At 36.2% G+C, this 123,166-nt stretch overlaps 1 protein-coding gene across 1 annotated transcript; it reads left to right on the top strand.

The window, feature by feature from the left end:
- Positions 1 to 23,706: 23,706 nt before the first annotated feature.
- Positions 23,707 to 115,112, top strand: LOC117177139 (MOXD1 homolog 2). Its single transcript, XM_033367637.1, has 9 exons — positions 23,707 to 24,320; positions 76,707 to 77,000; positions 92,426 to 92,575; positions 104,065 to 104,259; positions 106,967 to 107,053; positions 108,250 to 108,432; positions 109,221 to 109,673; positions 109,956 to 110,149; positions 112,743 to 115,112. Exons 2-9 carry the CDS (start codon positions 76,740 to 76,742, stop codon positions 113,197 to 113,199), a joined length of 1,980 nt encoding a protein of 659 aa, XP_033223528.1. The 5' UTR covers positions 23,707 to 24,320; positions 76,707 to 76,739; the 3' UTR covers positions 113,200 to 115,112.
- The last annotated feature ends 8,054 nt before the right edge of the window (positions 115,113 to 123,166 follow it).

The raw sequence follows: 123,166 nt of genomic DNA, 5'->3' as shown, positions 1-123,166 counted from the left end.
AATTTTCACTTTTCGCGATTTTCTGCCTTTTCATCGCCGTATGGTGGGTTGAAATTTTTGTAAAAAAAAAATCAAAACATGATTTTCGATGTATTTTTTCCCTTAGAATTCGATTCTGAAGTCAAAAAAATACAATTTTTCTTTATTTTTTTTTTATTTAAAAAAAAACATGAAAAAACCGTAAAAAATGAGGTTTTTCGAGCAAAACCCATAAAAAAGTAGCTGGACCCTACTTTTTTATTGCAAATTCGGATTCAGCGTCGAAAAATACATAAGAATATATAGGTCTGGTCAATTGCACAGACACTTTTGTTTTTTTTGTGGGCCTGTGTTATTGAGTAGTAGGTAAACAATAGGGTAGACCAATTTCTTTCCCTCCGCCTAATTTGCACATATATAGCCTGGAAAATTAGTTGAAACAAACAAAACACGTTTTGTTTTTGAGAAAAAAATAAATCCATTTTTTTTTGTTTTTGGACGAAAAAATCATATTTAGAGGTGGCGCAAGCCCCGTGAAATTTAGCATGTATTTCACATTAGAAAAAAAGATGCAGAGTGGCTGCTAGATTCGGCGATCGGAAAACCGGGAAATAACAGTGAATTTCTTTTTTGACCGGAAGTTTTACAGATTTTTAGAAAAGAAAATGTGTTCAAGTTTAATTTTAACAGTATTTTTAGATCTATCAGTTGAAATGTTATATATTTCAATTATATCATTGAGATGACAATGCGTAATTCGATAATATTTCATTTAAAAAATGTTTTAAAAACTTAAAAAGTTAGAAGCGTTTTGAAATCGACAATTTTGAATAACAAATTTGTGATTGATCAACTGTGAATATAAACTATAATGATTTTTGAAATTGAACTTTACATGAAGAATTAACACGTGAATAATAATAAAATTGATTCTTTTAACGTTAAAAATTAAACCATTTCAATTGAAAAGTCTTATTAGTTAAACGAACGTGAATGCCCGGTTGAAACTCTATAAACTATTTTAAGTTTAAAAATAACTTAAAAATAATATATTCTTAAATATTATTTAATAATTATATACTTTGCGTTAAATAATTAATTAACTTATTAGTGTTAATTAATTATTGTATTCAAATGTGTTAAATTTCTGGTATTGTTTCAGTCTAAAATTTGAGAATTTGAAATTCGTTACTTAAGAAAGAGATCAATTGTTTAATATTTAGAAATATTTAACTGTCTTTTTAAAATCAGCACTAAGATAACAAATATACAAAACTAAAAGAGAAAACCTTTGAATACTACAATTTTAATTGTTGTATTTGAAAACTTTCAATTTGTAAGTAAAATTGTTGAATTTTGTTCTATAAATAAATATTGAACCACTACCATTCCTGGATGGAAAAAATCGAATAGGTTAAAGAGATATTTATAAGTTCTGAAAAGATTCACAATTAATGTAAAATTTGAAATTTTTATTCATACAAAAATTTCGGCGCAAACAGCCCTGAATAGTCCAATTTAAAACAATATATAGATTTTTGCAGATTTCCAACAAAAAATTCAGAAGCATTGTAAGAATTGTGAAAGGTTTTAAAAGAATAAAAAAACATTTTCTTAAGATTCCTAGGAAAATCGAAAATGATTTCTTTATCTTGAAAAAATAATTTTAAGATAATATTTTAAAAGATTTCCAAAATTGTGAAAAATGAATCTGGAATATTTTCAGAGAATATTTTTTATTTTGCAGGATTCTAAAAACAAAATTAGGAATGATTTTAGGAAAATTCAAATAATTTGAAAAAATGTTTAGTAGTCCTAAAAAAATCAAAATTAATTAAAAATTTTAACAAATCTAAGACAACAGGTAAATTTTTCAAGATGTTAAAATAAAATTTCGAAGATTTCCAAGGATTTTTAAACTATTAAAATTAAAAATCATTTAACTCTAATGTAAGGAGTGTTTGGTTTATAAAAAATGTAATCGCTCAATTTTGATTGTTTCTAGCTTAAAATTGCTTAAAGTTATTTTCAGGTTGGTTTTGTTTACTTCAAACAGAAAAATTTCTAGCTTTAGAGTTGAATTTTTTAATTTGATTTACTGTGAAAAATGTTTGTGAACCGGGAAAATCCGAGAAATGATCGGGAGTTTTTTTCTTTGATTAAAAGTTAAAATAGCCACCCTGAAGACGTTTGTTGTATATAGTCCCAAAAAATCTATAAGGGAAAAAAGGGGTTCTGTTAGTTTTTTACGCTAATTTCGGTTTTTTCTTCTTGTTTTAATGCAAATTGTTTCTAAAGCATAGAATACTACACTATACTGAAAGTTAGAAAGTTGCGGGTTTTTCCGAAAATGTAGGACTTTTTGTCAATTTTTTAAGTAGAGTGAGGGTAATAATTAATTATTGTTAAGAATAATATTTTTTTAAAGAATTTGTTATCATTGTTTATAACATTCTCTTCGAAAAATGCTAGAGAATATCAGTTTATTCAAAAATGTTCCACTTTTTGCCCAGTTTTGAATTAGTGTGTTTAATAAAAAATTAAAGTTAACAAAACTAATTGCTTAAACAATTTATTACTATTTTAAATAATATTACCATTGAATAATGTTAAAGAGTAGCGGTTTCTTTTGAAATATTTAACTTTTTGTCCACTATTGACTTAGAGTTTCGTAATAATTATTAAAATTTAACAAACATAATTGTGTTAAGAAATTTTTATTGCAAAAATATATCTTTTTCAAAAGTAATGCTAGACAGTTGCAGTTTTTTCTGAAAATATTTACTTTTTGTCAACTTTTCATAGTAATAATCAATGCAGATTAAGCAACATAATTGTTTAGATAATTTATTATTGTTTTTAATTATCTTTCCTCAGACAATTGCAAAAGAATTGCTATTTTTCTGAATTTTTCCATTTTTTTCAACTTTTTACTAAGCCAGTTAATATTTAATGCAAGTTAGGAACAAATATTAAATAATATTATTAGCTTTAACAAACTGGCTCTTAATAACTACCTGAAGTAAAATTTACATTTCGTATATGATGCATTAGAAAATTTAAAGAATATTTCAAATATATGTTTTATTTCAGAAAAATATATTTACAAAAAAATAATACATTGTTTAAAATATTATTCTCTGTAATATTTATTCATTATTTGTTTATAACAAAAACATAAAAAAAGTTAAACATTTCAGAAAAAACCGCACTTTCAAGCACTTATATAAGAGAAGATGGTTGTAAATATCAAAAAAATTGTTTAAAAAACTATTTTAACTTGCATCAATTATTATCTGACTAAGTGAAAAGTAGACAAAATGAAAAAAATTTAAGAAAAAATGCAACTATTTGTCATTAATATAGAAGAAGATAGCTCTGAACAATAATAATTTGTTTACACAATTATTATTACTAAATTGAATTGAATGCTACTCACATGAAGGGAACAGTGAAGAAAAAGTTGGAAATTTCAGAAAAAATCGCAATTTCTAGCATTATTAAAAAGACTCTATTATTAACAATAGTAATAAATTGCTTAAGCAATTATGCTGATAACATTAATTAATTATTAATTTACTCTAGTTGAAAAGGGGACAAAAAGTTGAAAATTTCATAAAAACAGCAACTATCTAGTAATAATACAGAAGATAGCTATAAACAATATTAATTTTTTTAAACAATTATTATTGCTAAATTGAATTAAATATTAACTCTCTTTACGTGAAAAGTAGACCAAATGTAAACATTTTTGAAAAAATCCGCAAGTTATAGCAATGTTCAAAGATAATATTATTGACAACAGTAATAAATTGTTAAAAATATTATGTTTGGTTCAAATTAATTACACAATAACTCACTTAAATAGAAAATTCGACAAAAATTAGGAAGTTTTTGAAAGAACCGTGACTTTATATCTCCGTTCTAAGAAAAAATTGCTAAAAAACAATCTGCATACAAAAACGCAAAAATATCTCAATGAGCGCCAAAAACTCGCAAAATCCAATTTTTGATTCACTTATGGGTTTTTTTTGGGACCCTATAAAATAAACTTATGGGGATGATATTTGAAAAGCGATATTTTATTCAAATGTTATGGCTATTTGTCAAGAGAAATGTTGAGTTTCAACTCGACTCTGATAATATTGACGATTCTGTATGAAATTCATAAAAACGTCCTTTTTTAATGAGAAATACGCGTCAAGCTCCATGCGTATGCACTACTTCTGAATATAATTTTTTTCAAAGAAAAAATAAAAGGATTTATTTTTGTATAAATTAGAATACTTTTCCGGCTGATATGCCTACAAATTCGCTCCCTGTAATTATCTTCCGAGATATTAAATTTGAAACTAAATATTCAATTACCAGCTGTACTTAAATTACGTAAACAATATTTCTACGCCCCCTCCGCCTTAATTGTACGTAAGTTTTTTTCATTTTTGTAAATTTTTCCTAGCCTGGCTTGACATGCATTCAACTCTGTTAAAGCGATTTTATGTCAGAAATAATAATGCATGTGACTTTAAAGCAATGCAAGTTGTTAGTGCTAGATGAAACACGCTTTTGGTTTTCAAAGTCAATAGTTATGTATTATTTATTGTACGCTAAATATAGTTTTTGTAGCGCGAAGAATTCAATTTATCACCTTCTGTACTTCTGTAGCCGAGAATGATTGTGTGCATTTGATGGACAGGCCTTCAAACTCGACCGACGAATAACAGACTGAAATCGGCAGGTGGTTTTCGGTAGTTTTCTTCTCCCTTGGTCAGAAAACCAGGCAAATGCGAGTATTTTTAATAAAGTTGGATGCAGCGGCGCGTTATCACTGATGGTGATTAAATCCATACAGTGGAGTCATTTGACGGTTTATGCACTCATGCTAAAGGACCTAAATATTATTTTAGTAGCGAGGATCCGTGTATAGACCTCTGTTTTTCCGGGGTTTTAAAGTAAAAAGCATGATATAAAAGGTTTTTAACTGTAGTGCTACGGGACTTAAATAAACCAGCGCACTAAGACAATAATAATAATTTACGTGGAAATCTACGCGGAAATCTACGCGTAGATTTTAACGTGAATTTATCTAACCACGGGTTAATGCACATATTTATAGAACTCTAATTTTATTTTGGAACTGCGAATTTCCGTAAAGAATCATAATTTTATTTTGGATTCACTTTAAAACAGGAAATTTCGTTAAGAATTATAATTTTCATTTTGGTTATTTGACTTGGATTCAGGAATTTTTTACATGGGACGGGAATTTTTGAAAATAATTTGTATTTTAATATAGAAGAAGAAACTCTAAAAAATCCCTGTTTCAATTGAGATTTTGATATTTTAAGAATTCGAATTTTGAAAAAGGGAGTTATTTAATTTTTAAATTATAATAGATTAATTCGCCAATAAATATAATTGAAAATTATTTTAATTTACTTCCAATTTATAAAAAGGGAATTTACAAAATCAATTCTTGTTCAAAGTCAGAATTTGTTATAGTTAATTAAAATACTCATTTTCTTATGTAGTATTCTCGGGCGAGAATTGAAAAGGGGGGTTCACTACTAAAAAGTGACTCTCTTTAACGTTATTACCTTATCTCTCATCTACATTTATTCTTTGCTGAAAAGTGGAACAAACTTTAAATATCGAATAAAATTTTGGATAATTAAGATACGTTATTTGGGTAAAAATAATGTGCTTTTTCATATTTTGCAATAAAAAATAGATTTTTTAAACAATTTATTTTGGAAAATGGACTTGTGATGTTTAAATAGTCGCAGAAAGTCAAAAATACAAAGCAAAAAGAACACAAAGTCCCTTGCGGACGATGCCTTTGTCGAAGAGCTCGAGCGCAGCCTCAAAATACTTCAAAACATACGTGAGAGACACTGTGTATTTAGTGACTGTCCCGAACTGACCCGAATGATCGCCGCTAGTGTATAGCCGAATTTAACCGGGACTTATTTCTCGTGGATTTCCGATCAGAGTCCGAGCTAATTTACAAGGCTAAAAGATAAGTAAGGGCAAGCGATTCTTTTCGTTTGGCAATTCGCGTTGCACTCGGTCATTTTCACAAAGCAAAAAAGACACAAAGTTCTTTAGGTTCTTTTTCATGTGTATGCTGATGACATATTGCCTTCCCTGTACAACTTTTAGGACACGCAAAGTGCTTTGTGTATCTTGTTCTGTTGTATTTTTCAACTTTCTCAACTTTTCTCATTTATAAACAATCGTTTTTTGCAATCAATATTAATAATTAATAGATTTTGTTAACCCAATTAGATGCAGCTTTCTCTAACGAATCCAACGATAACAAAAACTCATTTTTCATAAAAATGTCACTTATGTACCTTTTTAGTTTGAACGGTAGAATTCTCCAATCGATCTGCATTTCCTGATTAAGAGGCGCTTGAATCTTCACCAAATTCTTTTTCCCGAATATTTATTTTACCTAAAGTTATTTGATTGAATAGAAATTTGCTATCATTTTTATGTATCCTAATTTTTATTTTTCCGAACCGAGTGTCTAAAATTACACGAAAATACAGGAGAATTCTGATGGTCGAAAAATGGCGACGGTCTGGGATTGCTGGAAAACCAATCCCTTTTCTAGCTAGTCCAATGAAACTTGCAAAACTTTTAAATCTTTCATACTCCCTGTTTCATCGAAACTGGACATAAATTCAATTCTTCCTGAAATAGCGTACGGTATTTTGATTTGCTGATTTGAATTTCGCGGCATAATTCAACTAATCAGTATGGCGTTTCTTTCAAATTAATTTGAGGTTATGTCCGGGAAGAAATAATTTCTATCCCCTCCCTCTCTTGCAGTACATAATTTTTAGTTATCAGATAGGTTTTGCTAGTTACTGCTAGTTGAATTAGGCAGGGTCTCCAAAAATTTCATTTCCAAAATTCCCTAACTTTTCCTTGACTAATTTTTTATTTTCCTTGATCATTAATATTCAAATATCAGCATTGTAATATTGTAATACTTGTAACATAGAATCTTCTATAAACGGAATAAAACAGTATTTCAGATAAAATTAAAAATTTTCAAATTTATTAATTTATTTAAAGCAAAAAACGTTTTTTCTACTATAAAAGGTGGATTTTTACAAAATACTTAAATTTTCAACCTAAAAAGATAAATTTTAACAAAAAAGTGCCATAGTATATATTTCAATCAAAAAAGACAAAAATTTGTTTAAATAAAAAGACGAATTTTAAAAAAATCTTTATTTTTCACTCAAGAAATAAATATAAGTTTATCTTAATTATTCAACTTTAAAGCCAAAAGACAAATTTTCTCTACAAAAATTAAATCAAAAAAATAAATTTTGAACAATGTGGCTTAAGCTTTGACCAAGTAGTCGAATTTTCCTTAAAAGCAAAAATTGATTTGTAATAAAATAGTTCAACTCTTAACAAAAGAGATGAATTTTCAACTAAAAATATAAATCTTTAAAAAAACTATTTCTTAGCAAAGTGATTTAACCAAATCTTTCGAACAAAATAGTTGAATACTCAAACAAAGGAGAATTTTTTAAACAAAAAGTTGCTTTGTCATTGAAAAAATTAATAAAATTTCTACTAAATCAGATTAATTTTTAAATCAAAACGAAAAATTTAAAAAAATAGTTGCAAGTTCTGTTTAAAAAGATTTCAGTTTACTTTTCAAAATAAAAATATGAATTTTTAAACAAAAATAAAATTTCGACGAAAAAAGTTGAATTTTGAATCCAAAAAGACGAATTTTTTCAACTAAGAATTATGACCTTTTAACAAAATAGTTGAATTCTTTATCAAATAGTTGCATCTTTATCCCAGAATATGAAATTTGTACTCAAACATATGAATTTTTAATAATAAACGAAATTTTTTTTTGAAGTTGAACTTTTATCCAGAAAACATTTTAGTCTATTTTTCAATTCCAGAATATAAATTTGAAACAAAAGTAAATTTTCTACGAAATAGTTAAATTTTTGACAAAGTAGTCTAATTTTCTACCAAAAATATGACTTTTTAACAAAATAGTTTAATGTTTGACCAAGCAGTTTTATTTTTATCTAAAAAAGATGAAATTTCTTCTAAAAGAGATGAGTTTTTAATTTAAGAAAATATTTCAAGTGTCTTTTCGACGCCGAAATATTAAATTTAAACAAAAAGATAATTTTCTGCAAAATAGTTTAATTTTTAACAAGACAGCAAAATATGGCTTTTCAACAAAATTGTTGAATTTTCAACCAAACAGATGCATTTTCATCTAAGAAAAATCTAATTTCTGCTAAAGCATGTGAATTAAAAAATCCAAAAGACTAACTTTAAAAAAAGAGTTGTGTTTGCAATCAAACAACTGCATTTTTTTACAAGAAGAATGAAAATTCTAGTGGAATAATTACTAGATACAATATTTCTACTAAATATGATGAACTTTTAAATCAAAAAGACATTTTATAAAAAAATAGTTTTCATCTAAAAAAGATTTCAGTTGATTTATCAGCAAAGAAAAAAATGCATTTCAAACAAAAAGTTAATGTTCTACGAAAACAGGTGAATTTTTAACCGAATAAGGCTAATTTTTATCAAAACAGTTGAATTCGCAACCAAAAAGGATGTCTTTTTAAGAAACCTGTTAAAGCAAGCTAGTAAAAAATGTTTAACTAAAAAGATTGTCTTGAGGGGAAACTTTTTGCTAATTTGTAAAAATTACGCATTTTAAGAAGGGTATTGAGATGAATAAAAATTAAAGCCAATTCCTGTTCGGAAAATTGATTCAATGTAAAATAAATCCTAGGGAAACTCGAATGTATAGGGAATATTAGTGCACCTCCTTAGGTTACTTTTTTTATTTTTTCCGTCTTTGACATGCATCCTTAAGTAAATGGAACAACCCTTTAGTTCCTTTATTCTGATTTTCCGTCTGTTATATTATCAGAGAATTCTCTGCCTTTACGGCACTATCCCTGTGGAGGAGTACTATCACCGGATTCCGGACCGTGCTTCTTCTCGACTTCCTTTTTCGAAGCTTTCCCGCGCTCTTCTACCCTGTTTCGCCTATGTGCACGGCTTGTCGGACGCTTCTGCACTTTTTTGACTGACGGGAAAAAGCGAAGCGCTTTATCCTCTGGCACGTGCCTACCGCGTGATCTCGATCAGGTTTCCCTAGTGCAGAAGCAAGTGCAGACAGAAATTCCTTTGACGACATAGCTGTACAGTCTTCACTCTCTACAGTCTACTCTACACTCTACAGTCTACCTACACTGACAGCCTGGTAAGGCAGGAGATTTTCCATCTCGACTATATCCCGGTTCCCTTTGCTGAGCTATACGTGGTGTTTCAGCCAAGAAAATGGTTTTAGCCTCTAGGAGTAGCAGTTCCAAGAAGGAAGCTCCTTTATGTCCTCAAAGAGAATGCTATATTAACTCAACCACGGAATTAATATCAAAATAACAAATTATCAGTGCAGCACAGTGGGTGCAAGTACATTATTATATATTACTGTTTTAGTTTTATTTCTTTACGGAGAAAAATGGATGGTCAAAATTGTATGGTCAAAATTTAGAGAGCCAGAAAGTCTTTCTACATGGTCGAACGGTCCGTCCAATTTTTTTTCGACATGGTTAAAAAGACTTTTATTTTATTGCCAGTTTGACTTCTATAAGAACATCAGACTCACCATTAGGGATAACTAAGGTATCCTTTTCGGCATGGTGAATACGCACATATTGTTGTCACTCATTTCGACCATCCACGAAGGAGCAGATAAGCCGTTGCGTATGGTCAGTTGCTTGATTTTTGCGCGTCAATCATGCGCGTGAAAATTTAAAGGGTATCGCTAGTTTGCTAGCATATAGAATTCGTAGAACGCTTAGTGCTTTCTATTAAAAAAAATGTTTTCACCCAAGATTTCCGTGTAAAGTGAGTGCATTTATTGAGGTTTAATGGAAAATATCTTATTCTGTAAGTACCTGTTTTAAATACATAATTGTGATGTTAATATTTTCCATATGTTATGTGAGATTTAAGACATTTAATTCTAATCTTTTTGAGGTTAATGTAAGTTTGAAGTAGATTATAATTATTTCAGTAATCATTGTTAATTCTAGGATTAATCGATTTAGCATCAACTTGAATTGTATTTATTCATTTAAAACTAAATCTTTATTTTTCAGTTCTGACATTCACTCCGGAAATTCATTAAAGGACAAATGGCAGGGGCAGGGTTGTACTCGTGCTCTTATATGCAGAGAATGGAGAGCTGGAACTGCAGTGAAAACACAATTAATATATTTATAGGTAATTAGTCATTATTTAATAATTATTTTTTATACCTGTTATATTACCTGCTCCATTCCTGAACTGTTTAATTCAAAATTTATGTAGTTTGTCGAAATTTTCTTTTTTTTTGGTAGAAAAGTAATCTTCTCCATTAAAAATTTAATTATTTGGTTGAAAATGTATGTATTTTCTTGAAATTTTCTTATTCAAGTCAAACACTAAACGCTTTAAGTTAAAATTTAACTATTTTATTGAAAACTCACTTTTTGTTGAAACTTCATTTTATCGGGTTAAAAATTCCACTATTTTGTATAGAAAATTTGTCTTGGAAATTCAATTGCTTTGTAGAAAATTAAACACCTTTATTAAAACTTCCCTTTTTAGGGTAAAAAAAATTTTTTTTTTAAATTTATTAAAAATATCTTTTTTTAAATAAAAAATTATATTTTCCAAATAAAAATGTACCTGTTCCATATTTGTTTAAAAATTCAAAAATTTGTTTCGCAAAACAACTATATAGTAGAAAATTCAACTTTTTGTGGAAGATACGTTTTTTTATTAAAAATAATGCTTTCAAATAAAAACTTAGTTATAAAAAATAAAACTTTAAAAGTTTCATTTTGACCTAAAAATTTATTTTTTAATTTATAAATTAAACTATGTGAGTAAAGGTGTATATAATTTGTTGGAAAAACTTTTCTTTTTTGGTACAAAATTGATCTGATGAACTTAAAAGTTAACTATTTGGTTAAACGTTAATGTATTCTGGGTAGGAAATGGTCCTTGTTTGTTGATGGTTCTTTTTGATTGAGAATCTTGTTAACAATTCTTCTTTTTTTCTTGAAGCTTTATCTCCTGGGTTGAAAATGTAACTATTTTGATTAAAATTCGTTTCATATTTGGTTGAAAATTAACCTTTTAAACTGACAATTATACAATTCCATTTTTAATCAAAAATTGAAACTTTTTACTTGAAAGATCAAATTTTTTATTGAGAATTTATGCGTTTCATGTTTAATTAATCTTTCATGTGAAAATTCTACTGTTTTGTAGAAAATTAATCTTTTTGGTTTGGAAAGTAAAGTTTTTAGTTGAGCAATCATATTTTTTGTGTTTGAAATTAAAATTGTTTGAAGATAATTTGTCTTTCTGGCTTTAAAATTAAATAAATTTCTAAAAAATTATTTATTTTGTTCAAAATTCGTCTTTTTTGTAGAACATCAATCTCCTGTCCAGAATTTTTTTATGGTTTGTTTGTTAAATATTTAAAAGCTTTGTTGCAAATCTATTTTTATTGTTGAAATTATTTTTTTTTAATCAAAAAATTTAACATTTCCATGTTTGGTTCTAACTGTATTCTTTGTATTCAATAAGTTACAAATTTGTATTTTTTGATAGAATATTTGATACTCTTCAACGAAAATTCATCTTTTTTGTTGAAAATTGTTTTTTTTTTAATATAATTTTTTAAATATATTTTTTGTCTGAAAATTCAACTATATATACCATTTCCAGTTGTACTTTTTGTTTCGGGTTTTTTTCAAGCAGATACAGTTGAATTTTATGGCACTGAGCCAAAACAAGATTAAATAGAGTTGTAACATGTAAAATTTACGCTGAAATCACTGCAAAGATGACATTTTTTCTTTCTGTAAATCTCCTTTGTTAAAAGTTAAACTTTTTGGTTCAAAGTTCAACTATTTTGTAGAAAATTTATCTTTTGGGGTAGAAAATTCGTCTTCTTTTCTGATAGTTTCACTTTTTGGTTGAGAATCTTGTGTTAAATTGATAATTTTTTTTGAAAATCATCTTTTTTGTTGAAGATTGATCTTTTTTTCTTAAAAATCCACTTTTTTCAAAACATTTGACTTTCTACCTTGAAAACTTTTGTTTTATTTTAATAAAAAAATAATTTAATGGTTTTTATGCTAATTTACTGTTTGCATTGTTCTAGAGAATATTTATGGGACGGCTCAAAAAGCAGGAAAGCAGCTGGCAAGATACTTTTTTAATTTTAACAATTGTAGTTGCAGTATTTAACTTAATCCTGCTTTAGTGTTACTTTTTAGATTAAAGTTGATTATATCGTACCAGTAATATCATATAAGTTCTATACAAAAAGTTCTATTCAATAAAAAAAACTATGCATTTATATCTCAAGTATTTATCGAATTTTAATCCTTTTATAATTAATTTATAATTTGTCTTATTAAAATTATATTTTATACTTTATTAATTTATAGATTATGTAAGGTTTTCAAATACTATGATGAATATTATATACTCTGTATCTGAATTCGTATGAATTTGTACTAATTGAATAGTGCGATGACATTTATCAATTTATGAATAGATTTCAATCTATACCAATTATCAGTGAAAAACTACTAATTCGTAGAAAAAGCGTTAACATTAAATGAATTAATAATTATTTTTTATTAATTACATTTTTAACGATTTTTATACGCATTAGTAATTTTTTGATTAATAATTATTATCGGAATGCCTACTCTAAATCAATTGATAAAGGACGTCGCCCTTATTTACATAGTAGAACCTCATGCCAGTTTAGATATAGAGAATCAAAAGTTTGTTTAAAAATAATTCAAAAATATATATTTGACTATCATCAATAGCCCTTTTCACCATCTCAGATTTTCAAATCGATCCTTTGCGATAACCGAATTTTCCTTGCTTACATATCTATATTGACACTTTGAAATAATTAAGTCGACCCTTAAAAATGATTGAATCGCCCATCCGAAATGCCTGCGTGAAATATCTAAGATAATCGAATCGACCATTTAATACGACCTAGTCGAATGTCTGATAAAATCAAATCGACCATCCGAGATTTCCAAACCGACCCTTCACAATGATCGGGTCAGCCAGCTTGAGATGACCGAGACGACGGTCTGAGGAAATCGAGTCGACTTTCTGAGATTGTCGATTTGGTCCTCTTGTTTTTACTTTATAGAAATAGTCGCTTTAGCCATATTCAAGAGCTGTCCTATAGTCGACCCTGGAATATGGTCTGTTTGCACGTTTATATTGCTAAACAGACCTTCGATTTTTCTCCATTATATTTTTACTTCTGATAATGGCTCCTACACTACTGATAAACTTCCTACCCTCGTTTATACGTCTGGCTATCTCTCCAGCGATCTTCCCATCGGTGGTAAATAAACTGCTAAGATACACGTAATTATTAACGTGTTCTATCGTCTCATCGTGCAGGGGTAGGGAAAATTTGCATACTGTTTTTTGCCCCTTTTCTTCAAACAAAATAATTTTTATTTAATTCAAGTTAACTTTAAGATCCGTTTTCTTTATTTTCCACATTCTTTACGAGCTTCCGATTAACTCTGCCGTAACTATCTTACCAACTGTAAACACTAACCCACGTACCTTCGCTATTCCGTGATCCACACCTTCTTCGTATGAGAGTGCCAAGATTCATGATTCTTACAATTACTGCATTTAGTCCAGTCAATGAAGGATTTGAGAAAAAAATTCGTAAAAGTAGCATTTTTTCACAGATAAGTTGGCAATGGCTTAATAAAGATACTGTAAAAAGTCCCCAAACATACGTGTACGGCTAAATTCCGAAATTCTGGAAAGTGTTGAACAATAACATGTTTTTTAAAATTACTCGAGAACTGTTGATTTTAAGTGGAATATGGTGATGTGAAAAAATGTTCATAATTTTATAGTGCACAAAAAAGGTTCTATCTACTGTGGACCTATTATCAACGGCTGCGCTATGAAATTGGGTTAGCTACACAATTCTTTTATTTCTGAACAAATAAAATAAAATCTCAAATATCCTGGAAAAAATGTCGGAAATGTATCAGGCGATTTGTCCTGGAGCAAATGCAGGTTCCTGTTAACAAAAAAAATGACTAAGTCATTTGCATGACAAACTATCAGTATAAAATGAACTCAACTTCAGTGTACAATTTGATATGTTTAAGGGGGTGCTCTTGAGATGAAACTTCTTGCAAGTGTTCCATCATTTTCATAAAACACATTTTCCAATTTGTAGGTCAGAATAATAATATTTAGGGCCTCTTTTAAAGATTTAAACAAGTAAATTTCAAAATTTAAGCTATGATATCGGAAGCAGCGGTGATTATGAGTCCTAATGGCAGCAATGGGAGCGGGGGCGAGAACAGTTACCTCTTTCGATGATATTGAACCCTTGGAAATTTTTTTTCTCACTTTTCCCGACTTGGCCTTCGGGTAGCCATGACGTCACTGAAATGCAGGTTCTCAATTATTTCGCTGAATTCAACTATTTTTTGAATAAAATTAAAATCCTTTTTGATTAAAATATCAAATATCACGTTTTTCGTTTAAAAATGATCTTCTTTGGTTAATAATTTCATTACATAGTTGAAAGTGAAACTACTTTGTTCAAAATTAATTTATTTGGTTGATGACTATTTAAACATTTTAGACTAGATAAACATTTTTTTCAAAATTTAATTACTTTGTTGAAAATTAAGATTTCTAATTGACCGTTGATTGTTTTAAGTGGAAATTTATTTTTCAACCAGATAAATGATAAGGTTTTTAAAAAAAGGAACTCTTGAATTTCCTACAAAATAAATAATTTTTTAACGAAAAAGATTACGCTTCTATCAAAGAATAAGGTGACTTTTGCACTAAAATTGGAATAGTACGAGTCAATTTTCAAATAAAATGATTAATTATTAAAAAAATATAATTATCACATGCATTTTTAACTAAAAAGATAAATTTTAAACCAAACCTAAAATAGATAAATTTTCAGTTAGCAAAATAAATTGTTAAACAAAAAAAAACATAATAAAGAAATTTTCAGCAATATAGTTTAATTTGCTAGCAAAGAAATTAATTTGTGACCGAAAAGATCAATTATCAACAATTCAGAGTATGCTTCTAACAAAAAAGACGAATTTTCACCTAAAGCAGATAGAGTTTCAACTAAAAATAGAATAGTTAAATTTTCAAAAAAAAATGAATTTTTAATTAAATGAAATTAAATTGTCAAAGAAATAGTATATTTTTTAACAAAAAAGATTAAATTGATATTTAAAAAGGAAGATTAAATAATCTCCCAGAAAATTCGAATTTTCAATCAAATACAGGAATTTTTAACCAAATATTTAAATTTTCATCTTAAGAAGATAAATTCTGAATCACTTATTTACGACTTAAATTTCAACTTAAAACAATTAATTGTCAACTAGAAATCTTAATTTCCAAGAAAGTAATTAAATGTTGAAAAAAATGTTCATCAACTAAAATGATCAGTCATCAACCAAATAAATTAATTTTAAACATAGTAGTTTCACTTTCAACTATGTAATAGAATTATTAACCAAAGAAGATAATTTTTAAACGAAAAACGTGATATTTGATATTTTAATCAAAAAGGATTTTAATTTTATTCAAAAAATAGTTGAAATCAGCAAAATGAAAAGGATTTTCAACCAAATAATTTGAATCCTTAACAAACACAAATTAATTTGCAACTATGTAGTTGCGATTTTTAATGATAATAATACAAATGATTTCACTTTATCGAAAATGCCCGAACTCTATCATGTTTTCCCTGACATTCCCTAATTTTACGGAACCATCAGACTTGTAGCAAGTCTAATACTTGTACTTTTGGATTTTGAATTGCAGACAATCGTTCCCGGAGTTATCATGCTCATCGCAAGCAATAATAAAAAACGTGTTTTGCGGGAGCGGCCATATTTTCCCAGTCTACTTCAATAGAATGTTGTTAACATTACCAAAAAGAATCTTGACATAGTAGATTTAACCCCTAAATGAGAATGTAAAAAGATGAAAAGTTTTTAATCTCTAAGTGTGAAGTAAATTCCATCACAATTTTCTAGTGCTTAGGGAATAAAGTACAAATTACTCCGAGTTATAGACAATTCAAAATTATGTTATATTTATTGTTAATTGTCTTATTCACTGCGTTTGAAAATAAAAAATTCATTTTTCTAATCATGGTTTTTTTATAGGTTCTTAAGGATATATTTGTAATTACTCTTATTCAAATTATCAAGTAGAATATATTTTTCATCAAATAAAAAGATGGCTTAATGTGCATTGCATTAATTTTATTTTATAATTTTATTTTTATTTTTGGAATTTTCCTCATTGAGAACCTGCATTGCAGTGACGTCACGGCTACCCGAAGGCCAAGTCTATTGTCGGGAAAAGTGAGCAAAAAAATTTCGAAGGGTTCAATATCATTGAAAGAGGTAACTGTTCTCGCCCCCGCTCCCATTGCTGCCATTAGGACTCATAATCACCGCTGCTCCCGATATCATAGCTTAAATTTTGAAATTTATTTGTTTAAAGCTTTAAAAGAGGCCCTAAATATTATTATTCTGACCTAAAAATTGGAAAATGTGTTGTATGAAAATGATGGAACACTTGCAAGAAGTATCATCTCAAGAGCACCCCCTTAAACATATCAAATTGTACACTGAAGTTGAGCTCATTTTATACTGATAGTTTGTCATGCAAATGACTTAGTCATTTTTTTTTTGTTAACAGGAACCTGCATTTACTCCAGTACAAATCGCCTGATACACTTCCGACATTTTTTCCAGGATATTTGAGATTTTATTTTATTTGTTCAGAAATAAAAGAATTGTGTAGCTAATCCAATTTCATAGCGCAGCCGTTGATAATAGGTCCACAGTAGATAGAACCTTTTTTGTGCACTATAAAATTATGAAAATTTATTCACATCACCATATTCCATCTAAAATCAACAGTTCTCGAATAATTTTAAAAAACATGTTATTGTTTAACACTTTCCAGAATTTCGGAACTTTGCCGTACACGTATGTTTGGAGACTTTTTACAATATCTTTATGAAGCCATTGCCTACGTATCCGTGAAAAAAATGCTATTTTTACGAATTTTTTTTTTTGAGTGATATTTGTTCCCCGTTGATTGGACTAATTTTAAAATTCCTAAATTGTAACAAAATTTTCTGAAACATGTGTTTTAAGCTTTTTTTAGTTGTTTCGGAAATTTTTGTTTCTGTTTAGTAATATTTGGTAACTGTTACTTGATAAAGCTCTACTCAAGCGTTTCCAAAATTCTTACACAAATTTCTAGCAGGGTAGATAAGGTGGAGAGAGGCAGGACCAATCAGCGGGGCAAGAGCTTCTTTTAAAATAGCTTTATTTCTGATTAATTATTTTAATAAGTACAAAAATTAAAATTAATTTAAGTGCGAAGTACAATAAATTTAAAGAATAACTGGGACTTCATCATTAAGCAAGAGTAACTAAATATCTTTTTCATACAAATTTTGATATAAGGTTTTTTATAACCGGAGCAGCTACACAGGGGAATGAAGAGACGGCAAGTGTTGAATGATGGAAGCGTACCATTGAGCTTCAGTAAAAATTGACTTCGTCCCGGAGAATCGAACTCTTGACCGTTGACTCGAAGCCCAAAGCGTTGCAACTGCGCTAACCTCGGACCACGGACTGGCGAAATACAGCTTGTTATAAATAATTAAATTGTCAAAAATAATTAATCATATATAATAACCAATAATTAATTAATTTTGTCCGAATTGAAGCTCCTATGTTTCCGCTCGCTTTTCACAGTGTTTTGTTAGCAGTAACTTTTTCTGTCATCTCATTTTGATATCTTATGGAATTATTTCCAACGTGAAGTTGTTCCACTGGCTTTACATATAATTGATTTTCAGCTCATTAATTATGTACTTTAGATTAAAATGATTGAATTTTAGAAAACGTTGGGCATAATATTGAAATTAATTATTTTTAACGACTTAGTTTAAAGACCCTAATTTGTGAATGATTTAGTTTTCGAATGAAGTTTGAAATTGCTTAATTTTTTACGCTTCAAGTCTGAATTCATTAATTTTGAAAGTTTTCAATTAGAAAGCATATGTGGGTGTCCGCATGAATAGGGTCCTTATGACCGATATGGACTTACGCATACGGGTATATAACTGAATAAATTTCCGGCATTTTAGGCTGAAAATTAATCCTCTAAGTTAAAAAAAAACAAGTCACTATAGGGCATTTTTGAATTTGAAACTTGGAAAACCCGTTTTTCGAGAAGAAACGAATTTAAACTTGGCGAGTGCCATCAGCACACCTGTTACCTTTTTTCGAGCATGAAATAAACCTACTTCCGGTTCCTATCTTGACATAATTATGGTCCTAATTAATTCACTGTAGGTTCCAGTATTATTCCTTATTAAAAGCCAAAAATAATAATTTTGACCTCAACTTAGACAAACGTGAACATCGGAAACGTAGAACTTAATGGTTTTTTAAACATTCGTTTCATTTTTATTTGAAAATTTTTATAAAAGCATCTGAAAATATTTTATTTTTAATGTTCATAATTTTTCAAGGTTTTTAATGTCAAATTTCGGAATGTTATAGCATGAAAATCGAATAATAAAAATGTCTGGACAATTTAAAGATTAACTCCTTATTATAATATAATGAATTGCTTTGTTTCTTATTTCAACCTTAAAAATTTTTCAGCTTTTGATATTCTTCGAAATTGTAGAATATGAAATTAGTAAAAGACTTGCTCGTGTCGCAATTTTCAGTCGGAAGGATTTGTAATGATTCAGTTTTGAATTAAATGCCTCCAGAATAAATACAAAAAAATGTAAAACTAAGAAAATAATTTTTCCACTTAAGGCATTGAAAATGGAATTATTTTGTTTAAAATTGTTCCAAAACATTAAAAATCGGAAAGTCAACCTAAAAACAATTACAAATTCCAAGGCAAAGACAAATTTTCTTGTTAGTTTTAATTGTCAATCTAATCTTTCAATAACTTAGATTTGAAAATGAATTTAGTATAATTTAAGTGTTAACCTTACATGCTGGAAATGTTTCATTTTTATTATGTTTTCCATTTAAAACTACTTTGTAATTGCGAAACTTGTAATTAAAATAATTTAATTTAGCGGTATATAATAGAACATGTTTCCATTTTAAGCGGTGAAAATGACCATAAATATATTTTTGTTCTGAGACAAATTTGTTTCATAAACTTTAATGTTAAATTGTAATTTCTTTTTTATTTATTAAAAATTGTATAATTTTTAGAAGCTTTGAGATTGAAACATTGAATTTAGTTTTCATATTAAAATGGTCAAATCTCAATTTCTTCGAATTGAAAATTATTTATATTTAAAAAATTTCGAATTATTCAATTGTGAACGTTTTTAATTCAAAGTACAATTTCAATTCTTTTGAATTTTTAATGGTCCAATTTTCAATCTGAAATTGTGCAATTTTAAACGTTTTGAAATTTTTCTATTTTTGAAATTTTAATTTGGAATCATTCAATTTCAAAATTCTTTAATTCAACAGAAATCTGTTCAACTTAAAATTCTTGAATTAAAAATGTTACAATTTTCACTCCTTTCTAACGATATATTGTCCTATTTAACATAATGCATCCCGAACATGTGCATTGTCACGTTTTCAATAATGTAATATAAACTTGTGTATTTTTAAAACAATTTTGTCCAATATGGTCGAATATGGTATTGTCCAAACTCCAAAAGAATGAAAAATAGGTCCCGTGGCTTCAAAATGGGTTTTCTAAGTTTTATTTTGGGTAGCTGATTACAAGGCTGGAGTCAAATTTTTGAAGTTTTCAAAATTTAAAATAGCTGATCGGGTGTGGCGGACGAAATATTTAAAAACAATGCCGAAGGTTTAAAAATGTTTCTTTTTTGGTCTCTGATAACTAATCTGAATTCAAATTTCCGAAATTTATGATAGCAGATCAAATATGATAACCAAAAGGTTTGACAAAATGCCCGTGGCTTCGAAATGGATCTTCTAGGGTCTTTTTGCATTGATCATTATGACCCTGAAGTCTATTTTTGGAATTTAGAATATTTAAAATAGCGGATTTAATGTGACGGACAGAAAATTAAAAAATAAGTTCCATGGCTTAAAAATGGAGTTTCGTTTTTTTTTTTTTTTTTTTTTAATCGGTGATTACGAATATCAAGTCCAAATTGCAGAATTCAAAATGGTGAATACAAAATAACATGCAACCCTTAAGTTGTCTTCAATTCTATTGAACCCTGAAGCCAAAAACTTACATAAACAATTTAAAAAAAGAATAATAATTGTAACGATTTAGAATGAGATTTACATCTTTAATTTTGTCTAGTGATTTGAATGTATTCAATAAATACATGAATATTCTTTTCAGCAGACATTTATTTTCAAGCTAATTTAAAAATGAATTCATCTTTTTATTCAGTTATAAAGAAAATAGTTTGAAAGGAGTAAAAATGAGAATTTCGCGCTTATGAGAGATCGACATTTAGAATCCGTCACATATGGTAGATACATACGACCCTTTGCCCGATTTGCCTGATCGGCTTTCGATGAACTTATTTTCGTCGTGCAAAGAGCATTCAGTCTCTTGGGGAAAGAGATGGGATTTCGTAATAAAAATATCGCTGGTTGGGGATTTTTTTCAGTAGAAAGGACTACATTATGACCTATTTTTTTTTCTCATCATGATAAATTCTTACAATTTTACTTCGCTTGGTAAAAACCGGAATGGATTTTTCAAACTGGTAAAAGATCTGCAAACTGAAAAAAAGAATGACTGCATGAAAGGAAATTAATTTCTTGATTTATTTTTTTCGAACAAAGGATTTGTTCACTTCAGATTAATAAATATTATCTAAAGACAAATTAGTCATGCCTTGAAAAGAAGTATTTACCCGATACTAAGAGTTGACACGATTATTGAAAGTGAATTAAAAAAAATCTTTTCTCGAATAATAAATATGCAATTAATTGACTTGGACATAGAAAATCTGTTCTTTAAATAAATAAATTCATTCGAATTTCGTGGAAATAAGTATTTTTTACATTAAAAATTTTGAAATATTTGTTTCTATTGTATATTTGTTTCAGGACAAACAATTTTTGTTTGTTTGAAAGAATTATTGATGAAATCCATTGGAAGAAACATTGATTTAGTTCCTAATAAAGAAAGAATATTAGTTCTCTAGGTTATAAGTTATCCACAAATTTTCACCATAGTTATGAGAAAAAAATGTGATTCAACTAGTTAAAATTTAAAAAACATCGTGGTACTTGTGTAAGTCAATGGAATATTTGTTTAATTTAAATCTTATTAATTAGTTAAGTTAGTGTATATATGTATGGGCTTTAGGGTCTAATAATGAAAAACTGTGTTTTTTAATCAGACGTTTCGACTCATATAGGATTCTACTTCAGAAATTTATTTCTAAATAAAAGTAGAATTTAGATTTTCAGTCATATACTCTCGATTCAGAAAGCAGTGGCGAGAAAATGTATAGTTTTTGAAAATAAATTTCAATTGTAAAACTTGTATTGTAAATTTTTGATGAAAAAATATATGTTGCATAAGATTCATAGGATTAAGTCTAAATATAGTATAATATGTAGTAAAATTATAGTGCATTGTTTAAACACTAAATTTTAAAACTTAATACCTCACTTTTCAAACTAATTTAACTTTTAATTGGAATTAGTTTTAAGAACTTTATGAAAATTAAAAAAAAAAACGTTTATAAATTGTTCAGAAAATAAAAAATAATAAAAAAGTAATTTTTCTCCAAATTTAAGTCAATTGACTAACCCAAAATGGCAACTCTAACTTAGATTACAATTTTTTGTAATTAAATCAAATAATGTTACCAATATTAAATTTACTTTTTCAATATTTTCAAGACCACAATCTTTTCAAAATTATTATTTTAAATTATCAAACAAATTTGTTTTACATTTGCTAAATTTCCAAAAAATCTCAAATTTATAAACAATTTCAAATTTTGAATTTTTTATGAATTTCTAAAAATTTTAAATAAATTTCAAAATTTTAAGATATTTCCGAAAATTTGCCAAATTTACTTTAAAATAATTAAAAACTTAAATTTAAATTAATTTAAATTTAAACTTAAACTGATTCAAATAGCTAGAAATGGGTCACTGACAATCAGTGAAAGGTTACTTATTGATTCAATAAAAAAACCACTTTTGAGGGTTGGCACCACTGCAAAATGTCAATTTAGCAATCATAATAAAATAATATTTTAGTACATTCAATCAAAGAAGCATAGCAAAAACTTTAAATCCACAAATCTGATCAAATATTAAAAAAAGGTGAATAGTTTAGACCACTTCAAATGACAAGCAACCGCACGTATTACTTTAATTTCAAGATTAGACTGCCATGTACAAACCCGTTAAGTAAGTACTTCCTATACGAGTTAGAGTATATTTATCCCACAGTTAATTCAGCAGGCTCACAACCCGAAAATTGAAAAAATTATTTCATCAAGGAATCTTTCCTGCTACTTGAGTAAAAGCGTAACAATAATGCTTAACTTAATAATTTAGAGGTTGTGTTACTGAACTGATTAGTGTATAAGTCCGAAATCACTGATTAATCAGTGAAATGTCTAAATACTATTTTAATCAGTGAATTGTTCACTGATTCATATTTAGAGAAAATATTTACTAATATTATAATCTTGATGAATTTCTAAAATTTTGAACGAAATTTTCAAAATTTTGATAAATTTCTGAAGTTTTAATAGATTTTCAAAAAATTTTAGTTTGAGTTTGGTCAATCTTATATTTATGAAGCTGTCCAGGTTTTTAAACAGATTGCGAATATATTGCACTTTTACGGGTTTTATGGGTTCAATGCGGAAAAACCATTTTCCAAATGCAAATAATTTTGGTTAAAAAAAAAAGTTCTAACACTTGTCAGTTTAAAATCTCATTACGTTTTTGCCTAAATACATTCTAATTGATTGCAATGACTCAGCAGTCAACGTGGCTAAAATGCTTAAACAACTTTTAGCCAGGTATAACTTTCAACCACCCTAATGGATAGTTAAAATCGAACATTGTAGAGCACATGCATTTACTCTAAAAGCCTTCCAAGAGTGCAAATGATCCTGTAGCTGCTAGCATTCCCCTAACCTTTTTTCCAGCCGCCCTCATTATATTTCACCCCATTTGCTTTTTCACTCATTTAATATAAACTGAAGGTGAAAAACATGCCCAAGAAAATCGAAAGATGGCGGGTGGCAATATATGTACGTCATTCCGAGGGACTTTTGTTCTTGTCCGTGTTTGTGTGTGTGTCGGTGTGTGTGTGTAGGTTTAAAATCCGCGTTCGAAAAGGGCCGAGTGTCGTGGTGGCAAGAAGGGCAAAAGAGCTCAAGGGGGTTCAGAATAGGACGAGGGTTCGAGTTTAGAGGGTCGGGCGCCATAGAATGAGTGGGAGAGATCGTGGAGAAGGGGAGTCCCGCAGAAACCAGTCGAATCCCGGCACCAAGTCTCGTCGGCCGTTCAGTCTTCAGGCAAGAGCCGTGTCGCGCGGTAGCTCGATAGTGACGGTATCGTACATTTTCATAGGGGTCGGTTCTTCAGTTTCTACCCTCTAAAAACAACATTCTTTTCATCTTTGGCGGAAATTATCAAGGTTCAACGTTTATTTCAATTTGTGTTTAATTCTTCAGTGAATTGGGGAACATTTTTTGTGAAAAATCACCCTTTTAAGAGAAGACATTGAAGATACTTCTAGTTTAAGGTATAAGGCATTCTTGTCATCTCTATTTTGCAAGAGGATATTGTTGTAACCTCTTCTAGGAGGGAAAATCAACCGTCAATTTTTGGATTTTAATGTGTTTTGAGTGAAATTTGATGTTTGAAGAGAGAACCTTAAAGTGAAGTTGAGGAAGGAGGGAAAATTGAGGAAGGAGTTTTCCAATTCGTGAGGACACATTCAGGACACATAGGAATTTAAATTGGACTTTTGTCCGAGACGGGGAACAAGGTGCACAGTGAAGTGAGTGACAGAGTGAGTGCTTGACACGAATGTGCTTGGTTTGATCCAGAAGAAACTTTGGAAACAGCGGCTAACAGCGAGGAGCCGTTCAGCCTGGATCACATTAAAACTGCCGGCAACTTGAAAGCGTCGCGTCGCAAGTGGTGAGTTTTTTTGCTGAAAGTAGCGTAAATACCATGCAGAGATAGGATTTTTTTAAACTGAAAGAAGTGGAGTTATTCACGCTGTTCCACATGATCTTTTTTCTATTTTTTCCACTGGAACACAGTTCTGAGTTCTAAGCAATTTTTAAAAAATTGCATCGCACGTGTCATGTGTGCCAAAGGGCTTGCACAAATTTTTGCTTGACGAAAACCAATTTCAATCGAGAGTCTAAAATTCTCACCAATGATTATTATAGAAGAAACATATGGCAAGTTGATCATATTTCTGATGATCTTCTTATAGCCAATCATGCGAAATGTTAGTAGGTTCTTCTTCTTAGTTCTTCTAGGTTTTGAAGGGATATTTCGAATTACATTCTTGGCTATGTCATTAGGATCCAAGATCGTTTCGAGATAATTTGAAATATTCGTAGGAAACTTTCGGATACCAAAGGTTAATGAATATACAGTTGTTTGTCACTAACCCAAATAATTTGCATTGAAACTTCGAATTAGAATCTTTTTGTATAACCAAATAATACCATATTAAGTTTTGTCATCTTTAGAGAGATTTTCCTGTTGATTTTATTTAATTGACCGAATATTCGAGGATCTTCTTTTTTATCACTCTTTGAATCCAAAGAAACTAATGAAAAATTTAATTGAAGATCGAGTTGACATTATTAAAGTAAAGTCAGTTGGCAATCTTCGAGATTCATCTTCGTATGTCCATCTTATGCAATCTTTGTATTTTCAAAAGTTTTAAACGACCGTTTGGGTAACAATGACTAAACTTATATTTATAATGATGTTGTCATTTTTTCGATGTTTGAAAACTTTCTTGTGATGACGTTTTCCATTAAGTATACTAAATCCTTGACATTGTTCTAAAACTTTGTTGTGACATTGTTCATGTTTTTCTCGAAACCTGAAACAGAATAACTTACGATGAACATACGTTGGAATTGAATATAAATACCATATGTCCAATGTGGGTGGAACGGTCTTAAAATTTTTTAAATTAACCCACAGCTAGATGTTAGGTTTCGGTTTTATATCTTAAGAAGGAATTCGACAGATGATGGAGCGTTGGGATTGAAGTGTCAGAACATGCTTGACGCATCGGCTAGATTCCTATATAGAGATGAAATGTTTCGAGTTGGTCTGCTATAAAGAAAGATAAAATATGTCCTCATCTGCTCTCCTGCAAAGGTAGTTTCAAAATTAAATTGAATTCCCTGCACTTTTTAAGACTGGTCTATAATTCAGAAACAAGTAACATGCATAGCATCTAATCTATAAAAAATATACTGTCATACTGCAGTTGCAAAGCAATAAAATCGCCATTTGCACGCACAATTTAGTGAATGATTGATGCACTTGTATCACGTTTCTCATTTTTTATTCCTTCTCATCTGTAAATAAAAGTTTATTGCTGTCTTTAGAAAAATTCATATATAATATACATAGAGGAATATAGATTTATGTAGATTGTAGAATGTTTAGCTTTAGGTGTCATAAAAAATGTGTGCTTCTGGTCGTTTGTCAGTTGCAGTTTATTTATGGATCTTAAATGCACCGGGCGTTTCTAAAATGTTCATAAAACATCTCGAGGTCAGTGAAGCTTCCCCAGTCGTTACCTATTCCCCATTGCTAAGTTTTCGTTACTTCTGACCGCAGTGTTTGGAAATCGGTGGTCCAGGCTTTGAAAGCACGACCGGCCTTTTCAACGCCTAGGCCATAGTGGCCTAGGGCTCCACTCCTGAATATTGGGGACAGCTTGGATGAAAAGGCATTGGGGAGACTTGAAACCATCTTTTCGGAAACCTCCGAGTCATGGAGATCGTAAACGAGCTAAAATTGCATAGCCGACAGCAAATCTATTATCCGGATAATGGGGATGTGCACGTTCGAACGTTCACATGACGGCCGGGCATTGAACGAATCCAAGTGGGTGCTTTTCCAGTACATTGACTCTTCACATAGTTAAAGAAGTTTCCTTTATACAGTTTGAGTCAAATAAACAAGATTCAGAGACTTTATCATCTGTTCACTTATTTATAACGGAAAAAATCAACTGACATTTATAAAGAGTGACTATTCTTGATAAGGAATGACGGCGTCAATAGTTTGGATTTTGAAATTGTCACAGGGAAGCGACAGTTTGAAATTGACAGCAACAATTTCGCGAGGTAGATATTTTCGCTTGTCTCGCTTTAAATTTTAAAAGAGTTGGTGTGTTTTAAATTAAAGGGCGCAGCTTGCAATCAGCTGTCCTCCCATCCTCGGAAAGTTAATGATTTTCTCATTATTTTTACATGAATTTCTGCTTGACTTATTTTTATTTAACTATTTATTATAAATGTTTTTTTTCTTGAGATTTGAAATAGTGATAGATGCTTTATTTTTGCAAGAGGTAGAGACAATTAGTCTTGTCTGAAGTTACAGTGAATAGTCAAACAAATTGCTACACGTCTATTAGCTAATGTTACATACATCAGTTTGATTAGTTACCCAGCGAACATTTATTCTTGTTTCTCGTGAAAAGTTATTAAGGGTTTTAAAATTAGATTATTTTTTCCAAATGATGACCATCCTCGTTAAATCATAACAAACCAGTAAAATTATTCAAGCCGTATTATTTTATCAGCTTGCAACATTTGTTCACCAACTCAAATTAATTCTTGTGTGTAAATCTCTCGTAGCTAAAATACAGGAAAACCATTAATTTCTTTTTTATAACAGATTTAGACAAAAATTCTACAAAACGACATTCACGATGACTCTTAATGTAGTTGTAAACTGTGTACATTGTTTTTGTCCAGTTTTAAAATTAAATGAAAACTTTGAGTTTTTCTATGAACTTGTGAGGAATTAACTAATCACTCAGTTTAAATTAAGCCTTTAATTGATAGACATTAAAATCCAATTTATTCCGATATTATGAAAACGGTTTCGACCTCCAGTAATTCATCAGCGAAAATTAATACTTGATCGATCAGACGAGCGACGTCAGAGGAAGCCACGTTAATACCTCACGGGCCATCCATGTCATCGACACGAAGGCATTAATATAAAAGCTACAAAAATGTGAAGTAAATTGACACGAGAATCACAGCTCAGCGATTTGATTAAATCAGGCTTATAAAATGCATCGCGACAAATAATAATTCCCGGTATTATCCTAACATCCGCGTGCAATCGGAACGTTTGCGAGTCACTTTGCCAGGCGCAAACCGGTAAGACAGGTTGATATCATTGGAATCGATTAGACGGATAGCGAGTGAGCTTGTAAATTCTTCTCGGGATATAATCCAGGAAAACTATCAATGCGACGATTCTTCTTTCGAACATCGTCACGTCTCATGGTCTTTTCCTATTTTTTGCTGCTTCGTTTTATCAACTGTGCCACTCCCGTGTGATTTCATTTAATGATTTCGAAATAAAAGCACGCAGTGCTAGACAGACAGAGGCGCGCCTAAGACACTTTTAGAGCGAATCGATTTATGAGCTTGATTTTATTTATTCAGGGTTGATTTGTTCAGGAAGAACCAAGAAAGATTAGAAAAATGCTTTTATTCAGCCGATCACTCTGGTCAGGAATGTTTGTGTAGTTTTTATTGAATTGATTCTGAAAGTCAGAAGTTTTTCTTTTTTTTCAATTCCCAGACTGTTGTCTGAAGGCCCATTATCCACATCTTGGAATTGAAAGGTTGAGAATACTTTTAGATGATTTAATTTCAAATTATAACTTGGAAAATTTTTCAAAAGTTGAGAATTTTCTGCTAAGTTTAAGTAGTTAATGGTTACCGCAAGGAACCAACTAATTCTAAATGAGTAAAAAATATTGGAAGTTGTTTACAAACCAAATATTTGACAGCACTGAATGTAGAGGAAGAAGAATTTGGGACGGGATTAAAATTGGATTTGTGACAAATATTTGTTTAGAGAATATTTTCTCTGCCAGTTGAGCATGTTATTTAAGTGTTTTAAAAGTCTCTATGGTTCGTTTCGTGGGTGGAATTTGAAAGCATTCAGGTATCTACCTGATCCAATAGTATAGCGGAAACCGTCCCAAGGGTCGGTGGACCGAGAGAGATTCTGGCTATATTTATGGATCGGATTCATAGCACAATGCGAGTGGTATTCGAGGTAATATTGACGCCTGGTCGAGCGGATGATTCTTATATAAACTGCTACAAACACAATAAAATCGCTCACGATGGCGGGCTAAAATTAAGAGCATTGTCATGTCGAAGGAGAAGGAAACGTTGGGATAAAACGTGCGGTGAACTTTTTGCTAGAGTAGACTTCCTCGGTTTCTGTATAATCTAGCAGTGTATATTCTTCAGAATAATAATGATAATAAATAGCTACATTTTGTTATCGAAATAAGAAAATGTTGACTCAATCATGCTTAGGGAATTTGAGAGAAAATCATGGATACGATACCGGGCCGAAGTTTCGTGCAGGCGCGAATGCAATTTCCATAAGTTGAAAGATGGCTTCTTCGCAAAGTGAGAAAAGATTGTCGCAGGGTGGAGCGTAAAAGAGAGACGCAGTAAGGAGCAATGAGTGAAGAGGAAACGAGATGGTGTCGAGTGGATAGCCGGTCGGCTATACGTTATTCGTGTCTAACATCGAGATCTTAACCGCATATCTCCTTTAAGCTTCAGAGGGCTTCGTTTCTGCTCTGGGCTGTAGCTTCCTTGGGTTACTCGGTCGTTTTTTTCTTCTTTTTCACCCTATTCCATCTTCTCTCTTTTTCCCTCTTATACTCCTTCACAGAAACGCAAATGGCGTTTTTGTATAAAAACCGCATAGTTGTGAATCAACTAATTTACACTTTGAAACCACCTCTCTAAAGTTTATCTCCCCAAAATTGGTATTATTCGAAACAATGTATATAAAAAAAGGTTTAAGAGTGTTAGGATTATTACAGGAAATGCCAATTGAGCTAATTTCCTAATTAATCTTGTCAATTTGAAAGACTGGAAATTCGCGCTTTAATACTTTTTCTTGTGATGTGCGCAAGAGATGTGAGATGGAAATTGGTATTCGATCACCACTCACAACAGTCACGCATACCTGTAGCTTCATATTAATTATTTCTCTTCTCTCTGCACAAGATGAACGGCGTGTTCATACTCTTTCCCTACGGCATCGCTGTTCTCGATTATCAGTTATTATTCCATTCTTCGCAACGAGCTCAATTTCAGAGTTAAGAGATGATTTTGGTGCAATTTGTGCTTTAAAAAGTGAATCGCGAAAGCTCAATACAAGTAGCATATTATAAGTCGCTACTGAGGCTCTTAATTCTCAATCCCCTCCGGACTGTTTCTTCAGTCGCTTTCTTGGTGGCGTAATAACTAAAAAAAGAATACGCAAGTATCCCTCTGAATTGCACTCGTTTCCTCTCGGAAAAAGTTAAACGCACTTTATAAGAAAAGAACAGGAATGCGAGAATCCAGTAAATCAAGTTTCCGTATGAACTTCTTGTATTCTGGATATACTGTTCTAGGAATCGTCCATAAACTCTTCTAATATTTATGCTGACTGCATTTTTTCTAAGTTTTTAGTTGAAAATTGTATGCAAAACGCGAAATCGTGTTAATGGTGGTTTAAAATCAATATTACTCTTTCCGTGAAAAGCCGGGCAGATCCAATTACCGAAACTCGAATCACGATCTCGCTATATGCACGCGATTATCATTCCGCAATTTGCAAATAATTGTGAATTAATCGTTCATTTTAAGGCCATCGTCATGCCAATTTACGTCTTCCGATTGTTGGTAAAGACGTCATCATTTGCCAACGCGTCGGTAGATAATGACAATTACAAAGCCGGAATGAGAGTCGCATTTATCGCGTCATTTGCCACGATGATTAAGGGCTTGTGGTAATTTGTTGATGTGAACTTTTGTGTTACTTTTCCCACGACACTCGTGCCAAACAATTGCTCCATGTGAGCTCGCTTGAGCCGTTTCTTCGTCCGCATAAGGCAAAAATAAAGCGACTAATGTTAAAAGAAGAGCTGTCTGATTTTGAATCTCGGCCAAGTGTTTCCCTCGCTCTAGTTGCATGCAAAATTTCTGCAGATTCCGAATTGGCAATTTCCTTGCTGAATAAGTCACAGAGAATGTTTGGATCTTCTTTAAATTTTGGTTCCGGATTAAAATTTTGTTTCCTCTATTCCTGGTGTCGAGTCAACATTATTTCGTTAAATTATTCCAAAAGTGAATATATCAAAGACAAATTCCTGTGCGGATTTCGGACAATAATTGCTCTTCTCGATATATATTTAACCGTAATTAACAGCCCACTATTAATTCATATAGCACGGATACGTGAATCAGTGAATGTGATAGGTTCGCTTCAATAATTTATTTAACGGATACAAACTGCACAAAGTGTATGAGACTTTCATTGCTGGTGTTAATTCATTGAATTGCTGAGAAAAGTGCACGAAAAGTGATAAAGAATGCAAACGAGAGGAAATATATTCTTCCTCGTCTAAGGCGATGTCGCATCAATGAACTATAATTTGAAGTTGGCGTCGGAGTTCCAGGGTGTCGGTTCATAAGGTGCACTTACAAATTACGACGAATAGAATTCTGCCAATGGCGACCTAGCAATTTGGGAGGGCAACGAGATTAAGTTGCGTCAAAGACTGTCATTTTCTCCAGAATGGAGTAGAAATTAACATTAAATGAGAAGGGTCTTGAGACTCCCTGCAAAAAATGGCTCGCCTTATACTTACCAATTCTGTCAATCTTTACCGAATCAGAAGAACTAGATAATTTTTCCCAAGACTAAAGCTCATCTTCATTCAAGTTTTGCAAACCCAAACTTAATGCGCTGAAATTAGCATGCATTTAGATCTTTTTTTTGTGTTCTCCTTTCATCCGAGAATATTTTATCGCAACGTTGATCAAGCTTTGTCTATGTCCGAAGCGTTCATCTGTAGAGAACACGATTATTCGGCTATTGATTTTCGTTAAGTACCGCTTTATCCCAATGCTCGTTACTCAATGTTTAAGTGACCGAATAAAACGTTTAGGATTTTAGGCGCAAGTTTTATGAAGAGAATGAGAATTCGATTTATATTCTAAATTCAAATTTGGTGAAATCTAGTTTATATTCATTGGTTTCAGATTTGCATCTAACTTGCAAGTGCTTGAATACCCTAATGTTATTACGTTAAATGTTTTTAAAACTGAAATGAATTTATGTCACAGTAGTTTATAAAAAGAGTCGCAAGAATGAATGACGCCTGAAACAAAAGACTCTGGGTGATCGCTAGAGAGATTGATCAGCAACCTGGGTCGGAGCAGTGTCGCGGAACTAACGTGCTATTTAACTAAGTAACACGGGAATTCTAGGTCAATCTAAAAATCTACACCCCGTCCTCCAAATTACTACCTTCCTCACCGAGTGAGTCACGCTTACCCCGAAAGGAAAATGGGCTATTGGTGTATTAATAATAATATTTAACCTTGTATAACAATTTATGTATATATCCAATCAACGAGAAAGCTAATTTAACTTATCTAGATCTATTCAAAGTTCTTTCAGTCATTTGGAATGTGAAGCAAATGCGTGACAAATGGCATGTTACATTAATTACGTCGAATAAACGTGTTCCACAAAGCACCCGTAAAGTTTTAGGGCTGTAGCAATATGCTTATCATTCGATTTACCGTTTCATTGAAGTGGAACACGCATTAGGAAAAGTGTTATTTTTGGAAAACCTATGATACCTTTCTTACATCAAACCACTCCCACGTTAGCATGCGTGACAATAGTTAATTTTCTCCAATAAACATATATGTATGTATATATATATGGGAGCGAATTGTTCGAAAATTCAGCAAGTTCGCTTTTTCTCCCTATTTTTATCTGATTAAGTGGCGGCATTGCGTTTTAGGGAATTCTTGAAACGGGTATTTACGGTGACAATAGTGGTGTAGCCCTTGAAAGCGATGACTATCTCGGCACGTGCCACCCCTGTACTCCTATTCCTTCAACCAAGTTTTAACTTATCGAGTTTGGGTTATGTGTTAAGACCTGATAACCCATAAAGTCGCCCAAGGGATAAATTGAAAAAAGGTGAAATGAAACTTGTGAAAAGGCGATTAATCGGGGGAACGAAAATAACTAGATGAATTCAATTGAGGTTAGCTACGTCGTTTCTACCGGAAAATACATTTCGCTTTACTGTATCACGCCGCCGAATCTCAACGAGAAGCGTGTTTTTAAAGTGCAGCTCTTCGTTATCTCTTATCTTAATTAAACAACTCGATCCTCACAAAAAATTCATTTTGCATATCCTCGAAAAATTAATTGAATCCTCAAAATTGAAAGCAGTGCAGAAAATTCTCATTTAATTTAAGTGAATTCTAAAGTTTAATGGTTAATATCTGGATATAGTATCAGGATAATAAGATCTTGAAGAGATAATTTTCAAAAGTGAAGTCAAGTTCAAGGAGACGGTTATGTTAACAAGAATGGTATTTTATTCTTCAATGAAACTGTAGAACGGGTTAGAAATTCCTATCGTGTTCGTTGAATGTTCGCGTTCGTTACATCGGATCTTGGCGACGTGTAGCTGGAAACGTTTTGCTCGTGTCGCTTGTTGCTGATTCGAGTTGGTTAACGGTTCCGTATATGTCTCCGGAAAATAAATGTCGCGCTCGCATAAGCAAAACTGGGCGCGACATATTCAGAACAAACAGTCGGAGCAAGGAAAGGGACGTCTTGCCGTCATCTACGTCGGATGATAAATGTTGCTAAGAGAAAATGGCCAAGTGGTATCATACATCATCGGGATAATTATATTATTCGAGTTCTAGTGGATGAGTATTTATAGCCGCCAGAACTCCTTACGTTGAACATGGCTTCCAAACGACAGACTGCACAGAAAACCACTCGAAGATCTACCCCAAATAGCTCTCATGCCCACCCACGTTTCTCCAAGGATGCCAAAATAAGAAACAGCTTTACTAATTAAAATGTACAAGTATATTTAAACTGCTAAAGTTAAGATCTTAGAGAAAATGAGAGTCTTTTCATGATTTTAGCTGACATAGCAGAGGATGCTCTTGTGCATTGAATTACCGATAATAAGGAGAGAACAATTTACGCGAGCCATTGTGTTCCGTCGAGGAACCACTACAGAGGCTCCTTGAGAGCTTTCGCCAAGGGTGCATTGACATCGTTCCCGAGCGCATTCTCGAGAGGGTACGTTAGTTAATTCACGGATTGTCGTAGACACTAGAGCGGCCTCTTAGAAACGTCAAGAACACGTCTTGCACCACTGACTTGAAACCAAACTCAAAATTCCCTCTCTATAGCTTCCATTTTGCAAACGTTTTCCTTTCCCGACCTGCGCACTCAATGTGTCCTTTGTTGCTCACAAACAAACCCTGACAATCGCCTCTTACTTTCCAAGCTTAATTTTGATTTCATCTCATCAGAATTACTCTTCTTAACTCTTTGCAATAGTCCGGACTTAAAAGCTCCACTATCTAGTACCTCAGTTCCCCGTAGGCCTCTATTTAAAAAATAAAATAAAGCTTTCATGTTAAATGGATGCGTGAACTAAATGCAGTTTGGGAGCCTTTATCGCTAGTAGAAAGGATTGACGTTGAAACGCATCACAGATGCTTCAGAGTGACGACGTGTATAGCTATTGCTAGCGTTTCGTTGACAAGTCACATAGTTCCCTAGCTTTCAGCTTCGGTGATGAATATTAACGCTCCAAGGAAAATACGTCTAATGAGTATAAGGGTGAGCATGTGCGACTAACTACCTTCAAGTGAAGCGGCTTTTATCAGGTTGCAGATGTTTGCTTTCCTCTTTCTGTTTCCCTCACTCACATCACTCTTATCCCTGTTTCTCTTTCTTACTTTTCCTACATACATTTATACCCTTTTTCTTCGTTTCTGCACCTCGGCTGCTTTCTCGTCCTTCCATCTGTCTTCTACCTGTCTATCCGTCCGTTCGTTGTATACGCTGCTTCCCACTGTCTGCACGTTTACCGTGCTAATGTGAATTTGTCGGATTGAAAGGCAACCGGAGAATTCACGAAAAGACCGACTGCTCGAATTGCCCGAAGGACTTTCCGGCTGAAACATTTGTTTTGTTTCGCCACAAAAGTTTTAACGTGGATTGCTATTTGAAGAACGACTAATTAGTTTACGATTGGGGTGAAAATTGCCAATGCATTATCTTCTTTATTTGAAACAAATCCTTTTATTTAGATCTGGGTTTTCATTAATATTGTCCAAATTTAGTGTCATTGAGTGGACCTGCACATTTCAGGTTTCGAATGCAAAACGATGTTTACGTTTTGCGCAGGAGATCAATTGAATCGGCTTCCGCGCGATCGACAGCTACCGATGGATTGCACTCTCCTCGCCATAAATATGCGAATGTGGACGGAGAATGAGATTCTCCCACGTGTTGTCTCGCGTGGGTAGATACCGGCTTGTAGGACAATACGGCCAGGGGTCGATGGTTGCTGGACACCAGTGTTTCTACTTACGTTCCACGTATGTTGGTGTCCATACAATACGCGCCGATACAAGTCCTGATGTACTCTATCGAAAGATACAAGAGATTGTGTTGATTCGATTAAAATCCCAGAGTCAGTGATGTTTTAGATTTCACACACCTTTGCGCCTACGCTTACAAGTCATTGATCATTCTATTGTAGTTCAAAATCTATGCACTTAATTGTAGAGAGATGAGCGGCTGATATTTCGACGTATTATTTCTATCAAACTTTCACTTTCTAATGTAAATTTGATTCTAATGTAAATTTAAATTCGTTATTTCGCAAAGTCCAAGACTGACGCAACCTGACATCTGAAATCCGTAGGGAATGTTATTGTTTGCTCTTTTATGTTAATAAAAGCTACCCACTCAATGGCAATGTCACGTGACCAGCAGGTAGCTGTGATCGACGGAAAGTGGCAAACGATAGCGAAGAGTGTATCGTGGCAATCTGATTGGAATCCCGTGGGTTTTATGCGGTCGAGTTGATCCTCAGTGCTCGCTGAAACATCTTGCATATATATCTGTATAGTCGCGGGGGTTGAGTCCCGCGTGATAATGGGCATCAGCCATCTGTGAAGACGCTGAAGATTGTATGCTAATTTCCAGTTAGGCCCACTCCTATAAGGCGCGGCATTGTCGGCTAATAGCTGTTCGACTCTCCACAGTCTCCATCACTAATTCTTTACAAAGAGCAAAACACCAATAATAGTTATTTTGCGGTCATCTGGCTAATCTTCTTTACAGAGAGTTGCAACTAAATAAAGAAGAGAATGGTTTTATGCAAAGGACAGAACAAAATAAAGGTTATTTTCCTTGCATGTTTTGTCCTGGTGTGAGGATCAGATGCAAATTTTCGAGCACCTAATGTGGACACATATTTTGCTAGCGGATGCTTGCATGAGCGACGACGAACGTCAACTTTGGCGGCTTATAATGAAACTGTGCGTGGGTTGAGGAGAGTCCTTGTGGTCGTTGTTTTTCTTCTCCTGCCGCCTCTTTCGCGTACTGAATGCTCCAACTCTTTGGCTTTCTGCTCTCAAATCGAGATGGAGATAAATCTTGTCGAGATTACTTTGGCTGACAATGAGAGATTATTAAATGTACGTTAGGACTCGCTGGGGTTAATTTGCGCCCCAGGCATTCGATTATCTCGTATAAGGTTGAAATCCCGGTGAAATTTGACACTTTTGCCTTCCCTCGTGGCTGACTGATTTTCCACCAGGGCCCTAATGTTCAGATGTAGCGATACCAATTATCGGGATGGAGCTATTAAAATATGATTAATGGTCGCAATTCATCTGACACATGCGATTATATTTGCAAACATGAGATGAATTTGCATCCCCTCCGACAGTAACGTGTTTCGCATTTGGAAATAAAAATGGCGCATAAAGAAGTACACACTCGACGTTTTTTAAACGCGAAAGGAAATCGCGATAAAGTATAATTAAGTTTTATCCCGGAGAGAGGTAAAGTCGGTATAAGGGAAAGAGGCGAATCGAGGGTTGAAGGAAGAAAGAAGCTGCTGGGCATGTACGCGTTATGTACTACGTAACTATATACACGTAAACGGGGTAAGGGTCGTAGGGTATCGCGTCGCTACTTAACTCGACGGACTTAATGGCCGAGCGTAATGGGAGCAGCGACGAAAAAACGTAATTAAGAGTCCTGGATGCGCATCCTCAGTGGCTCTTCCCTGAGATTTATGGCATGCGATAATTTTACATTTTCACGCCGCATTGGATTCACCGTAAAGACGGAACACCATGCCAGAAAATAAAGCCCAGAATTTATGTATTTCTGATGAAGAAATAGAAATACTGCCTACAGAAATAATTCTATGTTCAAAATAAAATTCATTTATTAAATAAATTCAATTAATTTACCTGAAGGAAGAACGAAACTCGGCGAGCATATAATTTAGTTCCCCTTGTCACTTTTTTAACTTCCTCCCTAATGTGAGTTCTTGGGGAGCTTCTGATGCAGACCGATTTCGATTAGATGCGCTTTTTTTATTTAAATCGACGTGGAGTCGATGTTGCGTATAGAAGTCAGGTCAACTCATAATGTCAGTTTGGATTAAAGTTTTTGACATTTTTTAGGAGAAAAAATGTACGATAAACGACAGATGTAAATTCACCCTGGTTGCATATGGTAGGTGACGCTTTGCCGCCGCTGGGTGTTCGAATATGAATCAAAGTAAAGTATACAGTACAAATAGCCTCAGGCAAAGAAGGGTCAGTCGACCTTTGGGCAGCCCTCGCGGAAATGGACCCGAAAACTAAGTCTGCATGTTCGTACCCACTCCGTTTTGATCCTACCTTTCGACCTTTTTCAGCCTCTTTTATTTGACACACGTTTAGCGAGGGACATTTTATTTGATTTTCGCGATATCCTGAATTTTTGTCACATTACTCATACTGTAACTTTATGCTCTGAAATTTAGGAGAGGTTCATAAATTATAATTCCAAATTAAAATTCCAAATTGTGTATTACTTTTCAATTCCTCTTCTAATCAGAGAAATTAATATAAACCTTTTTTTTTGTTTCAGGTAAGCACTATCTCCATTCCTATTTTTGCCCAGCCTATAGTGTAAGTTGTTTGATGAATTACCTTATTAGCGAGAATGCACAGCGAAATAGACGTCACTATAGTAAAACATGCAATACGTCACTTGACGTTTTTATGGGAACCTTATATAGTTTGTACGTCCGGTAGATTTGGTAGACGTCAACCTTACCAACTACGCGGCAGAACGAGTGTCTGTGCTTTTGCGTAGAGAGGGAGGATTTGTGCGAATGGCAGAGGGAATTTCTCATCGTAATATGATTTATGGGGCATTTTTAACCCCCTCGGGTAATGGTGGTTCCCGCAGACTGCCGCGGCTGACCTGTACTCGGCCATCTGACAACCCTACCATCGCATCGGCATAAATGGTATTGGAATTCACACATATATTCCCCTACACCTGCGGACGCGTTTTAATATCCACGTGCTTATTGTTCCTGCTCGTGTATCCACGTACCGCCGCCCTCCTGACACCTCAACCTACCGCGAAACTAATTACCGTTGCGAAAAATTCCGTGATATTTATTACACCTCGGGCAGTTTTCCTCTGCCTACCGTAAGGTATTATAAGCTTATCCTACAAGCAAATCTAAGAACAAAAAAGCTTCTTAACATTCTTTCATTTATTTATTTCGGTGTATTATAACTGTAACTTCTAACAATCGCCAGCGTTTCCTTTACGAGAAAAAAGAGTCCGTTTTCTCATCTAAGTATAACCTTTTTTGTGTTTCCCGCTATTTTTTTCCCTCATCGTCAGAATAGATCGTTGGAAACATAATGGGTACGGCCCGTACGTATCACACTCTGTTCTTTGCACAAGTTTTTACTTAATTTGACGTTGGAAGGCGTGCGTGATCTACTAAAGTCTAGGGCAAGTCGCGTGACTTCACATTGAGACTGAAGGTTCGCGGAAAGGTCGATTTCTTGGGGAAACTTATACACAGAGGCCTGGTATAAGAACATATCTCGTAACTTTGATGGGACCATGGAGAGAAAAGTGGCGCTCGGTCGTATTTCATCAGAGCATAAAAGTTGACTTCTCGTTTCCGCAAGATATATTGTTGATCGATAAGCTTTCAGGGAGAATTTTCAACGCTATTTTCTTTCGATGCATGCTTTTCCGGTGATATATCTTTTTTCACTGGTTTCTTATACGGCAAAGGGGATTTATCTTTGAATAATCCCTCGACTTGTTGAACAAGTTTAACTTACTTCTCTGTATCAAGAATGGTATTTCCTTTTATATCGGAATTTTTCTCACATTCGATTGTCGACTTCTTATAATATAATTTTTTCTCCGAGATCGACAGGCTATCAAGAGGAACATTTGCGAGTTCTTAAGGTGCGCGAATCTTTGCTAATTAACTGTCGGAGAGCGGATTGATTAATTGGCAAATCATTGACTTTCTGATGGTTTCCGGGTGAGCTGACGCCGATAAGCGCATTTTGACGAGATTTTTTTTGACAAGTCGCGGCGTTGCGTTGAACGCTCATTAGTATCCGACATCCCATTACTACCCGCATCATAAATAACGTCTTGCGTATCGCTGGATGTTTTGGTTTTACGTGTTGCGTTGACTCTGAGAAGCTGAGAGCCGGATCGTGAACCATAATCACAAAGGTTGGGGTGAATCAACAAACGCACTTCCATTGACAATGGTGTCAATATTCACAGATTTCAAATTATATTTTATTTCCTTTTACAGTCAGTAAAGTACTATCTAGCCTCTTTTCATTTTTGTGGTTAAAATTTTGAATTTTGTACCTTTTGTCCGTTGATATACAATATGTTTGATCTTCTTCCATTATAAGTGCTGCTTGCTGAGTTTATTGTGTATGGGATTTTGCAGATAAAACCCATCCCAATTTAAATTCCATTTTCTCAGGTGATACTCGTTCAGAATTTCGTTATTGAAGAGTCCAATATTCGCAAGGGTGATAACCCATCTCTGTTACATGCTGTGGAAGACCGCAAAAGAGAATAAACGTAAACATACTCTGCGCGAGCAAGTATAGGTTCGTGGGCGTACTTATAATAACCAATGCATGGTATAATGCATTATCCTCGTACCAGCAAAGTTATGCGAGGTGTTTCGTCGGTCGAGTGTAAAATTTGTACTCTTTGGGCGCGAGTATAAATATATATGTATATACGTGGGCGTTGGTTGTTGGTAATATGTCTCACCGATTTTTGTACAGTTTCATACATTAATCTTTTTTCCTTTATGCGCAAAATTTCATATAATCCATTGCAGATCAAATTTTCAAGGTTCTTACAAATTTACAATTACTTTCACAAATATTTTTACAATTATTTCTTATTTTTAAACAGCTATTTTCCAATTAATCATTCTTCACATTTAGAGAGTAGATTTTAAAATCTAATCATAAATTCCCACCCTAAAAGTTACCAAATAATTCATCCAACACGTACAACCTTTATGAATTATTAATATGAGAATAGCAAGTACTGTTACAAGATGTCTTTCTGCCTAGTAAATTAAAATTTATCTTCTAAAGCTCGTGCTGTACCCACGTGCATAAGTGCCACAGGATGTAGTACTTTTCTACTTCACTCTCCCTTTCTATCCTGACACCCCTGTCTCACTCTCTCTTTCGCAAGTGGGATACATCAGGAATCGTCGAGTGTGGGCGTTCGTGGGTGGTGTTTAGGTGCGTCGCTGGTAATTACTCTCAAAGTCGCAGAAGACTTTATCGGGTCTGCACGGTGTGCAATTACGGTACTGTGAGGCATCCCATATAGATAGAATATATTATAAAGGGCGCTATTCGACCTCATGAAGATGCATTCGAGAAAATGGGAACGTCGAATTATGGTGCGGGTTTATATTCACTCCGCGATGTGTTTGTTGGTTCTTACTTACCTTCGCTCTGTAGGTGTCGTGTCGACATCATCTAGTACTCCCTTCTCACTCGAATACTTTGAGCTTGCTTGGTTTCTGTCTCGATGACGCGAGTCTTATCCAATTATTACACGATTCCGTTATGACTCCATGCTTCTGCATTTTCACCCCGCTGCCGTGCAGGGGATCCAATTAACTTCGTAATTACGCGAGCTCGCAAGATTATTCTCATTAGGACTCCGGGTCAGGATACAGGCGAGAGCGGACTCCACAGAAAGTGCCACGAAAGGGAAATGCGTGGAATTGCCACGTTTCTCTCCACACGCTTTTTTTCCGAAATCCCAAACTCCCGTTGCTCCACCGCTGCGAGGAAATTACGCTAATCGTGAAATTGTTAATTGTCGATGCAGCAAAATGTTGGCTTAATTATCTGCTCAGGAAATTAGAGCGAAATGTGTTTTTAAGGTAGGATCATTAGACACTGTTTCATAATATCTGAATTATAAAAAAATCGACGTTTCCTAATGATAATGTTATATCACGCCTTTTAAATCCCTAAAAGCCATCCAAATATGAAAATTGAGATATTAGTGATATTCCAATATCCCTAGTGGAAAAATCTTATATTAAAATTAGGATAACAAATAAGGGAGTTTTTATACGAAAAAGGGAAGGCGGTTTCAGGGCAAAGTTCAAGCACGTTCAACAAGGCCCCTTGGGAAAGGACCCTTGAAGTTGTCTGCCGATATTGAAGGGACGATTATGGGCCCCATGACTTCGTGGACATCACGATACTTGGCATTTCATCTTTATGTCCTTCCTGCGCCAGAGTCAATCGGGTAACCTCCCCTTTTCCGCCCCTCTTCATTTGGCTTCACTATCTCCTGAACACGCGTACGTGCAAAGAACTTTCATACGTTACCTGCCATCGAGCGTTCGTTGTAATTACAAGTACCGCCGTGGGTTGTACGCCCAGCTCGAGCCTGAACGGCTGTCTCGCCCGATAGGATGCACAGTGCGAGTACGTATGGATAAATCCTATCGTGATTGCAGTGTGCATCGATCGCGCAAAGGGGACGAACCTTGATGACACGGCAGTGGAGGAAAAGTGCGCTTCTTCGATGAACCTCGAGCTATTTAATTACATCCCAGCACGCCCATCGCTATGCAGCAATTTCTCCCAGTCGCATCAGATTTATCGCGGGATTTGCGAAAAGTTCGTTGTTTATGAGGTAATATGATCAATCACTTTAATTTGATTAATTTCTGCAGAAGAGTAGAAGCTGACTGTTAAACAAGGTTCAGTCTCAATTATTCAGTTCGAATTGTCCTAATTTTAATCTCTCTTGCTCTAATGAAGACGATAAAGGCATTGCAAGTAATTGCTCTTAATATGAAAATGATTGCTAATAGTGTTTCGAAATATAGGAATCTCTTAGTTTCGAAAGGTAAAACGAAATCGAATAAAGGTGAAGGGCTTAAGCCTGTCGGCACTTCTAACCACAAACGGAAGAGCTAAAGAATTAAAACATCTGGCAACGAATGACTATTGTATCGATTATCTCATTTCCTTGCGGTTGCGGCAGCGAATCGAGTAATTCGTTTCCGCTTTTGCAACTGCCGATGGTGCATCACGACACAGGATGTAGCTTAGAGAACAACTCGAAACTAAGGAATGCCCTGACAGTCTGGCAACCTTAATAATGTCGATTCCCTTTTCATTGAATCTGTTTTATTGTCGCTTTCCGCGTGGTGCCCGTGAACAGAGTGAGTAGTAGTTAAATTATTTTCTGCATGTCAGTGCATTCATGCGAGAAACGCATGTGATTGCAACCTGGAGTACGATTACTTTTGTTTCCATATTGATGGATAATGTATATGTTCGCTGTAAGTACTTTAATTGTCTAGGAATTTTCATCGAAGGCAACAAGAAATAATTAGTCGAGCGTGGCACGTGAATTTTACGAAGATATATAATGTAGGAGAGTATGCCTAATTTATATGCTTGCTTCTAGCGAAAGTTGTTACATTATTCCGCAATTAGGAAATGACTGCTGATTGCATATTAAATTAATTGGATCTGATAATGGGGTCCAAGTTCATGTCAGATAAACTCTTTTGCAATCTGAATTGACTTTAATTAATTCAGTTTTAATACTGTCAAATGACTGAACTAATTTTCTGATTAATATGCCTCCTAGATAACTGGCATAATTTATTTAGATTATGGAGAATAATTAATGATAGTATCTAATACTGTTTTATCCATAGGAGGTAATACTACAGCGAATTAAATGTATCGATTTAAAAATTAACGTCTCTCGATCAATTCGCGGTCATGAATTTGCCAGCCGTGGCGAATAAAACTGAGTCTTCGTGTTTTATCGAACTCACTTTCTCCTTGTTCAGAGTAAGTATCATTGGAACCCCGCCAAGAAACGATGGGGATAGAAATTCACATAATTTGTGATTTGCTCCCAGCCACTTTTCACTGGAATTGCACTGGGAATCAGAAGACAGAATATGATCTGTTCCGAATCCCCTTAGTCTCTTTCGATAATCATGGCGACTTAAAAAATGCAAGGTTCTTGTTGAATTCTTAAATTTGTAATCCATCTTAAAACAACCACGAAGGAATATTTTGCTTCCAATTAGTATATATTCTGCTTGTCTAATTTAGAAAGAGTATCCAGATAGCGATCTGTAATAGAAAGATGCATTTATGGTTCTCGTTACCACAACTCAGTCTTGTAATCTCGTATCTGTCACTAGAATCGTCGAACGTATTCGAGATGAATGTTCGTTATAACGTTCAGTGGCTAAACGAATGCTCCCACGAACGAAGTAGTTCATCGTGCAAACAAGAACGTGGCTCCTAGGAGTCTTTGTCACGGTCGATGGTGAGCAATCTCTTTCGCTCTTGCTAACTCTGATCACTCTCGCCGTCTCCTTTCTCCTCGTTTATTCGCTACAAATGGCGAGCACGCTGTTTCGTTTTACAATGTCGTTGTTAGATTCCGCTGGTCGTGTAGCTCAAGCAATCGCGTCGATAAAGGAACGCGAGGCCTCGCGTGCTTCTGCGAGTTCCGCGGTGCAACATTGCCGCTTTATGGCGATGACCCCGTAACCATGACCACACGCTTTCATCCTCAGCATCTTTTCACCCTAAGAGACTATCCTCCCATCTTTCACATATTCCTCTCTCTCTTTCTTGTGCCTAATCCAGCCTTCTAATACCGAAGCAAGTCTTCTATGCAATTTTCTGTGGGCCTAGTACTTTCAGGTTTTGTTCCTTGCAATTATAGACAAAGTCTAATAACGACAATTATGTCATTTCTGCGGAATTCGACCGCCTGCGGCGTCCCAGGACAATACGTTCGTTATCCCTGCTGAGGCAGACGACTCTCTATAGTCCATGTCTATACCTTCACTGCTATTAAACTCCATAGAATCATAGATGAAATAGCAAGCCTTTAATTTTACTGCATTCAATTTGCTACATATTGAAATAAAATATTCAAGAGGGGTTTTGATTTGACCTGATTTTCCAAATAATAAGTACACTGGTCTATTCAAAAGATGTTGGTTTGGTGTTGAAAGAGGGAAGGTAAAAAAAGTGAGAAAAGAAAGAGGAAAGAAAGCGCGAAATACGCGGTAGAGTGTAATAGTATTCTGAGAATTGCAAAAGGTTCCGAATGGGAGAATCGGGCCTGGGGAGTGATGCCCGTAGATGGAAGGTGTCATTAAGTGTTGGAATGCGTACAGCAGCAGTTCATTGCCGCTTTAAGAAGGCCAGTCCCTCAGCTTGGCACATCTTTCAGTTCCGGTAATGGTCGTCCTTCTGACTTCTTACCGAGATCATAACTATACCTAAGGGACACCTCGGATGTCGTTTACAAACTGAGAATGGAAAAAAAATGCCACAGGCGTCTCCGAAGAACTTTACTAGGAAACCTAATTATTAATTTTTTTAAATTCCGGAATATAATACTTGTATTATCTAATCGTGAAGTGCTTCAAATTTAGACACATTTTCTATTAATATTATTTCTTTATCAATTTCTATTAAAAGTTCTTTTTTGATTTACTTAAACTTTTTTCTAATGACAAGGCACGTCGGTGCTTGATGTAAACGAGCAGAAGAAAGATAAAAGAGAGGAACTTTTTTCATAGAGAGTTAGTGAACCCTATTAATCGTTCAGCGAGTGGATAGTTAGAAACACGATGGCTTGCAGAGTTGACGTGCTTTCACAAATAGAACAGAGACTTTTTTTGCGCCACTGATCGATTGACTGTCCCACTCGACTGGCTCGTTCTGGTCTTTCGATATCGTGAATTATAATGCGTGATACATCTCGTCTGCATTCCTCTATCTAAAATGTATGTATATCACTGTCGTTGTGACATCTACAGAAGTATTATTTATAATATCATAAGGGTTATAAGGATTCCACAGTACATATAAAAACGTATAATTAAAGGAAATTTTTAAAAAAGTTTTATACAGTTGTAAAATTTTTTTCAGGCTATTATAATGATCAAATATGAAAAGGAGGGGTCTTTCACATGCAAGCCCAATTTGCGAATAACTCGACACCTCATTTTTAGTTGGAAGTTCGTTAAGCCGTGGCGGGAATATGCAGAGCGTTAGTGAATGTCAAACCACACGTGAAATTGCCGAAATAGCAGGGCTGGAAAGTGGATAAAAAAGGGAAATCTTAATTTTGGACAATAGATAGAGAGTGATTGCGTCCTGATCTTTATGAAAAAATAACGAGGTTCGCAAAACTTTCCGCATCCATTCAGCAATTACTTGCTTTCCAAAGATTACAGGCAAACTATTCCTCTCCGTGCTGACTCAGTCTTACTGTTGAAAGACCACTCGATTTGGCGAATTCATTGAAAATATCATAAATGGAAAAATGAGGTATTATCCCTTTTATACGAATGAAAACGTTAATTGAGATACCTTTTTATTGAAAAGTGATACTCCATTTCGAATCGAATTCTTCAAGTTGCCATGATCTATTTATCTCAATTTCTGCATATAGCTAGAATTTCCTGGAACATGTTATAATTTATATTACTTGGTGCATGGCAGGGAGATTTCACCTCGACACAAAGAGTCCAGTTTCCGACGACGAGGGGACAAAAAACTGGGGTCGATCACGAGAAGACGGTAACGTTACACCCGTGTATCTTGCTTGATGCAGGAACCACAGTCGATGGTTTCTTCTCAAGCTCGGGCCATCACTAGTCACACGTACTTCGTGAACGTGTCCTTTTTCGATGCCATGTCTGGCCTCTTCATGAACAGTTGGATACATACCCTGTACACTTGTGTATCGGATAAGAATCCGGGCAGAGGTCACCACGAATGCAGGGCAAAAGGGTCCCTAACTGGAACTTCTCTTGGTGCTGATTTGTACAGTCGTTGTCGAGCGAAAGGTGGATGCGCATAGCTAATTAACTAGACGATGTGTTGCGTTTGTTCATCTGGCCTTTACCTCATTTGCCAGGTCAAACGAGGTCCCGGAACTCAAAAAGTCCAGAGGTCTTGGCAAATTACGACCATGTGGCAGTCGCGCGTTATTACTGAGAAGATTAAATTGTTGTGCGTCGTTGGGCTTTCCATCTTCAAAGGCTCGTCGTTTGTTTGATGTGGCCAGCCATACAGCATACTAACGCGATTGCTTTAACGTGCACTGATAAAACGTACGAAGAATTCGGAGAGCAGTTGATGATCTCTGTAATTAACCTCCTCGTAAACAGGACACCAAAAGTTATTCTCATCCTGTAAATCACAAACTCTGTTCTCTACGTGACATCATTCCTAGAAAAGGAGTGATTTATTCACACTTGAAATTCTCGGCTTCCGTCACGAATTAGATAGTTCTACACTCTATCCTTCCTTTATCTGATAAATCAAAAGCGGCTTTCTCCTCGATCTTGAAGGGAAGGCACGAGATCCGATTCAAGGAATCGTACCCTATAGGCTAAGGACATACTTCAGATTTAGATAAACTAGTTTCAAAATTGGATGGAGTACCGTGCAATGCATTATTGTATCGTTTAAAAATTATTTATCTTTGAGTCCCTTCAGAAGAATATTTTGACTAACATTTTTTTACTCTGTGTTGGTAAGTGGAGGAGAGATAAGGCGACGTGTAGTTTGAGAAAACGCTGGTTCAATAACGCATCGTGAAGTTGAACACTTGAACAGCACTTCGTTTAGTGGCAAATTGATTCGTGGACAAGTTATATGTATGGGCGATCGTCCTATCGGTAGTTTGTTGCGTGTAGATACATAGGTACCGTATAGGTACACGATACCGCTTGATGGTGAAGGGGAGGCGATGCAGGACCGGCATCGTCTGTGCCGAGGTCGCGCATTTACACAAGCGGGGTCATCCGCGGTCTCCGTGGTACCGTTACACCGCATGGAGCATACATATTCTCAGAGTAGCTATTCCGTATATATATATATATATGCGGTCATATACCGCGCGCCGATTGCATATTTTCGTGCAGTTTTGTACATACGTAGAACCTACTTACATAAAAAGTACTTTCGTAAAACTTATATACGTGCAGACGTAGTACACCTTACACGCGAATCGCCGGGCACGTACGATTCTTCGCATGCCCGGTGGCTCGAAGAAGCATTCATAAGTCATAACTTATATGCTTCTTGATTCGACTTTTATCCTCCCTGTACAAAGCCCTTTGGCTCTTTCCCTTGAAAACTCGCGTAAATGGGTTGATCCGAATGCCGAAACGAATAAGGCTGTCTGAAGTGTTTATTATGAACAACCGTATTCCAACTACGCGTATCTTGGGAGGAATCACCTTTGTTGTTTTCGTCACGCTAAAGCCTCCGAGAGAAATGTCAAACGCCCAACTTTCTAGAAGAGACCTCTACGCAATCGATAAATCAATGTTGAGCTGAAAAACAGGATTGACGTTCCTTTGATGAAATAGTAACAACAAAAAAAGCTTCTATAGATTTCAACATGTTTCCTATTGTTTAAAACAATGCATGCAAAAATTAAGTTTATTTGACTATTGACAGTTGGTGTCATCATAAAACTCGGAACATCAAAATGTTGCAGGAATATACAGACAAGCAGTTTTGAAATCAGCAATATTTTGTCTCAGCAGCATAACTTGAAAAGAGAGTGACACAAATGATTATGAAGCTTTGAGGATCTTTGACTCTCTGTCAATGTATCTAACTTACTTTTAGATTCGAATGTCCGCTTCATAATTAACACTTAAAAGCATGGACAGCAAATCAACTCGAATTCGCTTAAGCAAATCGAGCTCTCAAAATATTTCACTCGCCCACAATGGAGAACAATCAGGATCGAAATGAAAACGCCGAGTTTAGTGTCTCGGATGATTCAGTGGACGCGTCGTTCTGAACCCCAGCGACCCTGGCGTTGCTGACCCCTGATCCACGGTGAAGGGACTTGGAAAACTCGTCATGCCGGTACAACCGGCACAAAGGGACGGTCAGGTATTGGCATTCTTGGTTCTCTGGATTCGTGAGGCTTACTCTGTATGATATTATGTTCTTTGATAAGCTGAATCCTACGCGATGCCTCATCTTGTGCGTTTTTATCGAGAAAAAATAATCATTGGCGATAAATGTTCAAATAGTGGCGACACTTTTAACGCATTTGTCGAAAGGATAAAGATATAATTGATGAATAGTCTTTTATGGCAGGATAGTGGTTACTAAACGAGGCCAAAGGTCAAGAGTGATCGATATATGCTTCCCTTGCGACGATTGGGTCTTCTTATCTGTTTACTCTAATCGAGTCGATATAGCAAAGTGAACACTTCTGTCGAGAAATAATAGCCTTTCATAATTTGCATGAGGCGTATCTTTCGTACATGTTTCAACTTTCAAGGACCCGTTAGGTTTTACATTAATATTTGTATTAATGTATGTATGACATACATTAATACAAATTTATAGATTTTGATTTTGAAGTGTACCTTCTTTGCTGAGTAAACTTTCTGCGGTCACGTTTCAAGCTGATAAAAATATTATCGTCTGGAAAATACTATATCCGTGTAAGCAGGTGCTGATCGGTCAACTCGAATTCGGTAGAAATGTTTGCACTCTACCAGCATGGTGTGGAACGTCATTATATCAAGCAGAAGTCAGCTTAACGCAAAATCAGCCGTGAGATCGCGTGCTTCTAATTTCACGCTCGCTATTTCTCATTTGGTATATCCGGATATATCTGGGCCCCGATAATCACTGCTTAAGCGATTGAAATCATTGACCTTCACCTTCGTATAATGCAATCTTGTTTACGTTCGCGGAGATCAAAACATCAAATGCGTCGGTCCTATCAAAGGAGCTAATTTGCATTATACGCTCAGAGGTTTGATTAAATTGGCTGCTAAGGGAGTGAAATTGAGTAGAATAAATTAATTAGAGATGAGTTGTTGTACTTAATTTAAATTATTGATTTTTTTTTACTAATTCATGGACACTAAACACGAAGAACAATAAATATGTAAGAGTTCTTGCTATGACAATTTTATGACTTGAGGCGGGTGGCTTCAGACCTAATGATTTTGCTAATAACGATGATCGCGCGTTACTTCGTTGAACGGTAAATAATCGATTTTTTCTTTGCGCCCTTATCCAGCGGTACATAAGCAGTAATGTATGGAGACTTGATGGATGTCGATGTTTCTTCTTCATCGTGAAGCTTTTACCTTAAGCTGTTTTTCTTGGTTAGTGGCACGCATGTGTCCTGCAAAGAAGAATTACGATTACCCGAGATGGATGCCGGCTGGTCTGCGTGAGGTTTTATGGGAGTTGTAAAGTAATAACGGTATTATTTCTACGCGGTATGCTCGTGGAATTACCACACGGCAGTCTTGTCGTAAGTTGGATGATAGTGTGGAGGATGAAGAGATTGAAGAGGACAGCATGGGAGGTATACGAATTGGAGGATCGATACTCGTAGGAAACGAGGATACAAGAGCAGGTTACCAAGACCCATTGTCAAAGATCCAATGGTCCTTGCGACAATGAACCCGTATGTCAAACCGCCGATTTTGGACGCTGCTGTTTCCGCTTTTCTTCTCTCGGTTGATGCGAGATTTGTAGGGTCCAGTTGACATCGTCATTTTTTGTTTTGTTTTTACGACGGCTTATTTCCGGCTCACTTGAAAACTCGTGAAAAAAACTTTGTGCATCTATGCGCGAGACTCGTCAAGTTTGTTCGGCACCGTTGAGCGAGAAGAATGCGACATTGTTTCGCGATCCGCATTTCTCGGACGAATAATAATTAATTCCGTCTACCATACTGAGGACGGATGTCCGCTGTGAGGCGATTCCTCTGTTAGAAATCCAAGTTGTCTGAATTTTAGAGGAAAGTTGATGTAATACTTTCTAGTTTCATTCCATTCAATTGATAATATTCGTAGTTCTAAGCAGCTAAGGGATGTAATACAATGATTGGTGTTCTTATTATACTTCTTTACCACCTGACAAAACATTTAGCATAGCTTTGCGGAAAGAACCATTAATCACATTCAAGAATCCTTGCGTACTTAAGGCGGAAGAGTCCAATTACGCGCTTAGAAGATTTGAGAGATGCACTTATTCTGGCGCTTTAGCATTCATGCTGGTGAAGACTTTACGAGCTATGCATGCTTATTATTCAGGAATCTCGGTTCGTTCGTCGCATGCTGTTCTGAATGCGAATCCCAGCGCGTGGTGTGTACAGTGCAGTGTACACTTGAAGTCTGGCACGAGGATATCGCGAAGAAGGAAGTTTGTAAAATGGTGAGTACACTGGACCCCATGAGAGGAAGCCGGTCGTTTGCCCATGCCGACATTTATGACGGGCGAAGGTCCTCTCAGAGGTAGCTGCTGACCGTTTTGCTTTTGTTCACGTTTTGCATCCAGGAGCGGCAATAGTAGCACACAGTCGAGGCCGCGGTACCGGCGACCAATTATGGAAAGCCGCGCTGCTGCTGTTTTGTAGGCTGGAGTGTATTACCCTATTATCCTCCAGGGTTGCACGAACCAGATGTTCGTGCAAAGCGAGAATAATTTCGCGGAGCCCCTGGGTTCGCGAATCCGTGACTGTCGTTCCTATGAAAATATTACTCTCAATGCTCGTTACTGCTGAATTTTGTTCACATTTGTTTCGCTGATAGGTGCATAGCCAGATACTTCTGCATTGTCCCTTTTAACCAATCCTTGTCATAATACTACAACTGAGCTTGCACCAGCTATTCGTCTACTTTTAATTTTTATAAATTTTTATTAATATATATTCACCACGGGTATCAAAATTTTATTAATTAAACGAAATCCTAATAAAAACGTAAGTATAAGTATGATTAACGTCATCACTGAAATATGATACTTTTGAATTATGATGTTTGTACCCTGTTTTACTCTTCCGTTCTACACCTGTCTCGTTTGAAATCAATTCCCTTTTATTTCTCTGAGCTTTTGCGTGAAAATAATCACGTGCATCTTGCGAGTGAGAGTATCGAGTTACCTTAAGCCTTATACAGATATAAGTAAGTTATTAAGATTGTAATCTCACCCTGATGAGGAACGATTCCCCCGTGCGAAGAACTATTAAAAGCGCTCTCGTGGCTGCTATCCGCGCCACGGAGGTGACGCGAGAGACCTCAGCTTAATCAATTGCCTTTTATACTCCTTTTTCCCCTAAGTCCTTTTTTATATCCTAGAGAAAGTGGCTATTAAAGTAATTTGTATCCATTTGTTTCAGGTAAGCATCGGACAATGTCCTATCTTGAAGCTTCTATCAGTGAACTTCCGCATGTGAGTGAAAAAATGAGTAAACTATAATCTGGACTTGATTTCATTAATTAAACTGCCTAAAATTTTAAGATTCCAGCCTTCATAAATAAACAATTTGTAATTATTAAAGTTATTGCCTCGGAAGAAAATCCGTATCACGAAAGTTTTTGTGTGCTGGGAGTTTTATAGAGTAAAGTTATTTTTATCAAGCTTTTAGAGTTTCTACAGCCCTTTTATTCTTCTCTGCTTGCATTCCCAATGTTCAATTTTCTTTACATAAATAGACACAAAAATTGTGTTTATACGTTATTTCTGACGAGGCTTCAATTTCCGATTTGAATGATAGAAATATTTTTTGTTTTGTTTTTATTGTTATAAATAATAAATCTAAATTATTTAAAAATGGCTTAGTAGTATTAAATAGTATTTATCCAATGAAATAATTACTGATATTCTTTTCTCGTCTTTGGGGAGAAATGAGCCGAGTCACAAAAATAGGGTTCACGAATAATTAACGTCATTATATCGGGAAACAATTTATCCTTGAAATTGCAGCTATTTTCATTCAATGTCGCGATAGGATTTCTCGTGATCTGGCGGAGAGTTTGTGACTAGGTCAATATCACGATTGTTTAAATTGCAATGCATGAGTTTTGACCAATTCCTTTTTCAGGAGTCATCCCACAGAAATCATGGCTTTATGCGAATAGGATGCGAATTCACGTCGTTTGCACGTGAATCCTATAACGTATGTGTTTCCTATACACCACCTCCGTTCATGCGTTAATCTAGTTTTGTTTGTCGTTCCGTTTGCATGGTAGGGGACCATTACGTTTGCCATGAACAATTATCTCCAGTCTCTACCGATCGACCGGTGTCAGTTATTGACACCCTGATTGCTTATCGATCGCTTAAACTCGTGAGGTCGAATTTTGCCTCTTTAAACTACTTTATTCCCACTATTTTCAACAAAAGCATATTCAAAAATTTCTGACATATATTGAAATGACCAGTAGCGAGCCCCTTAATTTTCTCTGGCTCGCTACTGAAGAATGGCTCAATATTGGTGTCATTACCTTAGTGTTTATCTATTTAAAAAGGGCTCCTTTTAAATTCATGAAGCTTTGAAAACCTACGTACAATTTCTTGGGTAAAAATAAGTTTTCCCAGAGGTTTTAGCTTGATTTTCACAATATTAAAAATTCAAACAGCCGGCTACCGGTTATCCGATAAAGTCCCGAGAATTTCTTGTTCATGGTGCTTCCGTCCTAGCCAAGGCAGTTTTTCTCGTTTGCAGACTGCACGAGTTCCTCGATATATTTAATTTCCCAGCTGAGGTAGATGATCCAGACGACGGTAATTTGACGTAACGTACGCATCGCGCCTCATTAAGCATCTCACTCCGGTGATCGTCACCATGAACGTCAGAAGGGATTGCATTCTCGTTGTAAATCTTGTGGCATTCTTGCTTCCATAGTGCATAAGCGCCGCGCCCGAGCAATTTGAAGCGCGATTACCTCTCTGGGCAATAGGTGATTTCTGCCGACCGCGAATGTGCATGGCGTGGATGTATTACTGTATTTTAATCCGTTATGCAAGCCAAAAGGGCGAAGGAGAGAAAAGAAAGTGGGGAGGGGGGGCTGAGGGCTCGGTTAGATAAGATAAATTCAACCCGGACAGGAGGACGCGTATCGCGAGTTCCTCCAACTGAATATATTATTATTGCAAGTATACTCCATTACTGAAAATTGACGTCGTCTCTTATAGCTTTAGATCGCTAGGAATAATCGTTGTGAACACGAAAGATTAGGAGGATAAATAAAATAAGAAAGTGAAACGTTAGATTAGTGTCTTTCTTTTTGGTTAAACTTCTTGCTTGAGCAGTTTTTAATTTGATGAGGAATTACGTAAAGTAAAAAATAGCAGTATGACGAGCGGTAATTTTTTTTTAAATGATTTTTTTCCTAAAGTTTAACGTCGACAGTTGGAAGTCGTAACGAGAAAAACAGGAAATTCTCAAAGGTAGAAAATTGCAACAGAGGAAGAAACAAGACGACAAACTTATTAAAATAAGTTTAAATGCGAGTCGTGCCAGTCTCGTTTTGCATGTGGTTCTATGCTCTCTGCACATGCAAGAATAAGTCGCGTGCGAAAAGTTATTTCAGCACGTTGCATTATAATGCATCGTAAAAAGGCATCTTGGTGGTATACGCTAATAAGTTGAAATATTAGCGGAGATTCCAAGGCCAGATAATTGAAATCGCTGAACGTGCTTAAGCGCGTTATATGCTCTGCAAAGTGATTTCGATAAGCAATTACATTTCCGCGTGACCCGTCCTTGTCTGTAGAGATGCATGAGATTCTGCGGAGGTTAAACCTGTTTGATGGGGGGTCATGCAGACCAATATCCAGCAAAATATTATCAATTAACGGTAGCATATACACATGATATAATCTCGAACACAAGTGGATAGCAGATGTATAAGATAAATGTATATTATTAACAAATTTTGTTTAACTTTTGTATGAACTTAAGTTTAGTTTAACCTATTGAATGTATACACGAGCTGTCAAAACTGCTCATCTACTTCTGAAAATTTTGAATTGATTTCAATCATTTGAACAGATTTAAAAGGTTTTGAAATATTTTAAGGATATTTAAAAAAAAATTATCAAAGGATTTCTAAAGATTTTAATGATTTTAAGGGATTAATAAATGTTCATACGGTTATAAAGAATTTTATACACGAAATTTATGAACGAAATTTTTCAGTAATTCTCGTTTATTATATATTTTTTCAATAATTGAAGACAGTAAGACCTACAAAAAATTACTCATGCATATAAAGAATTTCTTAGAATTTCGGGAAATATGAAAATTATTGAAATTGTTAAAAACTTTTGAACTAAGAATGGCAATTCGTAGTAAAGTAGTCTATAAAAATGTAACTGATTAACGCATTGGTATTAGAGACGGAATGAGTGATTTCCGCAGTTCTGAAGTGTTTTTAAAATATTTCTGGGTTCAAAATAAAAAAAAACTTTTTTCATAAAGGCAATGAAAAGACTTTAATTAAAGAAGGTCAATTTTACTTGGGAAGTCAAGGGTTTCTTAAAGTTTCGAGATCGATTCAAGTCAGGGGTGGAAACGTACACTTGCTCAACAATGGGGCTTAACTCGCGAACCCTTCGGATAACGACCAATCCGATCTCTCATCCAAGTTTCGCTGCAATTTCTTGGCACAGTTCGAAGTGCTGTGGCGTTAATGAGCTTTTCGCTGCACCAGTCGACTATTGACGCTATACGAACCAGTGGCATTACGACACTTGCACGTATCCTTATGGCTGACACAAAGGTGTAAGTTTAATACTGTGGATCCAGTTCACCTGGATAAAAGCTACGTTCTCGTCTAATTGTTTTAATGGCTCTCCGTTTGTACCTGCTCCCACATGGAAGCATTTCTTCTTCCTGGTGTTTGTTCCCTTTCGTCTTCGTTTGCTGACTTTTCTTCGCCGCTTTCCATTGGGATAACTCTTTTCAAGACTCTTAGAAAATTCTTTGACGGATCCTGGCCTTTCAAGGTATTTAGGCCAACTTCCATTTTACCTTGTTGACCAATTTTTTATCCCGCTGGTGGAATCTGCTGCTCTACTTTTTCCTCTGATGCATTTTGAGGTGTACTCTAGTGGTTAAATACCTGGCTTTAATATATATTTTTTTTAACATAAAATTTTCTCAGTAATTTTTTGCCTGGACATTAGGGTGTGAAACTCAGCAATAAGATACGCAGGATAGGGCTTCTTACATTGATCTCTGAGAAGCAGGTGTCTCATAACTGCAGAACGAACCCAGATCTCGACCAAAGATGCTTTTGATTTATAATAGTCGATCCTGGTCTCAGTTTCTCATAGCAAGGATTTATCGCAAAGCCACGTCTTCCAGGCGATAATAGAACACTGCTTGTCTCTGTTCTAATACGAAACAGGATGAACCGAACTTCCTATTTCCCTTATCTGGATATCTCGCTTTCTATCGATCTCTCTCCCTACTTCGAGAAATAAGCGAGTTCAAATACTTGGGAGAATACTTCTAACTTTCAGGGACTTTCTGGCACTTTCAGACTCGTTCAAGAGAGATCGCTGGAGAGTGGATATAAGTCGGAGCGATGAGACAGCGGCAATAATTCAGCGCATCTCCGTAAACTAACACGAAACGGCATCCCCTCGTTCGAATAAATGGTGGCCATTGCTATTTTTCATGGTTCTCCGGAGTAAAGGGAAAAAAACTCACATACGCTTTCTAAGTTCTAAGATACTAAGTATCATTCAGGGTTAGATCTTTTTTTCTAAATAGCATTTGATCGTCCCTGAGCATACCACAGACATGCAACTTTAAGCTGCGTAAGAATCTTTTCTTGGTGATTCCATTTTCGGCTACAGCCACAGACGAAGGAGCGGATTAGCGCCGGTGTCCTGGGTGTCAAACCTAAGCCTCCGTCATGATACGGAATTATACCCGCTTGAAATATCGCACAAGCCATTCCCTACATCCGTTTCTATGCCCGATGATACCAGTTTCTCTGATCTCCACGATTATGTTTGGGTTTCCCAAAATCCGGTTTTCCGATTCAAAGTTAAGAGACTCAGTTAACTCTGTTCTAGAACTGGTCCAGTTAAGGAGATGTCAGAAACAATAGACCCATCTACCAGACCAAATCTACCATTTTTTTGATAAAAATATTTACTATATTTTCAGATTTGGATCCATGTTTTATACTTTTGGGTGAGGCAGAATGTTATCACTAATTATATAAAAAAATATCAGGGTGCCTAAAATGACGTAACATAATTATAATGAACATAGAAATTGCAAAGTGTTAAAACGATCAAAACATTTATATTATATGAATAGAGTCTAGACATGCTAGTCTGGTTTTAATAAGCGCAAGAAGATTTTTCCATTAAGGCTGTACTTCTGAAATCTAGACAATTTGGGTAGTAAGTTGGTCTTGCGAGCGACAATTGTTTGGTGTAATATAAGACCTGGAAAATTAGCCTGACACAGAAAGTAGAATGAAAAGCTCGACGTCCGGTGTGCGAAGGAGTTTCGAATTTCCTAAAGGGGGCTAAGCGTCTGTTTTACTTCTCGTGAAGTCTTTCGCAGCTTCCCCCGAACGTCACACGCGCTCAGTATCAACATAGTATTGTCTCGGAACATTAAAGTTGCCCAAGGTACTTGCTGAAGGTCCACGTGTGTGCGAAAGTGAGCACGAGAGCAACGATAGCTGTATTTGCAGAACACCATCTTGTGGAAAGCATTGGTATTGTACTGCTGCCGGCTTATACTTATGTAACGTGAGATCCCATAACCGGCGCCGCTATATTCTACTTCACTCTCAACACCACACTTATCGAATACCCAGCCATTGAATATCATAGTCGGCGAACGACAGCCGGCAATGAACCCGAGAACTGCATCTCAGTGATTCTCAACTTCAAAGTCACTCTATGGCTCAAAAGGAAGAGAAAGAATCTTGATAGTTGATGAAAGCGGATTAAATCAACAAGGAAGGTTGTTATCTTTTTTATTCTATTTTTATTACCCTCGTTTTCAGTTTTCGACATTCCAGCTGACGTCGCGTCTATCGGCTTTGACCCGTCGATGGCGCTGGAATGTCCTTTTTCATCGCTCTGTTATCTGATTCAATTAAAATGGACTTGGTCTACGTCAACTTCAGTTATTATCATCGAGCACGTCGATCGGTGAAATGAGAGCAGAATATACGGCTTGGAGTCTAGGATGACGTATTGCTTGTTCGACAAAAAACTGGGTCGGAGGAGCAAAAAAGTTTACTAAGTAACGAATTGGAAAGAGGAGAGCGATTGTAATGATAGCGATTAGGTAAAATCTCAACAACTACCCGATTGATGGGCGTTTAAAAATGTTTCTTTTGATTGTAGCTTTTTTCAATAATTTTTGTCATAGTATAGTCACATTGATTTAATTTTATTTGAGAACCTTGTGCAGTATCGTGCGGCAAATGGGTCGCAATTCAGCTGAATAGTCTAGAGTGTCCGATCGTAGGAATCTTATATTCTTCATTCTCCTCTACACGTGCCTTCTGCACTACAGTTCTCCAAGTGAAAGACAAGATTGTCGGATAAATCCAACAGAGGCAGTACAGTTGAACCATATCTCGATATGTGAATCCATCTCTATTGAGTGGTCTTATTCGAATTCAGAGAAGGATTGGTCAAAGGCAGTTCGAAACCTTCCTGACTCATGCCGACACATTCCAGAAAACTCAGAGCAGTAGTCCCCTATTTCAGGGCGAATCGGAGCAAATCGAATAAGGCTTCGATGTGTCGCGGAGAATGATACGGAAACCTTCCCAGTTCCTACTACTCGTTCTTCCCCTCGTTATAAAGTCCTCCCGTGAAAGTAGATCTGGGGATTAAGTACAACCAGCTTTTACTCAGCTCTTGTCAGCTAGAATAAACACAAATCAGGTAAAACAGAAGTCATATAAAACAGATTCACCAGCTTGATTACGTTCGAGATTATAGCATCTGAAAACATTAACAGACCCATAAAAATCATTAATATAAAGATAAGCTTTGCAACTCTAGTTATGTATCTTCAGGTAGCATCAGTAGTTGATTCTCGCTTAATTGAATATGACAATTAAATTGACAATCGTCCAGAGAGTAAATGGCAGCAGATTGTAAATCGTCAATTTCGTTTTCTTCAATTACGAAGAAGTAATAGTGAGTTTATTTTTGACGATATATTTTAAAGTTATTAACTGCAGGTACTCGCTTTGATGAAAGTCATTTGTCACGTCAAGATAAGTGATAGGCTACGTGCATTGAATTGAGAAGGGAAAAAGAATGTTTTAAGAAGCAAGCGCACCTAGCCAACGTCATTTGAGAGTAAGTTGGCTAGGCGTGGTTCGTTATATTGATATTTCTACTGCCTTCTAAGGTTATTCGAACGCGTTCATTACGTTTCACTTGGCAAGGCCTATAGATATAACTAGAGATCATTGGCTGCACTTACGTCCAAGGTCGGGAGCGAGGACGAGGACAAGCTAATCGAGCGGCAATGATCGCTGCACGCCTGCAACGATCACTGGCTCCTGTATCTCGCACGTCTTTACAGGTGCAAAACTGGTCTTGGTTACGACAATACTTGTGCATGTGAACGCACCCACACCAGGAGCTACTCTCTTTCAAATTGTAATTGAGGATCTGGGAGCAAGAACCACTCGAGTCGATTTTAATCGTCTCTAAGTGTGTAACGTAATTCGATTCTATAACGTTTCGAGTTAGTGGACCTATAAATTTCATTAGTCTACCGTCTAGCCTCCCTGCGAACCTCAACTGGGTATATGAACACATTCAAGAGTACCTTTTTCATCATGAGTTCATTCTACGAGACCATTCTTTCTTAGATCAGATCGACAACTCGAGACAAATTTACGGCTAATTAAAATCAAGCCCTTCAATGAAATCAAACAAAAAGCTGGTAATTATTACTTTAATATTTATGATCTTAATTTATACCTTCAAGTGACGTCCATAGATTTTGCTTTATTTTATAAGCATTATGTTTTGCATAGGCCAAAATAGAATAGAACGATGGATGTCTAGTTGTAAGAAATCAAGCGGTAGTTGCAATTCCAATTAGGATTCTTGGTATGCTGCAGTCACGATCCGATAAGTTTGGGAGATAACGCCACTTAACAACTCGACGGCACGCACGGATCAGTGTGGTCGAATCAATTTCACGTGAAATATCAGATGCACAGGAGCGATATGATGTGGATGTAGATGATGCATGTATGTAACATTAGAGTCATAACAAGATTTAGTGCAAGTCACAAGTAGAGCAAAAAGGGCCTATGTTGAGAAGATGAAATGTACATCGTAAAACGCGATTATGACCATTTATCCGAAGACTTAATAAAATTCATGAACACGAACCGCCTTCGACGATGAAAACTTTTCCTGATGGCAGACACCAGATAAAAATCAAATTAACGACTCGAGAACTTGCCACAGAAATGTTTTTAGGACGAAAGATAAAATGAGGAACTGAGAAAAATTAAAAGTTATGAAGATTAAGAATGCATAGTCTCGTTAGTGAGAACTTCAGATTGAATTAAATAGAAGGCATTCGAGAAATTGCCCTTCTCTTTACAAAAACAGATATAATGAAGAGCATCAGCTTTTCAATTTTCGAAACATGTCTCGTGCATAGAAAGAAAGCAAAGCAAAGAAAAAAGGCATCAATACCTAATACGCACGTTAATTAATGACTCGTCAAAGTTTCTTTCGCTTGGTGTAGTTTGTAATTTTTTCCAAGACTCGACATAAGGTTATGAGTTACGATTCTTCTTGAAATTACTGCATCGTGTGGACTCGTAATGATGACTATTTTCTCTCTACTGATTTAACAGGACACAGGGGAAGCGTACGTACGCTATTTCCACTCTTCTATCACATCCGTCTTGAGAAAAAGCATACAATCAATGAAAGCGCGAGGTAGCGGGCACGAATTGAGCGACTCGTGGCAAAGGTGCTTTGGAATTATTCCTTGTTTTTGTTCGCGTGCAGATACGTCGATTAATCTTAGTAAATTAATTTTTAAATATTTTTCTTTTTCCGCCAGATGGCTAGGCCTTTTTCAAGTTCAGTTGCGCTCAATTGAAACGTGAATGCTTCGCTTTTCTCTATAGATATTCTCTTCGAAGTGGGGATTTTTTCATATTTGTAAGGTAGGACTGAAGAGGGGCGCAAGAAAAGTATGGGGTATTTATTCGCCTTTCTAAATAGAATAGTCTTCTCTTCTCTTTATGAATCTTCGCCCGTATTTATAGACGAGTTCTATCAATAAGGGTTTCCTTGCCACTTCCAATATCACTCGACTGTGAGAGACAAGACTATAAATACGGGTTTAATGTTTTCAATAGAACGTGAAATTTGCTTGTGCAAACATCAGGAGATTGAACAGGAAGTCTGAAAAAATTAAGACACTTAACCTTAGAATTATATTATAAAGTTTTGCACTAGTTCTTTGTTTTCAACTTGTTGGTAAGAGGAATTGTGAACTGTTATTGAAAATTAAATATACCAATTTTTCTCCAGCATTAAAGTTATCGAATTTTGATAAAAATTCAATGAACACAGGAATCAGCGCAGTTAATCGAGCATCGCATTTAAAATCAACACTTTAATACCAGTGTTTGCGAGCGTTATTATTTTGCTTCGATATATCGCAATCGACCTGGCAGGGGACAGTAATTAATAACTGGCCCGAAGGAGGGTTTGCACCTGAAATTACTGGGGATCTAGCATGGCGTGTGTCTCTGGACAAGGAACGCGCGTTTCTTGTGTCGACGGGGCGTATCTGTAGATTTATAACCAGGCAACTGGTCGTCGCGAAAGGCGTCATCGAGAATGAGTAATGATGTATTTGTCCGCATCTACTTGAAGCTCTGAGATATTATAGGCAAAGCGACTATATCCCTGGAAGCGGGGGCAGTGCTCGGAGTCGACAAGTCTAAAAGAAATGAGTCTTGCATCGAGTTCCGTGACTAGTAGCATTTTTTCCCCTTCAAACAATTATAGCCCTTATCATCCCCAACGTTTTAGTTTGATTGCCCTCATTCAAACAATTATGACTCAGTTCTTGTTATGTAATTCATTTTTATTTCCTCTTATATCTATTAATTCCCCAGATATCATAATAAAGTTCACGAAATTTATTTCTCGTAAATTCATTTGATTGTAATAAGCATTTCCTTTGGGTGAAATAAGAATGGTGAACACGTGAAACCTGATTATAATACGTAAAATGTAGCGTCGAAATTAAAATGAAAGTGTCAAGGGAAGCGACTCTGGAAGTTCAGTAACGATGCGTTAATAGTCCCGGTATATTCTAAATAACTGTTTTCATCCCTCGACGAATTCTGAGTGTATCGCGCGTCGCCATGCTTCCCTCTCCGAATACTAACGACATTGCTGCCAACCGCGGTGAGTTGGTCGAGAATTTTAAGTAGTTTCAAATTTTAGTAACCTGTGCTCAACCTCAGCACTGTTTCGCCTGTTTTCAACGTGTTTCTCCGGTTCCACAGAAGGAAGAAAATTAAAAAGGGTAGAAAGTTTCATTTTATAGACGGAAGAAACTTAGAAAGGCATTCTTTCCCCACGGGAGAGACTTTCGCTTTGCGAGCACATGCTTCAAGTTCAAAGGCGTTCCGGTCTTGAACTATTTTACAAATAAGTCGCGTTCCTGAGCCCTTTTAAATCGTTTTATTATTTCAACATGAATAAAAATAAATTTTTTTCAATCTTTTTGTGCTCCTTGGTGTTTGTTTGAATATCCAGGAACTACTTTCCGAAAAAATAGACTTTCTAAAGGTGTATTATCTCCTAGTCACAGGTCCATGTTCAAATATCCGGAAAGTGGTCAGATGTCATTTATCCTTCTTTAGTCCTTTAGTCCACTCAATTACCCACAATTTCTAGTCAACCAGTAACAAGACACCCAAAATATTTTTGACCGACAAATATCTTCATACATGCTCGGGCGATTTTTCCATGGAAAACTGGGCAACACGTGTGGTGAAAGTAAATAGTAGGGGACAAAGAAAGAAAGACAATTTTGCTAGCGTCAATCGTGAAAAGACCTGGTAAATACGAACGATTGTTCCCTCGTCAAACCACATGAATATATAATAATGTACCTCCAGGTTTTCGCCCATTGGAGAGAGTACTGTCGAATACGGATGTCTTCGTGAAGGAAAGGAAAATATAAATATTTCTATTGAGCAGTTTGCCCAGTACCGCCTCCTACTTAAAACGACCCTGGTCCCATTGAAAAGCGATTTGTGCTTCCTTTTCAGTGACTGGGTCGCATAATCTGCGACTGTACCACAGCTATTCTTACATTCGCTTCGATGCGCTTACTACAGGCCAGCCTCCCCATTTCTCTAATGACCTTAGTTACCTTACCGAGCTCGAGCACTTCTACATCATAAAAGGGTTGCTTTTCGCTTCTATAGTTCCGCTTGACAGGAGCCGACGTGCTAGGGACAATAAATGCCCAAACGGCACCGCAGCTTCACCCATTTCGCACGGGACAGTCAACATCATTTAAGCCAGCATAGTGAGAAAAGTTTCGCTAAAAATGACGAGTGTTTCGCTTCTTCACTTCGCTCGTGAATACCCAGCAAGTACAATACGGTGCGTTTAAAATACATCCTTTTTCTATTCGCCCGTCACTTACTATTTTTATTTACGATGCATGTCATCTTTTTAAAAAAATGTGATAAATATTGTTAAAAACTCACGTGCAGAAAAATTTATTTTTTATCGTGTTCCAATTTTTAATAATAAGATGAGGAGTAAGAAAATTCTTCTATACTCAGAATCAACGCCTTTTTCTCTTTGAAATATTTTCTACGAGCCTTGAGCAAAGTTCTGTATTTCAATCGACTTACTCGAAATGCGATACGTTCTCGACACAAATCGCGTTTTACTTTACGAAACTTTGAAGAATCAACGCCCACCAACCGGCCACACTTAACGGAATGCACATCCTTTGCATTTGTGCTCTTCGACGACTCTGACTGCATCGTTGATCTCGAGATACTCGGTTGGGTTTCACGTCGGATCTCAGAAACCTTAGAAATCTCGGTCCTTTGACGAAAATGATACCCCACATCACCCTCTTCCGCCCTGTCTCCTTTGCGGCTACGGAATTCTGTGAATCACTATCCTCTTTGATGCGTCGTTTTTGCAAATTCACAAACGTGTACCATCGAGCTTCCTGTTCTCACAAACAACTTTCTAACGCTGATTTTCATAAGTTTATTCACATTTAATTTGCAATTAATATTTATATAATGATTTATTATGGAACAGAATACGGATCCATCATCTCTCAATCTGTATAGCCATTTCACTTTATTCCCAACCTAGCATCTCAATTTGCATTTTCTGGCTAGGAAAGCGTCCTTTCGTCGGTCTGGGCTCTTTTTATCTGCATCCGGACTCTATTTCTTCCATCACGTTAACCCATTTTGCAGGTCAGTCGTTCCAAGTTTACAGGATTGCCGCGTCCGCCGGATCGATCGACTATAAACGCAATCGTGCTTAGATTGCCAATCGGGATCGTTTCGCAGGAGCATTCCTAGAGTTATGGTGCAGAAGATTAAACCAAGTGATGTTGGTACACCTGCTCTCCACACTCTCTGTTTTATCGTTGCACATGTTGCCAGTGCTAATCTCGAGCAACCCTGCTTTCTCCGTGTCTGTCCTTTAAAAATAATATTTCACCAGGATTATTTCTGATGGAAGTGGTAAAACAGCTTAAGCTTCGCATTCGAGCGACCAACGGCATTATGCAAACCAAGTCACCCTCTTCCAACCCTCTCGCACCCTCTGGCGTGCTCGTGTTGCCACCAACCCTACTTCTCATCTAGAGCTCATACCTCGAGCAGAATTCCTATTCCCGATGTCGCGGATCTCCTTGTTAGGAAAAGGAATCAACAATCCTGAGGGAATAACGGTGTGTACTGTGTCGTTGTCATAGTTACGCAAGACACTGGAGACTGTGGCTTCGAAAGTATTATCATTTCCCAGCGGGTTGAATCCTGAAAACTTTCCTCGAGTCGAGGTTCTTCGTGATTCGCTTTAAAAAAAACGAGTGTAGTAACTGATCACATTTTATAATTAATCTGAGATTGTTTTCAAGATTAAGAAGATTTAACAATTACAACTCTAGATATATTAATCAAAGCTTAATAAGTCGTATATCAAACAATAAAAAATCTTTTTTTTCCGAGCTCGAGAATTCTTGCACGAGTCTCCGAATTCTTTTTGTGCTTTTCTTCACTGAAGAAAATCAGATGCGTTCGAGGCATTTACGCCGTCGTGCACTAGAAAGATTAATGTCTCTAGATTAAATTTTCCGTTGAATCTCACAGAATTCCGAGTTACTTTATGTATCTAGCATTCTCGGAAATATCATGTTTTTATAAGGGATATTGTGTACCGGAATATTTGGTTTATACAAGTATTTGTATCCAATCTCCTTTGTAATTCGACTCTGCCAGTTTCGTAGTTTCTGTCACATTATATTGTTAGTCTGTTGGGGGAAAAATAACCATATTACCTCGCTCTCGACAGAAAAGGGATTCTCCATCCACGGAATTCAATTCCGAGGTTATTTCGTGTATTCTGCAGGGATTTCAGCTCAGTATAAGGCCATGCACTCTAATTGTAATGAGTCGCTCTTGATCAAAGACAACAAAGGTCAGAAACGCGAGTAAGTACGGTAATTGAAAATCGCTTTACATCGATGCGTACTCGGGATTCGACTCTCTTTTTTTGTGTAATTTTTTCATTCCTTCGTCTTATACACCTCTCTATGTTATTTTATCTCTCTTGTGAGTAGATATTTGGTTTTATCAGTACAAAATGATCGAACGTGTATGTTCCCTTGAGCACTTACCACCGGAATGGATGAGGCTTCCTATCGTAAGAGACTTCCGCTGAACTGAGAGGATATTCGCTCCTCACATTAGCCCATTTTCGAAATGAGAAACTCACATATTCTGCTGGGAATCCTTGCAGGTCTCATTCGTTCAAAGGAAAGTCATATGTATGTCGAAAAATTATTTTCTAAAGTGAAATTCTAACAATTGTTACTTTTAGGCTATTAAAAAAAAAATTTCAGAACTTTTCCCACAGAGTATATTCGACTTCCTCTTCAATAATAGTATTTCATTTTTGCTCCCTTCAAGGCTGGAAATCGTGCCCCTATAAATTCAAAAAGACTAATGTAATCTTAAGAAGACATATTTTCAAAACTTCCATACAATATAAACCCCCGTAAAAGATTTAACTGGTACACCTTGGGATCAACATTGTAATATCTCGAAAGGGATTAAGAGCGTGTCAACTGTTTCGGTCGATGTCCTTTTTTTTCACGTGGGAGGATTTGATTTCAGTTGGGAAGATCCTACTCGGGGGGGATCAAAATATCGTGGAAACGAAGCGTTAAAGAGAGAAGCAGGGGTAAGTCTACCTGTCTCAATCAGGATTTATGCCTGGTCTATTCAATAGAGCGTTTTTATGCCAGGATCGGTTTCGTCACATGGTATTTCTCGGACAGCTGACACCTTAAGAATTGTCCCGTGTTCCTCCGCTATTATATACCTGCTTCCATTATTCTGCCTTTATCCCATTTTATCCTATCCTACACGAGAGATACACTAGAAGGAATTATACTCGGCGAGAGCGACCGCACATCCTGTCGCGGCAAATATTGATTTTGCACCGTAGATATGACAGTGATTTGTCACCGAGTAGGGGCCTCCGCGAGTGTTTCCTCGAGCTCGCGTACACACAAAGGCGAGGTTATGTTTGTCAAGGGCTGTAGATGAAGCTCCGGAGGTAAACGTTGTCACTGCTTCCGTTAAAACCAGGTCCAAACCATCAAATACATAACATTTTGTTTGTCCTTCTACCGCTGCCGTGGTAACTTACAAGTACTTTGTAAAGAAATATTGCCATACTGACTATGTTTCTGGCACAAGAAGTTTCTTGAATGCTGCCTGTGGTTAACTATGTCTCGCAAGAGAGCTTACTGACTCCTTCGCTTCCTTTACGACTCTCTGCTTTCGTCTCGAGGGATTATTTGCTCCTAGTTTCCTCGATAATAACTGGACATTATCTCGCACCTTCAACACTTTAAACTGCAGTTCACTAAGGAAACTCCTACTTTGCCTCTATAGTTACAGAGTTGCCCAGATGGTAACCGGCTTCCAGTAAATGTAATGAGAGATTTTTTTCTTTCAAGAACTTTCCTTGAATATAAAATTCACCTTCTTCTTGCTTTTTCTTGAATCACTGCATATTTTAGTTTCGTTACAAACATTCTTCACCGCATTTACATTAGAAGAATCTGGAACAATATTCGAATTTTGAAAATTGAATAGTGAATACTGAATAGATACTATTTCCTGCCAAAGAAATGAGTTCTTACTTTCCTATTACATCTATTTGAATATGAATCCAAGTGCTGTAAACTACGAAATAACTTCTTGCGATAGTTTCTCTGAAACCCAGGAGTTTGACCTACATATTCTGCAGATCGGGCCAGAAACTCTGAAAGTGTTAGAAGTAGATAACTTCAAAAGTATAGTTATTCTAATTTTAGATATACTTCTTCCATGTTTCAAGTAAAATATACGACCGAGTGTAAAATTAAGGTATCGAAGCTATGTACTGGATAAGGCGAGGACGAAAGTTACTCAGCGCACCAACGACTCTATAATTTAATGATCTCGAGCTAGCGAAATTACACTTTTATGTACTGTGCTAGGGACACTCATTCGACGTTATCCAGGCCCCTCCATTACCTGGCCGTTTTATGACGTGTTCGCTCTCACGAAACTTCTTTGGCTGAAATGACCAATTTACACGGCCCTTGGAATTTCGGTCTCTCCTCCTCAAGTCTCTGACTTTCCGGGTCGATAAAGCGACTCCTGTGCGGTTAATCGGTCCATTTGTCGAGGAAATGTCACTCCAACATAGCCTCCTGGTTTGCACATACGTACGTGCTCACGTGCTCAAGGAATTTGCATTCACCCTTTCCCTAATTCGAGTGCACACTTGGCACGAACTGCAGACGTCGCTCTCGTCTATCGCATCATGGGGATATCGGAAGCCTGACAGGTGTGCCCTAGTATTCCTCTCAGAGGTATTCCCCTTGGACTTTCAACACTTTCCAGTAGGACTCGCCGGGTTTTTATAGATACAGTTTTCACATTTCAGGAATAACATCGAAGCTCACTTAATGCCTTGCTTTCTCCCACTTCCCGAAAGTCTGTCAGTGCTTCTGCATTTTGATTCATTTTTTTAACTCGATAAACTTCTTTTTATTGGGATGTTTAAAAAACCTTGCCGATTACTTTAAATATCACTAGATACCACATTCTATTGAGTTTGAAAAGTTCTGTTTGTAATATTTTTATTTATGAAATAATTTAATTTATAGTGCATAATTCTCTTGAATATTAATAGATATAAATTAATTAGACTTTGGAAAGCTTTTAGCGCGAATAATTCTGAATCTGGTAAAAATTAAAGGAGTTTAAAATTAAAACAATTTTAATAGTTAGAAATTTATTGGTCAAATAGAAAGTCTGAATAGTTGGACACTTGTAGATTTATAAATTTACGACGCTCACTAACTGAAACAATTTCAGCAATATTCTTTTATTCATTTAATTTTCTGTGTTCGGTAATTGTGAATTGCTGAAATTCCCGAGTTCTAAATTTTTTATTTTTAAGGCTACAATTTCAGATGGTTAACTTTATATAGAAAATCTTTCATTTTTTAAAAGTGGAAATCTCAATTTGATAGTTATTTATTTCAAACGATTAATATGCTCATAATTCAACAGTTTTAAATAAATTTTAACATAGAATATAATGACTGGTGCTTAAATCGGTCAGAAAATATTGAAGACTCGGGAAAGCTTTGAGGATGTCATCCATCGTTATGGCAATGGTGCAGCGTTCGATGAAGATAAGGCTTTCAGTTTTTTGCGGATCCTACTTTCTATCTATCAGGCACTTCCGTGAATGGGTACTGTCGACGGTAACGAGAAGGTAAAATAAATGGCGGCGAAGCGGGATATCGCGTCCCGTTCCGTTTCATTCCGCGCGGCCTGGTCCAATCGGGCAGTTCGCTAACAAGAGAGGGTCAGAAAAGCAGAGAAGAATGGAAGCGGAATTCAATACCGTCGTTCCTTTTTGGTAGCGCCAGTTTTATGGTAGATGTATACATGTATACCCACACATATGTGTGTCCGCACTCCTATCGTTCTTCCTAACGTAGATTGGCAATTGTGCCTTCGGCAGGCGTCTTACCGTAATATCTGCCGCTGACTTCGTGCTCTATTACCAATCTTATCTACAATCCTTTTCTTCTATCTGGTGGCAAGAAAACTATATTAGAAAATCGAATGCTCTTATCTCATTGATGTCCTCAAACGCGTCAGCTATTTCTAGATTGGGAACCATAAGCAATTGCCAATCAAAAAAGTTGAGAGGAAAGGTATCGGAAATTTTCGAAAAATCAATTCTTCCCTTAAAATTGAACGCTTTAAAGAAAATGCAATATTCTCTGCTGACCAGAGATTCTCAAGACTCACGTCCAGAGCGAAATCGGCTTATTCGAAAGAACAGAAACCGAAGATCCGATTGCGACGATGTTTCGCGACCAATATCAGAAGTTCCTTCCGGAAATTCGTTCACGGCATCGTTTACGGTTCGCTTCACCAGCGAAAAGATAACAGCTGTGGCCTTCTACGAAATGGCTTAAGTAAATTCGATTTGAAGGAAGCGCAAAGATGAGAAGGAAAATTGCGGACCCAACTCGGTCTATTACACAGCGATCGAGTTAACTATTGCCATGGTAATGCAAAGCGAACACAGCGGCTTCGCGAAATCGTTCACGTTTTCGCGTCGATTTCCATTTCCTTCCAGCATCTGGAATGGTATCGGCCGTTCCGATACTCGTTCTAGCAAAGCGATTTACATTCTAAATCAGGATGGCAGGTCGAAAGTGCAGGGTTCGAGTTCAGCGACGGCTAACTAATCCCTCGGGCCATGATGCGGCATGAAAATTGCGATCTACCGATCACGATATTTCATCCACATGGTGCATATTTTCCTGACAAAAAATATATTCTATATTATAGCCGTTTGAGTTCATAAAAACGAGTCTGCCAATTTGACTGTTAATAAAGTCAAGCAAAAAAATGTCATGATACTGGTGTCTTTAAATTAAAAGAAAATTTTGAATGATTACCTTGTCGTAGCTGATGACTTGTAATTAGAACCCCAATGGCTTTTGATAGCGTTAAATCACGCGTGATGATAAAATTGGCTTGTGAAGCGTAATCGACCAAACGATAATTGTAAATTGTTTCGATGCGGGCAGGAAGCGGTGTTGTTCACCCCACGAATTTCCAACGTCCAATCAGCTCCTTGCCACAGCCACGATCGCCACACAGAATCATGCGACGGTCCTGGCCAGTGGGCCCCCTGTCGGCATTCATATATTTCCCAGTAGTTCTGCCTTGTGCGTGTCGTAATTACCCAGTGACGTGCTTGAAATTGGGGCAAAGATCGCATGGATTCCCCTCCACTAATTCATTTGGCCCCGCCCTAACTTACTCTCAATGCGAAAGCCAATTACGCTTGCCCTACGCAAATCCTACGCTCCAAGCCGCTAAAAGGGAGGAGATTTAACAGCACGCGATCGTGTGCCATTTTTAAATCAAAGCGTACTCCTCTTATTTCTTAATTAACGACTTCTGGTTCATTCATAAAATACCTGATATTTTTCCGAAAGAGACGTTGCATTTATCAAAATGGATGATTCGCGCTGATAAATACTTAGGTCATAATTAATAAATTGTTTAAAGAGCGGTTGTAGGAATAGGAATATTAACCTAATATCCATGCAAAAATATTTTGGCGAACGATGTTGATATTAGCAAATTTCGAGGGGAACTTTCAGCATCTGGGTAGTAACATTTGCTCTGCAATGTTAGAACCGGCTACTATGTGCGTCGTTCATACTCATTCCCTGACCAAATTTACGTGTCGCTTGAACGCCAGTTACATGGTGTGTCTGCGTACCAATTAAGCTAGAATGATCCTTGCTGGACAATCAGTTCGTTTCTATTTGAAGGTAGCCATGTATAATTATTGACAGGTTCTTCATTCTCTAGTTGTTTGGATAATAATTTATGATTAGGGGAGGTTTTTTTGGAGTATGGATTTGGGCAGGTAGATTTTTATATAAGATTTCTAAGCCTCACTCGAAGAAATCGAGATATCATCTCTTTTAGATTTAGTAAAAGTGGAATTTCGACATTCTAAATTTAAAACGAAATGGAGACACAAGTGGAGTTCCCTTTTTCGCATTTTCTCATCAGGATTGCTTACCATATACATACCCACGGGTGTGTTTTGCGGTTCTATCAGAACACTCTTCAGAGGCTGTGGTAAGAACAGAAACATCATACTTCTTGAGTTGCGGTTTGCCCCTCATTACGTGAGTTTCGTTTGTGGTGAACGAGGTCCCAGTCTATTCGATTTGTATCTTGAATATTCGTTTCAGTGACACCTTTAGTATCATACTCGCGGTTAATAAGTATTGATCTCACCGCGTCATAGCATGTGATAACAAGGGGCATGATAAGCAGAAGTTAAGCCTTTAAGCAAAATGTCTCACCCTGACGTGAAACTTATTATCCTGGCTATAAAGCGACATTCCAACCCCGACATTCACTTTCGTTGCTCAATATTCCTTAGTAATGGAGGCACCTTAACGATGTAGATTCAAGTGAACGCTTCCGACTATTTCGCTCTCTGATATTTCGCATACTTGACATAAATTCCAGGGGGTAGATATGGTTATTAAAATTTCATTTAGGAGGAAAATTCAAAATAAATATAAAGCCTATAACTTTACTTTTATAAGCATTTTTTTACCATCGACAGTTATGAATCTACGTCATAGTTAGTCATTTCTTAAAGGCTTTTTCCTAATGAGAAGATACGTATTCACCATCGCAGTGAGATCTTGACAGCAGAATGAATAATTAAAATCCCGACATTCCTTAGCGAAAAAATGGCTAGACGAAAGATAACAATTACCTCGGCTCTTTTTCTTCAAACTTGGTGCATTTTTAGCAAATCTTATTATTCTTTCTATGGGAATTTCAATACGATAGCGTTTTTATTGGGGCTTTGTTGAGTGTACTCGATCGAAAGGATGGATTGTCTCGGATGATGAAGACGACCTTGTCAACAAAAGGCGTGTGACTTCCAGAGCGAGCATCCGTTCTCGCAGGTGCTGGGAGCCATTAGTCGAATAAAAATGCACGCAAGACGTCACGCACGAGTATATGCCAGCCAACCAATCACGGATCTTGCGTAAAGACGCCATTTTGTTATGTGAAACATTGGCCCATCAAGCTGGGCGAATAAAACACAGGCCTCGAGGGAGGCGTGGTTTTTGTGATTATTTTTAAAAACTTGAAGAAGACATCAGCGCCTACTTGCTGAGATTTTACACGAGTCGTAAAAATTCTCACACGGTCGGCGATTAATCTTTACTCACAAACAGGGTTTTATGCTTTTGACCTTTAGATACTCTATTTCTATGAATAATGTGCAAAGGTCTGTTAAATATGTGCCTTTAAATAATGCCCTCCACTGAATGGAACCTGCAAACTAAATGCGAAACGCATTAAAATTGAATCGACTTCTGCTTGAATATGAATTTAGCCAGGCACCCGTTTTGTACGCAACTCTTCTCCCTTGGAATACAACGATTGAAATCACTGACTCTTCATAGTCCGTATACGGCAGCAAACGCAAACAGTACAGTAGCAAAGAAGGTTTTTAAAGATGCAATAATGTGTATTCATTCACAACATACCCACACTGTTTGTGTTCGTTGGTGTACCAAGCTTTGTATGCATTATGCATTCCGCATGTTTCAGCCTTTACTCGTACACTGATGCGTCGTATTTTATGCACTTTTACCTGCCGCGACCTCGATCTGTCAGACTGGTTTCAGTTTGCTCTGTTAACTGCCCAAGCGTTAAGAGGAACTACACTATTATATTTTGTCCACTGGGAGAGCGTATGATTTTTTTGAACCTTTAGCAATTCCACATAGAATACACAAAAATTGACATAACCCGTGCGCATACTTTACGAATTCGTAAAATGTGAATGCTTTTTCTGTACTAGCTGCGGTCGATAAGTTTGTTCACTACATAAAAGTGCAGTTGGCTAAATCTAATATCAAGCTCCAGTCAACTGAATCAGTCCAGCATCGATAAATCTCAAGAGAATTGCACTGGCATTTGAATTTTATGTTGGAACGCGAAATAAAAGTAGGGTAGATCGGGGTAATGTTAGCTGGCACTGATTTTTTTTAAATAACATCGTTTTTCCTTAGCCATACTTTAATTCATCAAATTTTCTAATTCTAGGATGTTTTTTCTTGTTGGAAATAATTAAATGATCAGATCATAGACTTATTAAAACAGGTCTTATTAACTTTATTTGTGCGCAGTTAGTGTTAACCCGAAAAAGCTTCGGCCACCCATCCTACACAAATGTTTGAAATTAAATGAAAGAGATTAGGAATAGTACGGTTAATTGCACTGATATTCAGACTTGTTCAGCCTCTGTTGGCAAACTAGAAAAGGGCAGTACAACACCCTTTTTCCTGCAACGTGAAATAGCCCCGAGTAGTGTGTAGAGTAAATTTTAGGTTCACAGCTAGGTCACGTACCCGAGGCAGCATTGCATTACCTCCTGACCTTTCCTGTTAAATAATCCATTACGTGCAATGCGTGATGTTTCTACAGAGCGGCGATTTGGACGATAATATTTCTCTACAACGCAGTACACCTTTTGAGTCTATTACTCCCTCATCTACCCTTGAGTTCATAAAGATGTAATTAAATCTAAACGTACGCGAGTCGCTGACTGGACATAGCCTGTGGGAACGGAGCTTTAAGCACTTTTGACCAGTTGCGACGTTAATTAACGAAGCCTCTCAACTTCCTGATTTTCCTGCGATAATTAGCTGAGCGCGGCGTAATTGAATGCCTAAGATGAAGCTTGAGAGACGCAGTCCGCTCACTGCAGCTGGATCAACACGTTCAAAGGTGAAGACAACTCTGACAGTGGACAGCTTAAATAAAGGACTTGTCTCCTCGTTAAAATCGGAAAAAGCCCGTGGGGTTTTAAACTTTCAGTAGCAAATTGAATTCGAGAGAATGGTGAACATTCGTTTCCCAAAAGAGAAGTTAAAAAATTATATTGTAGCTGAAGGCTTTCTTTCTTTCCGTTTTTCAGAACTTGATGGTGTCCTATTTTTAATGAATAAATTTTTTTAAGTGAGAGGAATTGGATAATGATCCAATTATTTTTGACAATACGAACATTTATTCTGATTATCATAATATATATGGCGCCAGGTTCGCAGAATTCACAGGTTGTTCCATATCAATTATTAATGTTGATCATTTGTCAAAATTTTCAGAAAGGGAGAAACGAAGGCGTATGTTTATCGTGCAAACTACCTGTTACACATCTACCCATCGTCGAAATAACGAGGAAAAATGACACAACGTTAGAGCTGCACCAGCCGACAATTATCACATCTTTTCATTCTCTTATTCATTTTTTGGCGCCTCTTGACACTCGATGTTTTTTAATAATCTTTTGTACTCTTTTGCCGTACTTTATTTTTCCTCTGCTCTTGTATCAATTCCTTTTCGACTGTTTTTCCGGCCACATCGAGTTACTTTTTAACTTTTCAAGTTTATCTTTCTTACAACTCCCTCTTGTAGAGGCTACATTACTCGCTCCCACATCGCCTTTTTCGGTAACATTGAGTTCGCGAGTTTTCCTTCTCTTCTTCACAAGCGAAGTAACTTTAGACTCCTTGCATTATGAATACCGTGATTTTTCGACGGAAGTTAAGTTCCTAGGTCATTTTAAAAAATAAAAAACTCTTCAAGGAAACTGGGCCATGACATAAATTTTTACTTACACAAGATAAAAACCTCACTGAAAAAGCTTTTGCTATTTGCTCGTTTTACGATAAAAATATCATATAGATAGCACATCGATATCTGCCGTTTTCAACATGTTGAAGACAAATTAAATAATTTTTCTTTAAATTGCCGCCGTAACTCGTCGGAATTTCCCTCTTGTCTCATTCGTAACGCCTGTCTCCAACGCGTTTAAATAACGAGCTTTCCCCGACGACTACTTTCACACCTGATGTATAACATAAGCGAGAGGGAAAATCCTCGCAGAGGGAGGAATTGCGTGAGCTTTCGCTAGCATTGAGAATTCTTCAGAGAAATTTGAACTACGGCATGATGCAAGTTAAAATTCAATACTGTCCTTCAAGACAATTTTACTCTCAAATATTTAATTAAGTTTATAAAGGATACTTTATTTAATTAAAAATATTGATTACCATAAGAAATCAGATATTTCTTTCGACGCTTCTCTAAAGTAGAGCGTTATAGAGCTGGCAGCTTCAGAGGCAATTATAGTCAGCAACGAGCTGCTAAAAGTGTGAGCGATAGAATAATTGCACAGGAAAAACACTCAACCGGTATTCTCGATCGCCCAACGTGCATAATTATCGCTTATAATAACATTTCGCTCATTCTATTAGCGATATAAAGTTTCTCGTCGAGATACACGCCTTGTTGGGGCGATGAAACGTTTATTTAAACGCACGCCATCGATGTGTAGAGACCGATTTGGGTCAACCTTCGCTCCCCGGACGACTTTTTGACGTTAATTGGCATTCTCCTTTCCTAAGTCCTCGGCTGCTGTGGACTTTTTTTCTTTTTCTTCAAAAGAACATCCTCTGCAACACTGTGGACGGATAGTAGTGCTGATTAGCGTCAACTCGTGCTGCTGATATTAGTTCGTTAACCTGTGGTTTGTCCAGGAACAACCGTCCTTGCTTTCTGGTCGTTCCTCTAATTGACGTGGCCATCCGCAGCCAGCCATCGTTCTCTCTCCGTCACGTCATCTCTTAACGACGTACCTAAATCTTCCCTCTACGATCCAATCCGCCGACACACGATGCACGTGACTTTCTTCCTCCCTACGAAATTCAAAGACATCCTTCGACGTTAATACTCAAGAAAGCTAATTGTTACTAGCGGCTCGTGTCGTCTTTGTGTATTGTATTTGCTTCTCGGTTAACGCGCTCGTAAAATTTGTCCAAGTCCATTAGGAAAGAGTGAGTAACGATGTGAAGTGAGATGCTACCCATAACCCTGACACTCTTAGATAATAACTCTTTTGCAATTCCCGAGGCCTTTGTCACTCAGCCGATGTTCGTTTCAATTCTTTGCGTGCCACTTCTCAGCTCACCGGAAACCAAAAGAAGACCTTTGCGTTGATATGAAGTTAAATCATCGCTATTGGGTAATCTGCGAAATGCTTCAGTGGCAACTTTTTAATAGCCTCCGGTATATAGTTTATTTTTTTCGATAAATTCACAACCAAATAATGAAGACCCTAACTTTTAAGGTTCAAACTTCCGAAAACATAACATTATAAATTGCGGGAAAAAGGCAGAAGGCCTTTATCTTTCGGTCGCTCCGTATGTAGAAAAAACACATGATTGTTCAAATCAGATACCATTTATTGTGGAGTAGATTGATGAAGCCAATTGTTAAAAATTAATTTTTTGAGAACCATTGATGGTTCGCCGAATTTGAAAAAGGGATTTTTTGTGAGAGGCTGGTGGTATTTATACGCACCCGCTTGTCGCGTTGCAAATGAGAGGCTGGGCTTTGTTTTTGACATGATGTAGGTGGGATTTATTTAACATGTAACACGTTGGAACGCGAGCAAGATAATGGGAGAAGCGGCGATGCGCACGAGCGAGCGACACTACTGGTATTTCAGGTTGATGCCACCGGTGTGTACTGGACGCAATTTGAGAGCAATCGACTGAACGACACGCCGCAAATCAAACCCTTCCATAGAACCCGTGAACCTAACTCTATACATTTCCCCACTCTGCGATAGCCTCTCTTTCTCTTCCCTCACTAGCTACTGTCCTTCCCGTTTGAGTTGACTGTTCACCACACTGGAGAGCGATTCGAGTTCCCCGCGACAGCTGCTACCTTCGATTCATCAACTCGCTTGCGTATTACACTGTTATTGTTAATTGAATCGATTGCCTTTGCACTACAGTTGCCCCAATTGCTTGTAAAATGTTGATTTTAGGCTGTCAAATCTTCCCTGTAATTCATTGAGTAATTCCTTTTTACGATAATTTTTACCACGGCAGTATTGTTTTATAGGTCTAACAATACACAAAACTTTCTTTACCTGTCTTTAGTTAAATTGCCAATCCGGAAACAATAAAGTTTGCTTGTTGTATCAATTATCTCTAAGATTTACTGCCTTTGAGAAACACTGCTGCAATTCCCTTTTTCACTTAAAATTTACGGGTCATCTCGGTGTTGCTGTTAATTGAATCTCGATCGCTGGCAGATTGCTAGTAGCGCCAGTTGATCGTAAAATGATGAAATCACGTCGAGCTGTATATTGAGCTTTGCCCAACGGCTTTTGGAATTTAACGATCAGCATTTACGGGTTGATTACTTGGCTTCTGCAATTCTGAAGTAATAAATTATGAAGACATTCGAACCTTCTTTTCTTTTGTCTATTAATCCATTTATCAATAGTTTACTCTCCTACGGAAATATTCTTGAACCCCTTGTGCGATAATTAGGATAATTACACCCTACTGATGCCGATCACCTTTGAAAACTCTTTGAAGCTATTATTCTGTAGGTCAATCAACAACAGGTCTGGGTTAATGGAGCAAGACGGTTTCAGTATTTAGTCAAGGATTGATTTTTTCTTTCAAGATAGGTATTTTACCAACCCTTCTTTTCTTTCTTTTCAGATGTTGTGAAACAGAACCCAAAGTATAGAGAAAATGAAGAATCTTTTAGGTTACCTAACACTCTTTCTCGTCACTCTCGCCATCGATTATGGGGCAGGTATGGAGTGGCAGCACAGTGCCGTTCTGGATAACAATTTTCTTGTCCTCTGGACACCTGGAGAGAAGGATGTGACCTTTGAAGTTCAGGTTAAAACGCTGGGATATGTTGGTCTAGGATTTACGAAAGATGATAGACGAGATGGTGCTGATATGGTCATCGGCTGGGTGGACAACAACGGACAGGTTCATCTTCAGGTAAGCTCAATAAATTCAATTTCATCATTACATTTTGCTAGATTATAACCTAATATTGGGAAAGATGGAGACATAACTGTCAGAATTGCCTGGTTTCATAATAATAGAATCATATATAACTCCTGAGTTACATGAGGCTTTGAAATTGATATCGTCGCAATATTGCTACTGAGATCGGAAAAGTTTAACTGTCGTCATTTTGCTCGATGTGAATATGTTGGTAGATAACGTCTGATCGATATAGCGATATGGCAAACGTTAGATGTTACATTGTGGAGATTTCTAACATAAAATGGAAAGCAGCGCTGAAACCATAAGACGCAATATAGGAAAGCAATCTTCTCTGTCAACTATCTCTGGGTCGCCAAGAGTGGGAGGATTCGAAGCAAGCTGTAGCTGGCAACATATCTGAAGGTAGTCAAGCTGCAGATCGCGTTCGTCTCGCGTGTCCGTAATTTTTCTACTAGAATCGTTGCTCGCTCGTTCCATAATGCATGCTATGGCTAGCGCACTGCTGCATGGTACAAAGTCTATGGCTATGCGATGCAGCCGTCGCCGGACGTTCTCATACCGAGAGACCGATGGCCAATAGCCAATGGGAGCGAGAAGCTTTTTCGTTATGATCGTAATCTTAAAACCAGACCAGCCGCGGGCATCTAGACTGGCCTGACTGCACCGGTTCCTCCTGGTCATTTCTTGTCCCTCCAGCATTTATACTCTACCCAGTACAACCTCCTTTGTACTATCCGAGATCTTGTCGACCTGCGGCACTTTCCTCTTTGCTAATCTTTTATGAACCACTCAGCAAAATACTGTTAATTCTATGAGAAAGCCGTGAACATGAAACAATCGACAGATCATTTTCCTGCCATCGAGTCAAACTTTTCTCACTGTTACTTATTTACGATAATTAGAAAAAAACTTGTTCACGGAGATTGGCGGTTTTTTCAGCAAGTTGCTAAGTTTTGCCCTTGAGAATGTAAATTACAGAGAAGATGTCCGCGAATGACGGTTGCTAAGAAACCTCTCTTTTCTTTTCTGATTGGTTACTTCAAAATAATTGAAAATAAACTAGAGAGATTCATACTTTCAAAAAGGTTATTTTTATAATTCACTATCAAAAAATGAACTCAAGGAAAAGACGATTCATCTCTGGTGTTGTGACCTTAGACTTAGTGGTAAAGTATGCGTAAGAGGATCAAAGAGAAACGAGCTCGCGCCAACATCTTTTTTGGCGGCAACGCCACGTGCGGATAATTCGCGAGTATCGTCTTTCGCGCCGGTAAATAAAACGGAACGAATAAAATCACACGAACGAAGCACTCGGCTGCGAAAGCTTGAATAGAGAGAGAGAGAGAGAGAAAAGGCGCTTAGCACTTTGGGCAGAATAAAATTCCCATTTCACATTTTGATTCGTGGCTTTCAGCGCAACAGTGATACACAATAGACAAGCAGAGATTTGATTGAATAAAATCGTTGCTCTTATTCCTTATACTTTTGACTGACATTGTCAGTTTTTGAAAATTGTATGCTACAGAAAATCGTTCAATTTCAATGAATCAGATAAAGCCTCACGTGTAATAATCTATTTGATTATGAAACGCAAGAGCGCCATAGGGCGTCTCCCGTAGTGCAATTTGCACTGTTTACTGCTTGGCGGTTCAAACCGGTTAGCTGCCGTTCGTGTACCCGCTGATGTTTGGTGAATAAATTACATGTTTAGCGCACCAGAATCGTAAACTGAAACGTGACGCGGAAATCATCACTTAGGAGACAAGCAACATTCTTTCTGCTCGTGAAAATGAAAATAAACGCAAACATTTCTAGAAAGAAGGTTTACAAGAACAGAGATATATACTGCAAAAAGGCTTGTTGATCTAGATCCATTTTTTATTCTCAATTACATTCTAGAAATCGTTAGCAGTACAGGAAAATGCTAGTGGTTCATCTGCATACCAACACATTTTAAAAGTAACTGTCTCAACTAGTTTCGATGGGTTTCCCGTCATGGGATCCCAATGCAATTTTTCTCGACGAAAATAGGATTTGGCGTAATTGCTGTTACATACAAATGTACGGTCGACCATGAATGCTTTTCCGGTACTGTTTCAAGCTGTACTAGAAATCTGTGGTGAAATAAATGCGCACAATCGTAGCTAGTTTAGTACAAGCTCACCGAGCTTCATGAGACTCACTCCGCTGGTTTACCGTTTGAAAATGAGAATATTCTAACCGACCGAACACAGTAAACGATTCACATGGTTCTGGTGATTATGAAAATAAGGTCTGAGTGGTTACTGGCATTGTATTCATAGATACTAAGGCAGATGTTCACGCGCGGAAATGGTACTTATAGCTGATTTCAAGAAATTGCGTAAACCTTCCATTACTTGGGTCAATTGCCTACTTTCCCCTTCTTACGGATTGCTTTTCAGAATTTTCTCAGTCTTGTAATGAAATTGTTTTCTTCACTATCATAATTGAAAAAGCAAAATGTCACTTTATACAGAATCTTTATACATCTTTATACAGAATTTTTTATTATTTTCTGTTGATTTGAAGGAAAGGCTCATCTGTGCCAGTGTCCTGTATGCGTGTAATTCGCAGGAACGTAAACATGTTCGACGTGATCCTATTACAAAGTCGCACCTCGAAAGGCTAAGCAGAACGTGACCAAATAAGGTATCCAGCGTCTCGAGGTTTTCTGCTCGCTGATTCTCGCTCGAACTTTTGCATTGGACAGTCGCGTGATATCGTCGGCGCCGGAGGGTGTACTCGACATTGGGACAAACGAGAGCGAAGGGCGACAAAGCGCTGAGAATGAGAAAGAAAGGGAGCCAGAGAAAAATAAGACAAATAACAAGGATAGCAAGAAGGGCTCGGAGCCAAGGGTCCGGAGGCGTTGTAACTGGCGAACGTCCACCCACGAGGCTCCGACTGGAGCCATTCTCGTTAGGCTTGGTTATATGTTAATGCGAATCGTTCTCTCATACTTGCTGTAGCATAAATGCGTGGTCCATGTTAGTACACGAATGCGCTGATACAGTAAAGGCACGCTTATTGTTGTACTGACATTCGTTGAAATTCGCCGGTAAACGCAAATGACCAACTTGCACAGGCTTGTTTTTAACTTGCTCATGTTACGAGAAAGCAGATCTAAAAATAAAAATTGATTTGTGCTTTATTATACTTGCAAAATATTCGATACATTTGCGTTTTAGAACATGATGAGCTTGAATCTGATTTTGCGTGATTTCTAATGAAGTAATTTAAAGTCTTTCGTTTAGCTTTGATTTTTCCGAGAAAATAACTTTGTTTACTGATTAACATTGACTTATTTTAGGTTACAATAGCGCAAACCGTTATAATAGCTCTATTAAGTCATTTATATTTTTTTCAATACTGGAATTTATAATCATAGGTGCAATAGGTTGAATTTAAGTTCTTCCGTATAATAACTAAGCTTGTATGCAATCATTTGTTTGAAAAGTCTCATAAAAATTCATGACGGGAAAAGTAATCGAGGGTTTAGTTTCCGTTATAAAAAAGTTTTCCTTTGATGTGCTACAGCTGGATTCCCCCTAGTGCATTGTTGAAATACCAAATCACACCTTGCTTGGTTTCTCTATTAACCTTGTGTATTAAAATGCATACTGTAACGCCTGACCAGGTCAGTAAACAATAAGAAGCAAAAAACAGTCAAGTTAGGTTGGTGGGTAGATGGATAGTTAGATAAAGACGTGTATATATGTGAAGTGTATGCAGATCTGAGCACTCGAGTGATGCATCACACCTCTCACTGTGAATATAGATCGGCTTTATAATACAGCAGTCCCCATATAGTTTCTCTCGTCGAGTAGAGATCGCTGCGCTGGCAGCTACCTTCACGGTAGGGACCCTGATGGGTATTGGCGATACTGTCAAAACTCTGAAGTGTAGGGTGTGAACGAATACTTTGTTGAGCCGACTGCAATCGCCTCTTGAATTCATCCGTGTAAAACAGAGAAAGTATGCAAAGAACAAATAACCCAATGAGTCTAATCTAAGGATAGATTAGATCAGAATTTCATGCGCTAATTAATTATATTAAAAAAAAATGAAATTCTAGTAGTCTGTAAGTATATTTTTGCCAATTTCAATGATAATTAATTTTTGAAGGAGGGGCAAGGGAAGTGAAACGAGTCTTGCAAATGAACTTAATAAAAACTGTCTCGTTTCATAATTTTCCATGATACAATCTGGATATTCACTTCATTCGCTTTTGTGAGTAAAGCAGAGTATTATGAAATCTAGAGACAGACATAGAATCTAATCTGCGAGATTTCAACAACCTGCACAAAAGCTGGAGATGCCTGTCTTTTCGAAATCGATAAAGATTTCAGTTCAGTCAAGAGATAAAGAAGGATTGCGGAAACTCGCTCCATCTCCTATCCTTTATCTTATCTCTCGGAGTCTTTTACACGACTTTGAAGAGAGTTGGTAGATCATTATGTATTATTTGACCAGCTTATTGTTTTTATATTGACAGAAACAATTTAAAAAAAATGGTATTCTCCTTGGAGACACTTAATTCCAGCGCTATTAATAAAAGGAGCCTCTCTCTCTAGCTTGGATTCTCTAGTCGCTCTCCATTTTGCTGTTAAGGCTCGCGCATTGTATCTGAATTCTCGAGCGGTTTCTTACTTGAGTGAAAACAAAAACGGTCTCGCATGGATGCGCGTACCCGAAGAACGGTAAGGGTATGCTTGTCGGAAGAGAAGCGCTTGAAAAAAATGTAAGTGCCTCTGTGGTTTGTGAGGCGGTTTGCAGATCACTCGATACCGATCGATTGATCGTTCTGTCTCGTTTCGGTGCAATTATTCCAACTGCAGTACATGCAGTGTAGAAGACATGGAGCATCCCTTAGAGGAATTTGGACGTTCGTCAGTTCCACGTTCGAAACGAGTCCCCACTGTTCACTTAGACCACCGTCGTCGCGGAAGAACGATAAATTTGGCGAGTCAGAAACCGGGACAGAGATCGGGTCGTATCAAGATTTGAGCAACCAGCTACCTACTTGGACCTTGCATAAAGCGTGCAGGGCACGTTTTTTGCAGGCCGACAAACCGGTGGACGATGGGATACCTCATTTTTCGAGATTCATGAACGCGATGCTCCTTCGTTGAGGCCTGCAGGGGCAAAGAGCGGTTCCAATGAGAATGAGATCGAGAGTAGGTGTGTAGGTTAGGTGGAAGTTCTGGTGGAAGGCTCTTGCTATCGAGAGGATCTCACTCTCTCTTTCTGCTGCCTACCCTCTTTGTCTCATCTTATAAGGCGAACGTCCATATCTCTGGTCCAGCTGTTAGTGCTGCTGTTGCTGTTGTTGCTGCTGCTGCGTTTGCACGCCGAAAGGCTTGCTGCATCTCTCTTGCTCTCTCAGAGGATTGGCAGATGATGGTGTGCGTGAATGTGTATCAGGAATGATGCATTGAGACCGAAGGACAGAAGGAGGTGAAGGAGGCCCATGCGAGGATGAAGGGGAGGAACTAGTTATGGTAATGAGGAGATGCAATGATAGCCCCGTGCCTGCTCCAGCTTTGCTCTGGCCTGCTTGACTCTTGCTGCGGCTTGGCTGTGCAGCAATGATCTTCGGAACTTTTATTTCTTGTTTATAAGGCTGCTATTATCCGTGTAAGCTGCAATCTGAGTCCCGTAGCTAGTGTGCGTCGTCGTATAATGGGACGGCTGCTCACTTTAAACAGGGTAAATAACTCGCAGTGGCGTCGCTTTATCTTTAGCCGCTTCGAGCTTTTCTTTTTCAGGGACAACTGATCAGTCCAAACCTTAATTTCAATCCAATCCCCTTGTCGGATAATGGGACGCTGCTATGTCTGAAGCGATCCTACCTGGCCATTTGTCGCTAATTTTATTCCGTCTCTCGATAATTCAAGACGATCTGTTCCATAAAATTTCCTACGGCTCCAATAGAGACGTCGGGTCGACTGATTCTGTATCACCTGCAACAACTCGAGCATCGGGATCTGGTTACTGTCGATTTGAGAAATTAATGTTCATATATCATTTGGAGCTTACCGATCCCAAACGGGTTACGAGGGGCTAAAGCTTACGCCACTTTCAGACAGCGAGTCCACCCGTCAGGTACCATAGACTCGAATTACGTTTATAATCGATTTTATGAACGTCAAATTTAATGACTTACTTTTACGATGCATCCACTCGATCGGCCAATATAATACCTACCAGCTTTACTATTCCCATGTGACTATACCTTCAGTGCCAAGCGCAAATGTGAATTTCAGGAACATTCGTGATAGTAGCAATAAATTGTCCGCGACCATTTCGAGCCGCAGGTGTACCGACGATACCCTATCTGTATGTATGGATGGGTGCCTTTTTTGGCATTACAGAATGGCCGGAAATGGTACACAATGTGATACCACTGGTAATGGTTTCACCAAGAGTGTTAGCATTATTCCAATAGAATTTTAAATTTCTATCTTTCGTTATTCCGAATTTCAGACCCTTTAACATTTGATAAATATTCCTGAATGTTTAGATGTTCCAAACATAGAATGGGAATTCGGTATAATTTTGAGAAGGGCATATCGGCAAAAGAGTGCACGGTAGCTGACAGTGGCGCGGCGACAAGAGCTTACTGGGTCGACAGCGGGCAGTCATAAATTATACTTCGCAGCTAATGGCCGACTATGTATTGCTCACTATATGCAATGCGCTTCGCTGCACCTGGATTGTCGCAAAGATTCTCCGGGACAATCGTTTTGCAGCCGGCTGACATCCTGCGTGCAGTAATGAGTCGCAATAAGGCAACGGGTGGAAAAATAAAAAAGAAAAAAGAGAAAACATGGAGTGTTGTGCCAAGAGGGGACAGGGTAAGAAGTAGTGAAAAGAGACGTCGAACTGTGACGTGGGAGGAAACGTAGCGTGGTGCCGGCATACTTCGCGGTATAACCTATGCTCGCTTTCCGAGTCAGTTTATTTCTGCCTCTGAAGATGTTGCTTTATTTCGTATTATTCTTCGTTTATTTGCCTTACTCTCTCCACCAGTTTACCACTTTTGGCATAGCAGAGATCACGCCTTTTCTGAGCACCCCAATTCTCCCTAGAATAATGTCGAGTTTACCTTTTTATTTTCAAGTGAAAATGTTTACTAAGCGTATTACGATCTGTTTTCGCCAATAATTTGAATAGTAAAAAAGACCTTCAAATCACTTTTTTATCCATTCGCTAGCTTCGGACCTTACTTTGCCCGTTATTTTAGAGCCAAGGAAAAAAAAGAAATTGAGAATGGAAACAGGGAGAGTCTGTGCTTCTCCGTTTTTTGCTTCCGCCATAAATACGGCTTGCAGCTGACTGGAGTAAGTAAATGAGTTGTTCGTTCTGATCAATGATTTTATTTTTATTATTGAAGGAAATGTTTGCAGAACTATTATTATGTACACTTGCATCCTCAATTACAATAGTAATCTATTTCTTCATAACAAGCTATATTGTTGTTCCACTTTGTTAATAAGGTTACTACAAAATTATTAAAAGGCTAAACAATTAAAGTTTATTGACTCTACCTATACATTAATTTTTTTAGAAAGGAAAGGACTTCGTGCTATACAAACTTGATGTATTCTTCATGTACGACGAATCTGTGTTCATCGATCGATCTGGGTCTAGCCGTCTCTATTTGTCTTTCTTCTTAAAGAACCTGACTTGAGATTCTACACGTGCGTATGCACGCCCTCTAATATTAATCTCTGTATCGATAAGATTATATTTACGGTATTGTACACTGTAGAAAGTATAGCTTTGGTTCTTTTTGATTCCCTTTGATTTTCTTAAGAAGTTCAAGCCTTCAATTTTCCAGCTCAGATGTATTAATGAAAAAGTAAGTTTAACCATTCTATTTTGCCTAATTGCGAAGCAATTTTTTATAAGTAATACTAATCAGTGACTTTATTTCTGTATAAGAAGTCATAAATGAATTTAATTTCCTTGAAATATAGTTTCCAAAAATATATCTCCGCTCTTAAAAAGATATTTAATTCTTATAGAACTATCGAATAAATACTGCTGATGATAGAACTAAACTCCTGTTTTGCAATCGACACATTAAAAAGTTTGAAGAGAAAGAGCTCTTATAAAGTTCAAGGATTTATGACGAGCAAATGCTCATCCGGAAATAACTAGTCACCCTCTCCATCTCTTTAAAGATGCATTACATTCCTGCGTCTTGGGAGGGAATAGTGACGATTTTTTTCATTGTTTATGTTTATGAAGAAAGGAATTGAGCGGGACGACATGAAAACGTTTCGTTAGCGTCATGCGATTTTCGTAAATTCACGTAGGTGGTGGTTTTATCCGTCGCGAGTGCTAGTAAATTTGTCGTGTTTAATGAACGATCTTGGTCGAGTGCTGCTTTTAAAATAAACTGAGAGCCGTGAGGATCGTCAGATTATTAGGCGCGCCTGAGAAAACACGCGACTGACGGGCCACTGGACTTTATAGTGTGTCTCCTTTACGCGGAGCTAATACCCCGTAATACCGCTAAGTGTTTATATAAATGTCTCTTTTACTTGTAAAAGAGTCGTAAAAATGTCCCCTTTCTAGACTCAGAGGTGGTCCAAATAATTAAATAAATGACTTTTATTATTGCTGTTTTCTCTTATAGAGTAAAGCCATCAGCATTGAGACACTGCAACTTAGCTTTATATTCAAAGCTCCATTCGAGACAATTTTCAACTTCTCATTCACATATTAAAAAGTTTTTGTAAGCGCTGCAGAAATACTAATGAAAGGTGGCCTAAAATCCTTGTTATCACTCTGTTACCTTTTCTGATTAGAATTTTCACTTTTTGTATAAAAGATTTAATTATACAATTAATAATGTCATGAAATTAAGTATTTACAGGCGAACCTCCACCCTCGTAACATCCACTATCCCAAATTTCTATCGTGTCGTTAAAAATCGGCCTTTTCGATCGGTCCCTAGTATCCGGTAACAGGCTACTTCGTCCTTAAGATTTCACCCTTTAAATGCACCTTTGCGTGTTATTCGAGGTGTCTCTTCCTCCGCGTTTTCACGAATGGTTGAACCGGATCCCGTGAAACCTGCTACTAATGTTTACACTCAAGGTGACACCCCAAGGTTCCTGCTTCGAAAGCGACGGACTTTTATCGGGTTTTATTCGATTTATTTTTCTTTTATTGGTTTTTACGTCTTGTTGGTTGAATCACGATTCTACATTGGAATATAATTATGCGAAGGTAGACTCGTATCAGTGAAAAACAGGATTATGGTATTGCGCGAAATGCAGGAGGCAGGAAAAGGTGTGGTCGCCTGAGGTAGTCACTTGTCCGGTGAACGATTTAAAGTCACCATTCCTGTTTAAGAACAGGTTAACGTATATCAGCATTGTCAGACAAATATTTCTTATGTGGAGGTTTGTTTATCGTAAAACTATTTCTAGGTATTGGAATGATCTAGATGATCCATCTGCCATTTAAGCGATACACGTCAGCGATTTTCATAATTCCCAGGGGATAAAAAAGTCATTTTAAAAGGGTCGACTTTGATTATCTTTTTGAAGATCTACACCTCAATTTTATTTGCCTGAACGACGATTGGACAGAACTGATCCCATGCTATCGCGTCCACTGATCTCGAGACTCGTAATCTAAGGAGAAGCTTCTCGGATTTCCAATTTTTTATGGCTCACGCTCTTTTGACAACCGGCTGTCGTATCGCACCAACAGGCAGCAAGTTGATGCATCCAAGGTGGCATTTAGATCCACTACAACTTATGAGTTGTTATTTTTCAATTTCGTTTCTGTTTTTCGCCAAAGCTTGTGCTAAACGCTGAAGTGATTAAGGATATTCAAAGCCAAGCTGGTCGTACCACTCGCTTCGCCTCTTGGTCGACGTCTCGATTGACTTGTTATTTTTTATTTTTATTTTTACTTTTGCTGTCCGAACGGCCTCTTCTTAAGATACTATCACTCTATTTTGGCAGACGCGATTAAGGGTGGTTTACAATTGACGTCGTTCTGGACGTTTCGCATACCTAATGCATTTATTTGGATAATTTAAGGCGGGTAAGAAAACAATCGAGAAGCGAATCGAGGACTGGCACGTCGCACAAAGAGAGGGGACAAGGATTGGTGCGAGTTGAAGAAAGGAGGCAGTCAAAGAAAAAGAAGAGATGCAGAGGAATGAGAAATCCCTCTCTTGCGGGAGTTAGGATGGGACCAGTTATGGAGATGAGAGGGACAATGCCTCTCGGACCAAGGCCTGAATTCATAATCCTCATTCCCTCGAACGACAGCACAATGATCCAAATATGTTTTCTGTATAACAAAACGCTCTTATAAATGTTTATCATTAATTTAAATATTATCTGATGCGGATGGCATTTGGTAGTGGATCTCCTCGAAGCCGGATGAGGAATGGCCCTCAGATTTTTCACTGCCTACCACAGATCGCTTTGGTATCTTTCAACCCTGCCTCTTTTGTCAAATTTACCAAATGACGCGGCCCTTTTATTCCCACCCGTTCCTTCGAAGTTAAGAATGAATTACTAGAGCAAACTTGCCGATTCGATACTTTTTCATCAAGGATTGATTACAACTTTTCACTCATTGATTCACATATATAGGTTGCAACACACAAGCAGCTTCGGTTTTACAACGCATTACAGAATTAATCTAAACTTATGGTTCTTCAATTCCTGCTGGATTCGATAGGGGTGCATCGATCCTGATTGGAATGAAATCACCAAGGCTGTTTAGCAATCTATTTCCTCCAATGCGAAAGAAAAAGAAATAGCTCCGTTCAAACTTCGAACTTAAGTAATTGCTAGTGAGCGGCATTGCACTTGGAAAGTGGACGATGCGTTTGCTTGAAACTTCTTCCCGTGTACACTATATTCGTTCTTTTCTTTTCCTCTTTGCAATTCTACCCCTCTTCTTCGTTTGGGTGTAGGGCACACACAAGTATGAACGGTTTGTACTCTTCTCTGAAGTCCACCCCAGAAGCTGGTTCCCGACTTAAGTCCACAAGATTTCCATCTAATGAGGTAGTCGGTGTATTGAATGCGTGGTCGCGAGATCACTTGTCGAGGACTTACCTCCAATATCTTTAAAAAGTAAGATCTTGTTTAAAGTAATTGAGTAACTGTCATTTATTTCAGTAGAGGTGTTAATGACTCTTTTTCTTTCAGCTGTAAGAGTTACATTATTCAAATATGAACATATCGAAACGGCACTCCTGTCACGGTGACACAACGATTCTTTATTATGTATGATCTGATATATTATAAGAAGATTATATTCCCACAAACGTCTCACCCTTTCAAAGTAAAAGTTTTTAAGAGGCTTAAGATAATCTGAGAAGGATTTGAAGTTGATGATGACTCTTTGAAGCTTAGTGAGTTCTTCTATATCAGATGTCTTTCACTTTGAAAATTAAATTTTTGTCGAGAATAGAAGGATTACATACCAATTTATTGAATTACTTGTGTGAGTCATAGTGTTTTTTTCTGGTTTTGATTTTTTTTTTTTTATTTTAACCTACCTCCTTCAGTGTTTTTGATATACATCAGCTTGATTTGCATCATGGCATTTGGGTAAGGATGGAGAAATTACGGAATGACCCTTGAAGGCCCGAAGCCACGGAATGTGCTCTCGAGCCAGTAGTGAACCGTGAGCTGAATCCTCGGTAAAGTCAACACGAATGCTAACGTACGTAACGAAGGAGCATGAGGTGGAATCGCTACCAGGAGCTTTTTAGATGGAGAACAAGATCAGTAGTAACCAGCCTCAAAGCGATAAGAGCAGACGTGAAGAAATTTTGTCGACTGTTGTGTATATAAACCGATCTCTTGAAACTGGCCCACTCGTTATCTGGTATCTTTCGGTGTTTGAATTGGTACGCCAGACACGGTCAGGAAAAAAGTAAAGAATGAAAAAAGCGAGGTAAACGTTGTCCCTTCGTTTACTGCTGACTGTGTCTCGATATGTGTTCCTATATTGTGAAAGCAACGAGTAGAATCTCTCAATAAACATGCATTTTTTATTCCTGGATTTTATATATTCAAAGAAGAAACTATACGTAAAAGAAAGTTTTTTAATAAATTACATAGGAAGTAAACGTCGTCGATGTTAATATAGACACAGTTTTGCGAGGCACTTACTATCCCTTCATTAGATTGTAAGAAACTTAATCTCCACGATCAAACGTGAGAAAATAATGAACGATTCGTGAGAGGGGAGAAGAACATAGAAGGAACAAGTGGAAGGAGCAGCACAGTAGCCGTATAAGAGAGGGTTAACTACTTAACGTCGGAATCCAGTTTCTTGAAGCGTGATGCCGGTTCAACGTATCGCATGTTACGTTCAGGAATCTCTCGATCAGACGGCCTCCATTGGGGCGAACCAACGTTATCGGACCTCAATGGATTCCCGTAATTAATATAAACGAGTATGGTTACCGTTAGATCGTTCGTAAGCGACCACCGGTCGATCGACCGGAAAATAGTTTTAATAGAGGGAGCGAAAGAGGGATTGAATGAATCCCCATTTTTTAAAAGTCTCCTCAATAGAATACACGTATGTATATGGGGGGAGGGGGGGGCAGCCGGTGTCATGTTTAGATGACAGTTGTTCTCATTGCGACCCTGTGGTTCCGTTACTTGGTTAGAAAAAGTAGTTGCACGATATACTTAATATATTACTAACATTCATTAATTTCTTCGAAGTATTTCAATTGCAAGAAAATTCACATTAATCCAGGAAGTAATCTCTACACGAGACTTATAATCAGCTTTGAATTGCATAATATGAAAATCGGTCGAAGGGTAATTACATCCTGCCTTGCTTCACGTGTGAATATCTCATGAGTTGGCTCTATTTTTAAATAACGTTTAAATTTTCTGCTTGATGTGTATGGAGCGTAGTCTGGTCTCTTAGTTATTTTACACTAAGGTGAAAATATCTGTCTTATAAAGATCGTAAATTTTTATGTGGTAGTTGATTTCAAGTAGGTATAGAAACGCAGCGAGACATTGCTAGGAAACCGTCATGCGAAGTACTTCTGCAACATGGTTACTTTATGTTCGTACGCTTGTCGTTTGGTCGGTTTGTTCGTTTGCCGCAAGAAGGAAAGTGAGTTATTGATATCCTCCACGCAACCGCATTGTCACGGGAGAGAATAAAACTGGAAAACATGTCGATGGATGGTCGTAGCCTCTAGTCTACGTTTTGAAGTACGAGGGAACACTGGTATCGGATTTACGGCATCTACATGCCCGGGTGTACGTACTGCGACTGCTATCTTTGCCGATGATTCAGCACGCTGCCAGTATATTTTGCCCTCGCGTGTCGATAGAGGGACCGATGCGTGCGTTCCCGTTTTACTTGTCGTTATAGCCTTATCAGTTTCATGATTTGGAGGGAACGCAGGGCGGTCATACATTGCTTAACAAGCTAAATTGTCTTATTTAGAGCTCCATTTTTTCGCTCTCAGAAAATGTAACATGTAAGCATGCTTGCAAATCTTCTCGCGTGCACAAAATTGATGACTTGATGCTATCAACGACGAGAAAAAGGAGAGAGGTAGCCTCGCAAACTTTTCTATCTGTAGGGAAAAATGGGAAAATATGGTTTCCACTTCCGACACTCGAACGGAAATTGAAGAAGTTTTTCGCGGAACACTCCTGTAAATTATTTATTACTTTATCTGTCCGCATATCGAAAACTTCCGGTCGCACACCTCCAGATATGTCTGATGCGAATTTCATCGGAGAGTTCTTTTTCATTTTTACGTTATAACATCAAATCACGCATCTGTACATACTGAATTAATTACTTTTACCGTATCATTTGTAAGTGGAGAATATGAGGATAAAGAATTCAAAATATTATTAAAGAACTGTAGTAATTAGCAGTGTTCGGTGAGAGGAATGTGGTAATGAGAATAAGTAACATCTTGCTAATTGCATTAATATAACAACCGGAATTAGTGTGCTATTAATAATGAACCGAGTTAAAAATTGGGAGAATTCAATATTTAAAGTTCAATGATCGATGTTGGATGTATATGATACACCTTAATTCATCCTTGAATGCTTTCTTGACCGGAGTCATCTTCGACAGCAGTGGCGGGATGTACAAAGGTTGTAGTTCTTTTCTCTTAGCTTGGAAGTGCAGAGAAGAGAGGCTGAAGAAAGGGAATAAGAAAAGAGGAGAGACCACGCACCGAACAAAACCGTCACGTCGCGCCGTCGTGACTCGTCAAGGCTCACGCAGGGTTTGTGGGCCTACAGTCCTTGGTGTCGAGGCTCAATGGTTCGATGCCGCTAAATTAAAATTTAATAAAGACCAATGCGAAACAAAAAGAGTCGTTTACGAGCAAACAATGGTTTCGAATCGGGCGAGGCGTTAGCCTCTGAAATGGCCCCCGAGATAATTATATCGAGGCGGCAGTGACGATCCGGAATCTTTGTGGCAAAAACTTGTCCTCGAGTGGATTTGAGGATCGCAGGACACCTTGGATTAACTAACTATACGAAGCTTGCCGACAGCCTAGAGGCGTTACTTTCGTTGTGCTAACGAAAATTGCCGCAGGTGTCGAGAAAGGCGCGTTAGTTACGCGCGACGAAAGATGCGATACATCAGCCCCCCCCCCCTTTTTGCCTGTTTTTTAACACAGCTCAGTTTATCGTGGTTACTATAGCATTTGCCGTACAATAAAACAACGATTCCGGGATCTAAAGCATGCCATTATAGTTCCCAGTGATTTGCCTAGTACACGCTGATCTCGCTTCGAATTGAAAAATGATCCAAGAGAGGACGTGAAAACATTCTAGAGAACGTTTGCGAGAGAAAAGCGGTGATTCAATCTTGTAAATGAGGATGAAGATGTTGAGGGAAAATAAGCGAAATTCGCTTCGCGATAAAGCGTCCTCCCTTGGTACGCTTGCTGATGAAGAGGTTTGATTACGGGGGGTCGTATAGTGCAGAACAGTCGTCTTATTTTATCAATAAATACCTGACGTCGTGCTGTGCCTCTATTCGGGAAGAGAAAAAATAAAGGTGTAGAGAGAGAGTGTACACGATCTGGCAAAGTACAAGCGCGAATGAATAATTTTAGTGCGGTACACCGACAGCAGGAGCTCTCCGACTTTTTCCAATATTTACCGCAAGCTTGTGATGAAACTTGCATCTCTTTACAAGAGTCGATTGGGTAAATATGGCCGAATTTCTATATAAGAAATTGCGTCTGGAATATCCTTCTTCGAGAATGTTTACCACTAGAATTGAATTTATATTTACATGTGTACACTCATGCGGACACTTATATTTTCCTCTTCGAATGAATAATATTATTCATTAATTTTCAATTTCATTTTTTGTTATAGGATCGACATGTCAAGGATGCTGGCCGAGATCCTCAAATGGATTCAAGTCAAGATTATCACCTGCAGCTGGGCTACGAGAATAAGACGCACACAGTTTTGCGTTTTAGTCGACAGTACGATACTTGCGACCCTCGTGACCTCAAGATCACGGTAAGCTGTCTTCTTTACTGAACTCTCTAGTCAATTGTTGAACTAAATCTTAAGAGTCCTCTCTTATCCGACGATTTACTGAAGGGATTTACCTTTCGCACTTCCTCTATTTCAGCTAGATTTATCAGGTTTTATTTCTTCATCAAAGTTCCTAGTTTTGTGCTGAATATAAATTTATCTGCGAAATCTTAAAAAAGGTTTGTACAAGATATTAGTATCGTTGAACTGTTTAACACAAAGAGGTCGACGCTCGTTTTGAGTGTGTTAATCATGGGCGACTTAGCACGTGCTTGTTTCTCTTAATAGGTTTCTTTTTTTCTCCCTCATCCCTGACCTCTGACAATAGGTTAGGTTAACAGCGTAATTCTCTAGTGGCCAACTACCAGGAATTGTTTGTTATCCTTAGAAGTGAACGAGAACTGGGTCTCTCCTATCAAGTAGGCCGTTGAATCCACGAATGGTTGCTGGTTTTTCTTCGGACTCTTCCTCTCTTGCGGTCAGGCTCGATCTGACCTTGTTCGCCTACAGGTAAACGTGGTCAGTCCATCGCAAGAATTGCCTTGGAGAGTCGACCGCGAAAGCTGTTGAGCAGTATTGTATGTCAATAAAAATCGACCAAGCGTCCAAGATATTGCAGAGTGTAGTTGATTTCTTTTAGCGTCTGACAATTCTTTACAGCTCAGTGCCTCTCTGCAGTGTAAAGCAACAACCTTCCCTCCACAGGACTGTCATTCCAATACAAGTATATCTCTGGGTCCCTTGTGAGTTCAAAATACATCTTCCACCAGTTGAGTCATCAAAGCAGAGAAGTTCCAGCGTGAGTGAAATAAACTTTTGTGATTCTATCTTCTCCCAGCGACAAACGACAACTCTTTTCGTTATCTGATCATGTGATGTATCGAGACTTTCCGCTGTATTTTTATATGTTAACCTCTATCTTCAGCAGAAGATCTAGGCAACTAGACCCCTATGCTAGGGTTACCAAGACGACTCGGGTTGTACGACCCGATCTGCGTCTTATTTCGTTCTTGATCGATAATTTCTGCTCAGCAGGATTATCTAAACAGCTGGGGGATCTGATTTTGACCTACAGTAAACCTTGGCTCCTTCCAATTAACTTTTATCCCGAAAAAGTTATATGTTTTGATACTTTTATATACTTGTTGTCCTGAACAATTAATTAAATTAAAGTCGCTATAAATATTTTCTCAAAAGTATTGTGACTCCTGAAAATGGATGACTCGGAAAATTCTGATTTAATTACAGGGAACAAACTTGAACTAAGGAAGTTTCTAACCCCTCTTGAGAAACTGTAGAGGGCGGACGTGAATCGACGTTGGCGTTCAACGTAAAGTTTTTTTTTTGACGTAGGTCGAATTTTTTTCCCATTATACGAGTACTAGGACGGATATCGTTTAATTACAAACTAACAAAAAAGTGGATCTAGTTTCAGAAGGTCGCCTCTTAATGAAATTTCACGAATTCTCATCGACGTGAGACTTTACGCACGCGTGCGCCGTTTCGCGTGTCGGAAAATTCAAGTCATATGTTTCCAGTGAAGAGGACCTACACTTTTTCTTTAGTATTCCACGGCTGTAAAATCAATCCATTGGAATTTGAAATTGCTCTCAGTGGTTTGTGATCGGTAAAAGTTGTATGAGCATATTATGAAGCTTAGCTAGTTGTAAAATAACATTTAAAACCGCTATTCTTATCCATATTGTATGCTGAATCCATTGTTATTCGAGCTGACGACTGTAGTGGATTAATCGAATGAACTTCAAATTAAGCGGTGCTCTGCAGTAACCCGTTTACACGAGCTCGATCGGATATTAATATTGCGTGACTGCAATATCGGCGGCTTTAATATGCAGACAGCCTGATCAGGGAGGTATGGAAATGAATCCCGGCATAGGAACAGAGGACTAACGGGGCGACGTGCCAGCAAATTTCCAACTCTCTGTACTTTCGATATCGCCGCCTCTCGTAACCCTCAAGTCCGATTAAGCTCCTTTTTCCAATAGAATTCATGCGCTTGAGGGAGATTAATGTTGTTTTTTTTTTTAAACAAAGATTTACTTGTAAAGCCATCTATAACTGATTTCTTACAACTGATATTTACGCTTTAATTCTGGTAGCTCTTTTTGAAATAAGTAGTGTTAAATTATTTGTTTCACATCATTTATGTAAATTCAGAAATTGTTATGCCACATTAAAAACTTCAGAAATATTGACTTATCCTAAGTATCCACTTAAGAGCCTTGAGCCTTAAGAAGAAAGTGAAATTAAAAAGTTAGACAGTTTAGCGTCAACAAGACTGTTTTATGCAATTACCGCAGGTGCTTATCGAGCGAAAATAGGTAGAATGGGGAACCCCATCAACGTCCGATAAATCACGAAAGCGCGTAAAAGCAGAGGCTTTTGCACGTGCCGCTTTAACCCTCGTACTTCCTTGGAAGCGAGACACCGGACGAAGTTTCCAAAGCATCGGCTTTAGGTTTACGACATTTGTGGCGATGAGAATGGATAATGTATACATGTAACATGCTTCCATTCAACGACTCGAAGAAATTCTATTTCAGAGGACTAGCCGATTCTCTCGGAAGTGCTTCTCCTTTTTTGTCAAGGATCCTCTTGAGGGAGAATCCGGGAAAGGATGCATTGAATATATACTCCAGAAGAAAGCGACTAGAGTAGAGGTACGAACGATAGGGAGATTGGTGTGCCACCTGAAGGTGGGATTGGCTGGTTGACCTGGTTCTACATCTATTCCAGTCCTGTCGTAATCGTATCTAGTTTACCACTCTATCTGTATTAGGTTTGTACCTGAACTAGCCGATCGCAATTTCGACTAGCCGACCGGATGAAAAAGGAAAATTGAATTTGACCGACACCCAATACTGCGATGCCAGGTGTGGAAGGCCTTATCGTGCCAAGACGATATATGGCAAAGAAGGCACTATCTCTAACCCAGGAATTCGAATTACTCGAAAAATTTCACGGATGTGGATTTCACTCTGGTTCGAGAGTTGGGGCTGCGAAAAATCGTTTCCTCCGATTGACTTTATCCGATGAATTGGGCAAGTACGTTTTCCCAGATTTCAGAGATTCAACCCAGATTCCAGGCAGATAAGAACTGAATCTAAAGAGTACGCGTCAACCTCTTTTATTAAAAATGTTTTATGGGTAGAATTACTTTCATTTATTTATTGGCAACAGAACTTCTTCTTTGAGAAATGACACTCATTTTCTTGAGGGGTATTATATATTAATCAGCATGAAAGATTTCACGAGGGATTGAGAGAAAGAATGTGCTTTCAGAGTCTTTGAAAATTAACGACTGACCAAAGCGATGTCTTTGTAAGTTTTCCAATCGCAGGGAAACTTACGAACAACCATTTACCTGGGAAAATTTACTTCTCGAATGTACACTAGAGTTCAGTATTGTCATCCACGAAGATGTCGAAGTTAAGGTCCCCCTGGAAATTCTAACTAACCTAGAGTGCTCCTCTATTTCTCTTCCTGATATCGAGCCACATTCATTTTCCACAGACTAGCGATACCCATGACTTGAAACTATTTCAATAGTTAAAGATCAATGACCTCAGTCTCATAATCAAGAATCTTTGTCTTTTGATAATTCGTTTCCGCAAATTTTTAATTACTAGTTCTGCATCTACATTTTCTCTTGAAAATAATGCTCAGCCCATAAAACTAGAACGGCTCCAATTAATCGAATAATTTACTGTGAGATGGTAGGATAAATTTTCGGATTTAAGGGGATTTAAAGGGTCAAATGCTTTGTCATTTGTACGTCATAGGTTTAAGACTCACCTTTCGATATTGACTTTATGAGGATCCAAAGTACTCTTCTTCGTCCGCAAGATAGATTTACAGCTTGTAAACCCTCTTTCACGGCGCAGTTAAGTGCACGTCCCGATATTGTCTAAGTTGGGTAGCAAAGTTTGATTAAATTTTCCGGTTTTACGAGGACAGATCGCATCCTCTAAATTTACTAGAGCTTGGAAAAGAGCTAGGTCGACGGAAATAATAATTTTATTATGGTGTAACGCTTACTCTAAAAATTTATATTTAATTTTCAAAACATCTGCAAGCGATTTCCCATAAGCCCATCCATAAATTATATTGCGACTTTATATTCATTAAAAGTTCTTCGCAGTTGATGGGAATATGACCAAGCTCGTTTAAAATCCAAACATAAATATTTATGGAAGCACTCACAAGCTTAAATTGTGCAATTCGTCCAAGAAAAGAGCAATACACATACTTACCACCTCGTATGATTTTATTGAAATTTCCTGTAAGATAAGGTCGTGTTTGTTTGAGCAATTTTATGATTTCGTCCGGTCCTCTTTATCGTTCACATACATTCAGAATTAAACCACGAAAAGGGAGCTTAACTGCTTAAACTGAAGCTTAAATTAGGTGTTGTACACCCGCAAGCCACTTGGTGCTGCGTTAACCAATTTTATCTTGAACTTTAGATATGCAAATTATTTGCATACAAAATAAGCTAATGTAAAGCGGAAACGATCGTATTCTAGAGAGGAGGACGAGGGGTTCAATATTGAAAGAGTATATAGGGTTCATGTGGCACGGTCATGCGATCAGACCTGCTTTTTTTAACTTACCTTCTCACGAAACTTTCTATCAAGAATCTTATTTCCTTTTTATTCTAAGCGATATAGTTTCACAATCATCGTTTGCAAATTTCTTTCATTAAAATAAGCCATCAGTATGCACCGTAAAAAGACCTTTTCTAGCAACTAATTTGCTCAAGAATTCCTCGGGCAATGATAACTTGTCCACCGTATACTGAGAACAGATGTTCGTCACAAGCGCTTCTCGTCGACAGACAAGAACGTACTACGACCTTGCAAAAAAGACACCGCTGATTCGCGACAGTAGAGCTTCAGAGCCCTGGACCACCCAACTTGTAAAATATTTTTTCTTCCTCTTACGACAAACTTTTCTTTTCACTAAAACATAACACATCTAACTTATCCAGATTGAATATCAATCAGGTTAATTACATTTTTATATTTTTTTATTAGAAATTGCTTTCTCCTTAATTTGGACCTGAAATATACTTTCACCAAAGACCATCTGCTTTACCACATGTAATTGTAACATCGTTAACTCCGCGAGGAAACGCCCGTTGGCAGCGTTAATGTGCCTATTATGTCTGCGGTTATCCTTCAAATCAGAGTTGGCGCAGTTAAGCGAGGCGATGGGTTAGCAAGGTAATCACGATCTCCACAGAGTTGTGCTTTGGTTTTACAGGACATTCATCCACGTGCAAAGCAATGGGCTCTCGTAAACCTAATTCTTAAGATATATCATAAATTTTTTAGAGTTTTAATATCCAACACTAATGGATGTACATATTTCGATGATTGAAATCATAAAATTTATTTCTCACACTAGTCGACCAAGAAATGGAAGCCAGCTTGCTTGGTGAGTTGGTATTGAAGTTTCATGTGCTCCTTCGTAATTCTGTTCCTCTCGAATCGTGCAAACTCGTTGGAGCGACTTTGGAAGACGACTTCCCACCCTTAACACACCCCAGCTCTTCTCACCCCGCAATCCCTTTCCTCTGAGAAACCCACGAGAACGTTCAAGTTAAACGAAGCCTTAATCCCGAGCAAATATCTGGGAATCGGCGATAGTTTAACTAACTTACGGGCGAACAACTCTCTCCCGCTTCCGACCTCGGGAACCTGACATAATATATCATGAAAAAGCTCAATACTGATAGGAATCGCAACCTAGAGTCAATTCCCTATATCTTCTCGAATTAAAGTTTTTTCCACTTCTACCGCTCGTAGATCTTAATTCCCCGAAAACTTGGCTATCAATTCTGCCGCTACTAGTAGAAGATTCTTCCTCCAGATACATGTAAAATACGTGGTTGATAATCTAAAGTGCAGACAACTTTTCCCAATGATTTATTTGCGGATTTAGCCTAAGGTATTTGGTTTGTTCATTTATCCAGCGATGACTGTCTGCAAATTCAAGACTCACATATACTTTACTGGGGGTTGTTGGTAGCCCTGGTTCCACTCGTGTTGCTAGTTCATTGTTCCATTGTATTCGGATCAAGAGACTTGACGCGGAGAAAAAAATGTTTCTGCTCAGAGACTTTCGGTGCATATAAGTCTTCTGAATGGAAATACCAAAGTGTACATGTAATTGCGTAGTATCTGAGCTTCTATCGGAATATTGGATAGGTCGACTTGATGATATCTACCTGCTGACGAGTTCTTTCAGAGGTGGAAGAAAATGGGACAACGATTGGATCGGATATGGATTTGTTTTGAAGAAGTACCAAGGGGAGTGGAAGAGCCAACTTGCATATTGCATTCTCGATAGCTACTTCAATCTCTACTCGCATCACCTACTGTCGTCTACCGTTTGCCACTTCTGGAAATGTCGAGTAGCACCTGTACGATGAAAATGTCTCTACTCTGAAAATGCCATGACATCCAGAATTATTTAGAGAATAAAATAGATACAATGTTGCAGTAGAATAATTAAAGAATCGCTTCGGTGAATATTTATTTATAAATGCTTTTCTGGGGTAATAGCAATTATGGTCCACTGTTCGGTGCTCATTTGCTTATGTAACAACGTGGGTTGCGATTAAATATCTAAAATGCAATTAGCTTTCCATATTTCGTCCCCAATAGGATTCTTGTCAGGATAATCTAAAAATATATTTTTTTAATTTTATAGAATGGTATCCATTTAGCATCTATTCATGAAGTAAGTTTTTGGCTAGAAATGGGCTAGAAATACGCTGAGCTATAATTCTTGAAAACGGTGTCAAGCAATTTGCTTTGAAGTAGAAATGGGGAGAACAGAAGCGGGCTATATGTCAGGACAATACATTCCATTAAGATAACCTCTCAGGTTAGATAACGACATCCTTTAAAAGGGATTTTCTTTTATTCCAATGTCACTATTATATCTCCTGACTCTATTTCATTGTTGGAACTAATTTCTCATTAACTTGATAAAGTTAATCACTGATATATCTCACATAGATCTTTCGAAACTTACTGGCCTAGCTGTTACTTTTAAACATACAATAAATAACACATAAAAACTAGTTCGTCCTAAGTAACCTTTCATGCGTAAGTACAAGCTTTCCAGGGTGTAAGCTTATAAAAAACTTTTTAACATCGTCTTGCGATTAAACACGTGGCATAACTATTTGTGCTATTAAAAGTATCTCTAGGTGTGATAGGGTTGTTGAAGTGTGGCAAGTTATATTTATGACATACGTGTACCAAGTATATAAGCTTATATTTTTATCAGAGAGTTAAGAGCCACGTGTCTGCAGGTGCTTGGAGTGACTGATCGATTAACTGGAAATTGCAATATAAAATAGGGAAAGGGGTTTAGGAATAATTTAGAAGCTGTGAGAGTGCTTTCTGGTACACATCGACAATTCCGAGTGATTGAGCCAAGAATATGGGTATAAGAACCCTCGACCTTTTTAATTATACAGGTGTGTAGGTTCCTATTCACTAGCTTGACGAATGCTCGCTTTGGTGCATATTTGAGTAGAACCACGTACTCTCTTGTAAAGGGCATTAAACCTGACTTTAACACGTTACATGTCGTTGCGCGACTTACTTGAATCCGAAGCATCGATTGGCGGCAAAAGTAACGTATCTGGCTTTAACTTTTAGTGATTTCTTTTACGAGACCAGTAGTTTGCGAAGCACCGACGAAACTCTTGTTTCCCTATTAGTGAAGTTATGAAGGACTAGTATGATGAATACTAGAGCGGAATGGAGTGTGTATGGAAACTCGGGCAATACAATTTTCTTAACCTCCTGGTTTACGTTCGCTTCGATTATCCGCAATAAAGCTTGCCTACCAATTGGCTTCGAGTGAGTTTAGAGCCAATGGAGACTCTACAAACATCTTCTCTCCTCTTAACTTTACAAACCTTTACATCAAATTTCAATAATAAAGTGAACAAGTTGGTAAACAAGAATAGTTTTGAATACTAGTGACCGAGACGAGTTTTAGGAATCGAATCCCTTAGAATTTAAATTGTTTTTTTTTTTATCGAAGGATTGAATCGATAGAAGGCAAGCTTATTGAGACCCGTGCTCGATAACCATCTGAATATCCTATTTGAAACTCGTTATAAAAAAAAGGAAATGCTCCTGCTCGGAAGGACGCGGCTGAAGCTACTAATCTGTCGTGTAGGGTTCAATGCTTGATTAAAAGGTTCTATATTATTGATACGATTGTCAGAAATAAATTTGATCATTGTGGAAATATTTTTAAATGTTTAATGAGTTCGCAAAAATGACTTCTCCTGTTTTGTGAAGTACTTGCCAAGTTTTTATGATCAAGAGTAACATGTTAATTAATTAGTGTCAAGAACAACAAACCCAAAAAATTCTAATTACGGTGTTCTTAACTTAAGGAAATTCATGAGAGAGGATATATTCTTTTATTGGGACCGAGTTACAGATGGCTGCTCTCACGAACAGACCTCGTATCGTATTCTGCCGAAAGTATAAGTACATTTCCGAGCTTTCGTGAGTTCTTGGAACAACGCATAGGAAAAAGAGACTTGCAAGATTTACTGCAGAATCGAGTGGCCGTTTTGTAAAGTTGAAGAAAGAAAAAATGCTGGGAAAAAGTAAGAGGGCGAAAAAGAGAGAAAATCGATTTAGTTTTCTGATTAGGTAACGGCCTGAAATTTAGGTAAACTCGCAGTAATTCAAAACCTGTCTGAATAGATTTCTTGAAGAAAAAATCTGCAGAAGATCCCAGTCTTAATTGCTTTTTAAATCCTAAAACTTAAACTTCGCGCTCGAATTAAATTGCAGTCTTAGTATCTTGCTTAGGCTTTTGTCAATCAATATTCGGTTTTCCTATCAAGATGCAGACACGTTCAGCACGCTGTAGGCAATCTACCGACACTCGATAACCTACAGCTTGTTTCTTCCCGGCTCGAACCAATTATCCTGGTCCAAAAGTAGATACTGCTTACGCAGATCGATTGTGTCTGATTAGGTTTCTCTTTTCTTTTGCAAATAAAATTCTTCATTTAAAAAAGCGATTACTGCTTCGGTCTTGTGCAACTTTTTTCCTACTTGTGTGAAGACTACATCTTTTATTACCTCATAGCGACGTCTACGACGGCACCGTTGTACTCGTAACATATATTTAAGTTAATAACTCAAAAACTTGAGAAACCCTTCTTTTCCGCAAATTAGCATTCCGTGACTTCCAGTTATGGATTCCACAAAAGTTTGCCGTATGTTAAACGGATATAGGTTAAAATTCTCGCCCCTGTCCTATTCAAGTAAACGGTGCCCAATTGTTCTGAATGACTAAAATAAATGTAGGCAAAGAACCGGAAGAAAGGTATGATCTTACGTGAAACGATTATCGAGGAACGTGAAAGACTGCGCGTGAGTAGCTTGCTAGTTTGACTCGAATCGATTGTAACTTACGACAATTTAATTCCGCCCTGTAACCCAGTCTTTGCAGTACCCCGAATCCAACTTGGAGAGCTTCAAATTCCGACTTTATTCTTCCCTTTTAATCAATTACACCCAAAACCGTGTGCCAGCGACATTATGAACGGATTTAAAGAACTACGTTACTTCGATTTTTGGTCCGGCACCTTCGATAATAAGAAGTCGAGAATTATAATCAATTCCTCTTTTAAAGATAAATATAGTCCTTTTTTGATTGATTATTTGAAATAGAACATTCTAATATGCATGATCCAAACTAGAACCTTGTCATTTAAATATGTTGAATTAGATACGTGATCTGACTTGTAATGTATATTAATTTTTTCCTATTTCCGATAGATTTATTGTTATAGAAAAATATTATTAATATAGTAATAGATTTATTACCCTGATCGTGGGAAAATAATTTACCATAACCACTATTTCCAACGCGTGTGGTCGAGATTTTTTCCCCTATTGAGCAGGGGTTGTTGCATCAAGGCACGTTTGCGAAAGGGGGAACTATCTCGTTTCTACATTCACAATATGTCACGGCCATCCCTATGGGATAGATCAGGTGCTTTGAATCGTTTCTTATCTTTTCCCCCAATCCAATCTTATTTTCCGTGATCTTATCCCTCTCCGGGACAGTTATATTTACAAGTTAGCGCGAAAATCTTCTCACCTGCTATAGGTAAGATGGAGGGTCTGATACCTGACTATACAAAAATGCCATTCTTCCGTTAGCCAAGTGGTTTTCCTGACTCTTCATCCGTTGTTTCAAACTCACATCTGCCAGAGCCAAAGCAACCACTTTTTTATATTCTACGTAAGCCTGGATCTTGAGATTGATATCCTTCAACCGTTTCCTGATGCAGTCATAATAAATCATGCAGCTTTTCTAAGGTGGATCGATTCCAAGGCAGAAAGCTAACACCATCGAAATAAGATCAAACTCACGTTCTTCCTAAGGCATGGACGCGAATATCAATTTCGGAACTAAGTCGGATTATTCGGGAACACTAGCACATTATTCAGTTGGACATCAAATAGATAGCAGATCGTCGAGAAACCGAGGAGAATGAAATCACCTATAAAGCAGCACGTTCCTTTGATCAATGATTCCTCAGTGTTTAATTAATATCAAGATCATTAATATTACTTGAGAGATACATCCAATTTTTTACAACTTGGTCCTCGTTTTCTGTTTAATAATTTAAAAAATTCGACATCTGTGCTGCATTAGGAATAGCGCTCTCTCTCTCTCTCTCTCTCTCTCGCAGTCGAATTATTTATTAGCTTCAGCGGAAATCCGTTACTCATTCAACTTAAGGTAGAACGTAGATTTCCCATTTTTCCCTTTAATTAAATTATGAGTTTAAAATTTAATTGAATTAATTGAAAAGTGAAACATTTTTTTTTACTATTTTGCATCTATTGTGGATAAAGTTTTTTTCTTATTTTCTCTTATTCTTTCTCTTCTTTGTATTTTTCTTTTCCTAGTTTCTGCGTGGGTTTCCTTAATGACTTCTTTCTTTCTCTTTCTTGGGGTATGTAACCGGACCACCGGTTCTTTCAAGTTGAACAGAGAACGAGATGAGGAAATTAAGCTTAATCTTGGATGAATCATGGAGTCAACGTCGCTTTATTACCGTAATTTGTAAGGGGTCTACATCTCGCAAAACGAGAGTACTGGTATGAAAAGAGGGAGGGGAATTTAAGGTTTTCCACGAAGGCGCTTCTTTAATCCCTTGAGCCTTCGTTTCATAGAAGGCTATTAATCTTTCTTTCTTTTTCCCCCAATTTTTGCATGCCTTCTTGATGACTTGGAGACGCAAAGATATGCCCTTGCTGATGACTTTGGATTTCTACAGGCTCTGGAAAGCTTTCGAAAAGTGAAAGAATGTTAAATTCAAACTAAGCCTGAGCTTGAGACCAAGAATTTTCTGACGATACATTTTTATTTTGTTTCAGAATGATACCATGCAAGTTGTTTGGCAGTACAATGCCGATGAGCCGGTATCCGCAGCTGGTGTTCTTCCTGCTCATGGAGCCGTACGAGGTTCGCGACCTCTTTACTTGGTACAGAGGGACGCTCAACCCAAACGCAGTTCTCGGAACCACGAGAACGATGCAAAACTTCAGGTGTGGAACGTCTTGAACCATCAGGTGAGTGACCTCAAAAGTTTATTTAAATACCGTCTTAATTATCCCGGAAGCAAGAAGTAACTCCAAGAAAGAGCGAGACAAATTGAAAAATAAAAAAAATTATTTTAGGTTTTCTTAACAGTATTCGAATAGAAAATTGCGGAAGTAAAAATTATGAAACGAGCAGTGCAGATGAGTACAAAGGCAATTGTTGCGAATCTTAATGTTTGAGTTAATAGAGAACGGGTTAAATTCATTGAAATTGCTGGAGAATTCACAACTCTGCAGAAGGTCATTAGTGAATCTTTAATTAGAGCTAGTTGAGTTTTGCCAATTAGTGCTATCAGCGCATTGTTATTAATAATACTGATTATTCCTGTCACGCACAGATCTGCCCAGTAATCTAGTATGTAACGAACTGTATAATTCTATTGTAATGGGTGAGCTCTTCACACAGAAGTGGGAACCTGACAGGAATTTTCCTGTCGAAAAACGACAAGAAAATATAACTGTTGGTTTCAAGGGAAACGTAATCTCTTAAACTTTAAATAATAATTTTCCTCTCTTGAAACAATTCGGGAACGAGTTTTCTATATAGTATATACTATAAATATTCCGAGAACTTTAAAATCAACAAAGTGGTTTAGTGTTTCCGTACATACGGTATTTATTTAGTCTTCCTTTTGGTTCGTCTTATTTCAATTCCCTTCGCGTAGCACTAATTACAAGTAAGTTCGAGCTTGGCACGGTGAACCCTGGCCTCATTCAACCCTTGTGTGGATATGTATAGAGTGCCTTTACACTATACATAAAACGGACATGAACAACGAAATTAGCATTGTCCGATTTCACGATAGCTCCCCATAATCTATGACCTAGCGAAGCTAATGAACGAATAGTTTTTACCGGATGTGACCCCGACGGGATTTATATCGTCATAAATTCGGTGCACAATGCCAGCGAGTTTCATCCGATAAAAATCCACTCCCACTCGGTCGCAAATGCGTTCGAACATTCGTCTCACGTGCATAGTGCAATCGGGAGCTTTCCTCGCACGCGCCTTTCACACGTAACAAAAGCATCCAACAGCACCCCTTAACCGCATAACGTTCATAGAAAAAAGCTCGTCTCTCTCACACTTTTACAGGAAGTGTCTACAATATGTGCTTGAAAAAATATAAATGGGTTGCAAATATCACCGTTAAATTTTTTTTTATTTATTCTTTTCGAATAGGTTTAATTGATAATAATCTAGAGCCACCCCTATAAATAAAATTTAATCGATTATCACTTTGTATGTGTCATAACTCAAAGGCTTCTGGCTGGAGTTATGGAATTCTCCATAATTTGAAATTAAGAACACTTATTTCAAGGAACTAACGAATTCAAATTACATTTCGATTTTGTATAAGGAGAGATTTACAAAATATTTCTTCTTCAGAAGTCTACCCCTGGCCTTGAGAAAATAAATTTCTTATACAGCTCCCATAGACTCTATTTAACGCGTTTTTTTAGTAATGTGTAAACTCCTCTAAAGTGTTTTCTTAGTATAATTCGCGGGCATTCATTATTTCTATGTGGTTTCTATAAAAAAGCAGTGGATATAAAATCACAACCAATACGCATTTAGTTTTCCGTAACGATGTTTGTTCTCTTGGATCGATTCACTTTGCCGCTTGGTCAGACGCAGTCATATCCTCGGGCGCGTCTGCATTTAACAGCGAATGGCCCAGCTGGGTAATCTCGAAATCGTTAATTTTGTAGAACTACGTGGGAAAATTGTGAAGCCCGCGAGCTCTTTAGTTCAATGAAGTAACTGAAAAAGAAATCTGGCACGGGAAGGAAAAATTCTTAATTTTTATTTTCAAACATACTTTAGCAGATTATATGCTCTTTACGATATTATGTCTCATTTATTTTTCACCTTCATACATTATATCTTCTAGAAACTCGCATAAAATTGATTGATATATTATCATAATTATATGAAGCAGACAAACGTAAATTTATTTTTTTTTCCCCCTGGATTTTTCGAAATGTTTCGTTACTTCAGAGAAAAAACTAATTTTTTCCCTTTCTTGAATGAAATGAATTCGTCAAAGTTTCTTAAGATGGAGTGCAATTTATGTCTTTTTTGTCCACTTGCCCGTACAATAAGTCCTATATCCAGTGATACTTTTTCCTTTTCCACGTCGGCTCTCGCACAAGGCAGAAGCACGATAATTGAATCGGCGCCTCGATATTCGTTTTTCTCGCGTTCTGTGTTGCTCCTCGTCTGCGGGAAGCGAGTGAAAAAGTTGACAAGCGCGCAAAAGTCCCAATCCATCCGAGCTTTAAATAACGCAAAATGTTTATTCATCAAAGAGAAAAGTGGCGGATTCTATTAATGCCGCAATTAATATTTATTCTGACATTAATGCTGATAAGAAAAAGTTGTAATTTTGAAGACGTTCTATTTATGCCTTTTAAAATATTAAAATATACAATCTGCATAAGAAAATTCTATTTAATGCTTTTCAAAGAAGAAGGGTTTACTCGACAAAGCTCCTTCGAGATTTTAAGTAGTTCTTGTAAAAATCTTGAATAATCGAAGTGTCTTTACTCATTCTCTTAGCTGCTTCTTCGTCGAGATAGAGAAGTAAGAGAGTACTCTTTGTTTACCGACATTAAGTTTTTGAAATACTTATACTTGTGTGTGTATGAAAAAAACTTTGAATTTATTTTTTAGGTTCGTTTACCAACAGAGCAAGATACACTGTTTTGGTGTCGAATTCTCAAGATGCCGAACATCCACCGCAAGAACCACGTTGTGAGAGTAAGTCTTCCTTTATAGCGAACTTATATCACTTAAATACGCCCTCGACCCAGTTCGTTAGCGAATGCCACACTCGCGGAAGGCTCATGCAGAAATTATGGTAGGAAAACTTTCTTGGTATTCTCCGGGGAAACTGGACCGTAAACTTCTCTAAATCATACATAAAGAAACTTGAAGATGCCAATATTTTATTACTCGCTTCAGGTCTTTTCGAGTTTAGTTTTTTAAGTTCAATTTGTCCAGTTTATTTGATCAAGTTTCCTTTATCGATTTTATTTTCGAGTAGAACCATTACTTCCTGGGCGTTAAATAACTGGACAAGCAGCATGATTAATGAAGGCGCGACGACGGCGCCTCGTCGTCTTGCGTACAAATGGATGGATCCGGTAGTTCCGGAGATGCAAGAATGGTGTCTAGTTTCGATAAAGAATACCGATTTTAAAAAGTTTTACATTTTTTGTGAAGCAAAAGAAGAGTAAACAGCATTTTTAGCTCTGACTTAGACACTATCAATCTTATGATTAGTTTTAAGAATGATATTCTTCCTTCAGGTTAAGAACTTCCAATCTGAAGGGTGTATCTAGGGACTGGAGAGTTTAGTATTCAGCAGTGATTATCTTCTAAAGTTAAGCTTTTCCACGAGAAGTAATTAAGATTAAACTGTAGCAAGGGTATTAATCCCATCTCACCAGAGGTGCGAAGCGCGTTTTGGATTTCCGGCACTATGAAGTTTCCGATATAGTCTGAAGTCTCATACTAGTGCCAACTAGTACGTGGATTTCGTACATGATCGTACGTGACTCTACTTCTCGATTCTGGCACCACACGTTCCTCTCTACTACAGAGTTGCGTTTCCTTAGTGCAGAACATCAGGGGTACATAACTTTTGCAATCGGCGCCCCTGCATTTCAATCACTTTATAATCACTTTCATTTACTTTAAATCAAAAACAGCATACCTTTCATGATTAATCTTTTATCATCCAAAATGTAAAGTTCCTATATAAACCGGGGATAGTGGGATGGAGAATTAGGGAAAGCGAAGCGATTAGTGTTGAGCTTAGCTAGGGTCGCGCTTGTCTGAACTGGCTTCGTTCGAATGGGTTCCTGGACGGGAAATTCGGAACTACGACACGAATATCTCGTTAGCGTGATTCCTAGAACTTTGTTCAAACGAAGCACTTCTACAATTTGCAGTACGAGCCCGTCATTCAGCCAGGCAGCCAGGAGTACCTGCACCACATGACGTTGTACGAGTGTCGAGGCAATCAGACTGAATTGGAGGCCGCCACGAGGACCACCGGAGAAGTCTGCTTCCAACCAGATCAACCTACGATCAAATGCAGCACTATAGCTGCTACCTGGAGTCTCGGTTCAGAGGTATGTTAATTATCATCCAAAAGTTTCAAATTAGTTTTTCATATTTTATACAAGTTTCGAGGTCCCTAGAGGGATTAACTAGTTAAAAGTTTTAGAATCAATAAAGATACTACCAAAAAGCATTAGAGAAGAGATCTATACAATAAATTTTTAACTATAACATTTTGTTTCACCATCTCTTTTAACTTAACTCATCTGGCAGCCGAGGTTGGATTACTTGTTGCAACCCCTAATTCCTGAAATTGTAAACTTCCTCATTCAAGTTTTCAAATCATAAGAAGATAATTTCTAACAGAGAATTTGCGAGGGCTATTTGCATGTGCAATCTTAGGTCTCAAATTCAAGTTACGACGCAAATTACTCTCGTTCCATCGCGTCAGCTAACTTCTCTCGTGCCATTAGTATCCTTGCATTCGTCGAGATATCCCGCGTCAGGAAGTCCCATTGCCATTTGATTCTCTGCTCGGTGACTGCACGATGAGTTCTCTCTCTTTTAACCCGAAAGACGTCGGCTGGAAGGCACTAACGCAGCCGTTTGCTATAATCCCGCGAGCAAGGTAATGCATACCAATGGCAGAACGACCGCAAACCCATTCCCCGCGGTCTGTGGAAACGTGAGCTCCCTGCGAAGGTGCAATCTCACACGCGTCCTCTCTCCCGATGCCTATGGGATCTTGCAGAAACGCACACGCTATCTTTTCTTGCCACACGTTCCCGATCAATGTTCTGTTTTTACTCCCATTCCATGCTCGAGCGCTGCTTTATACGTCTCTTTTACCTTTGCGCAGGGCTTTAATTACCCACCTGAGGCCGGATACGCACTGGACCCGCACGGTGGACCACGCTACTACATGTTGGAGACCCTCTATGCCAATCCGCGACGGGACGCCTTCATTAACGACAATTCCGGCCTTCGTTTACTGTACACCGACCGGCTCAGAATTCACGATGCCGGGATACTCAGTATAGGCATCGATCCTAATTGGCGCCACATCATACCACCTGGTCAACCGGAAGTTGTTTCCGAGGGGCATTGCATCGCTGAGTGCACTGGGCAAACTGTGCCCAATAATGGAATCAACATGTTTGCCGTCATCATGCACACACACGAGCTTGGCAGAAAGGTCAGGCTACGACAAATCCGAGCTGGAGAAGAACTATCGCCTATAGCTGCTGACGCTAATTATGATCCCAAGTATCAGGAATACAGAAGACTTCAGCGACCTGCCAAAGTTTATCCGGTAAGCATTGCATTCAAAATTTTTGTGATATATTTAAATCCAAATGGAAAAATAATTAGATCTATTCAACGATAATTATTTTATTTCACTCTCGGAATGTAAGTTGGTTTCCACTTTAAACTCTTTCTTTTCTTATCAAGCATGTTTAAGGATGTGCTGAACATTCCCTGAACTCCACCGGTCTTGGTCTTTGCGTGACCTATCAGATACTAGCCACCTATCTTTCGTGGCCAATCAAATCCCGAGTTTCTTTAACAAGAGTTTTTTTCCCTTCGATTTCAGGGCGACCACTTGATAGCGGAATGTACCTACTCGTCCGAGTCTCGAGCTGGGATCACCTTAGGAGGAATGGGGATGAGAGAAGAGAATTGTCTGGTCTCCGCACTCTATTATCCACGCATCGACTTGTCCCTCTGCTACTCCCTTCCATCTCTGCCTACAGTACTTCATAGCTTGGGAATTCAAAAGCTGGTCGAGTAAGTACAATGTATTATCATTACTTCCCTTAGTTAATTTTTACCAAAATTTTTTCGTTCGGATAAGTAGTTCTAAGATATCTGAATAGAGAGTATATCATATTCTAAGATGGCGCGGCGAAGACAAATTAATTTTCGTTCTAGAAGTGTTGAATGCGAAAGGAGAATTAATAAACTATTAGTCAGAGTGCGAAATAACAGCTATTATTGATGTTCACAAAGCTACATTAACTACTCACAGAAGCTCTATTATTTTCAATTGGCTATTAGCACCGTTTGTCACTGAGTGCTGCTGTGAGAGTACTGTTGGTCATGTGAAGATTTATAACTCCACTCATTCCGCGATGTACAATTTTTATTTCGTGCATGAAGTTCTCTATATGTGTCCATCTCGAAGAGAGATATTCGCATGAATCCTTCGTCCGGCTCGAAGGACCAATGTTGCAGATTGCATCATAAAAATGTCTTATCATTCATTCTCGTAAAAGAGATTTGATGCTCTTTATAATTACTTAAAAATTAATTAAAGTCGAATGTCAAATCATAGATTTTTCTTCATGTCTTACGGCCCACACAAATTAAAATAAAATTGAGCCAATAATTTTTTTTCGAATTTAGAATTTATTTGATTAAAAACTCCTTTCTCAATTTTTCACGCTTCGGCACAATGTGTACCTTTTCAAAAGGTTTTAACCTAAATAATTATATTTTTACAATTATTTATTTTAAAGAGAACAATAATGATCAATAATTTCGTAGAATAATCTAAATTTTTTTACTTGAGTTTTCGAAGTTTGAGTGAATCAAACACAGTATTAATGTCGTGCAGCAAAAAACAAAAATAAAGAACGATGTCATTGGAAATTTTTCTGGTCAACAAATTTTTTCTTAAGTCAAATTTTAAAACAATAAATATGGTTATATTGAAGTTTCAAAAAATTCTTGAGACTTTAATCAATTAGGGACTACAATTAATACCTAAATACAGTGTGCGTAATGAGCATTGACAAACGATGGACAATGTTTCATTGGAACTGCTGATGAGAAAGCGCGAAAATAAGTTTAAATTAAAAGTGAGAAATTTTGTAACTAAAAAGATGACATTATTTGATAATACTTTGATCAATTTTATTATTGTTTAGGATTTCAGTGTGTAAGTTTACTTAAATCTTTTGAAATTTGTTTATAAAAATAGATTCAATAACAATAATAATTTTTTGACAAACCTCTGTTAAAATTCCCAACTTCATAATCTCTTTTGTGTTCAGCAATTCTGGTTTTTAATATCTGGCCAGTTTGACTTATATAATCTTTATTACAACATTTACATTTAATTAGAGAAATAGCATCAGATACATTTTCAATGGAATCTCTGTCTTTCTTCTTCGACAAATAATTATCTAAAGTGCTTGTGTTTGTAAAATAAACGTTGATATTAAATTTTGTAAGTGAATTCCTTAATCGTTCAGATAAACCCTGAATGTAAGGTAAGGTAACATACAAATTAAATCTATTTTTAGTATTACTGCATTTGTTGTTTTGATCAGTTGTTTTTAGTTGATTAAAAATTTTTTTCTGAACTTTATATCACTCAATTTAACACATCTATCTACTTAAGCTATTATTAAACTTATTTTCTGACAATATAAATGGTGTGAATTATAGTTTAAGTATCTGCTAGACCAAGAAGGTTTTTTGTACCAATTTGTTAATAAATCATAATTTGGAGTTTTTATAATTTGCAAATCAAAATATTTAATAACATTATTAATCTCGCATTCATGGGTGAAATTTATACAATCTTCAATACTATTAAATGCATTTAAGAAAATTTAAATATTGTCGGTAGGAACAATAGATAAAATGTTATCGGCATAACGTTTATATAAAATGGGTGTAAAATATAATTTTGTTTCTACATTTGTCAAGTTATAATTCAAGTTAAATTTTTCATCAATGCAATCTAAAGCAAAATCTAGTCAGATTCCGTCAAGCATGGACACACAATCTAAAAAAACTGTTGGATGAGTTTTTGGTCTATTAATAGTTTTTAAACAATCTTTAAATTCCCAACTATTTTAGACAAACGAATTAGTATTAATAGAAACTGGCTTTAGAAAATTGGAAACATAGTTTGATAAAATCTAAATTGGAGAACCAACAGTAGAAACAGTTAATCTCCAACTTAAATTAGGTTTGTGAACATTAGGAAGAGCATAAGCTTTTGTTATGACAATATTGTGAGTTTTTAAACTCTATGTTCATTGATCATTAATTAATATTTTAAATTTCCATCTAATAGCTCTGTTATTACATTTATTTTAGATAGTTGGAACCATACTAGTTTTAATATTCTTGTACAAAATATAATTTGTTAGAATGTTTTAAATTCTATTATTATAATCATCTCTATTTGCTGCAACCACTTAGTTACCTTTATCATCCCTCACAAAAATTAAATCTTTGCGATTCTTTGGCAAATTTTTAACTACCTGAACTTTTTTCGAATATTAAATTTTAAATCTGAACCTAGATTCTCCAACTAAACAGCTCTTTCCGCTATTTTCACGACATTCTAATCTTCTTGTTACAGAACTGCAGATTCGGTGCAAATTGTAGAGCCTCGTGATCTTCAAGGTATGACTTTGGAGGAGCGCTTACTGAGCTACGATTGGCAGACAAAGTTTCAGAGTTTCCTAGATGCCACTCGAAGAGGAACATTTAAGCCTCTTTGTTCAAACAGTAAAGGAGTCGCTCTATCGGGAATGAAGGTAGAATCACACTACCCTCGGATTTTGAAGAGTTATCGTGAGCAGATTCTCCCGTGTTCGAAAAAACCACTGAGAAACAAATTGGCTATGATGTTGAGTGGCGATGGTGACATCGGGGCGCCAATGGACGACAGTGATGAGTCCAATGCTGTGGAACGGGGGCAACTTGTTCGAAACAAAGTGTCCCGAAGCAGTGAAGGTCCAGCGGCCGGAAGTTCCGGTGCAAAGTCCGTTTCCGTCGCGTTATTAGTGGCCGCGATAGTTTTTTCCTTCAGGTGAAGGAAATATGACAGTATTTATCAGTGAATTTTTTTGTTAATCATCATCGCTGATGAAGACTTGAAAGGAGACGCTTATGTGAGTACCAAGTGGATGTTTAAAGTGTCAAAAAGGTATTCTGGATAGCTTAGAGCACACTGGTTCTGTTTTCGGATTTTCGGGTGTCTTTCGATGCTTTCATGATTAGAGACACTTTCGAGTGGCTGATTTCAGAAATTTCTTGAACATCCCTTCGTCGAAAGGCACCTTCGAAAGGACAAACGTACTCATGACGAGACGGCGTAGGTTCTTGAATTCTCTTCTGAAGAGGTCAAGAGATACACACATAGGCTGTTTATTTGCCGAGTGGGAGTCGTTCAACGTTCCCGTAGGTATTGTTTTTCATACCAAGAATGCTGAATAAAAAATGTAATTTATTTTCCGCTTGGATAAGAGGGCATTCGTGGAATTGTTGGGTCAATCAAAATTACACGACTCCCAGTGCGGAACTTGTATATTTTGTTAATTATATTAGAATTTTTGTGAAAGTCGTAGGAGCGATGGTCTTCTTGCAAGAACCTCACGTTGAATAAGTCAACGACGTACTGATTTAATTTATAAGTCGCACCAAGTATTTGGATCAACGCTTGTACGATTTGCTTGTATTATTGTGTACAGTTTTTATACATAGTACTTCCTTTCGCAATTGTGAGCGAGAGGGATAATTATTTATTATTATTTAAAGTTGTAAAGAGAGATTATTTTCAATGTTGACTCATCTTGCTTTATTCACGAAAACATACACAGACTGATCAGCTTACACTCGTGCATGATTCTATTCTGAAACGTTAATCATATTAGAAAGATGATTGATTTATTTATCTCTCAAACCCTCTGGGATCAATGGTTTCGCTGGAATTAAAAATAACTTACGATTTAATCTTACAGCTCTTATCAGGAAAGAATTTGTTTTTTTTTCTGCAAAGTTTTCAAGTTAGACTGAGCCCACGGGAAAGCGGAATTGAATATCTGAGAGATGATGGAAGGTTCCCTCCTAGAGGATAGCATTTCACCCAGCCGATTAAATCGATATTAATATGTCGTGTAGTAATATTTTACAAGTTAATGTGATCATTATTCATAAATGTCATAGGGCATCTGTGTGTGTAGTAGAGTAAGGCAGACTAAATCTAAAGCAGAAGCTACAAACTGAACGTCTCGATATTCTACCAAATTTTTATCTTGCAAAACCAGCACCAATTTTAAATTTCAATAGAAACTTGTCAAATTTGTTGCCGACTGCTAAAGGCAGCTGAAGTCATTGGTCGGCTACTTTTCATGTTTACAAGTTGAAGCCCGAGTCAGTGGAGAACTAGCCACTAAAACTTTCGTTACCGCTGAATCAATTCGACGTCAATAGAGCAACAGCAGGATCAAGCCGATCTCCAAAGTCGCCAGGTGAGAGCAACAGAGTTAAGTTCTAGGGAAACTACCGGTGATATGGCCAGAACAATCAACGTAAAGTGTCAGGATTAGATGTCACTTAAATAGCTGGAGATATGTTATAGCTAGAGAAAGATATAATGCATTTATTGTATTTGGCGATTTTGAATCGAGTGTACGTTAGTTCATTTCTAATGCGATATCCTGTCCTCATCACTTCTCCCTCTTTCATTATTTATTTATTTATTTATTTAAAACCCAGTGATTTTCTAATAGGATGTAGAATCCAGTGAAATTTGATTTGCAACGTTGACATTAATATACAAGAAGATGCTAGTCATTTACTCCTCCTAAAGATAAAAGCTTGTCAGCCTTTGATTTGTGATCAATGAATCCGCTCGAATTACAAACAGATCGGCAGATTTTTTTATGGAACAGATCCGTAATTTCTCAAGGAATCTGTATTATCATCAAAGAAAGGGGAAGAAAAAGTGCCTCTCCTTCTTGAAGCATACGATATTTTTTTATAACAAATTGATAATTTCAGACATTTCTCGAAATATAGTCATGATTTCAGCCTATATTAGATATCGAATGAAAGAAGCATGATTTACGGTAATTTTAAGGGCAATTTATGTTAACTTACCATAAATTGCCCAAAATTTCTATAAATTTCCAGAAATTGATGTTATTTTTCGGACATTAACGCCAATTTTACTGGTAAATATATACAGGTAATTTATGGTAACTTATCATACATTTCACAAAATTCAATTGACAAATGTCTATAAATTGCCGGAAATTTATGGAAAATTTTGGTTATTAATGGTAATTTTTCTGGTAAATATGGTAACCTACCATAAATTATCAAAAATTCAATTTTAAACATTTTGATAAATTTTCGGAAATTTATGTTTATTTTTCGGTCATTTATGGCAATTTAACAGATAAATATGGGAAATCACCATAAATTACCCAAAATTCAATGTTATACATTTTTATACATTTCCGGAAATTTGTGAAATTTTTGGTATTTTATAGTAACTTACCATAAATTTCCCCAAAATTCAGTTGAATTATGCCTACAAATTTCCGGAATTCATGGAAATTTTTGGTTATTTATGGTAATTTTTCAGGTAAATATGGCAACTTACCATAAATTAGCCAAAACTTAATTTTAAACATTTTGATAAATTTCTTAAATTAATGGTAACTTACTATCAATTTCACAAAATTAAATTGGAAAATTTCCAGAAATTTTCAGTTAATAATCTTAATTTAAAAGGTAAATATGACAAATTACTATAAATTACCCAAATTTATTTAAAAACATTTGTTATAAATTTCGGAACTTTTTGGTCATTTATGGCAATTTTACCAAATTCAACTGAAAAATGTCTATAAATTCCCGGAAATTTATGGACATTTTCGGTCATTTATGTTTATTTAAGGGGTAAATATGGTAAATTACTCGAAATTCAAGTTTAAACATTTTTATAAATTTCCAAACATTTTTGAAATTTTTGCCAAAAATACAATTAAAAAATAGTTCTACATTTTCGGAATATTCTAGAAATTTTTGGTCATTCACGGTCATTTTGCAGGTAAATATGGCAACTTACCATTCATTACCCAAAATTCAATGTTAAATATTTTGATCAATTTTCGAAAATTGATGAATTTTTTGTTAATTTATGAAATTTATGGTAACTTAAAATCCATTTCCCAAAACTCAAATGAAAAATGTCTATAAAATTTCGGAAATTTTCGGTCGTTAATCATAAATTAAAAGACAAATATGGCAAATTACCATAAATTGCCTAAAATTAAATTTTAAACACTTTCATAAATTTTGCAGGTAAATATGGTAACTTACCATACATTACCCAAAACTCAATTTTAAACATTTTAATAAATTTTCGCAAATTTATGAATTTTTTGTTAATTTATGAAATTTATGGTAACATAAAATTCATTTTCCAAAAGTCAATTAAAAAATGTCTATAAACTTTCGGAAATTTACGCAAATTTTCGGTCGTTAATCTTAAATTAAAAGGTAAATATGGGAAAATTACCATAAATTACTCGAAATTAAATTTTAAACACTTTCATAAATTTCCGGAAATTAATGGAAATTTTTGCTAATTTCTGGCAATATTACAGGTGATTTATGCTAAATTACTGTAAATTGGCCAAAATTTAATTGAAAGATATCTGTACGTTTTCGTAAATGTGTGGATATTTTCGGTCTTTCATGGTACTATTACAGGAAAATACTATAAATTACCATAAATTACCCAAAATTACCCAAAATTAAATTTTAAGCATTTTTATAAATTTTCCAAAATTTATTACATTTTTGGTAATTTATAGTAATATTACCATTAATTGAAAGTGGCTTATCATAAATTACTAAAAATTCAATTGAGAAATTTCTATACATTTTTCGTAATTTCCGCAAATTTTTGGTAATTGACGGTAATTTGATCAATAATATATAGTAACTTTTCATAATTTATCGCAAAATTGTATTATCTGTAACAAAAATTTCCTTATCGTTTTTACGGTGACTTGGCTCATTATCGTAAAATTCGAGCTCATAAATTTAGAATTTGTATTATTCACCTCTGACGTCACAAAACTCTGACGTCAGTAAATAGTACTTATTACTTCCTAGATCGTAAAAAGTAGAGCCTTAGCCCCGTCTTTTAGGCGTCTAAAAGGGCTGAAATCATGTTTGTGTCATAAAAAATTTTTAATTAAGCTTCTCTCTGAAGCTACTAGAGATTTAGTAGCTTCAGGGAAAAGCATCCAACCGGCAATCGGAATTTCTGTGGTTCGGTTCCCAGGGGAGCGAAGATCTTTTTTTGCAAAAAAAATTTAATTTAAAAAAGATTCATTATTCTGTGCTGCATTTCAAATGGATTGAAAGGCAGTCTAAATATTGGTTAGATCAGAGTCGCTTTGCCAAAATCGTTAAAATTGCAGGAAATTTGTTGGAACTGAAAAACGCGTAGATGAAAGCGGATTTTTGGCATTGAGAGAAAAGTTATTGGCTGGCAGGCAAAACCTCATTGGCCGAAGTATTTGGAGTTTTTCTTTTCTTGTGGAGGGAGTGTGGCGAGAGCAGGAAAAGCGAAACTGTATCTATTGTATGTAGAAGTTTTAGGGATCAGTTGAAACTGCCGCATTGCTGTTTCATGTGAGTCGACAGCGAGCTGGTTCGGAGCGAATATGGTGAATGAGCGAAAGAGGAAAACTAAAGTAAAAGAGAAAGAGAGAGAGAGAGAATGAAAGAGAAAGAGAGATTGAGAGAGGAAGAATGCGTGTACATAGGAGGATTTCTGTACATAGTCATAGATTTACTTATACACATCCGATAGTCCCATAGGTACAGTTCACATACCTAAATCGAGTGACTAGCTAAATAGATTCTCTATAGCTCTATCGTTTACGTATATACATGTACCGACCACCCTGTCCTTCCAAAAAAGGCAAAAGAAAAACTTGTCTTAGATTTTTACCGACCTAATTTACATCTATCGTTTACGGCTAAAATGCTGCACTATCATATACACTGTAACAAATTGTATTATATTTTATATATATAAATATGTAAATGTTTTTTCTAAATAGTAATCATTATTTTTTAAATAACTTACCCTTCCACCTCCTTTTTACCTTGCGTTCATTCTTGTGGAATATTAAACAAAAAGTGGTAAAGTTTTCCCAAGACTTAACGGGGAAAATTCCGTATTCAATTGTGTAATAATACCTCAGATTTTGGGAATTATCTAGAACTTTGTATGGGGAAAATTTTCAACAATTTGTGGAAATATTACCTAAAACTTTGTAAATATACACGTTATTTAGAGAAATTTTCCTAAACTTTTTTTGGAATATTACCCAAAAAAGGGGTGAATTTTCCCCAACGTTTTTTGTGGGGAATATTCCCCATGCTATTTTTCAAATAACTTGAAAATTTCGGGAATTGAAATACGGAAAATTTCCCAAAAATTTGCTGAATATTAATTTAAAAATAATAAAACAAGTTAGCTCGACCGTAGTAATGGAAGAACCTCGCTTTGAAACAACCGGCTTCTTGATCACTATAGCCTCTGCTCCAGGTAAGTACGATTTTATTTTTTGTTGCATTTTAGATGATATTTATAATTTTCTTAAATTGTGATAAATGGATGAGTATTCTTAGTTTTTTAAAGAGTTTAAGTGTGGGAAGAAATTCTCACGAGCATGATAATATGCTCGACCTTTATGTGCTTTGAGAACTTAGTGAGAATTTATGAGCATTTTGAATTGGGATTTGAAAACCGTATTTTCTATCTTGATTAATACTTATTACATTATTTAAAATTTAAATTTAGCGGGAAAATGTATCGCTTGAAATTGGAAAGGGGGCTTAATTCAAATTGTAAAATAAGTCAAAGTAATGGAAAACATATTATTCGCATTAAACTGTGCATTATTCAGGGTTGCTACCACATTCCAATTTCTAATTTCTTCTAGTAGGTTTAAAATCAAGATGATGAATAATAATAATAATGGAAAAAGTTTGGTTTCTTAATTCATTTTAAACTCTTTTTAGTTGAGTTTTCAAATAAAAATGATAAATTTTGAACCTAAAAAATGTATTTTTCAACGAAAATGATAAATCTCCAACCAAAAACATAAAATTTAAACAAATAGTTGAATTTTTAATTCAAAATATTAATTTTCAACATCAATCTTCATCAATTTTCAACAACAAATTGATTTCTCAACAAAATAAATCAATTTTAAACCCAGAATATGAATTTTCTACCTAAAAAGATATAGTTTCAATCAAATATATCAATTTTCCACTAAAAAAAGATCAATTTACAAACCAAAACTAGAATAGTTAAATTTGCAGTTGGAAAAGTAAATTAAAAAAAAAAAATAAAACGAGTTGTTAGAAAAATGAATTAATTTTTAACTAAAAATATAAATTTTCAAGCAGATATAGAATAGTAACAGCTTCAGAAAAAAATTAATTTACAACTAAAACAAAAGGATTTTCAAAAAAAAAATTTTTAAAGACATTGATAAATTTTCAACCAAAAATTTGAATTTTTGATTAAATAGTGGAATTTTTCCCAAAAGATGCATTTGTGATAAAAAACGAGTTTTAAACAAAAAATATTGTCAACCAAAAAATAGAATAGTTACATTTTTTACAAAACAGAAAATTGTTGAACGAGAAAGATTACACTTCTATTAAAAAAGGTAAATTTTCCACAAAAAATGAAATATATCAAGTTAATTTTCAACTAAAATGATAAATCTTCAACTTAAAATAATTTTAATTTTAAAAAAATACATGAATTTTCAACTAAAAAGTTCAATTTCCTACAAAAAATATAATAGTTTAATTTTAAAATAGAAAAAAGAATTTCCAACAAAATAATTTAATTTTCTACCACGGAAGTTAAGTATTAACCAAGAAGATTGAATTTCTATAAAAAGATGATTCATTAACAAAAAAATAGAACAGTTACATTTTCAGTTGAAAAAAATAATTCTAAAAAACAAAAAGAAATTTTCAACCAAAAAGATGAATTTTCTACCAAAATAGAAGAATTTTTAACAAAGTACATGAATTTGCAACCGAATATTATAATTTTTGAAAAAATTTTAGCGCAATAGATGAATAGGTCACCAAAAAGCTCAAATATTATCCGAAAAACTCGAATTTTCAATAAAAACAAGGAATTTTAAATCACATATTTTAATTTTCAACTTAAAAAGATAAGTTTTGAACCAAACATGCAGGAGTAAACATTTTAAGTAAAAAAAGTTAATTTTCAACATAATAATTAAATTTCTAACAAAAAGAAAGGTATATCAACTAAAGTGATGAATCATCAACTAAAGTGATGAATTATCAACTAAATAAATGAATTCTTAACAAAGTTGATCTATTTCCAAATAAGTAGTTGAATTTTCAACAAAAAAAAAATGAATTCTCAACGAAAAACGTAATATGGGATATTTCAACCAAAAAGTATTATAATTTTATACCAAAAATAGTTTAACTTTACTAAAAAAGATCAATAGATAGAATAGTAGAATCGATTAGTTGCGATTTTTAACCATAAGAATAAAATTATCTTCAACTTTAGATTTTCGAAAAATTCCTAACTCTATCACGTTTTCTCTGACTTTCTGGAATTAACTGATCTGTAGCAACTCTGTAATTTAAAAAATTATATGTTTATTTCACTGCAGAATGTTTTTGTAAAAATACATGTATTAAAATCACTTGAATTTATGTAAATTCTTTAAATCTCTTGAAAATCCCTAAAATCGTTGAATTTTTTTTAATACCTTGAATGTTTTCAAATAATTTTTCAATAATTCTGTTGACATTATTTAAAATTCATAAAACTCTATTAAAGTCTTATAAAATCTCTTACAAACCCTTAAATCCTTTAAAAAGGAATAAAAAACTCCCGTCAAGTCCCTAGTAATTCCTTAAAATCACTTGAATTCTCAGATATCATATGAGATTTCTTGAAACTCCTGCGAATTTTTTTGAACTCCCTTCAAATTCTTTGAAATTATGAAAAATATCTTGAGATTTCCTAAAATTGTTTAAAGTCTCTTGATTTCCTTGAAAGTCTCTTTGATAGAACTTCAAATTCTGTAAAAAGCATTAAAATGTCTGTAAATCTCAAAACTGTTTAAAGTTCCTTAAAAATCACATGAAACTACTTAAAATCCTTAATTTACAAAGATTTGAAAGATTTCTTAAAGATTTCGCAAATATTTCAGATAAATTTTAAAGATTTCACATATAATTCTTGTATTTTACAAAGGTTTCATATAGATTTCAATGATTTCGGATAAATTTGAAGATTCCACAGAAATTCAGATCAATTTCAAAGATTGAGATAAGATTTTAATTATTTCCAAATGATTTGACAAGGATTTCAAATATTTCATAAACATTTCTCGAGAATTCGTAAATATATTACAGATATCTCAAAGATTTTAAAGACTTCTTGAAACAAGATTTTAATGATTTCCTAATGATTTAACACTAATTTAAAATATTTCCCAAAGATTTTCAGAGAATTCATAAAGATTTTACAGATATCTCAAAGATATCAATTACTTACCAAAGATTTAAAAGATTTAACAATAATTTCAAATATTTTGCGAAGAATTTCAAGGGATTAGCAAATATTTCACAAAGATTTCCCAAATATTTTACAGTGATTTGAAATGTTTCGCCAAGATTTCAGGTAGATTTCACAACGACTTCTATTATTTCACAAATACTTAAGATAGATTCAAAACATTTCACAAAGATTTTAATCATAATCCAATGATTTCTCAAAGATTTTACAACGATTTCAAATATTTCGCAAAGATTTTTAGAGAATTTGCAAAAATTTAATGATTTTCCAAAGCTTTCAAAGTATTCACAAAGACTTTTTTTATTTCACAAAGATTTCAGATAAATTTCAAAGATTTCAATGATTTTCCAAAGATTTCAATGATTTTCTTATGATTTCATAAAGATATCTCAACGATTTTAATGATTCTCTGAAAATTTTAGAATGATTTTAAATATTTTGAAAAGATTTTTAGAGAATTCGCAAAGATTTTACAAAAATTTGAATGATTTTTCAAAGGTTTTAAAGATTTCACAATGAGTGCAAATATTTCACAAAGATATCAGTTAGATTTCCAAGATTTTACAAAGATTTCAGGTAGATTTTCAAGATTTCACAAAGATATTAATAATTTTTCAATGATTTCATAAAGATATCTCCAAGATTCCAATGATTTCCCGAAGATTTCAGAATGATTTCGAATATTTCGCAGAGATTTTACAAAGATAGTCCAAAGATTTCAATTATTTCTCAAAGAGTTCAAAGGTTTCTCAGTGATTTCAAATATTTCGCAAAGGTTTTCAGAGAATTCGCAAAGGTGTTGCGAAGATTTCACAAAAATTCTTATAATTTCCCAAAGATTTAAAATATTTCGTAAAGATTTCAAATATTTCGCAAAGATTTTTAGAGAATTCGCAAAGGTCTTACAAAGATTTTGCAAGGATTTCAATTAATTTCCCAAAGATTTCAGAATGATTTCAAATATTTCTCAAGGATTTTCGATAGTGTTGAAACATTTCACAAAGACTTCTATTATTTCACAAATGTCTCCGATAGATTTTAAAAATTGAAAAAATATTTCAATGATTTTCGAATAATTTCACAAAGATTTCATATAGATTTAAAAAGATTTCGCAAAGATTTGACAAAATTTGCGATGATATTTCAATATTTTATAAATATTTTACAAAGATTTCAAATGTTTTGCAAAGATTTCGAATTGATTTAAAAGATTTCAGAGAGACTTTTATTATTTCACAAAGATTCTAGATAGATTTCAAAGAATCAACAAAGGTAAGAAGGTTATTGGTAGAGCAGGTCCCCTTATCAGAAGTAAAAATATATCAAATAAAGCTAAAATGGCAATACATAATTCTATATTTGTACCG

This window comes from Belonocnema kinseyi, chromosome 7 (assembly GCF_010883055.1).
Source record: "Belonocnema kinseyi isolate 2016_QV_RU_SX_M_011 chromosome 7, B_treatae_v1, whole genome shotgun sequence".
Classification (NCBI taxonomy): Eukaryota; Metazoa; Arthropoda; class Insecta; order Hymenoptera; family Cynipidae; genus Belonocnema; species Belonocnema kinseyi.
Note: the sequence above shows the minus strand (reverse complement) of the source record. Positions and strands in the feature narration are given on the sequence as shown.

Coding starts and splice junctions, on each gene's coding strand:
- LOC117177139 (XM_033367637.1), top strand. CDS start 76,740: ATGAAGAATCTTTTAGGTTACCTAACACTCTTTCTCGTCACTCTCGCC. Junction 108,433..109,220: donor CCTGGAGTCTCGGTTCAGAG/GTATGTTAATTA, acceptor ACCTTTGCGCAG/GGCTTTAATTACCCACCTGA. Junction 110,150..112,742: donor GGAATTCAAAAGCTGGTCGA/GTAAGTACAATG, acceptor TTCTTGTTACAG/AACTGCAGATTCGGTGCAAA.